General features: G+C 47.7%; 2 protein-coding genes across 3 annotated transcripts; both read left to right on the forward strand.

The window, feature by feature from the left end:
• The first annotated feature begins 25,787 nt into the window (after positions 1-25,787).
• ZRANB2 (zinc finger RANBP2-type containing 2) lies at positions 25,788-80,608 on the forward strand. 2 transcript variants are annotated; one of them, XM_075320313.1, is made up of 10 exons: positions 25,788-25,914; positions 29,460-29,512; positions 29,610-29,718; positions 32,530-32,612; positions 32,721-32,797; positions 32,885-33,040; positions 60,967-61,136; positions 76,565-76,651; positions 78,589-78,711; positions 79,665-80,608. In XM_075320313.1, the coding sequence occupies exons 1-10, from the start codon at positions 25,859-25,861 to the stop codon at positions 79,729-79,731; spliced, it is 981 nt and encodes a 326-aa protein (XP_075176428.1). In that variant the 5' UTR covers positions 25,788-25,858; the 3' UTR covers positions 79,732-80,608. The 2 variants fall into 2 exon arrangements, with proteins under 2 accessions (XP_075176428.1, XP_075176427.1); XM_075320312.1 differs by having other exon boundaries at positions 25,794-25,914; positions 78,550-78,711.
• Positions 80,609-102,501: 21,893 nt separating this feature from the next.
• On the forward strand, positions 102,502-116,993 carry PTGER3 (prostaglandin E receptor 3). The gene is made up of 2 exons (XM_075321124.1): positions 102,502-103,444; positions 116,059-116,993. Exons 1-2 carry the CDS (start codon positions 102,584-102,586, stop codon positions 116,341-116,343), a joined length of 1,146 nt encoding a protein of 381 aa, XP_075177239.1. The 5' UTR covers positions 102,502-102,583; the 3' UTR covers positions 116,344-116,993.
• Positions 116,994-144,179: the final 27,186 nt, after the last annotated feature.

Below are 144,179 nucleotides of genomic sequence, written 5' to 3' on the forward strand. Positions count from 1 at the left end.
ATCTTCACCTTCCATCTACCTTGGTATCGTCCCCCATCATCTTCACCTTCCATCTACCTTGGTATCGTCCCCCATCATCTTCACCTTCCATCTACCTTGGTATCTTCCCCCATCATCATCACCTTCCATCTACCTTGGTATCGTCCTCCATCATCTTCACCTTCCATCTACCTTGGTATCGTCCCCCATCATCTTCACCTTCCATCTACCTTGGTATCGCCCCATCATCTTCACCTTCCATCTACCTTGGTATCGTCCCCCATCATCTTCACCTTCCATCTACCTTGGTATCGTCCCATCATCTTCACTTTCCATCTACCTTGGTATCTTCCCCCATCATCTTCACCTTCCATCTATCTTGGTATCGTCCTCCATCATCTTCACTTTCCATCTACCTTGGTATCCTCCCCCATCATCTTCACTTTCCATCTACCTTGGTATCTTCCCCCATCATCTTCACCTTCCATCTACCTTGGTATCGTCCTCCATCATCTTCACCTTCCATCTACCTTGGTATCGTCCCCCATCATCTTCACCTTCCATCTATCTTGGTATCGTCCCCCATCATCTTCACCTTCCATCTACCTTGGTATCGTCCTCCATCATCTTCACCTTCCATCTACCTTGGTATCGTTCCCCATCATCTTCACCTTCCATCTACCTTGGTATCGTCCTCCATCATCTTCACCTTCCATCTACCTTGGTATCGTCCTCCATCATCTTCACCTTCCATCTACCTTGGTATCGTTCCCCATCATCTTCACCTTCCATCTACCTTGGTATCGTCCCCCATCATCTTCACCTTCCATCTATCTTGGTATCGTCCCCCATCATCTTCACCTTCCATCTACCTTGGTATCTTCCCCCATCATCTTCACCTTCCATCTACCTTGGTATCGTCCCCCATCATCTTCACCTTCCATCTATCTTGGTATTGTCCCCCATCATCTTCACCTTCCATCTACCTTGGTATCGTCCTCCATCATCTTCACCTTCCATCTACCTTGGTATCGTTCCGCATCATCTTCACCTTCCATCTACCTTGGTATCGCCCTCCATCATCTTCACCTTCCATCTACCTTGGTATCGCCCTCCATCATCTTCACCTTCCATCTACCTTGGTATCGTCCCCCATCATCTTCACCTTCCATCTACCTTGGTATCGCCCTCCATCATCTTCACCTTCCATCTACCTTGGTATCGTTCCCCATCATCTTCACCTTCCATCTACCTTGGTATCCTCCCCATCATCTTCACCTTCCATCTACCTTGGTATCCTCCCCCATCTTCTTCACCTTCCATCTACCTTGGTATCGTCCCCCATCATCTTCACCTTCCATCTACCTTGGTATCGTCCTCCATCATCTTCACCTTTTATCTACCTTGGTATCGTTCCCCATCATCTTCACCTTCCATCTACCTTGGTATCCTCCCCCATCTTCTTCACCTTCCATCTATCTTGGTATCGTCCTCCATCATCTTCACCTTCCATCTACCTTGGTATCGTTCCCCATCATCTTCACCTTCCATCTACCTTGGTATCGTCCTCCATCATCTTCACCTTCCATCTTCCTTGGTTTCGTCCTCCATCATCGTCACCTTCCATCTACCTTGGTATCTTCCCCCATCATCTTCACCTTCCATCTACCTTGGTATCGTTCCCCATCATCTTCACCTTCCATCTACCTTGGTATCGTCCCCCATCATCTTCACATTCCATCTACCTTGGTATCGTCCCCCATCATCTTCACCTTCCATCTACCTTGGTATCCTCCCCCATCTTCTTCACCTTCCATCTACTTTGGTATCCTCCCCCATCTTGTTCACCTTCCATCTACCTTGGTATCGTCCCCCATCATCTTCACCTTCCATCTACCTTGGTATCGTCCCCCATCATCTTCACCTTCCATCTACCTTGGTATCGTCCCCCATCATCTTCACCTTCCATCTACTTTGGTATCCTCCCCCATCTTGTTCACCTTCCATCTACCTTGGTATCGTCCCCCATCATCTTCACCTTCCATCTACCTTGGTATCGTCCCCCATCATCTTCACCTTCCATCTACCTTGGTATCGCCCCCCATCATCTTCACCTTCCATCTACCTTGGTATCATCTCCCATCCCTCAGCTATGTTCTTGAGTCCAGGTTGCACATGTTCTTGCTGGCCACGTTTTTTGGCTCCAGTGATGAGTCCTATCTCGACTGTCCCATTCACACAAAAAGCATGGGGACTTTGTGTATCCTCCTCGCTGCCAAAAGAGTAAAGAGAGAACTTTCAGATCACCACACATTGACCATCCTTGATCCTCGTAGTTAAGTTTCTTGATAATAAAGTTTAAGTTCTCAGCTTTCCTTCAGGTGGTCAGAATGTTCTACCGGCTCTGGACCATACTAAGGATGAATCAATAAAGAGTCTCCACTCGTTCACATTGTTCTCAATGTTACATTATTCCATCAAGCCAGGAACCTCAGTGCAATACACCAGAGCACCGCCTGGAGAAAAGTATGGAAGGCGCTGTTTCAGTAAACCGTTCGGGCTAAATGAGACAGTTGGTATCAATTTTACTTGCTGTACCGCGCCCCAGGGTGGGGATATGGGAGTAGCCAGTCCCAACCATTTCTCTGACTGCTCCTAAATCTGGCCCTGACACGCCCTATTAACTCTCTCAGCACTATACATGCTGGAGCCTGCATCTGGACTGACATCACTGGGGCTACCAAACCTCGATGATACATATCTCCCCTCAAGGACCTGTCTGGTGGCTATCTTACATATGGTCTAAAGAGCACCCTCAGTTCAATCACTGAACCAGTAAGGAATGCTGGAAGATTTTAGCTCTGAATCCTGTAGAACTGTAAATTCAGCTTTGTAGTACAATATAGGCTTTTAGTCAAGGTCAGTACACTCCATCACTCCAAACAGGTGATCAAAGACCTCTCTACTATCACGGGGTATGAAATTAATAAATAGGGAACCTATACGGGCCCTCAGAACGGGGTCCTTACGCTGTCCCTTATCTCAGAGGTACGCTTGATGGTAGCAAGGTCTGAGCCCCCAGAGTGACCCTGAGTCCTGTTTGAGCCCTGTTCTTATTCCCCTTTTCCCCCACCCTAGGGACAGGCTGGACACACCGTAATAAGCCCAACAAATGACACGAACGGGGATAAAAAAAAACAAAACTCTTACACACCGCACACAAAGGAGAGACTATATGTGTACGGGAGGGGATAAAGTATAAGGAAGTAAATGTACAATGGGGAAACTTCCACACCACTCAAACAGGAAATGACTGGTCATTAAGAACAGGTTTTCCACATGGACCGGAATCGCAGGCGCTTAAGCTGAAGCTACGGTATTATCGGCAGCAACAAACAGTCTCCCAAACCTTAAATAGGGAGGAGACAGCTGAATAGCAATCAGCAACCTGACTCTCAAGGAGCAGCACACCACTCCACAGGAATTAACTCCTGCAGGACTGGAAAGCAGTGGAAATGACTCTACGCCGACGCCCGGCTGAGCAACTAGGAGAGATCAGGCTGCCTGTTGGACTCTGCAATGTGAATAGAGTCCGACACCGGGGCACCCCGCGAGTGTGGACCAGAACACTGCATGCATCAACCATGAGGCCCCATCATTCTTCAGTAGTAAACTCAGTGAAGGAGTAGAATCTTTTGGACATTTAGGGTAATGTCATGAGTGACCCACAACTCCTCCGTCAGGTGCAGCACATCGGGGCACATGGGATAACTGACACGCGGCATTAGGGTGACTTTACAATCAGAAGGAGAGTTGCATAAACAAATGTGAGTGATAAGTGACACCAAATGTGTCTTGTAAAATTATATCAAGCGTATCATTGTAGATCTTTCTCAATCCGCTCCTGGGGGCAAAACACTATTGTCCTAAAAAAACGCACAACCCTTTCTCCACGCCCATTGACTAGATCCCAATATGTCCAGGGGTTGGGGACATGGACAGAAGAGGGTCCCTGTGCAAGAACAGTGTTTGGGCCGTGTGCAGTCCACCAGCTCCTGATAATGCCGCCCTCTGTGTCTGTGACAGAAGCTGATTGCTGCTCTGGAGGTGGTACTGGCCCCTTCCTCACCTATGGTTCCTACGTGGCTCCTGCAGAGCATCACACAGCTCCTGCAGATCATCACACAGCTCCTCCACATCATCACATAGCTCCTGCAGATCATCGCAAAGCTCCTGCAGAGCATCTCACAGCTCCTCCACATCATCACACAGCTCCTGCAGATCATCACACAGCTCCTGCAGCTCATCACACAGCTCCTGCAGATCATCACACAGCTCCTCCACATCATCACACAGCTCCTGCAGCTCATCACACAGCTCATCCACATCATCACACAGCTCCTGCAGATCATCACACAGCTCCTGCAGATCATCACACAGCTCCTGCAAATCATCACACAGCTCCTGCAGCTCATCACACAGCTCCTCCACATCATCACACAGCTCCTGCAGATCATCACACAGCTCCTGCAGCTCATCACACAGCTCCTCCACATCATCACACAGCTCCTGCAGATCATCACACAGCTCCTGCAAATCATCACACAGCTCCTCCACATCATCACACAGCTCCTGCAGCTCATCACACAGCTCCTCCACATCATCACACAGCTCCTGCAGATCATCACACAGCTCCTGCAGCTCATCACACAGCTCCTCCACATCATCACACAGCTCCTGCAGAGCATCCCACAACTCCTGCACATCATCACACAGCTCCTCCACATCATCACACAGCTCCTGCAGATCATCACACAGCTCCTGCAGCTCATCACACAGCTCCTGCACATCATCACACAGCTCCTCCACATCATCACAAAGCTCCTCCACATCATCACACAGCTCCTCCACATCATCACACAGCTCCTGCAGAGCATCACACAGCTCCTGCCGATCATCACACAGCTCCTCCACATCATCACACAGCTCCTGCCGATCATCACACAGCTCGTGCACATCATCACACAGCTCCTGCAGATCATCACACAGCTCCTGCAGAGCATCCCACAACTCCTGCAGCTCATCACACAGCTCCTGCAGAGCATCCCACAACTCCTGCAGAGTAACACACAGCTCCTCCAGATCATCACACAGCTCCTCCACATCATCACACAGCTCCTGCAGATCATCACACAGCTCCTCCACATCATCACACAGCTCCTGCAGAGCATCCCACAACTCCTGCAGCTCATCACACAGCTCCTGCAGATCATTACACAACTCCTGCACATCATCACACAGCTCCTGCCGATCATCACACAGCTCCTGCAGCTCATCACACAGCTCCTCCACATCATCACACAGCTCCTGCAGAGCATCCCACAACTCCTGCAGCTCATCACACAGTTCCTGCAGAGCATCCCACAACTCCTGCAGATCATCTCAGAGCTCCTGCAGAGCAACACACAGCTCCTCCAGATCATCACACAGCTCCTCCAGATCATCACCCAGCTCCTGCAGAGCATCACACAGCTCCTCCACATCATCACATAGCTTCTGCAGAGCATCACACAGCTCCTCCAGATCACACAGCTCCTGCAGATCATCACACAGCTCCTGCAGATCATCACACAGCTCCTGCAGATCATCACACAGCTCCTGCAGAGCATCCCACAACTCCTGCAGATCATCGCAAAGCTCCTGCAGAGCATCTCACAGCTCCTGCAGATCATCACACAGCTCCTGCAGAGCATCCCACAGCTCCTGCAGATCATCACACAGCTCCTGCAGATCATCACACAGCTCCTGCAGATCATCACACAGCTCTTGCAGATCATCACACAGCTCCTGCAGATCATCACATAGCTCCTGCAGAACATCACACAGCTCCTACAGATCATCGCACAGCTCCTGGAGAACATCGCACAGCTCCGGAAGATCATCACACAGCTCCTCCAGATCACACAGCTCCTGCCGATCATCACACAGCTCCTGCCGATCATCACACAGTTCCTGCCGATCATCACACAGCTCCTGCCGATCATCACACAGCTCCTGCCGATCATCACACAGCTCCTGCAGATCATCACACAGCTCCTGCAGATCATCACAGAGCTCCTGCCGATCATCACACAGCTCCTGCAGATCATCACACAGCTCCTAGAGAACATCACACAGCTCCTGAAGATCATCACACAGCTCCTGCAGAGCATCGCACAGCTCCTGCAGAGCATCAGAAAGCTCCTGCAGCTCATCACACAGTACTTGCAGAGCATCACACAGCTCCTGTAGATCATCACACAGCTCCTCCACATCATCACACAGCTCCTGCCGATCATCACACAGTTCCTGCCGATCATCACACAGCTCCTGCCGATCATCACACAGCTCCTGCCGATCATCACACAGCTCCTGCAGATCATCACACAGCTCCTGCAGATCATCACAGAGCTCCTGCCGATCATCACACAGCTCCTGCAGATCATCACACAGCTCCTAGAGAACATCACACAGCTCCTGAAGATCATCACACAGCTCCTGTAGAGCATCGCACAGCTCCTGCAGAGCATCAGAAAGCTCCTGCAGCTCATCACACAGCACTTGCAGAGCATCACACAGCTCCTGTAGATCATCACACAGCACCTGCAGAGCATCACACAGCCCCTGCAGAGCCTCAGACAGCTCCTGTAGAGCATCACAGAGCATCACACAGCTCCTGTAGAGCACAGAGCTCCTGCAGATCATCACAGCTGCTGCAGAGCATCACACAGCTCCTACAGAGCATCACACAGCTCCTGCAGATCATCACACAGCTCCTGCAGAGCATCACACAGCTCCTGCAGATCATCACACAGCTCCTACAGATCATCACACAGCTCCTGGAGAACATCGCACAGCTCCTGAAGATCATCACACAGCTCCTGCAGATCATCACATAGCTCCTGCAGATCATCACACAGCTCCTGCAGATCATCACACAGCTCCTGCCGATCATCACACAGCTCCTGCAGATCATCACACAGTTCCTGCAGATCATCACACAGCTCCTGTAAATCATCACACAGTTCCTCCAGCTCATCACACAGCTCCTGAAGATCATCACACAGCTCCTGCAGAGCATCACACAGCTCCTGCAGAGCATCAGAAAGCTCCTGCAGCTCATCACACAGTACTTGCAGAGCATCACACAGCTCCTGCAGATCATCACAGCTGCTGCAGATCACACAGCTCCTGTAGATCATCACACAGCTCCTGCAGATCATCGCACAGCTCCTGCAGATCATCGCACAGCTCCTGCAGATCATCACACAGCTCCTGCAGAGCATCACACAGCTCCTGTAGATCACAGAGCTCCTGCAGATCATCACAGCTCCTGCAGATCATCACAGAGCTCCTGCAGATCATCACACAGCTCCTGCAGATCATCACACAGCTCCTACAGAGCATCACACCGCTCCTGCAGATCATCACACAGCTCCTGCAGATCATCACACAGCTCCTGCAGATCATCACACCGCCCCTGCAGATCATCACACAGCTCCTGCAGATCATCACAGCTTCTGCAGATTATCACACAGCTCCTGCAGATCATCACACAGCTCCTGCAGATCATCACACAGCTCCTGCAGAGCTTTGCACTCTACTGTGATGAGACGTATGCAGTGACTAATCTGAGTATCGCATCCTCTCTTCTTTAGCATCTATCACATCTCCAGCAATGTCTGGGCCTCCTCAGTCCGGGCCTGTAGCTGTAGATGGTCTCCTGCAATGCACAATGACAGCTTGATTTATATCCTATAAAAACAAAAAATGCATCCGCCCAAACTGTACAGAGCAGCACACACTGCCTCCCTCCAGAAACCGCACCACCCTGCAGAAAGCAGAGGAAGGCTCCTCTCCGAGGACGGCCATGCAGATCTGCCAGGATGGCTTTAATGTACAATAAGCAGCTGATTTGCTATGGGGGGGGGGGGGGGACTGCTGCTCGGGACATTTTGGCGGCTTTAAAGGATGCGTTTTGCGTGGAAAACTCTAAATCCAGCTGTTTGTGCTTTATCTCTTTTTTTTATGTGCTTAAAATCATTTTGCTTTCAAAGTCTATAAATCTTGTGTTCGTGTAACTCAAAGGTATCCCAGTCTGACAGCCCCAGATCCCCCAGCATAAAGCGGCGGCTGCTGCGGCCACGGCCGAGACAACAGCGCCATCTAGTGTCCACAGCCCATGATTGCACCATGAACCCAGCACTCTACCGCCGCCGTCAGCGATCAGCGCTGTTTATTTAATGTCATTTTCAGCTTTTTCCTCAGTTTTTTTTCCCCTGAAATGATTTTCTGCATGATTATTTTGTCAGGCATTGTGACACTTGCAGTTGATTTGTGTTCTTCTAGCGCTTGAAATACATTGTTCCCACTTAGCCGCCTTAGATTTTGGTAATTAACAGCTCCGCTGGTTTGACTTGTTTCTGACTTTGCAGACAATTAGGCCATTAAATATTTCATTTGGGGCTATAATGACGGCACAGTGTTGGTTTAGGCTGTAAAGAGAGAACATCAGCGGAGGATATTTCACTTATTAGGATATTACAGTAATTGCTCTCATTATTCTGCGGCATTTTACAGTTTTTAAGATCATCTCTTTTATCTCCTCTGTTCCCTTCTATCAATGTAGGACCCTCACCGATCTGCAGGATTAAAGGGCTGCGATGTCCTCCTTATTTACACGGGCACAGCGCCATATTGTGGTTGTGGCCGTCACTGGTACTGCAGGTCAGGCGTCAGTCAGTACACAAGTACAGGATGACTATTTTAATTCTCCATTTGCAGGTTCCTGTTCACCCATAATTTCTAGAGGTTTTTTTTAACCCAAAGAGAGGCATTAGAGTAGGCAGGGACCCTAAAAAAAAGAGGTCACCTTGCCGCTGGCTGTTGGGCTCAAATAGATCTGGCCATTTTTGTGTGCTAATTATCTCAATTGTTGCATGTGTTCCATAGCAGTAATGCATGTCTATATTCCCACATTCATTATTACACATATCTTATCACTGCAGAGTGCAGCTGTCTCCTTTTTGTTACTGCGTTTCATGTTCACGTTGCACTTTTTTCCATTAGAAAGGTAGGATGTGCCATCAGTATTTTTCTTAGATTACAGGGTCATACCTTCTGATTGAACACTCCTGCTCCTTAGCCTTAGGCAATTTTAATTCTCCATTACGGGATTCTATCCGCCCCTAAATTCTAGGGGGGGGGAAGGGGTGTTAATCCACAGAGAGGCATTAGTTTGATAGGTCACCTTGGCGTTGGCTGTTGGGCTCACATAAGACTGGCCATTTTTGTGTGCTAATTATCTCAATTGTTGCATGTTTTTCATAGCAGTAATGCATGTCTATAGTCCCATATTCATTGCTACACATATCTTACCACTGCAGTGTGCAACTAAACCTTTTTGTTACTATGTTTCAGTTTGCACCTGTTCACATTAGAAAGGTAGGATGTGCCATCAGTCTTTTTCTTAGATTACAGGGTTATGCCTTCTGATTGAGCACTCTTGCTCTTCAGCCTCAGGTGATTTTAGTTCTCCATTTGCAGGTTCCTGTCCGCCCATAAATTGTAGGGTTTTTTTAACCCAAAGAGAGGCATTAGTTTGATAGGTTGCCTTGCCGTTGGCTGTTGGGCTTACATTAAACTGGCCATTTTTGTGTGCTACGTATCAGTAATGTAGCAGTAATGCATGTCTATATTCCCATACTCATTGTTACACATATCTTATCTCTACAGACATCAACTGTCTTCTTTTTGTTACTGTGTTTCATGCTCAGTTTGCACCCGTTCACATTAGAAAGGTAGGATGAGCCATCAGTCTTTTTCTTAGATTACAAGTACAGGGCGAGACGCGGCAGCCTATTCCCTCTATTGATCATTGGGGGTCCCAGAGGTTGGATCCTACTCGATGAAATATTCATGACCTCTCCCATTGACGAGCCACTAATTAAAAATTAGCAAATTTCCAAACATTTGTATCGGGCAGATTTGATCAGAATGAAATCAGTTTGAATTGAAAGTGAATCAATTGCCATGAAAATATGTTTCTTATGCTCCTGGGGGTCTCCAGACCCCAAAATATACTAAACAGAGGGGAAAGAAGGGGTTAATAAACTGATATAGCACCTTATACTCACTGGACCGTCAGCTCCCCCCACCCTGTGCAGTGGTCTGCAGTTCTTTAGGCGTTTAGATCAGCCATTAGGGAGCCTCAACATGACCACGTGAGGCCAATCACTGGGGTTATGTGTCCGGGCAGACCACCATATTTTCTGTCCAATAAAACATAAGATTGCACTCGGACCAATGTTAGGCTGTAATCATCTGTTAGAATGGATCCTATGTAGATCTGTTGGGAAACTGATTCCTGCCGGATCCATTTTTTGACATGTGGAGTCTATGGACAACGTATCTGATGACAGATTGCTATTTATCTTCCATTCGTAATGGATACATTACTAATGCAAGTAAAACAGATCACTAAATAGCAATATGTTAAGGGATCTGTTGTCCATAGACTCCCATATTAAAAATGGATCCGGCCAACAACTGTTTTTTAACAATGGACAAAAAAGTTGTGTTTGCAGAACTTTTTTTGCCAACGGATCTCTAATGGACGACTGCAGGAGATGTGAACCCAGCCTTATTCTTTAGGGCCAAGCACACGTCCATTTTTTTCCTTTGACCCAGGCAGTCCAAGGAAAAAGTCGCAGCACGTCCGAGTTTGATCAATCGGATCGTACTCGACCATACAAGTCTATGAGTGCGTTAAAGGGAACCTGTCACCAGATTTTTCCCTATTAAACCAAAAATATCCCCTTCTGCAGCTCCTGGGCTGCAGTCTATGAAGGTGCATCTTGTTGCTGCCCCCGTTTCAGACCTCCAAAACAACTTTATAAAATATTACCTTTTCGCATGCAAATTAGTTTGGTTGCACAGATGGGCGGGCTCTATTTCACTTTCTGTCCCCCCTCCTGCCGCTGTTCCCCAGTCTTGATTTGCATGGATGACGACGGCCCAGTCACCCTCCACGCTGATGCCGAAGTCTCGCGCAGGCGCAGTTAGCAGAGGCCATTATCGCGGGCCTGAGCAGAAACTATGCGCCGGTGATGTATTTGCGCAGGCTCGAGATTATGGGCAGGTATGAGGATGACGCTGGTGAGGTCATGCACAGCGCCGTATATAATCCCGAGCCTGCGCAAATACATCACCGGCGCATTGTTTCTGCTCAGGCCCGCGATAGTAGCCTCTGCTAACTGCGCCTGCGCGAGACTTTGGCATCAGCGTGGAGGGTGACTGGGCCGTCGTCATCCATGCAAATCAAGACTGGGGGACGGCGAACAGCGGCAGGAGAAGGGACAGAAGGCGAAATAGAGCCCGCCCATCTGGCCAACCAAACTAATTTGCATGCGAAAAGGTAATATTTTATAAAGTTGTTTTGGAGGTCTGAAAAGGGGGCCAGCAATAAGGTGCACCTTCATAGCCTGCAGCCCAGGAGCTGCAGAAGGGGATATTTTTTGTTTAATAGGGAAAAATCTGGTGACAGGTTCCCTTTAACAACATTGGACCGCTCTCGGATGACAGCTGAGCGGAGTGCGGTCCGATTTTTACACGCTGACGGAATGGAGAAGATGGAGACATTGCTTTCTCCATGTTCTCCTCCTCTGAGAGAGTCGGATCAGAGTGTGATTTGTATAATCGCCCCGATTCCATCAGATGAGGCAATAAACAGCCACCTGACCCCGGCCTAGCGCCTAGAAAACGAAATACTAGTGCGGAGGACGGGCGAGCTGACGGGCAGGTGAGGATAAAGTGTTCTCATATCGGAACTCACTGTTCTGCGAGATTGATGCATATTGAATTCCTATCCAAAATTTGGGGGAAATTAGTAACTAATTGAATCAGCTCCGGATGGATCCGCTCAGCACTACCATTAACATTTGAAGGGCTCTTCCCAAAACAGAACACAGGATAAGCAAAAATTTGGCAGTTGTTGGGGGCCCCCCCAAAATTAGAGAACAGGGCTCTGTAATGGCATGGCTGGAGATAGTGAAGTGCGGCGCCCGGCTGCACCCGCCAGTCCCATAGACAATGAATGTAGTTGTGGTGCAAATACAAGCTCAGTCAGACGGGGCACATATCGGAGCCATATTCTAGGGAGGACGTGAGTCCCAGGGGTTATTACCAAATCTATTAAGTGTTCCATACCCGATCGTCCCGTCCAAGGCGCAGTGAGTGCATAACCCTGGATATTCCGGGTCCCATCACATCTTACACCGGCGCTGAAACAGATGGGGCTTCAGATATCTGACAAATACTCCGAGCAGGGGTAACAAAAATCCACACAGCTTATCTGGGAATCTGCTCCAGCCCCAATGCCAGGACCCTCATCGATGTCTCTGTAAGCAGGTGGCACAGGGGGCGCTGTAGTCGTGGTCAGGGTGTCGGACAGACACAGGCAGATTGAGGGCACCGTAGATGTTTGGGCTTTGTCCACTTACTTGCCGTTTCGGGGGAACCTCGTCTCTTCTTTCTTCTGTATTTGTGGGAATAACAGGAGACGACACAGACGTATTCTCTTTTTCTCAACACAACTTTTACTGGAAGATGGCAGAGTTCACACACAAGATAGAATTCTAAACAGGAATGTTTCTCTTAAAGGGAACCTGTCACCAGTTTTTTGCCCTATAAGCTGCGGCCACCACCAGTGGGCTCTTATATATAGTATTCTGGAATGCTGTATATAAGAGCCCAGGCCGCTGTGTAGAACGTAAAAAACACTTTATAATACTCACCTAACGGGCGGTGCAATGCAGATAGGTCAGATGGGCGTCTCCGTTCTCTGGGTACGGCGCCTCATCTTTTAGACATCTTTATCCTTCCTAAGAAGTCTGGGTGCATGATGCGTCCTACGTCATCCACACTCGCCGGCATTGAGGTCCTGCGCAGGGCAGACCACAGTATTGTAGTGGGCCTGCGCAGGACCTCAATGCCGGCTATTGTGGATGACGTAGGACGCATCATGCACCCAGGCTTCAGAAGAAGGAGAACAAAGATGGCCAAAAGAAGAGACACCGCACCCGGAAAACGGAGACACCCATTTAAACCCATCTGCACCGCCCGTTAAGTGAGTATTATAAAGTGTTTTTTACGTTCTACACAGCGGCCTGGGCTCTTATATACAGCATGTTAGAATACTATATATAAGAGCCCAGTGGTGGTGGCCGCAGCTTATAGGCCCCAAATCTGGTGACAGGTTCCCTTTATACGGTTACTTCAGTTTCGCTTCTCTTAATCTATTACTTTCAGTTTCCTTTCTCTTTATCTCTATTCCAGTGCCCTCTAGCACTATGCTGTACTTCTTATGGCTGCCCTCTGTTACCAGCCGTCTCTCTCACTCTCGTCCTTGTGCCCAATGGAACTCGCAGAACCCCCTTCGTCGCCCAGCAGGCCGCCAACAACAGACCTACTCGCAGAGGGGATCAGTGTATTGAAGACGCCACACAAACTGCCCCTTAGCCATCTCTTCTCCCCCCTCAACACTTCCCTCCTCCCAGGGATCTAGTGCCCAAAACTGTTCTCAGGGGAGAAACCTATATTTAACCCCCAGTGTACCTGCCTTGACAATGCGGCCGAGTTACCCAGCCCTACAGCACTTCACCAGCCATATCTATCTAGCAACTTCTCTAGCTTCACCTGTTAAAAACTCTGCCAACGCTGCATCTAACATTATTACTGTACACCTGAAACATATGACCGTACATTACATCCAATACAATCCAATGCCATACTCTATTCCGGCCACTAGATGGCCTCGGCGCACTCACTACATACTCCTATAAGATAACAGCATAAAATCTTCTAAAGTCTTAAATTATAACTATTAACAACATATCGGTCGGGGTCTTCAGGGAGAGGAATTCTTCACATACTTGGTCCTCCAACCGCCTCCTTACATCTCCACCCAATGTTAGGCTCCACCCACAGCACTGCACTGTATTACACGGGGGGTTGTATACTTTTGCAATCATTTTTTCATTGCTCTAATGATTAGAGTCTAATCAATCCAAGATGGGAAGAAAAGTGCAATTCTGTAAATAGTGGATCCAAAATGATTTGTGCGCTCAGCTCCTTGTGTCTCGTCTGATCCAGCGATTATTGACTATTCTCATCTTTCTCATTAATTTATTATTATTTTTATTACTTTTATTTATATTACAAAGTATTTTGGCTAAAAAAATTTCCAATTAGGTGTCATTAAAAATTATGGATTTATGTATTGGCATATACATCCTCCATCTGTCTTGTTTTGTTATATGGCCAGTTTCGGGGTGCACTTTTTTATGTTACATAAATGCATGTATTTTGGGCTGGAAATTAATTTAGCAAAAAAAGTTTCATTTAGAAAAAATTAACATTTATCTTTTACAGCTTTTGTGTATAACAATATATAAGCCGACTGCAAGTGAGTTACCAGTGAAACGGTCAGCGAGCTCATTCTGACAACAGAGACTAGAATCCTGAACTCTCATCACCCGGCCACAAAAAATATCAATATTGATTTAGATACTTTGCACTGACGAGGGGCACGCACCCCGAAACACCGTGTCTGCAAATTGGGATTCTGATCTGACTTATATATCCTGAGTCATATTGCAAAGGATTGTTAAAAATCCACTTGTGACTTTTAGGATCGCTACTTCCAATAGGTGGCGCTGTGCTAGAGTTTGTCTCCTTTACTGGAGAGACAATTTCAATATTGATTTAAACACCAATGAGCTTAAAAGAGAGTTCAGGGGTAAAGACATAAGACAAGGAGCTCGCTGATAGATCCCCAGGAAACTCAGTATGTATTATTATACATAGAGGCTGTAGAAGACAAATAGTGACAAAAATAAACAAAGAATCTGCTCCCTGATCATGTCCAGAAGGAATAAGACATTTATTTCATTCTAAAATGTCTTAAACCAAAAAAAAGACCTCAAAAGAGGCAAAAAAGGAAAAAATTGCGCATGCACAGAGTTCAATGTGGACCAGGAGCCGGAGGCACAGAATATAATCCCAATGGTCGCACCGTCTGCCACAGACACGGATAGGAGCGATCTTTAAATTGGTGATTCTCCTCGCTGGTAAACTGAGACCAAGACGCTTCTTAAAGGAAGAACAGTGGATTTACTGCATCATGTTCCTGTGAATACATTAAACTTTCTTTTAAGAAATCTGACATAATTTACCAATTCCAAGGAGACTACGACTGTAAGTAAAGTTTTAGTGAAACTGCTAATTAAATGGAGAATAATTGGCGCTCAGGTTGTGAAAATTCTAATGAGATTTCACACAATGGATATGAACAGATTCTAAAAATGAGAGCAGATTGTCTCAGCTGGTCACTGGAACGTCTCAAGATGCGATATCTGCTACCCCCGAGCACCGCAGGTAAGAAACGGATCTGTTGTGTCTACAGAAAGGCACTTATGTCATTACATCAACAAATGGGGATTAAATGCTATAAAAATATAACTGCAATAATACTGCCCCCCATGTACAAGAATATAACTGCTATAATACTGCCCCTATGTACAAGAATATAACTACTATAATACTGCCCCTATGTACAAGAATATAACTGCTATAATACTGCTCCTATGTACAAGAATATAACTACTATAATACTGCCCCTATGTACAAGGATATAACTACTATAATACTGCCCCCTATGTACAAGAATATAACTACTATAATACTGCTCCCTATGTACAAGAATATAACTACTATAATACTGCCCCTATGTACAAGGATATAACTACTATAATACTGCCCCTATGTACAAGAATATAACTACTATAATACTGCCCCTATGTACAAGGATATAACTACTATAATACTGCTCCTATGTACAAGAATATAACTACTATAATACTGCCCCTATGTACAAGAATATAACTACTATAATACTGCTCCTATGTACAAGAATATAACTACTATAATACTGCCCCTATGTACAAGAATATAACTACTATAATACTACTCCTATGTACAAGAATATAACTACTATAATACTGCCCCTATGTACAAGAATATAACTACTATAATACTGCTCCTATGTACAAGAATATAGCTACTATAATACTGCCCCTATGTACAAGAATATAACTACTATAATACTGCTCCTATGTACAAGAATATAGCTACTATAATACTGCCCCCTATGTACAAGAATATAACTACTATAATACTGCCCCCTATGTACAAGAATATAACTGCTATAATACTGCTCCTATGTACAAGAATATAACTACTATAATACTGCCCCTATGTACAAGGATATAACTACTATAATACTGCCCCCTATGTACAAGAATATAACTACTATAATACTGCTCCCTATGTACAAGAATATAACTACTATAATACTGCCCCTATGTACAAGGATATAACTACTATAATACTGCCCCTATGTACAAGGATATAACTACTATAATACTGCTCCTATGTACAAGAATATAACTACTATAATACTGCCCCTATGTACAAGAATATAACTACTATAATACTGCTCCTATGTACAAGAATATAACTACTATAATACTGCCCCTATGTACAAGAATATAACTACTATAATACTACTCCTATGTACAAGAATATAACTACTATAATACTGCCCCTATGTACAAGAATATAACTACTATAATACTGCTCCTATGTACAAGAATATAGCTACTATAATACTGCCCCTATGTACAAGAATATAACTACTATAATACTGCTCCTATGTACAAGAATATAGCTACTATAATACTGCCCCCTATGTACAAGAATATAACTACTATAATACTGCCCCCTATGTACAAGAATATAACTACTATAATACTGCTCCCTATGTACAAGAATATAACTACTATAATACTGCTCCTATGTACAAGAATATAGCTACTATAATACTGTCCCTATGTACAAGCATATAACTACTATAATACTGCCCCCTATGTACAAGAATATAACTACTATAATACTGCTCCTATGTACAAGAATATAGCTACTATAATACTGCCCCTATGTACAAGAATATAACTACTATAATACTGTCACGCTCCCAGTGTCCCAGCAGCGCTCCGTACCTACTGATCCGGTTTCACCATCCAGGCACCGCTCCATACCCACTGATCCGGTCGCACCTGCATTGCACCTCTCCGTGCTCACTGATCCAGTCTCGCCATCGCACCACCGCTCCTTCCTCACTGGTCCAGTCCATGCGTCCACCGGTCACGCCTGCCGCTCCCGCTCTTGCTCCCCAGAGTCCTGTTTCAGGTCTCAGGAGTCTGATTCTGACTGATGCCTCTGTATAGGACCGTGCCGCGCCCACTCTCCTGGTCTTATAGGCCCAGCACTGCTGCAACAGGAAATGACCTGAGGCTGTGCTGAGTATATAAGACTGGCCTCTCCATGTGGGCGGGGCCTGATCATCGCTTGTGTTTCTATGCCTTGTCTTGTGAGATAGGTGCTCAGGTACTTTTGTTCCTGTTTCCTATTACTGCCTTAAAGTACGCTGTGACCCTAGTGACCTGGTCCTGTGTTTGCTTCCTGATACCTGCACCTGTTCCTGTACTGTCCTATGGACTCCATGACCCTGGTGACCTGGTTCTTCCCGTTCCTGCCACGTTAGTGCTCCAGCTACCGTGTACCCTGCCCTCCGGTAGGGTGCTCGGTCCAGTGGATCCACCTCCTGGACCTACCAGTCCTCCCTGGCCCTCACAGTATGATCAGGCCTTGGATTCCGCTGAAGCACAGAAATCAGAGCTGGCTGAGCTGCGCCAGGAGCTGGCGCAACAGCGCGAAACCCTGAACCGGATGCTGAAGTTCATGACGTCCGTGGACCACAGGTTATATGCGCTGCAGACCGCCGCCTCGTCTCAGTACACGCAGCAACCAGTCTCCAGGTCCGAACCAGTTGTCTCCACGGCCTCGCAACTTCGCCTTGCTGCTCCGCCTCGCTACGCAGGGGATCCCAAGTCCTGCCGAGGCTTCCTAAACCAGTGCTCCCTGCACTTCCAGTTGCTCCCGCACTTCTTCGCCTCAGACCAGGCCAAGGTGGCGTTCCTGATGTCACACCTGGAAGGTGAAGCCCTGGCCTGGATTAACCCCCTGTGGGAGAACAAGGACCCGATGACCACTGATATCCAGGAGTTCCTACGAGCCTTCCGGGGCACCTTCGACGAACCGGGACGAACTACCGCAGTGACCTCAACGCTCCTCCGGCTACGCCAAGGGACCCAAACAGTCGGCCAGTATGCCATACAGTTCCGCACGCTTGCTTCGGAGCTGGGCTGGAACAATGAGGCCTTAACGGCGACCCTTTGGGAGGGTCTCTCTGGTCGTATTAAAGACGAACTCGCCGACCGTGACGTTCCACGCACCTTGGACGCTTTGATTTCCCTGGCCACCCGGATTGACCTCCGTTTTCTGGAGCGTGCCCAGGAGGTAGTCCGGGAGAAGCGACCACCTCACCACGTCTTGCCCCCGCAGAAACCTACCGCACCCTCGTCCCTGCCTTTCCGCGAATCGTCACCAGAACCCATGCAAGTGGACCGTCTGACCCAAGCCAAGCAACGCCGTGCAGAACGGCTCGTCCGGGGTCTGTGCTTCTATTGTGGAGACGGGTCACATATGCTTCGAACATGCCCTGAGAAACCTGGTAGACCCCAGGTCCAAGGGATGGTGGGAACCGCTACCTTTGCCACCGGAATCCCTTCAGTCCCAGTTAAACAGACTGTTCAGGTGACGACAGAGGGGACCCGGTTTTCGGCAGAGGCCCACATCGATTCCGGGGCAGCAGGAAACTTTATCCACCAGGCCACGGTAGACAAATACCAGGTCCCTGTCACACCGCTGAAGAAGCCCCTCTGGTTCGCCTCCGTAGACGACAAACCACTCTACGAGCCTGTCCTGTATACCACCAAGCCCGTGAACCTCCAGGTTGGCACTTCACATACAGAGACCATCACCTTCTATGTGATCCCGAGGATGGCTCCCGAGCTCCTGTTGGGCCTGCCCTGGCTGAAACTCCATGACCTTGTTATTAGTTGGCGCTCTGGCGCGATTACCCGCTGGAGTCCCTTGTGCCACGAAACCTGCTTGCAGCCCGTTCCTCAGTCCCTGGCACTTGACTCAGTCAAGCTGCAGGATGCTGAAGAAGAGACGACGCTATCCAGCGACGTTCCCCCATCTCAGGCATCTGAGACTTTGATTCCACCGCCTTCTGGAGTTGAGACTTTGAGTCCACCGGCTACTGAGGATGAGACACTGTCCTGTACCCGGTCCGAGACGCTCGATCCGGTCATCCAAGATTCCAGTCCTGCTTCTGACTGTCCTTCCCTTTCCGTTGCCTCCCTTGCCGCTGACATGGGTTCCCCGATACGGGACATAGTGGCCATGAAAACGGTCCGGGGTAAGCAGTCCTTCCTGGTCGATTGGGTGGATTGCGGTCCTGAAGCCCGGTCCTGGTTGTCCTGGAAGTACGTTGCTGCCTCTCTTCGGTACGCCTTCATGTCCCGGCCGTGGAGAGGGGGGCTTCAAGGAGGGGGGGGTACTGTCACGCTCCCGGTGTCCCAGCAGCGCTCCTTACCTACTGAGCCGGTTTCACCATCCAGGCACCGCTCCATACCCACTGATCCGGTCGCACCTGCATTGCACCTCTCCGTGCTCGCTGATCCAGTCTCGCCATCGCACCACCGCTCCTTCCTCACTGGTCTAGTCCATGCGTCCACCGGTCACGCCTGCCGCTCCCGCTCTTGCTCCCCTGAGTCCTGTTTCAGGTCTCAGGAGTCTGACTCTGACTGATGCCTCTGTATAGGACCGTGCCGCGCCCGCTCACCTGGTCTTATAGGCCCAGCACTGCTGCAACAGGAAATGACCTGAGGCTGTGCTGGGTATATAGGACTGGCCTCTCCATGTGGGCGGGGCCTGATCATCGCTTGTGTTTCTTTGCTTTGTCTTGTGAGCTAAGTGCTCAGGTCCTTTTGTTCCTGTTTCCTGTATTACTGCCTTAAAGTACGCTGTGACCTTAGTGACCTGGTCCTGTCTTTGCTTCCTGATACCTGCACCTGTTCCTGTACTGTCCTATGGGACTCCATGACCCTGATGACCTGGTTCTTCCCGTTCCTGCCTCGCTAGTGCTTCAGCTACCGTGTACCCTGCCCTCCAGGTGGGGTGCTCGGTCCAGTGGATCCACCTCCTGGGCCTACCAGTCCTCCGCGGCCCTCACAAATACTGCTATGTACAAGAATATAACTACTATAATACTGCTCCTATGTATAAGAATATAACTACTATAATACTGCCCCTATGTACAAGAATATAACTACTATAATACTGCCCCCTATGTACAAGAATATAACTACTATAATACTGCCCCTATATACAAGAATATAGCTACTATAATACTGCCCCCTATGTACAAGAATATAACTACTATAATACTGCTCCTATGTACAAGAATATAACTACTATAATACTGCCCCCTATGTACAAGAATATAACTACTATAATACTGCCCCTATGTACAAGAATATAACTACTATAATACTGCCCCTATGTACAAGAATATAACTACTATAATACTGCCCCTATGTACAAGAATATAACTACTATAATACTGCCCTTATGTACAAGAATATAACTACTATAATACTGCCTCTATTTACAAGAATATAACTACTATAATACTGCCCCTATGTACAAGAATATAACTACTATAATACTGCTCCTATGTACAAGAATATAACTACTATAATACTGCTATGTACAAGAATATAACTACTATAATACTGACCCCTATGTACAAGAATATAACTACTATAATAATGCCCCTATGTACAAGAATATAACTACTATAATACTGCCCCTATATACAAGAATATAACTACTATAATGCTTCCCCTATGTACAAGAATATAACTACTATAATACTGCCCCTATGTACAGGAATATAACAACTATAATACTGCCCCTATGTACAAGAATATAACTGCTATAATACTGCCCCCTATGTACAAGAATATAACTACTATAATGCTGCCCCTATGTACAAGAATATACCTACTATAATACTGCCCCTATGTACAAAAATATAACTACTATAATACTGCCCCCTATGTACAAAAATATAACTACTATAATACTGCCCCCCTATGTGCAAGAATATAACTACTATAATACTGCCTCTATGTACACGAATATAATTACTATAAAACTGCCCCCTATGTACAAGAATATAACTACTATAATACTGCTCCTATGTACAACAATATAACTACTATAATACTGCCTCTATGTACAAGAATATAATTACTATAATACTGCCCCCTATTTACAAGAATATAATTACTATAATACTGCCCCTATGTACAAGAATATAACTACTATAATACTGCCCCCTATTTACAAGAATATAATTACTATAATACTGCCCCCTATTTACAAGAATATAACTACTATAATACTGCCCCTATGTACAAGAATATAACTACTATAATACTGCTATGTACAAGAATATAACTACTATAATACTGCTCCCTATGTACAAGAATATAACTACTATAATACTGCCCCCTATTTACAAGAATATAATTACTATAATACTGCTCTCTATGTACAAGAATATAACTACTATAATACTGCTCCCTATGTACAACAATATAACTACTATAATACTGCCTCTATGTACAAGAATATAATTACTATAATACTGCCCCCTATTTACAAGAATATAATTACTATAATACTGCCCCTATTTACAAGAATATAATTACTATAATACTGCCCTCTATGTACAAGAATATAACTACTATAATACTGCTCCCTATGTACAACAATATAACTACTATAATACTGCCTCTATGTACAAGAATATAATTACTATAATACTGCCCCCTATTTACAAGAATATAACTACTATAATACTGCCCCTATGTACAAGAATATCACTACTATAATACTGCCCCCTATTTACAAGAATATAATTACTATAATACTGCCCCCTATTTCCAAGAATATAATTACTATAATACTGCGCCCTATGTACAAGAATATAACTACTATAATACTGCTATGTACAAGAATATAACTACTATAATACTGCTCCCTATGTACAAGAATATAACTACTATAATACTGCTATGTACAAGAATATAACTACTATAATACTGCCCCTATGTACAAGAATATAACTACTATAATACTGCTATGTACAAGAATATAACTACTATAATACTGCTCCCTATGTACAAGAATATAACTACTATAATACTGCCCCTATGTACAAGAATATAACTACTATAATACTGCCCCCTATTTACAAGAATATAATTACTACAATACTGCCCTCTATGTACAAGAATATAACTACTATAATACTGCCCCTATGTACAAGATCTATTGTAATGAAACTGAGATGACTCTGCTGACCTCACCTTGTAATGGTAAAACAGTTATATAAAAAACCAAAATGAGCAGAAATGTGTCAGCTATTTGTTTGTGCTTTGAACCTTCTCTCCATCGCGGCAGATGATACGTCCCCGCGCTCCACGCTGCAGTCAGGTCCTCCGCTGACGTCACATGACCCTCTCCGCACATTCTATAATGAAATGCAGAAGATTCAGTAAAAGGGAAAACACTCGGCTTTGAGGATCAACTTGTGAACAAATTAAATTAAAAAAAAAGAGAAAACAAATTACGGCAATGACGATTATCATCTGTGTGCACAACAAAGAATTCTAAAGGAAAACTCATTAAAGAGAAAAAAGTAAAACTTCAGTTCCTATCCCGCAATAGATGATTTTTTGGTCCTGAAATGTCGCTCACTTGGGGTTCCATGGGGTGCGGATTTGCTTAAAGGGGGGCTCCAGGCATGGAGAAATATTTCTAAAATACACATGTACTTGGTCATTAATAGTCCATGCTTCCTGCTTAATGGCCGCAGCAGTGACAGTCTTGGTGGCTCAAGGAAGAAGAGGCCAGTAGGGACCCGGTACGTGTCGGAGTATCGGTGAGGGTATTGCTTATTTTCTTATTTTGTACCCATCTGAGCCCTTTTGCAAACAATTTTTTTTAGAATGGACAATCCCTTTAAGAAGGGCTCCCTCTGTTGGTAGCATGTGGTAGAGCAGAGGGAATATGCTGCCCAGTTTCTGTACACATAATTGCCGGCATCTCCCTCTCCAAATATTCCTCATATTAATGTGAACTTATCCAACCCTTACAAACCCCTAGGAATGCATTAATGACAGCAGCGGCCGCCAAATGTTTCTCCAGCTACGCCGCTTGTTCCGGTCAATTCGCCTGGGGAGGGGGCAGATATAAGGAACTGCTGAGCTAGGCGCTATTTCAGGACAGATTCTGGAATGGATGACCCAAAAAGTCATGGCACACGACACCGGTTCCAATGCAAAACACTACACAGCCCATGCACTGGTAGACATAGATAGAAAAGGGCCCCGTGCAAGAACAATATATGGCCCCTTTGCAGCCCACGGACTCATATAAATGCAAAATTGCACCTGCTTTGGAAGTAGATGTGGCCCCCTGACCTCTTAGGCCCCTGTGCGCCCACACAGGTTGCACCAATGATATGTCCGCCCACAGAAGCGTAACTAGAGTTCTATGGGCCCCGGTGCAAAGTTTGGACCTGGGGCCCCCCCACACCTGTACACCGACACTCGGGGTACGGGATAATGACTCGGACACTCGGGGTACGGGATAGTGTGGCTGATACTGGGATCTTTCCCTCAGCACCCAGGTCTCCCATGATCTGAAATCCCTTTTTCTATCAGCACCCAGCTTTCCTATGTTCTGATATCTTATCCTCAGCACCCACCATCCCCATGCTCTGCTATACATCTTTCTCTCAGCACCCAGCTTTCCCATGATATCAGAGCATGGGAAAACTGGGTGCTGAGGAAGAGACTCAAACCCATCCCATGCTTGTAGCTTAGTCCCCCTTCGTATATAGCTCTCCAAGTACTATAATGACCCCCACATACCATTCCATATAGTTTAATGGGTCCCACGTAACCCTTCATATATTAGAATGCACCCCCATAGTCCTCCATGTATTATAATTCATCCGATATTCCTCCATATATTATACTGCACCCCCATAGTCCTCCATATATTATAATGCAGTCCCCACAGTCCTACATGTTTTATAATGCACCCCCATAGTACTCCATGTATTATAATGCAGCTCCATAGACCTGAATGAATGCACCCCATAGTCCTTCATATTGTAGTATGCAGCCCCCATAACATTTAATGCACCTGCTCCCTTCTGCCTAGCACCAGGGCCTTCCATTGTACTGTTACCCTGGTGTTTCCCCTGTGTTGTGTCGCTCGCCGGGAGTCCTCTTGTACCTGGTGTGATACATGCAGTCACATTGCGACACAGAGATCCTGAAATTAAAGCGATATGTCACGTACTGGGCTGCGTGCTGTAGTTTTCATAAAATCACTGTTTTATCAGTAGATTATCACTAGAGGACGTGCTGTTATGTAGTCCTCCATATTCATGATCTTTGTATAACTCACTGCTCATTGGCAGCTTTCTGCCTATGCACAGTGCACACAGAAACCTGTTAATCAATGGCGTGAGCGGGGTTATACAAAGCTCTGTATAACTCTCACTGCTCATTGGCAGCTTTCTGCCTATGCACAGTGCACACAGAAACCTGTCAATCAGTAGCATGGGCGGGGTTATACCAAGCTCTGTAAACTCTCACTGCTCATTGGCAGCTTTCTTCCTATGCACAGTGCACATAGAAACCTGTCAATCAGTGGCGTGAGCGGGGTTATACAAAGCTCTGTATAACTCTCACTGCTCATTGGCAGCTTTCTGCCTATGCACAGTGCACACAGAAACCTGTCAATCAGTAGCATGGGCGGGGTTATACCAAGCTCTGTAAACTCTCACTGCTCATTGGCAGCTTTCTGCCTATGCACAGTGCACATAGAAACCTGTCAATCAGTGGCGTTTGCGGGGTTATACAAAGCTCTGTAAACTCTCACTGCTCATTGGCAGCTTTCTGCCTATGCACAGTGCACATAGAAACCTGTCAATCAGTGGCGTTTGCGGGGTTATACAAAGCTCAGCATTCAGAGAACTGCTAGATCTGCTGCAAATAAAACTATGATTTTATCAAAATGACAGCAAACAGTCCAGTAAGTGACACATTGCTGGAATCAGGATCTCTGCCCCTACATCATACTGATCTCAGATGGGGAGCGAAAACCTGGTGACAGATTCCCTGTGTTTTGTGTGCTCCAGAACATGATCTATAGGTGACTCTTTATGGAGCAGATCGGACTATGCTAAGCAGACTACCAGTGTATAAGAAATGGCTGATAACTGGGAACAGTAGTTGATATAGAACTCACTAACAAGACTGCAGCATTTGTATACACCGTGCTTCAGACCTAAGCAAAAAAAAAAATGACAACCAATTTGCTGCCTAATAAAGTTGTAATTAAAAAAAAAAAAAAAGCTGACGCAACATTAGAAGTCCACGCATGCGTTGTCGTCATCTTTTTTTTTTTTTGCGGTTCAAGCCTCACTCTCATTCTGCACGTCATGAGGGGCTTTGTGCTTTTATAGCTGGCTTCCTCTGTGCCTGTTTACAAGTCAGCCATTATCTTTTCCGCGCTCGCTGTTATTTAGCTCCATTGTCAGAGCCTGGCTGTGATCCTTACGCTGGTGTATTGTTGGTCATATCACCTCAGGCACGGGGAGGTCGCCTTGTGCTCGGGGTCCTTCCTCACAGAGCAGAAGGCGGCGGTGGTGACGGCGGACAAAATGTCCACCAAGAATTTTCGCGTTAGTGACGGAGACTGGATCTGTCCGGATAAGAAGTGAGTGTGTGAGGAGCAGGAGTCCGGGGCGGGGGATGGAGGAGAGATGGCGGCCGTGTGTGGGTGTGGAGGCCCGGGCCGCGGTCACCGAGGACGAGCCCTCACTGTGAGGCCGGTAACCTTTAACCCCTGCACGACCGAGGATTTTATATATATATAGAGGGTCACTTAGAGGGGTCGTCTGGACTTATCACAAACGCTGCAGCCAGTCAGGATTCTGTGGTGACCACGAGTATCCGGCCACATTCCCACTAGTCTTGTATTGAGCCGGGTCGCACACGTCTAGTTGGCCTGTGGCCGGGACCATGAATATCGCGTATTTCTGGTCACATGACCGCTCGGTCTCACAGCAGACATAGACTGTAATATCTGGGAAATTAGCCTGTGTTCACATTAGTCAGGAAACATGGCTTTATTTATTTTTTTTTTTTTACATCAATACAAATAAAAAAATTCCGATACATTAAAAAATCTTCTCGAAATTTTAAAAGTAATCTTCTCAGAAGCATCAGCCCCCCTGAGCCGTCCATATGGGCATGCAGGTCATAGGAAGCTGAATAAGGCTCACCGCACATCAGCGGTATTTTACCGCAAAACCACATCTGTCATAAATGCGGTTCAGTTCCAAACCTTTCCAATGGAATTTCGGCAAGATGCGGTCACATGTGGTTGTGTATGACGCACGCCACCGCAACTTGCTGCGATTCCATTGGAAATGAATGGAACTGAAACGTAAGCTCGTTGCCTTGGAGTAACCCTCGACTCTGCTCTATCCTTCAAGCCACACATCCAAGCCCTCTTCACCGCATGCAGACTACAACTCTAAAATATCTCCCGGATCCGTGCTTTCCTTAACCAAGAATCAGCAAAAACATTAGTGCATGCCCTCATCATCTCCCGCCTCAACTACTGCAACCTCCTGCTCTCTGGTCTTCCTTCCAATACTCTGCACCCCTCCAATCTATCCTAAACTCTGCGGCCCGCTTAATCCACCTCTCCCCTCGCTATTCCCCAGCCTCGCCACTCTGCCAATCCCTTCACTGGCTTCCCATCGCCCAACGACTCCAATTCAAAACACTAACCATGACATACAAAGCCATCCACAACCTGTCTCCTCCCTACATCTGTGACCTAGTCTCCCGGTACCTACCTGCACGCAACCTCAGATCCTCACAAGATCTCCTTCTCTACTGCTCTCATCTCCTCTTCCCACCACCGCATCCAAGATTTCTCCCGTGCATCCCCCATACTCTGGAACGCTCTACCTCAGCACATCAGACTCTCACCTACCGTGGAAAGCTTCAAGAGGAACCTCAAGACCCATCTCTTCCAACAAGCCTACAACCTACAATAGCCCTCAGTCCAGTAGACCACTGCGCAACTAGCTCTGTCCTCACCTATTGTACCATCACCCATTCCCTGTAGACTGTGAGCCCTCGCGGGCAGGGTCCTCTCTCCTCCTATAGACTGTGAGCCCTCGCGGGCAGGGTCCTCTCTCCTCCTATAGACTGTGAGCCCTCGCGGGCAGGGTCCTCTCTCCTCCTATAGACTGTGAGCCCTCGCGGGCAGGGCACTGTCTCCTCCTATAGACTGTGAGCCCTCGCGGGCAGGGTCCTCTCTCCTATAGACTGTGAGCCCTCGCGGGCAGGGTCCTCTCTCCTCCTGTAGACTGTGAGCCCTCGCGGGCAGGGTCCTCTCTCCTCCTGTAGACTGTGAGCTCTCGCGGGCAGGGTCCTCTCTCCTCCTATAGACTGTGAGCTCTCGCGGGCAGGGTCCTCTCTCCTCCTATAGACTGTGAGCCCTCGCGGGCAGGGTCCTCTCTCCTCCTATACCAGTCTGTTTTGTACTGTTAATGATTGTTGTACGTATACCCTCTTTCACTGTAAAGCGCCATGGATAAATGGCGCTATAATAATAATAATAATTTGTAACAGATTTGGTTTTGCGGCAAAATACCGCTGATGTGAGGCTAAGGTGTCCCCTTCATATCTGCGAGCCAATGTCTTATTCCAGAGAAATCAACGTTCCTAATATGAAATTGAGGTGATAAGATCTGTGGCTGGAAAGTAGAGAGAGAGGCAATAGGAGCGCAAATAGGGTCTTATCTGGGGGGATGGTAGAAGTTGGAGGGAGATGAGAGGCTCAACTGCGCCACAGCTGCTGCAGCACCCCTGGAGGAGATGGGTCGGATTATTTCCGCGGCGCTGTCCCAAGTAGTAAAATGGTGATTATTTAACACTTTGTCCTGAAGAAGGTGAAAGTGTTATATCAGGGGTCGGGAACCTATGGCTCGCGAGGCAGATGCGGCTCTTTTGATGGCTGTATCTGGCTCGCGGACAAATCTTTAACAAAAAAACAACATATTTTTCCGGCAGTGATGGCGCAGGGACGGCAATACTGTGGGGTGTCATGGCGGCGAGCCTGCATAACTGGGGGGACTTCGAGCTGCTCTGAATGTCCTGCAGTTGACGAGATCGACTTCAAGAAGATGGCCGTGCAAGTGGCGCATGCACAGGTGGGCCTCTGCAGCCATTTTCTTGAAGTCCACCGCGTTGATCTGCACACATACCGCGGCCATCTTTTTTTTTTTTTTTTTTTTTTATTTTTTAGTCAATCCCGTCAATTGTTGGAGATTCAAAGCAGCCCGCCGCCAAATCGTTGGCGCCCGCAGGTGTGACACCCCACGAGCCCGCAGCAGTATCGCCGACCCTCCGCACACTGACCCTCCTGAGCTGCGACACCCCATCCGTTCCCGCAGCATCGCCTACCCTGTATAAATCCGTAACATACGGTAAATGGACATGTTGCAGATGTCAGACGTGCAACGAGTCAGTTTATTATTCACACTGGATCAACTTTGCACAATTCATGCAAGAAATGTTTGGATTGTTGGGAGTGACATCACCAGGACCCCCAGGGATCGCATCTTTATTAAGTAATCTGTGGATGAGTGATAAATGGGAATGAATCCAGCTTTGCCGGGCGGCGCCCCTGTGCTGTAGGCCCCCCGTGGGTGGTGCCCCTGTGCTGTAGGCCCCCCGGGGGGCACCCATGCTTTCCTCCCACACTCCCTACTGATAAGGAATGTAGATTTCGAGCCCCAATAGGGACAGAGATGATCATGTCTGTACAGCACTGTAGAATATGATGGTGCTATATTACCAAGTAAAATAATATACTGACATTAACTGAACGGCTCCAGGTCGTTTCACACCAACTGATCATTATTGGGGCGGTCGTTGACATTTTAACAAAATCCCTACAGAACTCCAGATGTTAGAATCGCTGCTGTATGTAGTGGATTTGGGAAGCTTCTTGCTGCAGGTTTAGAAAATGGAACCAAAATATCCCGAAACCCAGATAAATCCCTGGTTACTGGCAGCTGTGAGGAAATGATTACCTCTCCTACTTATTATAGATTATCTGCGGAGAAAATCCCAGTGTTTGCTGCACTGGGAACAGAACAATGCTGGGTTATCTCCAGCTCCAGAGAGAACAGAAATCGCTCTATAATGTCTTACTTATTTGCTTCTTTATTTCCTCAGATGCGGGAATGTGAATTTTGCCAGAAGGACGAGCTGCAACCGGTGTGGACGAGGTGTGATTGTTTTTTTTTTTTTTGGTAACTCGATCCATTGCATGTCTCTTTGCCCATTATGTTCTAAGTTAATATATTTATTTTTGTTTTATGGAAGAAAAAACAACGGATGCAAAAATGATGAAGGCCGGAGGAACAGAGATTGGAAAAACTCTAGCAGAGAAGAGTCGGGGATTATTTAGCGCCAATGACTGGCAATGCAAAACGTAAGTGGTCTGATCCGGAGCAGTGCACAGTATGCATAGATCCTCGTATGTGGCTCACTTACACTCACATGTGATGCCACATTCCTAATCTGAGGAGTTTAAGGGGTGTTCTGTCCATTAACAAAAAAAACCTAAATTCTTTTTTTTTTTTTAAAAAAAAAAAAATATATATTTTACTCACTAGAGAAGAGCAAACAGTCTGGAGCCCATTTTCCTAAAATTGTTAAAAAGCAGTCATTCAATCAGAGATGAACCACATTATAGAAAGGACAAGACACCACTATAAAGTCGGGAAGTCAGACGCGTAACTATCATACGGCACTGTGCATGTGATGTGTAAACTTAGGAGACTGACGGCTGCGTCCATGTGACGTAAAACATGCGAATCACAAGATTGATCCTGTGACTGCGGCTACACGGATACATCCAGCACATGCACGGATATGAGGTCCTGCTGGTGACAGCACCTCAGTCCTGCCGCAGGGTGCAAATAGCCTGAGAGGGGCTATATTCATTCACGGGTTACATGGCGAGTCAGAGGTTTCCAAAAAAAAAAATTAAATAAATTAATAAACAATAAACAAATAAACAATAAATTAAAAATATTATATATATATATATATGTATATATATATAATATATTTTTTTTTTAATTTATTGTTTTTTTCCATTGGGAAGTAAGTTGTGCAGTTATTGTCCTGTTTGCACACCCATCGGGTTGCACACATGATTGGCGGGCATCATATTCATCAGCATAGGACACGTGTGTGATACCTGTCTATTATGCATACATCCGGGCCAGTATTTGTAGATGTGACATCCCCAGCAGCATATTCACCGGCAGCCATAGTGGTAACTATAGTTAAAGGGGTTATCCGGCTTCTTTGACTTTTTTTTTTATTTCCCTATTGGGCTACATTTGGGGCAGGTAAGTAGATGGTGACCACTTACCTGCCCTGCTGTCAGCCCCTCTCCCCTGGCTCAGAGTGGTCATGTGACCGCTCCTGCCGCGATTTTGCTGCTTCCGGTCATTTCATGTCAACATGGGCAGGGCCATGTTGACATGCAAATGTGGAACAGCATGTTGCCGCCCTGCTGGGCTGTACAGTGCGAGGAGTCACCGCCCCCTTCCCTGCACCCTCCCACACATTCCCCCGCACCTCTTTTACTCTCCAGTAACCTCCCCCTGCACTGCTGTGGGGTCCGTGACCTGGGGGCGGGGCCTGGCGGCGGCTGCCGTGGTGTCAGCACCAGGCCCCCTGCCCAGGATCGCACATTCAAATATACTGGCATCACAGATCACAGATGCCGGTACGTTTGAAAGTGCTGATGAGAAGCAGCGCAGCTTCTCATCACTGTCCCTCCCGCTGTCTGTGCTCTCTTCAGCACACCGGTGACGTCACTACTGTGCTGATATGTCCAGAGCACAGACAGCGCGCGAACGTGCAGGAGCAGCGGGAACCGAGGACGGGTGAGTATGTACTCCCTACATGTGTTCCCTATGGGCGTGTGCAGAGCCATGTGTGTGCGTGTGCAGAGCCATGTGTGTGCGTGTGCAGAGCCATGTGTGTGCGTGTGCAGAGCCCGATGTGGGGCTGTTATTTGCAATGCTGTAGTGATACCAGGTCAGGTGCTGGGGAAGAATACTGACAGGAAATATGTGCAGGGGGCGGGCAGAGGGCGAGGCTGGACACTGGGGTGGGGCAGTGAGGCCGGGCGGTGACAGCTCTGACTGGGAGGTTTAGCACAGGAAGTGGTCAGTTTGCTGGAGCTGAATGTAAACAAGAAGCTGCACAGAATAAAGGGATAATTCAAGAGGAACAAAAGTTAGAAAACAAAAATAACAATGTAGGTGTGATTTATATGACAATACAGCACAGATAAACTCAACAATTTTTGTTAAGCTAATGTCGGACAATTCCTTTCAATTCCGCTTCATACACATATGGCTTCAGGAAGAAAAAGGTGTATTCTCTCTGCAGCCGCTCGCGTCAAGTCAGTGGTGCTGGCGGCTGTGTGTGGTCACCGCTCACTGATCACTGAGGGACACCCTGCTCGCCACAGTTTCATGTTGCCCTAAGCACAAGCAGCATGAAATACTGATAGGCGTCCTCGCTATACAGCTATTTCAGAGAAAACAGAGCTCAAAAAACGATCTCTGTTAGTAGAGACCTGTCAATCAGATGAGACTGGTAGAAGCAGAGCATAAATAAAAAAAACCCTAATGAGAACCCGCTAAGATCCAAATAAAAGGGAGTATTGACAGAATAATAGTATTAAAAGCTACATTTTATTAATATACATATTAAAATCACCATACACAGAAATGAAATATAAAATCAAAAAAGGACAAGAAAATTCCCTAGTGTTTAGCAGCGGTATTACAGAACAATGAAGTGCTTACTGCTATGACCAAGTTCCAATAAATAAGTGTATTAAAGTGTCCATAAGGGTAGGTAGGAGATACTCTCATAAAGTGCAAAATATATTCAGTGTATCTGATTGTATGAGATATTAAGGAGATCCTGTACCTTAGGAAATGGTCACTGGTCCTTTATGCCGCAATACCCCGACGCGCGTTTCAAGCGATGTCTTCCTCAGGGGGCGCTACTAACGATCCTTGTTAGTACCTGTCAATAGATGAGACTGGTAGAAGCAGAGGTAGTAGCTGGCGGACTCTGCTCCCTGTGCATTTACAATATCCGCTTGTCTCTCATCTTGACTGTTTATGTGGCAAAACATTTGCGTCTTCCTTTTTTTTTTTTTTTCTCTCCAGCTTTTTGATCATGTGCTTCTTCTTCTTTTTTTAAGTTGTGGAAATGTAAACTGGGCGAGAAGATCCGAGTGTAACATGTGCAACACCCCGAAGTACGCAAAGCTGGAGGAGCGGACAGGTGCGTCCCGTCGCTTCATTCCCCCGGCTTTTTTGGCTTTGTAGAGTGACTGGCTTTTATTGAGTTTGTGTTCCTGCCGATATTGTGAGATCCTGTTTCTACATGCAGGTTATGGCGGAGGATTTAATGAACGAGAAAATGTAGAATACATTGAGCGAGAAGAGTCCGATGGAGAGTATGACGAGGTAAAGGAGGCTTTGGCCTGTTATAGCAAGATGGCACATAAGAGCGTCGGATCACGCGTTTCATTTATTCTTGTGATCATTTTGTAGTTTGGACGTAAAAAGAAGAAATACCGTGGAAAGCCATCCAGTACAAAATCTGGAACCAAAGGCGAAGAAAAGGTGTCCGTAGCTGAAGAAGAGGAGGAGGGTGACGAGGAGGAGGATGAAGAGGAAGGAGATCTCTCAAAGTATAAATTAGATGATGTGAGTCTTAATGCAATCACCGCTTGGTGATAAAATGAATAGAAGGCACAGACCACGCAAGACTAGGACTTAGGCTGGACTCACACGAACGTATGGCATCGGATGCAAGAGCATCGGATGCGATATGTTAATGACCCCCGGCTCAGGCTCTGCTGCGAGCGTGAGCCGAGTGTCATGCGACTGTGACCTGATCCTGCAATCAGGTCACAGCTGCGAAGCGGAGGACGAGCGCTGCGGAGGAGAGGGAGGGGTTAATCCCCCCCATCTCCTCCATTGTCAGCCTGTGCGTATATCGCACTGCACTGGCATAACATCCGATGTTTCTCTCGCACCCATACTCTTGAATGGGTGCGAATCATACGGCTCTTGCAGAAAATCGCAGCATGCTGCCGCTTTTCTCTCATCCAGAATCTGGATAAAAAGCTGACCAACTGCTCTTCCTCATTGACCAGAGTGCAATGTGAGATTTTCTCACATTGCACTCGTCCGATTTCAACGCTCGTGCCCTTAGTCTACATGTACACAGAATTTGTGCCTGAGCTGAAAGAAAACAGTACCCCGAGGTTTTCACATGATTACCCTGAATTGCCAAACGGGGGCTAAAAGTGTTCTATTATTCTAGGGTGGCACGGTGACTCAGTGGTTAGCACTGCAGTCTTGTGGTGGCTCAGTGGTTAGCACTGCAGTCTTGCAGCGCTGGGGTCCTGGGATCAAATCCCACCAAGGACAACATCTGCAAGAAGTTTGTATGTTCTCCCCGTATTTGCGTGGGTTTCCTCCGGGGTCTTTGGTTTCCCTTGTCATATCTTTTAAACGCGTCAAGAGTTGGATATTGACTAAAAGGGCCACTTAATATGGTGGTCTCCTAAAAAAAGGTCCACTCCTTGGCTAGGTCCTTCGCGGAGGGATATCTGGCTATCTTCCGTGTCGAGACTCCTAAGGCTACTTTCACACATCAGTTTTCTGTATTCAGGCACAGTCCTTTTTTTTCCTGATCCAACGGATCCTGAAAAAAAAGTGAAAACCGTATCCACCGGATCCGTTTTTTTAACGGATCCGTTATGCCGGATCCGTTAAAAAACGGATCCGGTGGATACGGTTTGCATCCGTTTTTGCATCCTTTTCGTCCGGTTTTTGGCTGGATCCGTTTTGTTAATTACATTGGTGCATGCGCAGTTAACAAAAACGGATCCGGCGGCCGCATCCGTTTTTTACCGCATTACGCCGGATCCGGCGTCCATAGGCTTCTATTGTAAAACACGCCGTATCGCGCCGGATCCGGCGCGATGCGTTTTTTTTGCCGGACAAAAAAACGTTGCAAGCTACGTTGCCTCCGGCCGCCGCATTTATTTATTTTGCCGCATCCGGAAAAAAACGGATGCACCGCAAAGCCATCCGGTACAATCCGGTAACAATGCAAGTCTATGGGGAAAAAACGGATGCGGTACTGGATCCGTTTTACCCGTTTTTTTCCGGATTGAACCTGATGGCAAAAAACTGATGTGTGAAAGTAGCCTAACAGAGGCGCCACGGACCTTTTTGATTTGCTATTAGTCTTGCAGCGCTGAGGTCCTGGGTTCAACTACCACCAAGGACAACATCTGCAAGGAGTTTGTATGTTCTCCCCGTGTTCTTGTGGGTTTCCTCCTGGTACTCAGGTTTCCTCCCACACTCCAAAAACATACAGATAGGGACTTTAGCAATAATGTAGAAAAAAGAAATGGCCGCACATCCAAAATTCCTAAGTTGATCTAGGCAAAAAATTCAATATCTGAACATGAGGTTCTTGGTGTAACATTCTGATCAGACTGTATGAAGCCACTGCCACGTCACCGAGAACCTCCTGAGTGGGTCCCTACTCTGACACCTTAATGGTGCGCAACCGTGTGCCAACCATCACTACAGCGGCAATGCACCAACAGGGCAGGTGACCTGGTGCCTCACAGCACCCATACTGCAAGGCAGAGTCCCCATGACTCCAGATCACACCGCCCCACAGACACAAAATCACTGCAACAATGGCCGCCACACAGCACAAACACCCTGTGAAGGGGACTTTAGATTGTGAGCCCCAATGGGGACAGTATTCCTGATGTCTGTAAAATGCTAAAGTGCTGCGGAAAAAGTTATTTATTTATATATATCAGTTAGGCTATGTGCGCACGTTGCGTACTAGCCTGCAGAAATTTCTGCAGCGATCTGAAGAGCACATGTGCGCTTTAGATCGCTGCAGAAATGTCCGTAGTGAGCGCCGATTCCATGCGCTCTGCCTGCAGCTCCTGCCATAGACAGAGCAGGAGCTGCCGGCAAAGCGCAGGAAAGAAGTGACATGTCACTTCTTTTTGCGCAGCGCTTCGGCAGTAGCCGAAGCGCTGCGCTCTGAGACGCCACGTGCGCACGGCCCCTGCACAATCTCCATAGACTGTGCAGGGGACGCAGGACGCATGCAGTTACGCTGCGCTGCAAAGCGCAGCGTAACTGCATGAATTTACGCAACGTGCGCACATAGCCTTATTGTCTGAACTCCAGCATTGCAGACTGCCTTGCAATATACCATATTTCTTTTTCGCTCCTAATTGGGAGACCCAGACAATTGGGTGTATAGCTATTGCCTCTGGAGGCCACACAAAGTATTACACTTAAAAGTGTAAGGCCCCTCCCCTTCTGGCTATACACCCCCAGTGGGATCACTGGCTCACCAGTTTTGTGCTTTGTGCGAAGGAGGCAACACATCCACGCATAGCTCCACTTTTTAGTCAGCAGCAGCTGCTGACTATGTCGGATGGAAGAAAAGAGGGCCCATACTAAGGGCTCCCAGCATGCTCCCTTCTCACCCCACTGTATGTCGGAGGTGTTTGTAAGGTTGAGGTACCCATTGCGGGTACGGCGGCAGGAGCCCACATGCTGATTCCTTCCCCATCCCTTTTTACAGGGCTCTGGGTGAAGTGGGATTTACCGGTCTCCAGGCACTGAGACCGTGCTCCATCTACAGCCCCTGGAGAAGATGCTGGATGGAGCGGAGTACATCAGGGACATGGCCCTGCTTCCTCAAGGTACTCTGTGTCCCCGTGCATTTGGCGCTCACACCGCAGCATGCTGGGTGTTGTAGTGCGCCGGGGGACATCAGCGCTGCGGCGCCTGTGCCATGGCCTCATTCAGCTTCGCTGAAGCAGGCTCACTTATGGGAATTGGTCGCGCCGGCCGCTGGGACTGCGGCGCGGCTGGCACTTGTAGTGCGCCGGGGACTTCAGCGCGGCCTGCGCTTTTACGGCGGCCGCGCTGATAACTAGAGTCCCCGGCTTTTGCGGCCTGCTTCCGTTCGTTCCCGCCCCCAGACCTGCCAGTCAGGAGAGGGGCGGGACGCTGGCCACTTCTAGGAATCGGTCGCGCCGGCCGCTGGGACTGCGGCGCGGCTGGCACTTGTGGTGCGCCGGGGACTTCAGCGCGGCCCGCGCTTTTACGGCGGCCGCGCTGTTAACTCGAGTCCCCGGCTTCTGGGCCTAGTCTCCCTTCGTTACCGCCCACAGCCCTGACAGTCAGGGTAGGGGCGTGACGCTGCATAGCACAGCAGCGCTGAGAGCTGGAGTATGTTTTGCATACTCCACCCCTCTCACTGTGTGCACTGTGAATCCGGATTCCCGCACTTTCTCAGGCACGCCCACGGCTTCCTTCTCTACAAGGACGCCGGCAGCCATTAGTGTCAGTTTCTGTACGATACAGAGACAAGTGTGGAAGACCCTGGCATTCTGATAGTCACACAATCGCTGCAACAGGCGTTAAGCAGCACCTGTGGTGCTAACCCCACTAGTGCAGAAGTGCACTTATAGATATGCTTGTACTATATACATTGCACTGTTTGGTCGCACGTTGTATATACCCTCCTGGATTATGCGGAGGAGTTATCAGCATATTCTCTGTGTAAAACAAAGGTGCAGAACCACATGTTTTTCTATACAGCTGGTACAGCATGTACGGCTATACGGCCGGCAGGTTACATAGACTCCCATTGTATGCACTAATGGCCAGGGGATGAGGACGGTGTCTGCAGTATTTACTGACAGTTTTTCTGAGACTATGGCTATGATACTAGAAGCCTAGCAGTCCGGACATGTCTCTCACAATATGGGCACTGTTGAATCATTGATCCATGGCCCCCCTCAGTGTGAACAACTAACAGCTCCGGGAATGTCACACGCATCCCAGAGTCACGGCTCTGCACGGACGTCAGTCCCAGACAGCCTAAGCGGGCTCACTATGAGCGGCCTCGGTTTCATCAGGGTCCTAGCAGAAGGACTCGCTGTGTAATGAGGCGGAAGTAGCGGCTCAGGATTCTGATCCTGAGACCGCTCTCAATCTGGATACACCTGATCGTGACGCCATAGTAAATAATCTTATAGCGTCCATCTATAGAATGTGGGTTATTTCTCACAGCTCCTCCAGTGGAGGAGTCAGCTTCACGTATTTTTCTGGACCACTCTGCCTTCAGAGAGGCAGTCCAGGAACACCACGCTTATCCAGATATGCGCTTCTCCAAACGGCTTAGGATACACGTTATCCCTGTCCCCTGACTTTGTCAGGGACTGGACCCAGTGTCCCAAGCGGCATCCTCCAATCTCCAGGCTTGTAGCTAGATCCATAGTTGCAGTGGGAGATGGAACTGCTGTTGGCTCCGGCATTCTCTCCCTTGGGGCACTCCAAGCTATTTCAGCTTGTCTTACACAGATTGACACGGTTACACGTACATCTGTGCCGCAGGTGGCATCCTTAACCTCTCAAATGTCTGCATTTGTTTCTTACGCGATTCAGGTTGTCCTGGACTCTGCGAACCGTGCGGCGGTAGCCTCCGCTACTCCGTGTTTTTAAGCAGAGCCTGGTCTGCTCGTTAAGTGAATGGAAGGCAGATTCTGCTTCCAAAAAGGTTGCCTAACCAGTTGCCTTTTTCTGCTGACCGACTGTTTGGTGAATGTAACCATTAAACAGTCCAGGGGTAAGGATTCATCCTTTCCTCAGCCCGGACACAACAAACCCCAACAGAGCAAGAGGCAGTCGGGGTTTTCGGCCTTTTCGAGGCTCGGGCAGGTCCCATTTTTCCTCGTCCAATGTGGACTCAAAAGGATCAGAGGAGCTCAGATTCTTAGCGGGCTCAGTCACGCCCAAAAAAGCGACAGTCTGAAAACCCGCTTCCAAGGCGGCTTCCTCATGACTTGCGGCCTCGGTCGGTAGCAGGCTCTCCCGCCTTGGCGATATTTAGCTGCCATAGGTCAATGACCATTGAGTGTGAGACATTCTGTCTCACGGGTACAGGATAGAGCTCACTTCTCGTCCTCCAACTCGATTCTTCAGAATTTCTCCACCTCCCGGCCGAGCCGCTGCTCTTCTGCGAACAGGGTGCACTCTATAGGCAGAAAGAGTGATGACCCCCGTTCCTCTTCAGGAACAAGGTCACGGTTTTTACCCCAAATTCTTTGCGGTACCTATAACAACGGGCCGTTCCGTCCCGTTCTGGATCTAAAAATGCTCAGCAAGCTCGTGGACACCAGGCGGTTCCGGATGGAATCCCTCCGCCATGTCATCGCCTCAAGGTCCCAAGGATATTTCCTAGCATCATTAGGCATCAAGGATGCTTATCCACACGTGCCGTTTGATCCAGAGCACTAGCGTTTCTACGCTTCGTTATAGGAGACGAACACCTTCTGTTCGTAGCTCTACCTTCCGGCTAGCGACAGTCCCACTGGTCTTCGCCTAGGTCAGGGCAGCAGTAGTCACAGTCCTGCACTCTCAGGGTCACTCTGTGATCCCGTATTTAGACGATCTACTTGTCAAGGCACTCTCTTAGGAAACATGCCAACACTGCCCGAACGTTGCGCTGGAGACTCTCTAAAGTTTTGGGTGGATCATCAACTTTTTAAAGTCAGATCCGACCCCGACCCTATCGATAACATATCTAGGCATAGAGTTTCTTACTATCTCAGCGATAGTGAAGCTTCCGCTAGACAAACAGCATTCACTACGGGCTGCAAGCTCTTCTTTAAGAACCAGTCGCACACATTGAGACGCCTCATGCACTTCCTACGTAAGATGGTAGCAATGGAGGCAGTTCCTTTCGCGCAGTTTTACTGCGTCCACTACAATGGGACATTCTCCGCCAATGGGACAAGGAGTCGACGTCCCTCAACAGAGTCGTCGTTCTTTCTCAGGCGGCCAAGGAATCTCTACGGTGGTGGCTTCTTCCCACCTCTTGGTCAAAAAGAAGGTCCTTCCTATCCCCATCCTGGGCGATAGTTACGACAGACGCGAGTCTATCAGGGTGGGGAGCAGTTTTTCGCCACTACAGCGCTCAGGGTACGTGGACTCAGCAAGAGTCCACCCTTCAGATCAATGTTCTTGAACACAGAGCAGTGTATCTTGCCCTACAAACCTTCCAACAGCGGCTGGAAAGCAAGCATATCCGACTTCAGTCGGACAGCTCCACAGCGGTGGCATACATCAACCACCAAGGAAGAACGCGCAACCGGCAAGCCTTCCAGGAAGTCCGGCAGGTTCTGATGTGGGTGGAAGACACGGCATCCACCATATCCACAATTCACATCCCAAGTGTGGAAACTAGGAAGCTGACTTCCTAAGTCGCTGAGGTGTGGCCGAAAGAGTATGGTCTCCTCACCCGGACGGGTTTCAGGAGATCTGGCGCCGCTGACAGAGGCCGGACGTCGATCTAATGGCGTCACGGCACAACAACAATGTGCCAGCTTCATGGCACGGTTTCACAATCATCGAGCTCTGGCGGCAAACGCCTTAGTTCAGCATTGGTCGCAGTTCCAGCTACCTTAGGTGCCACCTCTGGCATTGTTGCCCAGAGTACTGCGCTAGATCAAGACCGACTGCGGCCGCGCCATCCTCGTCGCTACAGATTGGCCGAGGATGTTGTGGTACTCGGTTCTGTGGTGCCTCACGGTAGGCTAGACCAATCAGACTGGCTGTCTCAAGGGCCATTCTTCCATTTGAATTCTACGGCCCTCAACCGGATGGTGTGGCATTGAGTCCTGGAACCTAGTGTCGTCAGGATTACCTCAGGACGTGGTTGCCACCATGAGACAGGCTAGCATACCAACGTCCGCCAAGATTGACCACAGGACGTGGAAGATATTCTTATCTCGGTGCTCGGCGCAGGGTGTTTCTCCCTGGCTGGTTGCATCGTCTATGTTTCCTTCCTTCCTGCAATCTAGGTAGGAAAATGGGTTGTCGCTCAGTTCCCTTTAGGGACAAGTCTCAGCGCTATCTGTATTTTTTCAGAAACGACGACTTCCTCAGGTACGCACGTTCCTACGGGGAGTTTGTCTTCTCAGCACTCCGTACAAGCGGCCGTTAGAGCCCTGAGTTCTGAACAAGGTTCTAATTGCTCTCCAGATGCCGCCTTTCGAGCCTTGGAAGGATGTCTCCCTTCCCGCTTTTCACGGGAAGTGGCCTTCTAGTAACGGTCTCGTCTCTTAGGAGAGTTTCCGAGCTAGCAACGCTCTCATACAAATCTCCCTTCCTGGTCCTTCACCAGGACAGGGTAGTTCTGCGTCCGATTCCGGAATTTCTCCCTAAGGTGGTATCCCACTTTCATATCAATCAGGATATCACCTCACCTTCTTTGTGTCCTCGTCCAGTCCATCAATTTCAGAAGGATTTGCATCTGTTGGTTCTGGTGAGAGCACTCAGGTTCTACTTCCCGCATGGCGCTCCTGCGCCACCCGGATGCACTCTTTGTCCTTGTCGCTGGTCGGCGTAAACAGTCGCAAGCTTCTGAATCCACCCTGGCTCGGGGGATCGAGGAACCAATTCTTGAAACCTACAGTTCTACTGGGCTTCTGGTTCTCTCAAGGCTGAAGGCCCATTCTACCAGAGCCGTGGGTGCATCCTGGGCATTACGGCACCAGGCTACGGCTCAGCAGGTGTGTCAGGCACCTACCTGATTGAGTCTGCATACTTTTACCAAGCATTTTCAGGTGCATACCTACGCTTCGGCAGACGCCAGCCTAGGTAGATAAGTCCTTCAGGCGGCGATTGCCCACCTGTAGGAAAGGGCTGTTTGACGGCCCTATCACGAGGTATTCTTTTACCCACCCAGGGACTGCTTTTGGACGTCCCAATTGTCTGGGTCTCCCAATTAGGAGCGAAAAAGAAGGGAATTTTGTTTACTTACCGTAAATTCCTTTTCTTCTAGCTCCAATTGGGAGACCCAGCACCCGCCCTGTTTTCTCTGGGTTTTTCTGTTTTTTCGGGTACACATGTTGTTCATGTGGTATGGTTCAGTTCTCCGATGTTTCCTCGGATTGAATTGGTCTTTAAACCAGTTATTGGCTTTCCTCCTTCTTGCTTTGGCACTAAAACTGGTGAGCCAGTGATCCCACTGGGGGTGTATAGCCAGAAGGGGAGGGGCCTTACACTTTTAAGTGTAATACTTTGTGTGGCCTCCAGAGGCAATAGCTATACACCCAATTGTCTGGGTCTCCCAATTGGAGCTAGAAGAAAAGGAATTTACGGTAAGTAAACAAAATTCCCTTCTTTTCGGACTATAAGACGCACTTTTTTTTCCCCCCCAAATGTTGGGGGAAAGTGGGGGGTGTGTCTAATGGTCTGAATGTAGGGCATGGCTGCGGGGAATGAGGGTGCTGCGGTGGAGCGGGTCATCGGGGGCACGAGCAGGCAGCAGCAGCGCCTGCCGTGACTACGTGGGCCCGCTCATTACATATGCACGCCCATCCTCCCGCCCATCTCTCAGCGCTGAAGCCGGGGCTGATAGGTGGGCGGGGACGCGCGCATAATTAACAGCTGGCCGTGATCACCCCTGGCAACTACAGCCTGGAGTGATCATACTCTGCTGTAGTCACTGCCCCCGTGCATCATCATCAGCGCGGGGTGCAGTGAATCAATGTACTAACCGTTCCCCTGCAGCATCGCATTGTCCTCCAGTCTGCCTGCCGCGCTGTGTGGACTGGAGACTAGCGGTGCTCACAGCGATGACGTCATCGCTGTGCGCACGTGTGTCTTCACAGCTGCGCCGGCAGACAGGAGGACAATACATCGCGGTGCTGCAGGGAACGTGGCCGGCTCAACACAGCACTGCCGGCACAGACAGGAGGAGGAGCGACGCTGCGTGGAACGAGGAAAGGTGAGTGTAAACGTTTTTTATTTATATATTTTTTTTTTTTTTTTTTTTGTGTGCGTGTGCCGCAGGATGGGGGTATATGAACAGGATGATGGCATATAGCAGGATGATGGGGCTATATGAACAGGATGGGGCCATATACCAGGATGATGGGAGTATATGAACAGGATGATGGCATATAGCAGGATGATGGGAGTATATGAGCAGATAATGGGGGTATATGAGCAGGATGATGGCGTATATAGCAGGATGGGAGCACATACCAGGATGCAGTATATAGCAAGATGGGGCTATACCAGGATGAGGGACATAAATATATACACAAGGCAGGAGGATCATTACCAGGATGGGGTACCTTAGAGAATTTGGGGATATTACCCCCATAATAGTGTCATCAGCAGATCCTCGCCCCATAACTGTGTCATGACCACATTTTTTGCTTAAAATTTTATTTCTTTGTCGCTCCTAATTGGGAGACCCAGACAATTGGGTGTATAGCTACTGCCTCCGGAGGCCACACAAAGTACTACACTTAAAAGTGTAAGGCCCCTCCCCTTCTGGCTATACACCCCCCCCGTGGGATCACGGGCTCCCCAGTTTTATGCTTTGTGCGAAGGAGGCCAGACATCCACGCATAGCTCCACTGTTTTAGTCAGCAGCAGCTGCTGACTATGTCGGATGGAAGAAAAGAGGGCCCATACTAGGGCCCCCAGCATGCTCCCTTCTCACCCCACTTTCTGTCGGCGGTGTTTGTTAAGGTTGAGGTACCCATTGCGGGTACGGAGGCTGGAGCCCACATGCTGATTCCTTCCCCATCCCCATTAGGGCTCTGGGTGAAGTGGGACTTTACCGGTCTCCGGGCACTGAGGCCGTGCTCCATCCACAGCCCCTGGAGGATCTGCTGGATACGGAGCGGAGTTTCCTCAGGGACAGGACCCTGCTCCATCAAGGTACTCCGTGTCCCCGTGCTTATCGCACGCACACTGCAGCATTGCTGGGTGTGTTAGTGCGCCGGGGTAAACAGCGCTGCTGCGCTTGTGCCGTTACTCACTACAGCTCTGCTGAGTGAGGTGACTTAGTACGATCGGCCGATCCGGCCGCGGGGGTCAGTTTTTACTGCGTCGCGGCTGGGATTTGTGGTGCGCCGGGGACTTCCGCGCTGGCCGTGCATATATGACGGCCGCGCTAGATTACTACAGTCCCCGGCTTTTGCGGCCTAGTTCGTATCGTTCCCGCCCCCAGACCTGCCAGTCAGGAGGAGGGCGGGACGCTGTACAGACCAGCAGCGCTAAGAGCTGGAGTCTGTTTTACATACTCCAGCCCTCACACTAGGCACAGGGGGACGCAGTTTCCCGCTCTTGTTTGGGACGCCCACGGTCCGCCCCTCTTCACAGGACGCCGGCAGCCATTCCTGCCTGCACGCTGAGCTGCAGAGGGGAGACGGGGAGACTCAGACAAGGGATTCTACGACCTCACACCCGCTTTTCAGCGGGCGGTAAGCAGCCCTCAAGGGCTCTCCCCCACTTGTGCCATAGTGTACTTTGTATTTTGTGCTGGCAATACTTTGCACTGTACAGTCGCTGGTGATTTTCTGCTATATACCCTCCTTAGATTTCTCAAGGAGACAACAGCATGTCGTCCGCAAAAAGCAAAAGTGCCAAGGCACGGACTTTATATGCTGCTTGTACCGCATGTGGGGCTACTCTACCGGCAGGTTCCACTGACCCCCATTGTGTGCAGTGCTCGGCCCCTGTGGCAATTGCTCAGCCGGGGCCGCTGCTAGAGGTGACCCAGGGAGAACCACCTGTGAATGCTGTCCAGGTGACAGGGACGGAGTTTGCAGCTTTTGCTGACAGATTGTCTATGACTATGTCTAAAATTCTTGAAACATTGCAGTCTAGACCAGTAACTCAGACCATGGGCACTGTTGATTCATTGCCACCTTGTCCCCCTCAGCTGGACCACTTCCTAGCTCCGGGGGTATCACATGCACCCCAGGGTGACGGCTCTGACTCGGACGACAGTCCCAGACAACCTAAGCGGGCTCGCTATGAGCGACCCTCAACTTCATCACACTGGTCAGGGTCCCAGCGGGACGACTCTGTGTGATGAGGCGGATGTAACTGATCAGGAGTCTGATGCTGGGGCCGCTCTCAATCTAGATACCCCGGATGGTGACGCCATAGTGAATGATCTTATAGCGTCCATCAATAAGATGTTAGATATTTCTCCACCAGCTCCTCTTGCGGAGGAGGCAGCTTCACAGCAGGAGAAATTCCATTTCAGGTATCCCAAGCGTAAATTAAGCACTTTTCTGGACCACTCTGACTTTAGAGACGCAATCCAGAAACACCACGCTTATCCAGATAAGCGTTTTTCCAAACGGCTTAAAGATACACGCTATCCTTTTCCCCCTGACGTGGTCAAGGGCTGGACACAGTGTCCCAAGGTGGACCCTCCAATCTCCAGGCTTGCAGCCAGATCTCTAGTTGCAGTGGAAGATGGGGCGGCACTTAAAGATGCCACTGACAGACAGATGGAGCTCTGGTTAAAATCCATCTATGAAGCGATTGGAGCGTCGTTGGCGCCAGCATTCGCAGCCGTATGGGCACTCCAAGCTATTTCAGCTGGCCTTACACAGGTCGACACGGTCACACGTACATCTGCTCCGCAGGTGGCACCCTTGACCTCTCAAATGTCTGCATTCGCGTCTTACGCGATTAATGCTGTCCTAGACTCTACGAGCCGTACGGCGGTGGCGTCAGCCAACTCTGTGGTTTTACGCAGAGCCCTGTGATTGAGAGAATGGAAGGCAGATTCTTCTTCCAAGAAGTGCTTAACCAGTTTGCCTTTTTCTCGTGACCGATTGTTTGGTGAGCGTTTGGATGAAATCATTAAACACTCCAAGGGTAAGGATTCATCCTTACCTCAGCCCAGACAAAACAAACCCCAACAGAGGAGGGGACAGTCTGGTTTTCGGTCCTTTCGAGGCTCAGGCAGGTCCCAATTCTACTCGTCCAAAAGGACTCAAAAGGATCAGAGGGGCTCAGATTCTTGGCGGACTCAATCACGCCCAAAAAAGCCAACCGGAAGAACCGTTACCAAGACGGCTTCCTCATGACTCTCAGCCTCCTCTCTCCGCATCCTTGGTCGGTGGCAGGCTCTCCCGCTTTGGCGACATTTGGCTGTCACAGGTCAAAGACCATTGGGTGAGAGACATTCTGTCTCACGGGTACAGGATAGAGTTCAGCTCTCGTCCTCCAACTCGCTTCTTCAGAACTTCCCCACCGCCCGACCGAGCCGATGCTCTGCTACAAGCGGTGTCCGCTCTAAAGGCGGAAGGAGTGGTGACTTCTGTTCCTCTTCAGGAACAAGGTCACGGTTTTTACTCCAATTTGTTTGTGGTGCCAAAGAAAGACGGGTCGTTCCGTCCCGTCCTGGATCTAAAGCTGCTCAACAAACACGTAAAAACCAGGAGGTACCGTTATCGCCTCAATGTCTCAAGGAGATTTCCTAGCATCAATAGACATCAAGGATGCTTATCTCCACGTGCCAATTGCGCCAGAGCATCAGCGTTTTCTACGCTTCGTTATAGGAAGCGAACACCTGCAGTTCGTAGCTCTACCTTTCGGGCTGGCGACAGCCCCTCGGGTCTTCACCAAGGTCATGGCAGCAGTAGTAGCAGTCCTGCACTCGCAAGGTCACTCCGTGATCCCGTATTTGGACGATCTACTTATCAAGGCACCCTCTCAAGAGGCATGCCAACACAGCCTGAACGTGGCACTGAAGACTCTCCAGAGTTTCGGGTGGATTATCAACTTTTCAAAGTCAAATCTAACCCCGACCCAATCACTAACATATCTTGGCATGGAGTTTCATACTCTCTCAGCGATAGTGAAACTTCCACTGGACAAACAGTGCTCGCTACAGATAGGGGTGCAATCTCTCCTTCAGGGCCAGTCGCACCCCTTGAGGCGCCTCATGCACTTCCTAGGGAAGATGGTAGCAGCAATGGAAGCAGTTCCTTTTGCGCAGTTTCATCTGCGTCCACTACAATGGGACATTCTCCGCCAATGGGACGGGAAGTCGACGTCCCTCGACAGGGAGGTCTCCCTCTCTCAGGCAGCCAAGGAATCTCTCCGGTGGTGGCTTCTTCCCACCTCATTGTCAAAAGGAAAGTCGTTCCTACCCCCATCCTGGGCGGTGGTCACGACAGATGCGAGTCTATCAGGGTGGGGAGCAGTGTTTCTCCACCACAGGGCTCAAGGTACGTGGACTCGGAAAGAGTCCACCCTTCAGATCAATGTTCTGGAGATCAGAGCAGTCTATCTTGCCCTACAAGCCTTCCAACAGTGGCTGGAAGGCAAGCAGATCCGAATTCAGTCGGACAACTCCACAGCGGTGGCATACATCAACCACCAAGGGGGAACACGCGGTCGGCAAGCCTTCCAGGAAGTCCGGCGGATTCTGACGTGGGTGGAAGACACGGCATCCACCATATCCGCAGTTCACATCCCAGGCGTAGAAAACTGGGAAGCAGACTTTCTCAGTCGCCAGGGCATGGACGCAGGGGAATGGTCTCTTCACCCGGACGTGTTTCAGGAGATCTGTCGCCGCTGGGGGATGCCGGACGTCGACCTGATGGCGTCACGGCACAACAACAAGGTCCCGGTTTTCATGGCACGGTCTCACGATCACCGAGCTCTGGCGGCAGACGCCTTAGTTCAAGATTGGTCGCAGTTCCGGCTACCGTATGTGTTCCCACCTCTGGCATTGTTGCCCAGAGTGCTCCGCAAAATCAGGTCCGACTGCCGCCGCGCCATTCTCGTCGCTCCAGACTGGCCAAGGAGGTCGTGGTACCCGGATCTGTGGCACCTCACGGTAGGCCATCCGTGGGCACTACCAGACCGTCCAGACTTGCTGTCTCAAGGGCCGTTTTTCCATCTGAATTCTGCGGCCCTGAACCTGACTGTGTGGCCATTGAGTCCTGGATCCTAGCGGCCTCAGGTTTATCTCATGAAGTGGTTGCCACCATGAGACAGGCTAGGAAGCCATCCTCCGCCAAGATCTACCACAGGACGTGGAGGATATTCCTATCTTGGTGCTCTGCTCAGGGAGTTTCTCCCTGGCCCTTTGCATTGCCTACTTTTCTTTCCTTCCTGCAGTCTGGGTTGGAAAAAGGTTTGTCGCTTGGCTCCCTTAAGGGTCAAGTCTCCGCGCTATCCGTATTTTTTCAGAAACGCCTGGCGCGACTTCCTCAGGTACGCACGTTCCTGCAAGGGGTTTGTCATATCGTCCCCCCTTACAAGCGGCCGTTGGAGCCCTGGGACCTGAACAAGGTTCTAATTGCTCTCCAAAAGCCGCCTTTCGAGCCTATGAAGGAGGTTTCCCTTTCTCGTCTTTCACAGAAAGTGGCCTTTCTAGTGGCGGTCACGTCTCTTCGGAGAGTGTCCGAGCTGGCGGCGTTATCATGCAGATCTCCATTCCTGGTGTTTCACCAGGACAAGGTAGTTCTGCGTCCAATTCCAGAATTTCTTCCCAAGGTGGTATCTTCCTTTCATCTCAATCAAGATATCACTTTACCGTCTTTGTGTCCGCATCCTGTTCACCAATTTGAAAAAGGTTTGCATTTATTGGATCTGGTGAGAGCACTCAGGATCTACATTTCCCGCACGGCGCCTCTGCGCTGCTCGGATGCACTCTTTGTCCTTGTCGCTGGTCAGCGTAAAGGGTCGCAAGCTTCCAAATCCACCCTTGCGCGTTGGATCAAGGAACCAATTCTTCACACCTACCGTTCTGCTGGGCTTCCGATTCCATCAGGACTGAAGGCCCATTCTACCAGAGCCGTGGGTGCGTCCTGGGCATTACGGCACCAGGCTACGGCTCAGCAGGTGTGCCAGGCGGCTACCTGGTCGAGTCTGCACACTTTTACCAAGCATTATCAGGTGCATACCTACGCTTCGGCGGATGCCGGCCTAGGTAGACAAGTCCTTCAGGCGGCGGTGGCTCACCTGTAGGAAAGGGCTGTTTGACGGCCCTATCACGAGGTATTCTTTTACCCACCCAGGGACTGCTTTTGGACGTCCCAATTGTCTGGGTCTCCCAATTAGGAGCGACAAAGAAGAAGGGAATTTTGTTTACTTACCGTAAATTCCTTTTCTTCTAGCTCCAATTGGGAGACCCAGCACCCGCCCTGTTTTCTTAGGAAGTTTGTTTTTTTCGGGTGCACATGTTGTTCATGTTGAACAGTTCAGTTCTCCGAGGTTGTTTCTCGGGTTGAATTTGTATTTAAAACAGTTATTGGCTTTCCTCCTTCTTGCTTTTGCACTAAAACTGAGGAGCCCGTGATCCCACGGGGGGGTGTATAGCCAGAAGGGGAGGGGCCTTACACTTTTAAGTGTAGTACTTTGTGTGGCCTCCGGAGGCAGTAGCTATACACCCAATTGTCTGGGTCTCCCAATTGGAGCTAGAAGAATAGGAATTTACGGTAAGTAAACAAAATTCCCTTCTTCTTCATCGTTCCTTATGGGAAACCCAGACCATGGGTGTACAGCTTCTGCCTCCGGAGGACACACAAAGTACTACACTAAAAAGTGTAGCTCCTCCCTCCTAGCATATACACCCCCTGGATAACCAAATATAGCCAGTTCAATGCTTTGTGTTCAGGAGACACACATCCACACATGCATTCTCATCTGATTTTTGATTTTAAAGAGTTGGAAGAAAAGCGGGTCCAAGCTGAACCCCCGGCATGTCCCTTCTCACCCCACTGTGTCGGCGGTGTTGTTAAGGTTGATTTCAAGGCTGGAGCCTTACATGCCGCGCTCCTTCACCATCCCTCGGGCTCTGGCTTGAAGTGGGAGCCAGCACAGTTCTCACTGCTTTGCAGGAGACCGGTCTCCATCCGCAGCCCTTTCAGGACCCTGCCGGACGGAGCACTCATCCCTCAGGGACCTGGCCCTGCGTCTCTCAAGCTAAGTATTTGAGACGTTATTGTCAGGGGGTCCCTTGCATCTTTATTGTTGGGGAGAATGTGTCAGTTTACTTTGGGACATTTCCGGCCGGTTCTCTGGTTTTCACTTGAAAACCGCGCCGAGGGTGCCTGCGCGCCGGCCGTATTGTAAAATTTAGGCCCCGGCTTCGGCTGCGGCCTACTTTCGTTTTCACTGCCCCTGCATGTCAGTCATGCAGAGGGACAGTGCGGCGCCGCCCACCGGCCGTTCAGCAGAGGGGAGGACACTCCTCTCTGAGGAGATGTTTCCCTCCCCTGTATATCTCCTTGGCCCTCCGGTTCCCGCTCTTGGACTAGGCCCCGGCGCCATTTTATCAGCGTTCTCACACTGATCGGCGCTGGCTGCAGCATCTCTGCTAATCTGTCTGGGGGTCCGAGATGTGGGATCCGGAGGGCACACAAAACGGTCTGGTAAGCCACAACCTCTGGTTGTGGGCCTTCTTATACACTCTCTGGGGGTCATTCTGAAGGAGTGTGTTCTTACTTCAGAGCCCCCACCTCAGCAGCATGTCTCACACTAGGAGCAAGGCTGCAAGGCTGTTCTCAATATGCACTGCATGTAAGCTCGTACTGCCTGAACCGAGCACATATCCTCATTGTGATGCCTGCTCTAACATGGTGGTGCCTCAGCCTGGAGTCTCCCCAGTGGTCCCTCACGCTGCTCCGGCCCCGGTGGCTGAACCCCCGGCTTGCGTAGAATTGTTTTCTAAGTCTATCTCCCAGTCCTTTGCCGACTCCATGGGAGAGTTGTCCCGGACTCTGCTGAGCATGCATCAGCCCCCTTCTCGGGGTGCCTCTGCTGCTACGGCTCGCTCTGCAGAGCTCACAGAGGATTCTTCATCTGTTCCCAGATCCCGTCCTCCCAAAAGGAGACGCAGGGTCCCCTGTCCTTCCTCGTCCCGCGGCTCCGATTCACGAGCCGACTCGCAGGACGAGGAGGATGTCTTTACTGGGGGCTCGGACGCTACCTCCATGTGCCCCATTGATCTGACCGAGGGTGATGCAGATGTTAGTGATTTGATTGCGTCCATTAATTCTGTACTGGACCTCAATCCGCCAGTATCAGAGGAGCAACCCTCTCTGGCAGAAAAGCACCAGTTTACCTTGCCTAAGAGAACAAGGAGTGTGTTCTTTAACCACTCCAGTTTTCAGGCCGCTGTGACCAAGCCTAGGGCCTGTCCTGACAAACGCTTCCCAAAGCGTGGTTCTGATGACCGTTTTCCTTTTCCACCAGAGGTGGTCAAGGAGTGGGCTCACTCACCAAAGGTAGACCCTCCGGTGTCTAGACTCTCAGCCCGGACAGTGGTATCTGTGGCTGATGGCACCTCACTTAAGGATCCCACTGACCGCCAGGTTGACCTCCTGGCAAAGTCTGTCTATGAGGCGGCAGGGGCCTCGTTCTCCCCATCTTTTGCAGCAGTGTGGGCTCTCAAAGCCATCTCTTCTTCCCTAGAGGAGATGCATGCCCTCACTAGGGACTCTATGCTTGAATTGGTTGCCTTAACTTCCCAGGCTTCAGCCTTTTCAGCCTACGCCATGTCTGCCATGCTGGAGGCCTCTCACCGCACTGCGGTGGCCTCCGCCAATTCCCTCGCTATCCGCAGGATCTTGTGGCTTCGAGAGTGGAAGGCAGATGCTTCCTCAAAGAAGTACCTTGCTGGGCTCCCATTTGCTGGGTCCAGGCTGTTCGGTGAACAACTGGATGAAATTATTAAGGAGGCTACGGGCGGGAAGAGTACTTCCTTGCCACAGACTAAAACCAGGAAACTTGTCCAGGGCAGGAACCAGTCGAGGTTTCGTTCCTTTCGTTCCTCTATCTGGTCGTCCTCTAAGCCCTCGGCCTCATCCACTAACTCAGCCAAGGACCAGAAGCCCACCTGGCGCAAGAAGCCACGTCCACAAAAGTCCGCAGGAGCTGCTGCCACCAAGGCAGCCTCCTCTTGACTATCTGGCCGAGCCAGCGACGTCCTTGGTCGGTGGCAGGCTCTCCCACTTTGGCGACGTGTGGTTTCAACACGTCTCCGACCAGTGGGTGCGGGATATCATCTCCCACGGCTACAGGATAGAGTTCTCTTCCAGCCCGCCAAACAGATTTTTTCTGTCAACTCCCCCCTGCTCCAAGGCCGCCGCCTTCTCTCAGGCCGTGGCATCCTTGCAGGCCAACGGAGTAATTGTACCGGTTCCCGCCAGGGAACGGTTCAGAGGTTTCTACTCAAATCTCTTCCTAGTCCCCAAAAAGGACGGTTCCTTCCGGCCCATCCTGAATCTCAAGCTTCTCAACAAGCATGTTCAGGTGCGGCATTTTCGCATGGAGTCTCTGCGATCAGTCATTGCCTCAATGACCCAAGGAGATTTCCTGGCATCCATCGACATCAGAGATGCCTATCTGCATGTGCCAATTGCAGTTTCACACCAGCATTGGCTCCGTTTTGCAATCGGAGAGGAACCTTTCCAATTCGTGGCTCTCCCCTTCGGGTTAGCCACGGCCCCTCGAGTATTCACCAAGGTCATGGCAGCAGTGGTTGCGGTTCTGCACCTCCAGGGGTTGGCAGTAATTCCTTACCTGGACGACCTTCTTGTGAAGGCTTCATCCAGTGCAGACTGTCAGCGGAGTGTCTCGCTCACTCTCGCCACTCTTGTTCAATTCGGGTGGCTTGTCAATCCGCCCAAGTCCACTCTGACCCCGACCCAAAAACTCACGTACCTAGGGATGCAATTCGAGACTCTGCCGGCACTTGTCAAGTTGCCCTTAGTCAATCAGCAGTCCCTCCATCTGGCGGTGCGCTCTCTGTTGAGGCCCCGCCGTCATTCCATCAGGCACCTTATGCAGGTGCTGGGTCAGATGGTGGCGTCAATGGAAGCGGTTCCCTTTGGCCAGTTCCATCTGCGTCCTCTGCAGCTGGACATTCTCCGCTGTTGGGACAAGCGGACTTCTTCCTTGCACAGGTTGGTGGCTCTGTCGCCACAGACCAGGAGCTCTCTTCAGTGGTGGCTTCGGCCCCTCTCTCTGTCTCAGGGACGCTCCTTCCTGACCCCGTCCTGGGTGATCCTCACCACGGATGCCAGTCTATCTGGCTGGGGAGCAGTATTTCTCCACCACCGAGCACAGGGCACTTGGGACTCCGTCCGAATCAGCCCTCTCGATCAATGTGCTGGAGATCAGAGCTGTGCTCCTAGCTCTCGTAGCCTTTCACCACCTGTTGGCGGGCAAGCACATTCGAGTCCAGTCAGACAACGCGACAGCAGTTGCCTACATCAATCACCAGGGCGGGACACGCAGCCGCCTGGCAATGTTGGAGGTTCAACGCATCCTTCAGTGGACGGAGGACTCCAAGTCCACCATATCCGCAGTCCATATCCCAGGCGTGGAAAACTGGGAGGCAGATTATCTCAGCTGTCAAACCGTGGACAGCGGCGAGTGGGCTCTGCATCCGGCAGTGTTCCGGTCGATCTACCGCAAGTGGGGCACTCCGGAAGTGGATCTAATGGCATCCCGGCACAACAACAAGGTCCCGGTTTACGTGGCTCGCTCCCACGATCCTCAGGCCTTTGCAGCGGACGCGCTGGTTCAGGATTGGTCCCAGTTCCGTCTCTTACGTGTTTCCCCCTCTAGCTCTCTTGCCCAGAGTCCTGCGCAAGATCAGAATGGAGGGCCGTCGGGTCATACTCATTGCTCCAGACTGGCCCAGGCGAGCTTGGTACCCAGACCTGCTCTGTCTGTCCGTAGAGGTGCTGTGGCATCTCCTGGACCGCCCAGACCTTCTCTCTCAAGGTCCGTTTTTCCGCCAGAATTCTGCAGCTCTCAGATTGACGGCGTGGCTCTTGAGTCCTGGATCCTGACGGCTTCCGGCATTCCTCCCGAAGTCATCTCCACTATGACTCTGGCTCGGAAGTCTTCCTCGGCAAAAATTTACCACAGGACTTGGAGAATTTTCCTGTCCTGGTGTCGTTCTTCTGGCCATGCCCTTTGGCCTTTTTCCTTGCCGACCATCCTGTCCTTTCTTCAGTCCGGTCTGCAGCTAGGACTCTCCCTCAATTCCCTTAAGGGACAGGTCTCGGCTCTGTCAGTGTTGTTCCAGCGGCGTATCGCCCGACTGGCTCAGGTGCGCACCTTCATGCAGGGCGCATCTCACATCATTCCACCTTACCGGCGGCCTTTGGATCCCTGGGACCTTAATCTGGTCCTCACGGCCTTACAGAAACCCCCCTTTGAGCCTCTTAGGGAGGTTTCTTTGTTTCGACTTTCACAGAAAGTCGTCTTTCTGGTGGCCATAACTTCCCTCAGGAGAGTCTCTGATTTGGCTGCACTCTCTTCGGAGTCGCCTTTTTTGGTTTTTCATCAAGACAAGGTGGTTCTCCGTCCGACTCCGGGCTTTCTCCCTAAGGTGGTGTCTCCTTTCCACCTTAACCAGGACATTTCATTGCCTTCCTTTTGTCCGGCTCCTGTTCATCGCTTTGAGAAAGCGTTGCATACTTTAGATCTGGTGCGGGCGCTCCGGATCTATATGTCACGCACCGCTGTTCTTAGGCGGTGCTCCTCTCTTTTTGTGCTGACCACAGGTCAGCGCAAGGGTCTCTCTGCTTCTAAACCGACCCTAGCTCGTTGGATTAGGTCGGCCATATCCGATGCCTACCAGTGTACTCGGGTGCCTCCCCCGCCGGGGATTAAGGCGCACTCGACCAGAGCTGTTGGTGCCTCTTGGGCTTTCAGGCACCAGGCTACGGCTCAGCAGGTCTGTCAGGCTGCCACTTGGTCTAGTCTGCATACCTTTTCGAAGCACTACCAAGTGCATGCTCATGCTTCGGCAGATGCGAGCTTGGGCAGACGCATCCTTCAGGCGGCTGTCGCCCATTTGTGAAGTTAGGTTTCACCTACTTCTCAGTTTTCTGTTTATTCCCACCCATGGACTGCTTTGAGACGTCCCATGGTCTGGGTCTCCCATAAGGAACGATGAAGAAAAAGAGAATTTTGTTTACTTACCGTAAATTCTTTTTCTTATAGTTCCGACATGGGAGACCCAGCACCCTCCCTGTTGTCTATTGGCAGTTTCTTGTTCCGCGTGTTTTCACCGGCTGTTGTTGTAGACAGAGGCTCCGGTTGTTCCGGTTCTTGCTCTATCTCTACTTGTGGGTGGCTGTCCTCCTTCAGCTTTTGCACTAAACTGGCTAGATTTGGTTATCCAGGGGGTGTATATGCTAGGAGGGAGGAGCTACACTTTTTAGTGTAGTACGTTGTGTGTCCTCCGGAGGCAGAAGCTATACACCCATGGTCTGGGTCTCCCATGTCGGAACTATAAGAAAAAGAATTTGCGGTAAGTAAACAAAATTCTTTTCTTTTTCGCTCCTAATTGGGAGACCCAGACAATTGGGTGTATAGCTATTGCCTCTGGAGGCCACACAAAGTATTACACTTAAAAGTGTAAGGCCCCTCCCCTTCTGGCTATACACCCCCAGTGGGATCACTGGCTCACCAGTTTTTGTGCTTTGTGCGAAGGAGGCAACACATCCACGCATAGCTCCACTTTTTAGTCAGCAGCAGCTGCTGACTATGTCGGATGGAAGAAAAGAGGGCCCATACTAAGGGCTCCCAGCATGCTCCCTTCTCACCCCACTGTATGTCGGAGGTGTTTGTAAGGTTGAGGTACCCATTGCGGGTACGGCGGCAGGAGCCCACATGCTGATTCCTTCCCCATCCCTTTTTACAGGGCTCTGGGTGAAGTGGGATTTACCGGTCTCCAGGCACTGAGACCGTGCTCCATCTACAGCCCCTGGAGAAGATGCTGGATGGAGCGGAGTACATCAGGGACATGGCCCTGCTTCCTCAAGGTACTCTGTGTCCCCGTGCATTTGGCGCTCACACCGCAGCATGCTGGGTGTTGTAGTGCGCCGGGGGACATCAGCGCTGCGGCGCCTGTGCCATGGCCTCATTCAGCTTCGCTGAAGCATACTCACTTATGGGAATTGGTCGCGCCGGCCGCTGGGACTGCGGCGCGGCTGGCACTTGTAGTGCGCCGGGGACTTCAGCGCGGCCTGCGCTTTTACGGCGGCCGCGCTGATAACTAGAGTCCCCGGCTTTTGCGGCCTGCTTCCGTTCGTTCCCGCCCCCAGACCTGCCAGTCAGGAGAGGGGCGGGACGCTGGCCACTTCTAGGAATCGGTCGCGCCGGCCGCTGGGACTGCGGCGCGGCTGGCACTTGTGGTGCGCCGGGGACTTCAGCGCGGCCCGCGCTTTTACGGCGGCCGCGCTGTTAACTCGAGTCCCCGGCTTCTGGGCCTAGTCTCCCTTCGTTACCGCCCACAGCCCTGACAGTCAGGGTAGGGGCGTGACGCTGCATAGCACAGCAGCGCTGAGAGCTGGAGTATGTTTTGCATACTCCACCCCTCTCACTGTGTGCACTGTGAATCCGGATTCCCGCACTTTCTCAGGCACGCCCACGGCTTCCTTCTCTACAAGGACGCCGGCAGCCATTAGTGTCAGTTTCTGTACGATACAGAGACAAGTGTGGAAGACCCTGGCATTCTGATAGTCACACAATCGCTGCAACAGGCGTTAAGCAGCACCTGTGGTGCTAACCCCACTAGTGCAGAAGTGCACTTATAGATATGCTTGTACTATATACATTGCACTGTTTGGTCGCACGTTGTATATACCCTCCTGGATTATGCGGAGGAGTTATCAGCATATTCTCTGTGTAAAACAAAGGTGCAGAACCACATGTTTTTCTATACAGCTGGTACAGCATGTACGGCTATACGGCCGGCAGGTTACATAGACTCCCATTGTATGCACTAATGGCCAGGGGATGAGGACGGTGTCTGCAGTATTTACTGACAGTTTTTCTGAGACTATGGCTATGATACTAGAAGCCTAGCAGTCCGGACATGTCTCTCACAATATGGGCACTGTTGAATCATTGATCCATGGCCCCCCTCAGTGTGAACAACTAACAGCTCCGGGAATGTCACACGCATCCCAGAGTCACGGCTCTGCACGGACGTCAGTCCCAGACAGCCTAAGCGGGCTCACTATGAGCGGCCTCGGTTTCATCAGGGTCCTAGCAGAAGGACTCGCTGTGTAATGAGGCGGAAGTAGCGGCTCAGGATTCTGATCCTGAGACCGCTCTCAATCTGGATACACCTGATCGTGACGCCATAGTAAATAATCTTATAGCGTCCATCTATAGAATGTGGGTTATTTCTCACAGCTCCTCCAGTGGAGGAGTCAGCTTCACGTATTTTTCTGGACCACTCTGCCTTCAGAGAGGCAGTCCAGGAACACCACGCTTATCCAGATATGCGCTTCTCCAAACGGCTTAGGATACACGTTATCCCTGTCCCCTGACTTTGTCAGGGACTGGACCCAGTGTCCCAAGCGGCATCCTCCAATCTCCAGGCTTGTAGCTAGATCCATAGTTGCAGTGGGAGATGGAACTGCTGTTGGCTCCGGCATTCTCTCCCTTGGGGCACTCCAAGCTATTTCAGCTTGTCTTACACAGATTGACACGGTTACACGTACATCTGTGCCGCAGGTGGCATCCTTAACCTCTCAAATGTCTGCATTTGTTTCTTACGCGATTCAGGTTGTCCTGGACTCTGCGAACCGTGCGGCGGTAGCCTCCGCTACTCCGTGTTTTTAAGCAGAGCCTGGTCTGCTCGTTAAGTGAATGGAAGGCAGATTCTGCTTCCAAAAAGGTTGCCTAACCAGTTGCCTTTTTCTGCTGACCGACTGTTTGGTGAATGTAACCATTAAACAGTCCAGGGGTAAGGATTCATCCTTTCCTCAGCCCGGACACAACAAACCCCAACAGAGCAAGAGGCAGTCGGGGTTTTCGGCCTTTTCGAGGCTCGGGCAGGTCCCATTTTTCCTCGTCCAATGTGGACTCAAAAGGATCAGAGGAGCTCAGATTCTTAGCGGGCTCAGTCACGCCCAAAAAAGCGACAGTCTGAAAACCCGCTTCCAAGGCGGCTTCCTCATGACTTGCGGCCTCGGTCGGTAGCAGGCTCTCCCGCCTTGGCGATATTTAGCTGCCATAGGTCAATGACCATTGAGTGTGAGACATTCTGTCTCACGGGTACAGGATAGAGCTCACTTCTCGTCCTCCAACTCGATTCTTCAGAATTTCTCCACCTCCCGGCCGAGCCGCTGCTCTTCTGCGAACAGGGTGCACTCTATAGGCAGAAAGAGTGATGACCCCCGTTCCTCTTCAGGAACAAGGTCACGGTTTTTACCCCAAATTCTTTGCGGTACCTATAACAACGGGCCGTTCCGTCCCGTTCTGGATCTAAAAATGCTCAGCAAGCTCGTGGACACCAGGCGGTTCCGGATGGAATCCCTCCGCCATGTCATCGCCTCAAGGTCCCAAGGATATTTCCTAGCATCATTAGGCATCAAGGATGCTTATCCACACGTGCCGTTTGATCCAGAGCACTAGCGTTTCTACGCTTCGTTATAGGAGACGAACACCTTCTGTTCGTAGCTCTACCTTCCGGCTAGCGACAGTCCCACTGGTCTTCGCCTAGGTCAGGGCAGCAGTAGTCACAGTCCTGCACTCTCAGGGTCACTCTGTGATCCCGTATTTAGACGATCTACTTGTCAAGGCACTCTCTTAGGAAACATGCCAACACTGCCCGAACGTTGCGCTGGAGACTCTCTAAAGTTTTGGGTGGATCATCAACTTTTTAAAGTCAGATCCGACCCCGACCCTATCGATAACATATCTAGGCATAGAGTTTCTTACTATCTCAGCGATAGTGAAGCTTCCGCTAGACAAACAGCATTCACTACGGGCTGCAAGCTCTTCTTTAAGAACCAGTCGCACACATTGAGACGCCTCATGCACTTCCTACGTAAGATGGTAGCAATGGAGGCAGTTCCTTTCGCGCAGTTTTACTGCGTCCACTACAATGGGACATTCTCCGCCAATGGGACAAGGAGTCGACGTCCCTCAACAGAGTCGTCGTTCTTTCTCAGGCGGCCAAGGAATCTCTACGGTGGTGGCTTCTTCCCACCTCTTGGTCAAAAAGAAGGTCCTTCCTATCCCCATCCTGGGCGATAGTTACGACAGACGCGAGTCTATCAGGGTGGGGAGCAGTTTTTCGCCACTACAGCGCTCAGGGTACGTGGACTCAGCAAGAGTCCACCCTTCAGATCAATGTTCTTGAACACAGAGCAGTGTATCTTGCCCTACAAACCTTCCAACAGCGGCTGGAAAGCAAGCATATCCGACTTCAGTCGGACAGCTCCACAGCGGTGGCATACATCAACCACCAAGGAAGAACGCGCAACCGGCAAGCCTTCCAGGAAGTCCGGCAGGTTCTGATGTGGGTGGAAGACACGGCATCCACCATATCCACAATTCACATCCCAAGTGTGGAAACTAGGAAGCTGACTTCCTAAGTCGCTGAGGTGTGGCCGAAAGAGTATGGTCTCCTCACCCGGACGGGTTTCAGGAGATCTGGCGCCGCTGACAGAGGCCGGACGTCGATCTAATGGCGTCACGGCACAACAACAATGTGCCAGCTTCATGGCACGGTTTCACAATCATCGAGCTCTGGCGGCAAACGCCTTAGTTCAGCATTGGTCGCAGTTCCAGCTACCTTAGGTGCCACCTCTGGCATTGTTGCCCAGAGTACTGCGCTAGATCAAGACCGACTGCGGCCGCGCCATCCTCGTCGCTACAGATTGGCCGAGGATGTTGTGGTACTCGGTTCTGTGGTGCCTCACGGTAGGCTAGACCAATCAGACTGGCTGTCTCAAGGGCCATTCTTCCATTTGAATTCTACGGCCCTCAACCGGATGGTGTGGCATTGAGTCCTGGAACCTAGTGTCGTCAGGATTACCTCAGGACGTGGTTGCCACCATGAGACAGGCTAGCATACCAACGTCCGCCAAGATTGACCACAGGACGTGGAAGATATTCTTATCTCGGTGCTCGGCGCAGGGTGTTTCTCCCTGGCCGGTTGCATCGTCTATGTTTACTTCCTTCCTGCAATCTAGGTAGGAAAATGGGTTGTCGCTCAGTTCCCTTTAGGGACAAGTCTCAGCGCTATCTGTATTTTTTCAGAAACGACGACTTCCTCAGGTACGCACGTTCCTACGGGGAGTTTGTCTTCTCAGCACTCCGTACAAGCGGCCGTTAGAGCCCTGAGATCTGAACAAGGTTCTAATTGCTCTCCAGATGCCGCCTTTCGAGCCTTGGAAGGATGTCTCCCTTCCCGCTTTTCACGGGAAGTGGCCTTCTAGTAACGGTCTCGTCTCTTAGGAGAGTTTCCGAGCTAGCAACGCTCTCATACAAATCTCCCTTCCTGGTCCTTCACCAGGACAGGGTAGTTCTGCGTCCGATTCCGGAATTTCTCCCTAAGGTGGTATCCCACTTTCATATCAATCAGGATATCACCTCACCTTCTTTGTGTCCTCGTCCAGTCCATCAATTTCAGAAGGTTTTGCATCTGTTGGTTCTGGTGAGAGCACTCAGGTTCTACTTCCCGCATGGCGCTCCTGCGCCACCCGGATGCACTCTTTGTCCTTGTCGCTGGTCGGCGTAAACAGTCGCAAGCTTCTGAATCCACCCTGGCTCGGGGGATCGAGGAACCAATTCTTGAAACCTACAGTTCTACTGGGCTTCTGGTTCTCTCAAGGCTGAAGGCCCATTCTACCAGAGCCGTGGGTGCATCCTGGGCATTACGGCACCAGGCTACGGCTCAGCAGGTGTGTCAGGCACCTACCTGATTGAGTCTGCATACTTTTACCAAGCATTTTCAGGTGCATACCTACGCTTCGGCAGACGCCAGCCTAGGTAGATAAGTCCTTCAGGCGGCGATTGCCCACCTGTAGGAAAGGGCTGTTTGACGGCCCTATCACGAGGTATTCTTTTACCCACCCAGGGACTGCTTTTGGACGTCCCAATTGTCTGGGTCTCCCAATTAGGAGCGAAAAAGAAGAAGGGAATTTTGTTTACTTACCGTAAATTCCTTTTCTTCTAGCTCCAATTGGGAGACCCAGCACCCGCCCTGTTTTCTCTGGGTTTTTCTGTTTTTTCGGGTACACATGTTGTTCATGTGGTATGGTTCAGTTCTCCGATGTTTCCTCGGATTGAATTGGTCTTTAAACCAGTTATTGGCTTTCCTCCTTCTTGCTTTGGCACTAAAACTGGTGAGCCAGTGATCCCACTGGGGGTGTATAGCCAGAAGGGGAGGGGCCTTACACTTTTAAGTGTAATACTTTGTGTGGCCTCCAGAGGCAATAGCTATACACCCAATTGTCTGGGTCTCCCAATTGGAGCTAGAAGAAAAGGAATTTACGGTAAGTAAACAAAATTCCCTTCTTTTCCTATTTTCCTTCTCTAAAACCAGGGTGCGTCTTATAGTCCGGTGCGTCTTATAGTCCGAAAAATACGGTAATACACCGCTAAAATTGTGTGTGTGAATATTGGAGTGCTGCTCCATAATAAATATATCATGGAGCAGCACACTAATGGAATACTTGATAATGCAAATCCTTCTAGACGACATCTAACTGTCCCATAACCAGTAATCAAAAAAGACAGCGCTCAAATAGAAGGTGCAAAAAAATTGCTCATGCAAATTCTTCCTGACACGTGCGCCCGACAGTGACCTCAAGCACAAAGTATACCTAGCTCTAGATCGCAGGCTTGCAATCTGTGCACAATTCTGCAACAATTTATTTTTTTTTTTCCTATTATTGCATTTAAAGTGATGAAATCCCTTTTACGATAATACTAATTTTCCAAATATTTTGTTTCAGGACGAAGATGAGGATGAGGATGAGGATGAGGATGACGATGGTGACCTCTCAAAATATAATCTAGCCAGTGATGAGGAGGATGCTAGTAAAAATAAGAAATCCGCACGCAGCAGATCTAAATCGCCATCTTCTCGCTCCTCCACCCATACAAGCTCAAGGTCTAGGTCCAGGTAAACGGGTACAGGTCAAGGGTAAAGCCGGGCAAAATGTCAGTATCTATTTACCTTTTATTTTATGCAATATTATCCATTACTGTTCGTTTAATAACTTGCGCATTTTTATAAATGAACATGGCGCTGCTGTAAGGAGCGCTTTCTGGCTGTGCTGCAAAGTTTTCTATTCTATTGTGATGCAAACTGATTTATACAGTGAGCTCTAGAATTTGTATAAAGTCGTCCTCTTCAAGGGGTGGGCCAACACCTAAAACGTATGTTCTACGTATCTATCTTTACCCTGTAACCATTTGAGAGGAGTCTCGAACCTGACGTCACAGGAGGCTGGAGCTGCAGTCACTCCGCTTTGCTTGATGGCGGTGCTAGAGGCTGTAGGCGGCACTGGTGTCGCACACTGAATATAGCTCCGCCCCCAAACAAACGTGTTTCACACAAGCATTGGAAGCGGCTGCAGAGAGATGAGTAACATACCAGCGCCCCACTAACCCTGGCCACAATGTCACTCATCCAGGAGATACGTGGGGCAGCGATGCAAGAAACTAGTAGGTCACTGCAGCCCTGCCCATGATGATGATCTGCTCCACGAGGGGAGTGACTGCAGCTCCAGCCTCCTGTGACATCAACATGTGAGACTCCTCTCAAATGAAACGTCACAGGAAGGTCAGTAATAAAACACCTTTAGGCTATGTGCGCACACGGCAGATTTGTTTCCCCAGCGGAAAACGCACCCTCTGGCAGAAAAATGCACCCAAAAAGCGCATGCGTTTTTGGTGTGTTTTTTTGTCCCTGCGTTTTTTAAGCTTTACCAATGGCAAAACACGGACCTGTAGAAAAGAAGTCACACGCTGCTTCTTTTTGCTGCAGCAAAACTTGGAAGGAAAAAAGAAGCCACGTGTGCACAGCATTTCTGATTTCTCATAGACTTTGCTGGGGAAGTACTGCATGAAGTTTCTGAACACAAACTGCACCAATTCTGCAGCAAAAAAAAGCAGTTTGCGCACAGGGTCTTAGGGATTAGATAAATAGTGTAGGGAATTGTATATGAAAGATCATTTCAAAAGTGGTTAGGGGATGAAGATAGCCTAAAATATATTTTCTAACTATGTGCGCACTGAGCGTTTTTCGGGTGCATTTTTGGGCTCAAAACTGCATGACTTTGCTTCCCCAGCGAAGTCTATGATTTTTCATTTTCTTTGTCGCTCCATTGGGAGACCCAGACAATTGGGTGTATAGCTTCTGCCTCCGGAGGCCACACAAAGTATTACACTTAAAAGTGTAAAGCCCCTCCCCTTCTGCCTATACACCCCCCCGTGCATCACGGGCTCCTCAGTTTTTATGCTTTGTGCGAAGGAGGCACACATGCACGCATAGCTCCACCATTTAGTCAGCAGCAGCTGCTGACTATATCGGATGGAAGAAAAGAGGGCCCATAACAGGGCCCCCGGCATGCTCCCTTCTCACCCCACTCTGGTCGGCGGTGCTGTTAAGGTTGAGGTACCCATTGCGGGTACATAGGCAGGAGCCACATACTGTTTTCCTTCCCCATCCCTTAAGGGCTCTGGGTGAAGTGGGATCCTAATCGGTCTCCAGACACTGGGACCGTGCTCCCTCCGCAGCCCCTGGGGAATCTGCTGGACAGGAGCCGGGTATCGTCAGGGACAAGGCCCTGCTACTGTGAGGTACTCTGTGTCCCCTTGGGGACGGCGCATGGAGCGCCTGTGTTATACACGCTGCAGCACTGCTGGGTGTGTTGGTGCGCCGGGACTACCGCGCTGGCCGCGCTTGTTTGCCGGCCGCGCTTATAACTTTAGTCCCCGGCTTCTGCGGCCTAGTACCACATACTCCCGCCCCCCGGCCTGCCAGTCAGGGGAAGGGAGAGACGCTGCACTGGACGTCAGCGCTGAGGGCTGGAGCATACTTTGTATCCTCCTCCCCCCTCACTGAGCACAGTGGGGCACCAGATTCCCGCACTTTCTAGGGCACGCCCACGGCCCCCTCCTCCTCACAGAACGCCGGCAGCCATTCCTGTCAGCACTTCTGAAGCTGGAGAGGAGAGACAACACGGCTCTGGGAGGCCCAGGCAGGGAATCTGGTGGTCACACAACCGCTTTGGGCGGTCGGTAAGCTGCACCTGTTACTAGGTGCTGGCCCCCCTGGGTGCCGAAGTGTGTATATATATATATATGTATGTATGTATGTATGTATGTATGTATGTATGTATGTATGTATATATATATGTATATATGTGTATGTATGTATGTATGTATATATGTATATGTATATATATATATATATATATATATATATATATGCTATACATATACTCTGTACGGTCGCACTGTTGGTTTTTGGCTATATACCCTCCCGGATTGTACTCTGAGGAGACAACAGCATGTCGTCCGCAAAAAGCAAGGGTGCCAAAGCACAGGCTTACTTTGCAACCTGTACCTCATGTGCGGCTATGCTACCGGCAGGTTCCACCTACCCTCATTGTGTACAATGCTCGGCCCCTGCGGCACTTACTCAGCCGGAGCCTCTGCCACTGGTGGCCCAGGTGGAACCACCTGCTACCACTGTCCAGGTGACAGGGACGGAGTTTGCAGTATTCGCTGACAAACTTTCTGAGTCTATGGATAAATGGTCTGCTAAGATACTGGAAGCCTTGCAGTCCAGACCGGTAACACAGGCCCCGGGCACTGTGGAATCATTGACCCCAGGCCCCCCTCGGTTGGAGCAGCAAAGTGCTCCTGGGGTGACTCATAGGTCCCAAGGTGAGGTCTCCGACACGGACCGCAGTCCCAGACCGCCTAAGCGGGCTCGCTGGGAGCTTCCCTCGACTTCATCACACTGCTCAGGGTCTCAGCAGGAGGACTCTCTAGAGGATGAAGCGGAGGTGGCAGATCAGGATTCTGATCCTGAGGTCGCTCTCAACCTAGATACACCTGAAGGAGACTCCATAGTGAATGACCTTTATAGCGTCCATCAATCAGGTGTTGGATCTTTCTCCCCCAGCTCCTCCAATTGAGGAGTCAGCTTCTCAGCAGGAGAAATTCCGTTTTAGGTTTCCCAAACGTACAATGAGTACGTTTCTGGATCACTCCGACTTCAGAGAGGCAGTACAGAAACACCGAGCTTGTCCAGATAAGCGCTTTTCTAAGCGCCTTAAGGACACACGTTATCCCTTCCCCCCTGACGTTGTCAAGGGCTGGGCTCAGTGTCCCAAGGTGGATCCTCCAGTCTCCAGACTGGCGGCTAGATCCATAGTTGCAGTGGAAGATGGGGCTTCACTCAAAGATGCCACTGACAGACAGATGGAGCTCTGGCTGAAATCCATCTATGAAGCTATCGGCGCGTCCTTTGCTCTGGCATTCGCAGCCGTATGGGCACTCCAAGCTATCTCAGCTTGTCACTCGCAGATTAATGCAGTCACACGTGTCTCTGCTCCGCAAGTGGTGTCATTAACCTCTCAGGCGTCGGCATTTGCGTCCTACGCCATTAATGCTGTCCTGGACTCTGCGAGCCGTACGGCGGTAGCATCCGCCAATTCGGTGGCAGTCCGCAGGGCCTTGTGGCTACGTGAATGGAAGGCAGACTCTGCTTCCAAAAAGTTCTTAACCGGTTTGCCACTTTCTGGCGACCGCCTGTTTGGTGAGCGATTGGATGAAATCATTAAACAATCCAAGGGAAAGGACTCATCCTTACCCCAGTCCAAACCAAACAGACCTCAACAACGGAAGGTACAATCGAGGTTTCGGTCCTTTCGGCCCGCGGGCAGGTCTCAATTCTCCTCGTCCAACAGGCCACAGAAGGGTCAGAGGGACTCCGATTCATGGCGGTCTAAGTCACGTCCTAAAAAGACCGCCGGAGGAACCGCTCCCAAAGCGGCCTCCTCATGACTTTCGGCCTCTTCACACCGCATCCTCGGTCGGTGGCAGGCTTTCCCGCTTTTGCGACGCCTGGCTGCCACAGGTACAAGACCGTTGGGTGAGAGACATTCTGTCTCACGGTTACAGGATAGAGTTCAGCTCTCGTCCTCCGACTCGTTTCTTCAGAACATCTCCGCCCCCCGAGCGAGCCGATGCTCTTCTTCAGGCGAAGAGCACTCTGAAGGCAGAAGGAGTGGTGATCCCTGTTCCTCTTCAGCAACAGGGTCACGGTTTTTACTCCAACTTGTTTGTGGTGCCAAAAAAGGACGGATCTTTCCGTCCTGTTCTGGACCTAAAACTGCTCAACAAACACGTAAAAACCAGGCGGTTCCGGATGGAATCGCTCCGCTCCGTCATCGCCTCAATGTCCCAAGGAGATTTCCTAGCATCAATCGACATCAAAGATGCTTATCTCCACGTACCGATTGCACCAGAGCATCAGCGCTTCCTGCGTTTCGCCATAGGGGACGAACACCTTCAGTTCGTGGCACTGCCTTTCGGCCTGGCGACAGCCCCACGGGTTTTCACCAAGGTCATGGCAACAGTGGTAGCAGTCCTACACTCTCAGGGACACTCGGTGATCCCTTACTTAGACGATCTGCTTGTCAAGGCACCCTCTCGAGTGGCATGCCAACACAGCCTGGACATTGCTCTGGAGACTCTCCAGAGATTCGGGTGGATCATCAATTATCCAAAGTCAAATCTGACACCGGCCCAATCACTGACATATCTTGGCATGGAGTTTCATACTCTCTCAGCGATAGTGAAGCTTCCGCTGAACAAACAGCGTTCACTACAGACAGGGGTGCAATCTCTCCTTCAAGGCCAGTCACACCCCTTGAGGCGCCTCATGCACTTCCTAGGGAAGATGGTGGCAGCAATGGAGGCAGTTCCTTTTGCGCAGTTTCATCTGCGTCCACTTCAGTGGGACATTCTCCGCAAATGGGACAGCAAGTCGACGTCCCTCGACAGGAACGTCTCCCTTTCTCAGGCAGCCAAAGCCTCCCTTCGGTGGTGGCTTCTTCCCACTTCATTGTCGAAGGGGAAATCCTTCCTACCCCCATCCTGGGCGGTGGTCACGACGGACGCGAGTCTGTCAGGGTGGGGAGCGGTCTTTCTCCACCACAGGGCTCAGGGTACCTGGACTCAGCCGGAGTCCTCCCTTCAGATCAATGTTCTGGAGATAAGGGCAGTGTATCTTGCCCTAAAGGCGTTCCAGCCGTGGCTGGAAGGCAAGCAGATCCGAATTCAGTCGGACAACTCCACAGCGGTGGCATACATCAACCATCAAGGCGGAACACGCAGTCGGCAAGCCTTCCAGGAAGTCCGGCGGATTCTGCTGTGGGTGGAAGCCACAGCCTCCACCATATCCGCAGTTCACATCCCGGGCGTAGAAAACTGGGAAGCAGACTTTCTCAGTCGCCAGGGCATGGACGCAGGGGAATGGTCCCTTCACCCGGACGTGTTTCAAGAGATCTGTTGCCGCTGGGGGATGCCGGACGTCGACCTAATGGCGTCACGGCACAACAACAAGGTCCTGGCATTCATGGCACGGTCTAAAGATCCCAGAGCTCTGGCGGCAGACGCATTAGTTCAGGATTGGTCGCAGTTTCAACTGCCTTATGTGTTTCCTCCTCTGGCACTGCTGCCCAGAGTGTTACGCAAGATCAGGTCCGACTGCCGCCGCGCCATCCTCGTCGCTCCAGACTGGCCGAGGAGGTCGTGGTACCCGGATCTGTGGCATCTCACGGTGGGCCAACCGTGGGCACTACCAGACCGACCAGACTTGCTGTCTCAAGGGCCGTTTTTCCATCTGAATTCTGCGGCCCTCAACCTGACTGTGTGGCCATTGAGTCCTGGATCCTAGCGTCTTCAGGGTTATCTCAAGAGGTCATTGCCACTATGAGACAGGCCAGGAAACCAACGTCCGCCAAGATCTACCACAGGACGTGGAGGATATTCTTATCCTGGTGCTCTGATCAGGGTTTTACTCCCTGGCCATTTGCCTTGCCCACTTTTCTTTCCTTCCTTCAATCCGGATTGGAAAAGGGTTTGTCGCTCGGCTCCCTTAAGGGACAAGTCTCAGCGCTCTCTGTGTTTTTTCAGAAGCGCCTAGCCAGACTTCCACAGGTACGCACGTTCCTGCAGGGGTTTTGTCACATAGTCCCTCCTTACAAGCGTCCGTTAGAACCCTGGGATCTGAACAGGGTGCTGATGGCTCTTCAGAAACCACCGTTCGAGCCAATGAAGGATATTTCTCTTTCACGCCTTTCGCAGAAAGTGGTCTTCCTAGTAGCAGTCACATCACTTCGGAGAGTGTCTGAGCTAGCAGCGCTGTCATGCAAAGCCCCTTTCCTGGTGTTTCACCAGGACAAGGTGGTTCTGCGGCCGGTTCCGGAATTTCTCCCGAAGGTGGTATCCCCCTTTCATCTCAATCAGGATATCTCTTTACCTTCTTTTTGTCCTCATCCAGTTCACCAATGTGAAAAGGATTTGCACTTGTTAGATTTGGTGAGAGCACTCAGACTCTACATTTCTCGTACGGCGCCCCTGCGCCGCTCGGATGCACTCTTTGTCCTTGTCGCGGGCCAGCGTAAAGGGTCACAGGCTTCCAAGTCAACCCTGGCTCGGTGAATCAAGGAACCAATTCTCGAAGCCTACCGTTCTTCTGGGCTTCCAATTCCCTCAGGGCTGAAGGCCCATTCTACCAGAGCCGTGGGTGCGTCCTGGGCTTTGAGGCACCAGGCTACGGCTCAGCAGGTGTGTCAGGCGGCTACCTGGTCGAGCCTGCACACTTTCACGAAACACTATCAGGGGCATACCTATGCTTCGGCAGATGCCAGCCTAGGTAGGCGAGTCCTGCAGGCGGCGGTTGCCCACCTGTAGGAAGGGGCCGTTTTTACGGCTCTATTACGAGGTATTATTTCTTCGGCGCTCCATTGGGAGACCCAGACGATTGGGTGTATAGCTACTGCCTCCGGAGGCCACACAAAGCACTACACTAAAAAGTGTAAGGCCCCTCCCCTTCTGGCTATACACCCCCAGTGGGATCACTGGCTCACCAGTTTTCTGCTTTGTGCGAAGGAGGTCAGACATCCACGCATAGCTCCACTGTTTAGTCAGCAGTAGCTGCTGACTATATCGGATGGAAGAAAAGAGGGCCCATATAGGGCCCCCAGCATGCTCCCTTCTCACCCCGCTGGTGGTTTGTAAGGTTGAGGTACCTATTGCTGGTACGGCGGCTGGAGCCCACATGCTGTTTTCCTTCCACATCCCCCTGAGGGGCTCTGAGGAAGTGGGATCTTACCGGCCCCAAAGCCCTGAGGCCGGGCTCCATCCACAGACCCATTGAACCTGCTGGATACGGAGCTGGGTACCGTTCAGGGACATGGCCCTGCACCATTCAGGTACTCTGTGTCCCCGTACACACAGGCACAGCACACTCCAGACTTGCTGGGTGTGCTAGTGCGCCGGGGACAGTAAAGGGTTACAGTCACTGCAGCCTAGCTGAGTGACTTTATGTATGGGGAACTACCGCGCCGGACGCTCCGGGAGCGGCGGCGCGGCTGGGACTTGTAGTGCGCCGGGGACTTAGCGCCGACCGCGCTTTTACGGCGGCGGCGCTTATAAATCCAGTCCCCGGCTTTTGCGGCCTAGCTCCGCTTCGTTCCCGCCCCCACCCTGTCAATCAGGGTAGGGGAGAGACGCTGAGCAATCAGCAGCGCCGAGGGCTGGAGCCTTATTTACATGCTCCAGCCCTCTCACTGGACACTGTGGGACGCCGGTTTCCCGCTCTGACTTGGGGGCACGCCCACGGCCCGCCCCTACTCACACGAGCTGGAGAAGGACGCCGGCAGCCATTCCTGCAGTCCGAGCTGAGAGATCGGACTCTGGGCAACCAGGCACAGGACTAGGGCGACCACACACCCGCTTATAGGCGGGCGGTAAGCGGCACCTGAAGTGCTGACCCCACTAAATACCGCAGTTGTCCATTTGTATTTTTATGCTTACACTGCATAGGTCGCTATTTTTGGCTATATGCCCTCTTAGATGGCGACACATCAGCAGCAGGAAAGCAGGGGTGCTAAGGCACAGGCTTTCTATGCTGCTTGTATTGCATGTACTGAAGTGTTCATGTGTATTTATGCTTGTATGCTATACACTGCACTGTACGGTCGCTAGTCTGGGCTATTTTCGCCTAGAATGACTAGACTACAGCAGCAGAAAAGCAAGGGTGCTGAGGCACAGGTTTTTTCTATGCTGCTTGTATTGCAGGGGTTGCAGTGTTCATTTGTACTTATGCTTGTATGCTATACATTGCACTGTATGGTCGATATTCTGGGCTATATTCCCCTAGATGGCTAGTCTACAGCAGCAGAAAAGCAGGGGTGCCAAGGCACAGGCTTTCTATGCTGCTTGTATTGCATGTGCTGCAGTGTTCATTGTACCTTATGCTTGTATGCTATACATTACATGGTACGGTCGCCATTCTTGGCTCTATATCCTAGATGGCTAGTCGGCAGCAGCATATAAGCAACACAGGCTTTCGATGCTGTTTTTACTGCATGTGATACTGTTCCACGGCACTGAACCCCATTGTGTGCAATGCTCCCCTGGAGCACTTGGTCAGCCGGGGTCTCTACTAGACGTGGCCAAAGGACAACCCTGTCCAAGGACAGGGATGGAGTTGCAATGGGATAGAGACTTGCAGTCCGGACAGGCCATGGGCAATCTGGATTATTGCTCCCTGGCCACCCTCATTGGGAATAAAATCGGTGCTCCGGGGGGGGTCCCAGGAGGCTCTCTGTATGATGAGGCAGACGTAGCTCATCAGGACTTTGATCCTGACAACGCTCTCAATCCGGATACACCGGATGGTGACGCCATAAGGAATGATCCTATAGCGTCCATCAATCGTATGTTGGATCTTTCTCCCTCAGCTCCCCCAGCGGAGGAGTCAGCTTCACAGCAGGAGAAGTCCCATTTCAGTAGCTCAAACGTATATTGAGTATTTTTCTGGCCACGCTGACTTCAGAGAAGCAGTCCAGGAACACCACGCTTACCAGATAAGCGTTTTCTCCAAACGTATCAAGGATACACGTTATCCTTTTCCCCCTGACGTGGTCAAGCGCGGGACCCAGGGTCCAAAGGTGGATTCTCCAATCTCCAGGCTTGCGGCTAGAGCCATAGTTGCAGTGGAGATGGGACTTCACTTAAAGATGCCAGACAGATGGACTCTGGTTGAAATCTGTCTATGAGGCTATCGGCGTGTCGGTTGCTCCGGCATTTACAGCCGTATGGGCACCCTAAGCTTTTCAGCTGTTCTTGCACAGCTGGTCTTGAGCATATGTACATTTGTGCCGCAGGGGCGTCCGTAACCTCGCAATGTCTGCATTGCGACTTACCCTATTAATGCTGTCCTGGAAGGACAGTCGAGGTTTCGGTCCTTCCCAAGCTCGGGCAGGTCCCAATTGTCCTCGTCCAAAAGAGCTGAAAAGCCTCAGAGGGGCTCAGCTTCCGGGGGCTCAATCACGCCCAAGGAAGGCAGCCGGAGGAACCGCTACCAAGGCGGTCTCCTCATGACTCTCAGCTCTCTCATCTCTCCGCATCCGCGGTTGATGGCAGACTCGCTCGCCTTTGGCGACATTTAGCTGCCACAGGTCACAGACCGGTGGGTGAGGGACATTGTGCCCACGTGCACAGGACAGAGTTCTGTTCTCGTCCTCCGACTCGATTCTTCAGAACGTCCCCACCTCCCCACCGAGCCGATGCTCTTCTGCAGGCAGAAGGAGTGGTAATCCCTGTTCCTCTTCAGGAACAAGACACGGTTTTCCTCCAATCTGGTTGTGGTGCCAAAAAAGGATGGCTCTTTCCGTTCCGTTCTGGACCTAAAACTGCTCAACAAGCACGTGGAGGCCAGGCGGTTCCGGATGAAACCCTCCGCTCCGTCATTGCCTCAATGTCTCAAGGATATTTCCTAGCATCAATAGACATCAAAGATGCTTATCTCCACGTGCCGATTGCTACAGAGCACCAATGTTTTCTACGTTTCGTGATGGGAGACGACCATCTTCAGTTCGTAGCTCTGCCATTCGGTCTGGCGACAGCCCCACGGGTGTTCACCAAGGTCATGGCGGCAGTGGTAGCAGTCTTGCACTCACAGGGACACTCTGTGATCCCTTACTTGGACGATCTACTTGTCAAGGCACCCTCTCAAGAGGCATGCCAACTCAGCCTGAATGTTGCGCTGGAGACTCTCCAGACGTTCGGGTGGATCATCGACTTCTCAAAGTCAAACCTGTCACCGACCCAATCACTAACGTATCTTGGCATGGAGTTTCATACCCTCTCAGCGCTAGTGAAGCTTCCGCTGGACAAGCAGCGGTCACTACAGACTGGGGTGCAGACTCTCCGTCAAGGTCAGTCGCACTCCTTAAGACGCCTCATGCACTTCCTCGGGAAGATGGTGGCGGCAATGGAGGCGGTTCCGTTTGCGCAGTTTCATCTGCGTCCTCTTTATTGGGACATTCTCCGCCAATGGGACGGGAAGTCAACATCCCTGAACAGGAAAGTATCCCTTTCACAGAAGGACTCTCTGCAATGGTGGCTTCTTCCCACCTCATTATCACAGGGAAGATCCTTCCTACCACCGTCTTGGGCGGTAGTCACGACAGACGCGAGTCTGTCAGGGTGGGGAGCAGTTTTTCTCCACCACAGGGCTCAGGGTACGTGGACTCAGCAGGAGTCCACCCTTCAGATCCATGTTCTGGAAATCAGAGCAGTGTATCTTGCCCTACTAGCCTTCCAGCAGTGGCTGGAAGGAAAGCAGATCCGAATTCAGTCGGACAACTCCACAGCGGTGGCATACATCAATCACCAAGGAGGGACACGCAGTCGGCAAGCCTTCCAGGAAGTCCGGCGGATTCTGATGTGGGTGGAAGCCACGGCCTCCACCGTATCCGCAGTTCACATCCCCGGCGTAGAAAACTGGGAAGCAGACTTCCTCAGCCGCCAGGGCATGGACGCGGGGGAATGGTCCCTTCACCCGGACGTGTTTCAGGTAATCTGTAGCCACTGGGGAAGGCCGGACGTCGACCTAATGGCGTCCAGGCACAACAACAAGGTCCCAACCTTCATAGCACGGTCTCGCGATCACAGAGCTCTGGCGGCAGACGCCTTAGTGCAAGATTGGTCGCAGTTCCGGCTCCCTTATGTGTTTCCACCTCTGGCACTCTTGCCCAGAGTGCTACGCAAGATCAGATCCGACTGCAGCCGCGTCATACTCGTCGCCCCAGACTGGCCAAGGAGGGCGTGGTATCCGGATCTGTGGCATCTCACGGTCGGCCAACCGTCGGCACTACCAGACCGACCAGACTTACTGTCCCAAGGGCCGTTTTTCCATCGGAATTCTGCGGCCCTGAACCTGACTGTGTGGCCATTGAGTCCTGGATCCTAGGGTCTTCAGGATTATCCCAAGGGGTCGTTGCCACCATGAGACAGGCTAGGAAGCCCACGTCCGCTAAGATCTACCACAGAACGTGGAGGATATTCTTATCCTGGTGCTCTGCTCAGGGAGTGTCTCCCTGGCCTTTTTGCATTGCCTACCTTTCTTTCTTTCCTGCAATCTGGGTTAGAAAAAGGTTTGTCGCTCGGCTCCCTTAAAGGGCAAGTCTCGGCGCTATCCGTCTTTTTTCAAAAGCGTCTAGCACGACTTCCTAAGGTGCGCAAGTTCCTGCAGGGGGTTTGTCATATTGTACCCCCGTACAAGCGGCCGTTAGATCCATGGGATCTGAACAGGGTACTAGTTGCCCTCCAGAAGCCGCCCTTCGAGCCTCTGAGGGAGGTTTCACTTTCTAGACTATCACAGAAAGTGGCTTTTCTGGTAGCGATCACATCTCTTCGGAGAGTGTCTGAGCTAGCAGCGCTGTCATCCAAGGCTCCTTTCCTGGTCTTCCACCAGGACAAGGTAGTGCTGCGCCCCATTCAGGAGTTTCTCCCGAAGGTGGTATCCTCTTTTCATCTTAATCAGGATATCTCTTTGCCTTCTTTTTGTCCTCATGCAGTTCATCGGTATGAGAAGGATTTACATTTGTTAGATCTGGTGAGAGCACTCAGAATCTACATTTCCCGCACGGCGCCCCTGCGCCGCTCCGATGCACTCTTTGTCCTTGTCGCTGGTAAGCGCAAAGGGTCGCAGGCTTCCAAAGCCACCCTGGCTCGATGGATCAAAGAACCAATTCTTGAAGCCTACCGTTCTGCTGGGCTTCCGGTTCCATCAGGGCTGAAGGCCCATTCTGCCAGAGCCGTGGGTGCGTCCTGGGCATTACGACACCAGGCTACGGCTCAACAGGTGTGCCAGGCGGCTACCTGGTCGAGTCTGCACACTTTCACCAAACATTATCAGGTGCATACCTATGCTTCGGCGGACGCCAGCCTAGGTAGAAGAGTCCTGCAGGCGGCAGTTGCCTCCCCGTAGGGGAGGGCTGTCTTCGCAGCTCTAACATAAGGTATTTCTTTACCCACCCAGGGACAGCTTTTGGACGTCCCAATCGTCTGGGTCTCCCAATGGAGCGCCGAAGAAGGGAATTTTGTTACTTACCGTAAATTCCTTTTCTTCTAGCTCCTATTGGGAGACCCAGCACCCGCCCTGTTGTCCTTCGGGATTTTTGAGTTTTTTCGGGTACACATGTTGTTCATGTTGAACGGTTTTTCAGTTCTCCGATGTTACTCGGAGTGAATTTGTTTAACCAAGTTATTGGCTTTCCTCCTTCTTGCTTTTGCACTAAAACTGGTGAGCCAGTGATCCCACTGGGGGTGTATAGCCAGAAGGGGAGGGGCCTTACACTTTTTAGTGTAGTGCTTTGTGTGGCCTCCGGAGGCAGTAGCTATACACCAATCGTCTGGGTCTCCCAATAGGAGCTAGAAGAAAAGGAATTTACGGTAAGTAACAAAATTCCCTTCTTTACCCACCCAGGGACTGCTCTTGGACGTCCCAATTGTCTGGGTCTCCCAATGGAGCGACAAAGAAGAAGGGAATTTTGTTTACTTACCGTAAATTCCTTTTCTTCTAGCTCCAATTGGGAGACCCAGCACCCGCCCCTGTGCCCTTCGGGCTGTTGTTCTTTGTGTACACATGTTGTTCATGTTGAATGGTTTTCAGTTCTCCGAACTTCCTTCGGATTGAATTTACTTTAGACCAATTTATAAGTTTCCTCCTTCCTGCTTTTGCACCAAAACTGAGGAGCCCGTGATGCACGGGGGGGTGTATAGGCAGAGGGGAGGGGTTACACTTTTTAAAGTGTAATACTTTGTGTGGCCTCCGGAGGCAGTAGCTATACACCCAATTGTCTGGGTCTCCCAATTGGAGCTAGAAGAAAAGGAATTTACGGTAAGTAAACAAAATTCCCTTCTTTGCTGTCCGCACACAACTTTTTTTAGCTGCGTTTTTGAGCTAAAAAATAAAAATGGACATGTGAATTCTTTCCTGTGTTTTTCACCCATGCAATGCATTGGAAAAATGCATGCATTTTTACCGCTGCATTTTTGCTGCGAGTGCGGGTTTTTTTTTCTTTTGTTTGTTTTTTTGCTGTAAAAAAAAACGCTGTGTGCGCACATAGCCTTAGGTGTCGGACCACCTCTTTAACGGCATCTTGAAGAAACATTCCCATCGTTTAAAGTTATGGCATATGACTAGGATACTTATTGTGTCATCTCTGTAGGATTGGATTGAATCCGATATTGGGGACACCCGACGAACCCTGTTAATAAAGGTGCTGATTTAGTGTCCTATCCCCTTGGAGTTTTTCTTTCTCGGCACCTTCTCCCTTCTGTGCACAGAGCGACAGCCGGACACATTCACTTCAATGGGCAACGCTGCAGTAGGTTTACACAAGCAGAGAGAAATGGTGACTGGTGCAACACACCGGCAGAATTCTCCGGATTGCTGAGATCTCCTCTAGTGATGTGCCATCAGTTTATAAGATGGGAATTATCTCTCTAAGGCTATGTGGCCACGGGAGGAAGTAACTGCGGATTTTGCCACGGAAAACCCGCGGATTTTCCAGATAAATCCGCGGGTTTATGCAAGTACAGACACTCCCCATGTTATCCTGTGGGATTTGGGAAGTGCTGTTTCAATGCTGCAGAATTTGCGGCTGCAGAAAATACGGTGGATTTTCGCGACTGCATGTCAATTATTCATGTGGAAATATCTGCGGAATTCCCGCTCCTCCCCTTATGGAGATACAGGGCGGGAAATCTGCAGGAATTCCGCATGAAATCCGCACGGTTTCCGCAGGTTTACCGCAACAACTCCGCAGCAATGGATAGCTGCGGATTCTGAGGAGCTGCTGCGTGAACCTGCAGAAATGTGCGCAGGTACGTTATCCTGTGGGCACATAGCCTAACAGTGATTCAGGGAGTGGAAGAGTCAGATGAGCTGCTCCTGGCTATAGGAACACTACCGGAGCTGGTGTCCGATAATACAAGAGCACGATGTGATGGTACCCCACACTATTTACTTCCGTACCTGATCAGATACTAAAATAGTTACACCTTATCTTGCATACTGATATTTAGCAGTCTTCTAGGCGCGCAGGTATGCAGCGGCACGCTGCAGTCATCTCATCACCTCCGTATATGCAGTCTGTACAATGTGTAACGCTCGCACATCAGTGTGTTGTTTGTAAAGTTCCCTTTATTATGTGATCAAAATCGACAAGTTGTACAAGTGATGGGTGCGGTCAGACCTCCAGGGGCGCTGACAATAATGGGCCCAACAGTGTAAATGGAATCTGTCAGATGGTTGGTCTTCTGGGCGCTGTCAGACAGCACCGGCTGCGGCACTCGGCACATGAGCCGCCATCTGCATACCACTAAAATAAAAACGTGGGTTTCCCAGGATTTGGGCAACAGATTGACAATATAAATGTACTCCGGACGGCCGAGTATGGCTATTGGCTTTTTCCAGTAGCTCCGTAGAGAATGAATTTAGCAGCGGTTAATCGTATGCACTCGCTCCTCCCTAGCCTGAGTAAGTGCCCATTCTGCCAATGGGTGCAGGTCCCAGTGGTGTTTGACTCCTCTGTGAGCTGCTTCTCCCCCCCCCCCCCCCCCCCCCCCCCGAAAACAAAAAGGCTCCACCATGATACTTCATACGGCCTGATCCATCGTTGTGCGGCCCCGTACACCGCAGATGATCAGCCGGTCCCGCCAACTTTCATCTGTGTATGCGGGAACTGAAGAGTCTTATACCCAAAGGTCGGACCCCACCTATCACTTTGACATATGAAAGGGACAGCTTTTTCTAGCTTTATAGAAGCCTATAACCATTAATAGTAATTATTTTATATTTTTTTTTAATAACTTTGTGTCTGATCCATTGTTATTGTGCAACCAACCCCCTTTTGTTTTTCTTCTAGTGGCAGCCATTGCTTATTGCAGTCTTTTTATGCTTTGATTTATAAGAGCTGGAAAAATGTTTTTACTGTGTTGTTTCAGATCTCGTTCAAGAAGCTCTTCCAGCTCCAGATCAAGGTCTCGTTCCAGCTCCAGAGAACGTTCTCAATCTCGCGGTTCAAAATCAAGGTGAATAGCGGGTACCACGCCGTGTGGCGCAGCGAGAGGCGCGTGGTGCAGGATGGCTTTATACGCTGATTTGTCTGCCGTAACAGCTTAGTTTATCCTTTTATTTTCCTATAGTAATTTCTTCCACAGCAGAAATGTACTGATGGTTGTAAATGTACCTTGTGTCTGTTAAGCAACACGTAGTGACAGGAATGTACGGCGTCTGTCCTCTACACGTTATCCTCCTACTGATGGAAAGGAGATTGTGGTTTTTCAGTTAGCCAGCTGTAAAACTTCCATAACTTTAGCCAAAAACTGGGGGGGAAAATGAGGGTGCGTCATATAATCTGGATATGGCTTACCGTAGCGGTGGTGGTGGTGGAGCGGGGGTCACAGGAGGCAGGATCAGTCATACTGAGGGCTTAGAGGAGGGGGTGTCACCGCAGTGGAGCGGCTCAGGAGGTTCACAGGACAGAGGGTTGGCGATACGGCGGGCACCATTGATCTGACAGGCTGCAAACTCCATTGAATTATCTGCAGTTGACGCGATGGACTTCAAGAAAATGGCCGTGGAGGTGATGCATGCGCTGGTTGACATGATGGACTTCAAGAAAATGGCCACAGAGTTCTATCTGCGCACACTCCACCTCCGCAGCCATTTTCTTGAAGTCAACTGCGGCTGATTCAATTGAGTCCGTCGGCAGGTCAATGGAGCACGCTCCTGCGACACCCATGAGCCCGCAGTATCACCAACCCTCTGTCTGACCGTCCTGAGCCACAACACCCCTTCCTCCGAGCCCGCAGCATCGCCAACCCTGCCTCCTCTGACCCGCCGGAGCCATTAGACCGCCGCCGCTCTCCCCTGGTGAGATGTTATAAGACGCACTAGGATTGTAAGATCAACCCTCCTTTAGCATTAAAAACTTTTTTTTTTTTTTTTTCCTTTTTTCCTCTCTAAATTTGGGGTGCGTCTTATAAAACGAAAAATACGGTAACTTGATAATGTAGCTAAATTATGCCAAGTGTCCAGATCATCAGGTATCACATCCAAACATTGAACCTAGCGAAACAATACAGTCTCCTATTACATATGCCGGAGGTGGTAGCAGGTCGGTGGGTTCACTGGGTGCCGGACCTCCACCAGTCTGATATTCATGACCCATCCATGGCATAGGTAATCCATATATGCCTTAGTTCTCCCTTTTCATATATCTAATAATGTAGGTCTAAACGTAGGTATAGGTAAACGTAGGTATAGAACAGTGGGGATATACAGTATATCAGTAGGAACGGCCATCATGCAGTGATTGTGGCATTTGACTGCTCGGGTGCCACCGTTGGATATGGCATGTATGTAAGTCCCAGGGGTGAGGCCTGCATCCATCCCCCATAACTGAGGTCTCATGATTCACAAAACCGTTCCCGTCGGCTTCTGACCACGTGTGAATGGAGAGGTGGTGGCACGTGGATCAGCTTTCCTCCTTCATTGTTTTGGGGGTTCTAAATAAGTAGCATATTTGTCACTCTGACAATGAATGGAGAGGGCCATCGTATTCACTGCTACATCTCCACTTGTGGTCAGAAGTCATCTGAGACCTTTGAAGAGTAGCGCCCCCCCCCCCCCCCACCTTACCCAATGGCCCTTCTAGCCTAATATTAAACGCAGCACAAATCTGCACAGCGGCCCCTTCATTCTGAGGATCATTGGGGTCCTAGACATCAAATCCCAACAATCATAAAGTAACGACACATCCTGGAAATATTGGTAATGGGTAAGTCATGTTGTTTCTGAGGTAGTCAGCAGAGGATGTTTCTGATCATTTTAGGAAACCTGCCTTCTATAAATGTTTTTTGTTTTTGTTTTTTTTTTTTTACTTCCCAAATTGTTGTTAAATTCTGTCCATTTTTAATCAATAAAGATCCAGCTCAAGGTCCCACCGAGGTTCTTCTTCCCCCAGAAAAAGATCTGTTGCAAGTTCCCACTCCTCCTCCTCCTCCGAGAGAGGAAAGAAGAGAAGCCGCTCCAGATCATCGTCTGGTGACCGCAAAAAAAGACGATCAAGATCACGGTCAACAGAAAGGTTTGGGTTACCGCAGAACTGGAGGGGCGGGGATTCTAGTGATAAGGGAAATAAGTCTTAAGAGCCTTGTATACTATTATATAAAAATATGTCTACTGCATATGTCACTCTTGTGTTTTGTATAACCTCAACTATTCCAGATCTAGTGTATGGCTGACACTGACATTGTTAAAGAGCAACTTCAGTCACAGCTGATAAAAGTATAAAGGCCGTAGTCAATATAACTATTTTAATACCTATGTACAATAATATATCTAAACTACTGCTCCGATGTAAAAGAATAGAACTACTATAATACTGCCCCCTATGTACAAGAATAGAACTACTATTATACTGCCCCTAGATACAAGAATATAACTACTATAATACTGCCCCTATGTACAAGAATATAACTACTATAATACTGCCCCTATATACAAGAATATAACTACTATAATACTGCCCCTATACACAAGAATATAACTACTATAATACTGCCCCTATGTACAAGAATAGAACTACTATAATACTGCCCCTATATACAAGAATATAACTAATATAATACTGCCCCTATATACAAGAATAGAACTACTATAATACTGCCCCCTATGTACAAGAATAGAACTACTATAATACTGCCCCCTATGTACAAGAATAGAACTACTATAATACTGCCCCCTATATACAAGAATAGAACTACTATAATACTGCCCCCTATGTATAAGAATAGAACTACTATAATACCAATTTTCTTTAATATGGATATATAGGTGGGTCGCTGATGAGTGGGTTGTTCTTTAGCGTCTCCACCTTCCTCCTGGTTATATCAGTATATCGGTATAATATGCCCGGTCTCTGGTGGCCGGTTTCCCTTTATATATGGAGCTATAGTGTGATGAATCTACATCTTTACTTTCCAGGTGATAGTTTGATATAGAAATGACAAGGATGCACTTTTACTTTGTGTGTTGCAGGCGCAGACATTCCCCCGTTGGATCGTCTCATTCGGGCTCTCGATCTGCGAGTTACAAAAAGAAATAGATATTTAGGAATTCCCACATGATCAGAATTTAAAAAAAAACAAAACACAAAAATGGAGCAGATACGAGGCCTCATGACCCACCGGATCGGCAGTAGTGGAGGCGCACGCTCCTGCGTATCTGCTACAACCTAACCCAACCGTAGCATTTTAAGCCATAAGCCCCAAACCGCGCTCCCTCTACCTCTCATCATAGGAAGTGGGACTCTCTAGATGGCAATAATATGGCTTAGACTTTGTGACGCATCCTTTTGGTCGTGTACCTGTATTTTTGTACTACTACAAACCCCCCAACTTTCCCACACAGCAGAATAATGTGAATTTCTCTCTTCTCTATTGCAATCCTTATGGCTTAAAATGCAAAAAAAAAAAAAAAATGTGCAAAGCTAAAAATGTAATATTTCCATGGTGTTACAAGGTAAGTATCTGTATTACTCAGTCTTGGCATTACGCCGGGCATCAAAGCTTGGGCAGTACTAAAATTCAGGTCACCCCCTTTGCAGGAGCAACATTGATTTGTTAGAGACCATTACTCTGTCCTATCTGCCCCCGACCCCCGCTATAGGAGTCAGGACCTTGTTACTTTACCCCCTCTGTGCACCATCCACTCTCGAATGTAAGCCGAGTATTACTGTATCTTGTGCCTATCGCTTATTATAAAGCTACTATTTATGTACAGAAAGCCCTCGATCCGAGGCTCCGGCGCTCTTAGTAGTGATTCTCCAGGGGTGGGGCGATTAATACCGAACATAGGAGACACCTCAACAGAAAAGAAATCCCAAGATTATGTATTTTGTCAGATTTGGTCTTTTATTTTTAGGATGGTGATTTTTATTTTTTTTCCTGTAGACATGTGACAATAAAATCCTGACTCCTGCACTTCATTCTGGTATGTGTTTTTATAAAGAAGGGTACTACAACACAAACCCCCCCCCCATGGTCAGACGTGGATATGACTGCTGGGGTAAGACGTGTTGAACGTGTCGGAGCCACTAAGCACCTTCTGCTGTACAGGGGAACTGATATGTCCAGACCCCATAGTCTTCTATGGGCACATTCACCGTCATCTTCCAGCATTTCAGTGGGATTGATCGTGCAGCTGATCACCCCTGGTCTCCATAGGTCATTGAAAACTATCTCTATATGGCTTTTGGGTGAAATTTCAAGATGATCCTAAAATGCCCTCTGACCTTTCAGGTGACCTTCTCTAATCTTTTGGATGCACATGTTCAACGTTTCAGGACTTTTTGCACAACTTGCTGTTCTTTAATAAGGAGCCCAATGGCAAAATTCACAACAGATGTTTGATGCATGAATCGCCCAATAAATTTTGGGGGTTCAGTTAAAATTTATATTAAACAGTCGTCCTCATCAGGCTGTTCACATTTTGACATGAGACCAAGACGACTCCCTAGCAATTGATCAGCAGGAGCGTGCAATTGCGAGACTTCAAGCAGGAGGTTCTCAGACGGAAGTGGCCACTGAGCTCAGAGTGTCACCAGCAGGTTGTACAGAGACACAGAGAGACTGGAAGAGTCACAGAAAGGCAGAGAAGAGGACGTCGTTTGTACACATCCCAATCTGGCTTCTTCATTGCGAACATTGCCCTTCAGAACAGGATGATGACTGCCGCACAACTCCAGGGACATTTAAGGAAGGTGAGAGGCCGCCAAGTGTCACGTCAGACCATTCAAAAGTATTTTCTTTGTCGCTCCATTGGGAGACCCAGACAATTGGGTGTATAGCTTCTGCCTCCGGAGGCCACACAAAGTATTACACTTAAAAGTGTAAAGCCCCTCCCCTTCTGCCTATACACCCCCCGTGCATCACGGGCTCCTCAGTTTTTATGCTTTGTGCGAAGGAGGCACACATGCACGCATAGCTCCACAATTTAGTCAGCAGCAGCTGCTGACTATATCGGATGGAAGAAAAGTGGGCCCATACAGGGCCCCCAGCATGCTCCCTTCTCACCCCACTCTGGTCGGCGGTGCTGTTAAGGTTGAGGTACCCATTGCGGGTACATAGGCAGGAGCCAACATGCTGTTTTCCTTCCCCATCCCTGCAGGGCTCTGGGTGAAGTGGGATCCTAATCGGTCTCCAGACACTGGGACCGTGCTCCCTCCGCAGCCCCTGGGGAATCTGCTGGACAGGAGCCGGGTATCGTCAGGGACAAGGCCCTGCTACTGTGAGGTACTCTGTGTCCCCTTGGGGACGGCGCATGGAGCGCTTGTGTCATACACGCTGCAGCACTGCTGGGCGTATTAGTGCGCCGGGACTACCGCGCTGACCGCGCTTGTTCGCCGGCCGCGCTTATAACTCTAGTCCCCGGCTTCTGCGGCCTAGTGCCGCATATTCCCGCCCCCGGGCCTGCCAGTCAGGGGAAGGGAGGGACGCTGCACTGGATGTCAGCGCTGAGGGCTGGAGCATACTTTGGATCCTCCTCCCCCCTCACTGAGCACCGTGGGGCACTAGATTCCCGCACTTTCTAGGGCACGCCCACGGCCCCCTCCTCCTCACAGAACGCCGGCAGCCATTCCTGTCAGCACTTCTGAAGCTGGAGAGGAGAGACAACACGGCTCTGGGAGATCCAGGCAGGGAATCTGGTGGTCACACAACCGCTTTTGGCGGTCGGTAAGCCGCACCTGTTTCTAGGTGCTGGCCCCCCTGGGTGCCTAAGTGTATATATATATATATATATATATATATATATATATATATATATATATATATATATATATATATATATATATAGGTTTATATGCTATATATTTACTCTGTACGGTCGCACTGTTGGTTTTTGGCTATATACACTCCCGGACTGTACTCAGAGGAGACAACAGCATGTCGTCCGCAAAAAGCAAGGGTGCCAAAGCACAGGCTTACTTTGCAACCTGTACCTCATGTGCGGCTATACTACCGGCAGGTTCCACCTACCCTCATTGTGTGCAATGCTCGGCCCCTGTGGCACTTACTCAGCCGGAGCCTCTGCCACTGGTGGCCCAGGTGGAACCACCTGCTCCCACTGTCCAGGTGACAGGGACGGAGTTTGCAGTATTCGCTGACAAACTTTCTGAGACTATGGATAAATGGTCTGCTAAGATACTAGAAGCCTTGCAGTCCAGGCCGGTAACACAGGTCCCGGGCACTGTTGAATCATTGACCCCAGGCCCCCCTCGGTTGGAGCAGCAAAGTGCTCCTGGGGTGACTCATAGGTCCCAAGGTGAGGTCTCTGACACGGACCGCAGTCCCAGACCGCCTAAGCGGGCTCGCTGGGAGCTTCCCTCGACTTCATCACACTGCTCAGGGTCTCAGCAGGAGGACTCTAGAGGATGAAGCGGAGGTGGCAGATCAGGATTCTGATCCTGAAGCCGCTCTCAACCTAGATACGCCAGAGGGAGACGCCATAGTGAACGACCTTATAGCGTCCATCAATCAGGTGTTGGAGCTTTCTCCCCCAGCTCCTCCAATTGAGGAGTCAGCTTCTCAGCAGGAGAAATTCCGTTTTAGGTTTCCCAAGCGTACAATGAGTACGTTTCTGGATCACTCCGACTTCAGAGAGGCAGTCCAGAAACACCGAGCTTGTCCAGATAAGCGCTTTTCTAAGCGCCTTAAGGACACACGTTATCCCTTCCCCCCCTGACGTTGTCAAGGGTTGGGCTCAGTGTCCCAAGGTGGATCCTCCAGTCTCCAGACTGGCGGCTAGATCCATAGTTGCAGTGGAAGATGGGGCTTCACTCAAAGATGCCACTGACAGACAGATGGAGCTCTGGTTGAAATCCATCTATGAGGCTATCGGCGCGTCCTTTGCTCCGGCATTCGCAGCCGTATGGGCGCTCCAAGCTATCTCAGCTTGTCACTCGCAGATTAATGCAGTCACACGTGCCTCTGCTCCGCAGGTGGTGTCATTAACCTCTCAGGCGTCGGCGTTTGCGTCCTACGCCATTAATGCTGTCCTGGATTCTGCGAGCCGTACGGCGGTAGCATCCGCCAATTCGGTGGCAGTCCGCAGGGCCATGTGGCTACGTGAATGGAAGGCAGACTCTGCTTCCAAAAAGTTCTTAACCGGGTTGCCATTTTCTGGCGACCGCCTGTTTGGTGAGCGATTGGATGAAATCATTAAACAATCCAAGGGAAAGGACTCATCCTTACCCCAGCCCAAACCAAAGAGACCTCAACAACGGAAGGTACAATCGAGGTTTCGGTCCTTTCGGCCCGCGGGCAGGTCTCAATTCTCCTCGTCCAACAGGTCACAGAAGAGTCAGATGAACTCCGATTCATGGCGGTCTAAGTCACGTCCTAAAAAGACCGCCGGAGGAACCGCTTCCAAAGCGGCCTCCTCATGACTTTCGGCCTCTTCACACCGCATCCTCGGTCGGTGGCAGGCTCTCCCGCTTTTGCGACGCCTGGCTGCCACAGGTACAAGACCGTTGGGTGAGAGACATTCTGTCTCACGGTTACAGGATAGAGTTCAGCTCTCGTCCTCCGACTCGTTTCTTCAGAACATCTCCGCACCCCCGAGCGAGCCGATGCTCTTCTTCAGGCGGTGTGCACTCTGAAGGCGGAAGGAGTGGTGATCCCTGTTCCTCTTCAGCAACAGTGTCACGGTTTTTACTCAAACTTGTTTGTGGTGCCAAAAAAGGACGGATCTTTCCGTCCTGTTCTGGACCTAAAACTGCTCAACAAACACGTAAAAACCAGGCGGTTCCGGATGGAATCGCTCCGCTCCGTCATCGCCTCAATGTCCCAAGGAGACTTCCTAGCATCAATCGACATCAAAGATGCTTATCTCCACGTACCGATTGCACCAGAGCATCAGCGCTTCCTGCGTTTCGCCATAGGGGACGAACACCTTCAGTTCGTGGCACTGCCTTTCGGCCTGGCGACAGCACCACGGGTCTTCACCAAGGTCATGGCAACAGTGGTAGCAGTCCTACACTCTCAGGGACACTCGGTGATCCCTTACTTAGACGATCTGCTTGTCAAGGCACCCTCTCGAGTGGCATGCCAACGCAGCCTGAACATTGCTCTGGAGACTCTCCAGAGATTCGGGTGGATCATCAATTTCCCAAAGTCAAATCTGACACCGGCCCAATCACTGACATATCTCGGCATGGAGTTTCATACTCTCTCAGCGATAGTGAAGCTTCCGCTGGACAAACAGCGTTCACTACAGACAGGGGTGCAATCTCTCCTTCAAGGCCAGTCACACCCCTTGAGGCGCCTCATGCACTTCCTAGGGAAGATGGTGGCAGCAATGGAGGCAGTTCCTTTTGCGCAGTTTCATCTGCGTCCGCTTCAATGAGACATTCTCCGCAAGTGGGACAGGAAGTCGACGTCCCTCGACAGGAACGTCTCCCTTTCTCAGGCAGCCAAAGCCTCCCTTCGGTGGTGGCTTCTTCCCACTTCATTGTCGAAGGGGAAATCCTTCCTACCCCCATCCTGGGCGGTGGTCACGACGGACGCGAGTCTGTCAGGGTGGGGAGCGGTCTTTTTCCACCACAGGGCACAGGGTACCTGGACTCGGCCAGAGTCCTCCCTGCAGATCAATGTTCTGGAGATAAGGGCAGTGTATCTTGCCCTAAAGGCGTTCCAGCCGTGGCTGAAAGGCAAACAGATCCGAATTCAGTCGGACAACTCCACAGCGGTGGCATACATCAACCACCAAGGCGGAACACGCAGTCGGCAAGCCTTCCAGGAAGTCCGGCGGATTCTGCTGTGGGTGGAAGCCACAGCATCCACCATATCCGCAGTTCACATCCCGGGCGTAGAAAACTGGGAAGCAGACTTTCTCAGTCGCCAGGGCATGGACGCAGGGGAATGGTCCCTTCACCCGGACGTGTTTCAAGAGATCTGTTGCCGCTGGGGGATGCCGGACGTCGACCTAATGGCGTCCCGGCACAACAACAAGGTCCCGGCATTCATGGCACGGTCTCAAGATCACAGAGCTCTGGCGCCAGACGCATTAGTTCAGGATTGGTCGCAGTTTCAACTGCCTTATGTGTTTCCTCCTCTGGCACTGTTGCCCAGAGTGTTACGCAAGATCAGGTCCGACTGCCGCCGCGCCATCCTCGTCGCTCCAGACTGGCCGAGGAGGTCGTGGTACCCGGATCTATGGCATCTCACGGTGGGTCAACCGTGGGCACTACCAGACCGACCAGACTTGCTGTCTCAAGGGCCGTTTTTCCATCTGAATTCTGCGGCCCTCAACCTGACTGTGTGGCCATTGAGTCCTGGATCCTAGCGTCTTCAGGGTTATCTCAAGAGGTCATTGCCACTATGAGACAGGCTAGGAAACCAACGTCCGCCAAGATCTACCACAGGACGTGGAGAATATTCTTATCCTGGTGCTCTGATCAGGGTTTTACTCCCTGGCCATTTGCCTTGCCCACTTTTCTTTCCTTCCTTCAATCCGGATTGGAAAAGGGTTTGTCGCTCGGCTCCCTTAAGGGACAAGTCTCAGCGCTCTGTGTTTTTCCAGAAGCGCCTAGCCAGACTTCCAAAGGTGCGCACGTTCCTGCAGGGGGTTTGTCACATAGTCCCTCCTTACAAGCGTCCGTTAGAACCCTGGGATCTGAACAGGGTGCTGATGGCTCTTCAGAAACCACCCTTCGAGCCAATGAAGGATATTTCTCTTTCACGCCTTTCGCAGAAAGTGGTCTTCCTAGTAGCAGTCACATCACTTCGGAGAGTGTCTGAGCTAGCAGCGCTGTCATGCAAAGCTCCTTTCCTGGTGTTTCATCAGGACCAGGTGGTTCTGCGTCCGGTTCCGGAATTTCTCCCTAAGGTGGTATCACCCTTTCATCTCAATCAGGATATCTCCTTACCTTCTCTTTGTCCACATCCAGTTCACCAATGTGAAAAGGATTTGCACTTGTTGGATCTGGTGAGAGCACTCAGACTCTACATTTCTCGTACGGCTCCCCTGCGCCGCTCGGATGCACTCTTTGTCCTTGTCGCTGGCCAGCGTAAAGGGTCACAGGCTTCCAAATCAACCCTGGCTCGGTGGATCAAGGAACCAATTCTCGAAGCCTACCGTTCTTCTGGGCTTCCGGTTCCATCAGGGCTGAAGGCCCATTCTACCAGAGCCGTGGGTGCGTCCTGGGCTTTGCGGCACCAGGCTACGGCTCAGCAGGTGTGTCAGGCGGCTACCTGGTCGAGCCTGCACACTTTCACGAAACACTATCAGGTGCATACCTACGCTTCGGCAGATGCCAGCCTAGGTAGGCGAGTCCTTCAGGCGGCGGTTGCCCACCTGTAGGAAGGGGCCGTTTTACGGCTCTATTACGAGGTATTATTTTACCCACCCAGGGACTGCTTTTGGACGTCCCAATTGTCTGGGTCTCCCAATGGAGCGACAAAGAAGGGAATTTTGTTTACTTACCGTAAATTCCTTTTCTTCTAGCTCCAATTGGGAGACCCAGCACCCGCCCCTGTTCCCTTCGGGCTGTTGTTCTTTGTGTACACATGTTGTTCATGTTGAATGGTTTTCAGTTTTCCGAACTTCCTTCGGAATTTACTTTAGACCAATTTATAAGTTACCTCCTTCCTGCTTTTGCACCAAAACTGAGGAGCCCGTGATGCACGGGGGGTGTATAGGCAGAAGGGGAGGGGCTTTACACTTTTAAGTGTAATACTTTGTGTGGCCTCCGGAGGCAGAAGCTATACACCCAATTGTCTGGGTCTCCCAATTGGAGCTAGAAGAAAAGGAATTTACGGTAAGTAAACAAAATTCCCTTCTTCAGCATGCTAAATGAGCTGCCGGGGTACCTGATCACACCACCACACATGGACGCCATCTACACTGGACAAGGGACCAGTGCCCTCATTGCTGTTCACTGATGAAAGTAGATTCACGCTGAGCAGAAATGACGACCGCCAACAATGTTGGAGACGTCCAGGAGAGCGCTATGCATCAGCCACTGCTGTCACCATACGAGCCTTTGGTGGTGGTGTTAGTGTGGGCCGGTGTCTAGTCAGTACAGTACAGCCCTACACTGTGTGACTGGTACAGAGACAGCCCCGACTACTGGAATAACATCATTAATCCAGTCATTGTGCTTCTGCATGAACAACACTGGCCGAATGTCATCTACATGGAGGACAATGCTCCAAATTATCAAGGTTGCATCATTAAGGAGCGGCTGCTGGAGACTGGAGGACCTCAAATGAAGCGGCTGCACTTTCCCCAGACCTGAATACCATAGAAAACCTTTGGGATCAGCTGAGTCACCGTGTAGATGTCATAACTACCCCAGAACCTCAGTGACCTGAGGGCCGCCCTTCTAGAAGAGTGGGATGCCGGCCTCTGCAGACAATAACTCCACTTGTGACCAGCAGGAGGCGTCGTCTGCTGCAATTGCTGCTGAAGACCATATGACAAGTTATTGAGACCCTGACATTTTTGGTGGTATACCGGCCACTTTTGTTGGCTTTTGTTCCAATGCATACTTTGAGATGAGGAAATCTCTATTGCTGCTTCTACTTAAATGCCCGACTGTCATGGTATAATATCGCTATAGCATGAATGTTTTATGTTTTCCATACATTTCACCCAAAAACCAAATATCCTGAATTTTTTGTGAGTAGTGTATGTGCATATATTCAGTTTGTATCATTCTCCTCCCCCATAAGAATAAAATTGTGTACAAGCCCTTAGGGGCACTTTGCACACTACGACATCGCAAGCCGATGCTTGCGATGCTGAGCGCGATAGTCCCTGCCCCCGTCGCAGCAGCGATATCTTGTGATAGCTGCTGTAGCGAATATTATCGCTATGGCAGCTTCACATGCACTCACATGCCCTGCGACGTTGCTCTGGCTGGTACCCCGCCTCCTTATTAAGGGGGCGGGTCGTGCGACGTCACACGGCAGGCGGGCAATAGGAGCGGAGGGGCGGAGATGAGCGGGACGTAAACATCCCGCCCACCTCCTTCCTTCCGCATAGCCGGTGGATGCAGGTAGATGTTCCTCGCTCCTGCAGCTTCACACACAGCGATGTGTGCTGCCGCAGGAACGAGGAACAACATCGGTCCTTCCCAATTCATAGAAATGACCGACACTACACTGATGATATGATTACGGCGCTTTTGCGCTCGTTAATCGTATCAAAAATGATTTACACACTACCGATATCGACTGCGACGTCGGATGTGCGTCACTCTCGATTTTGACCCCACCGACATCGCAGCTGCGATGTCGTAGTGTGCAAAGTGCCCCTTAGTGTTACTCAATAGCAGTCTCTCCAGGTTGAATAGTTGTCCTTATTTCTGCTCACCACCAGGAGGCACCAGACGAGGCAGTAATGCTGGCTACACTATTAGGCCATGTTCACATCTTCAGTCCTTCACCGCGGTATTTGTAGCCAAAACCAGGAGTGGTTGAAAAACGCAGAAGTGGTGCCCGTGTTTCTATTAGACTTTTCCTCTGATTGTTCCACTTCTGATTTTGGCTACAACTACTGATGTAAAATACTGAAAGTGTGAACATGGCCTTAGGTTATGGTCACATGTCCAGCAATCGTCTATTAAATCGGATCCAGCGACTATTCTGTTATGTAGCCATCCGTTTTTTCTTTCATTTGTAAAGGATCTGTTTGTTTGGTTTTTTTTTTTTTCTTACGGAATCTGTTTTTAAATGGTGATCAGGTAACGGATCCAGTTTTCTTGGACTCTAAGGCTATGTGTCCACGCTGCGGAAAATGCGCGGATTTTGCCGCGGATTTCTCGCGGAAAAGCCGCTGATTTTCAGAAAATCTGCAGCAGCGGCACTTCCAAGCCATTTCAATGGCATTTTGGAAATGCTGTGTCCATGCTGCGGATTTTTCCGTGGTGGATTTGCCGCGGATTTTGATCCAGAAAAATCTGCAACATGTCAATTATTGTTGCGGATTTTGATCCGGATTTTGGCTATAGAATGGGGGAAAAAAAAAAAAAATCCGCATCAAAATCCGCGGCAACAAAAAAGGTGCGGATTTGCAGCGAAAGTCGCGGATTTTCATGCAGAAAAATCCGCAGCAACATTCTACCGTGAACACAGCCTAAAGGTTTAAAAATGGATCCAGCTGAAATCTGTTACTTAAAAATGGGCAAAGTCTGCACAACTGATCACTGCTGGATCCAGCCAGACGGATGAGTAATGTAATGACTTGTGAAGTTACCTGTGACATGGATGCGGGCAACAAAAGTCACTTGTGCATTCATTAAGACCATGGATCAGGGTTGGGTTTTGCTGACATCTTTGGCTTTTCCTACTTTAAAAATTGTTGCTCGCTGCACCTAGAGTTGAGCGAGTACCTACCGAGTATTGTCTAATACTCGCGTATTTATTCCAAATAACGTGTGCAATGCAAGTCAATGGGGAAAACTTGCAGAGTAATGAGTAACTGGAATGCCGTACTATTCCTGCAGAATTCGGGTTACTTGTTACATTGCAAGTATTCCCTATTGACTTGTGTTGATTCCGAAAAGCGTGTGCAATACAAGAGTATAAAGTACGAATAGTTAGGTACTCGCTCAACTCTGAGAAAAATTCTCAATACATGAGCCGTTGAGTAAACATGCGACCGGCGCATATATATATATATATATATATATATATTTATATTTATTATGCCGGTCGCATGTATGCACTACTCACAATCAATGTACAAGGAGGAGAACAAACGAGTATTTTTGCAAATAATCGAAATTTTTATTAGTGAAAAAAACACATTACAGCAAGAAAAGTCAAATTAAAAACAACTACCACTAGATCAAGGGGGGCATGGAGTGTTTGGCAAAATTCACATCAGTAACCAATAGCCGTGGGAGAGATGGAGATTATGCAGTAATATGTCTAGGAATAAATATATTAAACACAGTGGGACAGTGGCACTCGATATTTATAATCCCAAATAGCCGTGAGAGAGGTGAAAAATGCACACTAAAAACAATGAGGTACTACCTAGAGATAAAACTGCAGAATCGGTAATAAATAGCCGTGAGAGAGATCAAAGGTGTTTAATATGTTAAAATATAATGCAGTAAATACGTCCCTAAAATACCATCATCTCAATCCAAAATAGCCGTGGGAGAGGTGGAATAGATATACAATGGTATATTACACACTACAAAAGGCACCCTGGGGTGGTCACGCACCCCGCTCCCAAAAATAATAACCAAGTATAGCAAAGGGAGACCACAACCAAACTGAATGTATATAGAGATCTCTCTCACTCATTCAAAGGCGGTGTCCCTAATAAATTACATTGAGAAGCAATGCGAGGGGGCGAAGTTGCCGAGGGGGTCCAACAACAACCAGAGTGAGTGGAGTAAAAAAAATTGTAACACTGATAGCATCGGTAATGGGGTGCAGAACAGTGCGGTTACAAAACTTAGCCTAGAGTGTATATGCTGATGGCAAAGGGTAACTGAGTAACAAGTATTTCATAGAAATAAAATGCAAGTGCATAGGACCTAAATCATAGTATCCCAATGGGATCAAGACATAGAAAAAGAGTAATATCCACAGTAAAAGCGGCTAGGTGGTACAGGCTACTGGGGCTAAAGAATAGTTAACACATAATGCACATACCCAAACAAGGAAGGATCACCACCAACGCGCGTTTCGCGGAGGTACTGTTGCTTTCTCAAGGAGGAAATCCTCGCTCAACTCTAATTGCACCATAATAATAAATGTGCCCCATTGTGCGCAGCTCATGCAGCAAAGCAGAGTTTTTAGGACATTTTATATCTCAATGTCAGATCTGCCACGTATGATGATGACCACCGTGCCATAGGATCCATGGGTGCTCGGCTGATTTCCCTGCCTAATACAGGGGTCTGTGAGACCCAGTGCAGTGTTTGTCATTAATGGGAAGCATTGTGCTGGATGCAAATGCTTTTTTCTATTCAGTCTTGAAAATTGAATCCTGTATAAAACAACTTGTGCACAATGGAGCCATCCATGTCCATCAGTCGCAGTTATACCTACTAGATGGCTTCCCAAAGTGCGCAACAATGAGCGTTATTCCTGGATGTGTGCTGTCCTGTGGGGTATGATCTGACCACACCAAAAAAAAAAATCCTACTGACCCAGGAACACTGCAAAAATAAAGCTACTGGAGCGTCATACCTATTGTGGCTGCAAGAAGCAAACTTGCTCTGTACTGGCTGATATTGTATCAGTGACCTGCTCTGTATTTCCCAGGCCATCTGCACTATCCCACTTGGGAGGGCTTCTCTACAGTCACTGGTGGATCCTCCCAGGTCCTGAGAGTTATAACCTTTCTGCAGACATTCCCCAGCAAAACCTATGAAAAAAAAAAAAATAGCTGTGCGCACACTGCGTTTTTTTTCTCAAGAACATTCTTTCTGCAGAATTTCTTGAGAAATAGAATGTGCATGTCACTTCTTTTCTGCAGGTACCTGCGTTTACTGCCATAGATAATGGTAAAAAAAAACGCAGGGACCAACCTGCAAAAAAACCGCATCAAAAACACGGTAAAACGCATGCGTTGTTTGTGCGTTTTTTTAACGCAAGTGCGCTAATCTTTTAGACTCAAGACATTTCTTGAGAAAAATCCTTTTTCTAGTGCGCACAGGGCCTAAACCTTGAGCCTTCATGTGTAGAGGAAGTGCAGCCTCTGTATTACGAATGGGGGCATGATGTTTCGAGATTTCAGAGGGGTCCTTTTATTTCCTGTGGGATTCTACATTGCATTTATTGATGTTTTATTTAAAAACATATCTCAGATATATATAGATAGATGTGTGTGTGGTTATAAAATGATTTGAAGATCCTTAATGTCCAGTCCTGCCGCTCGCATGTCATTGTCTTTCCATCCCTTCTAGTCACCAGTGTTGTTGATGATTGATATTTGTGCTGAACCCTCCCGTATCCTCGCCCTCTACGTTATTGTATTACTCCTTGTGTATACAACTTGTCCCAGAGATGGGCACAAATCGTGTAAGTTCTGCTCAGGACGCAGCATTATGTCACCTTGTCATCACCATTATACACGGCGTGACATATTCACACCGCTGCGCATGTCATACTGATCAGTCACGGCGCACGTCTGGGGCGGTTTAATTAAGCAGAACATGGTTTAATGCATGTAACTAATCAGAAACGCGTGAGGAGCAGAGCACAGGTGCGACAGAGATCAACATGATATCCAAAACACTGAAAATGCTATTATGTTCCCTTCCAAGAATCCAGAAAATCTGACAATCCAGCACCCGGCAGTTACCATTGATGCCAGATCAAAGGGATTTGGTCACAATGGTGGAACAGGATCTGTGTGAACGGTGAATGTGCTTGCACTCCATAGGCACAACCTCTCACCCGCTGGTGCTTCAATGGCTGCAATACCACGTGCTTACCCAAACTGGTCACAGAAGTCACATCTTCCAAGGGCATTTATATTGTTGCCACTATCTGCATTATCTCCAGCCTGGATAAAAACAATGAAGCAACTTTGCAAATAATCTTTATTAAAAATCTGCCACAATTTTTTTTTTTTTTTTTTTTTTTGTACACTGCAGCTACGATGCACACCCATGTGTCTCCATGGTTACAGACTACAAATCCTGCGTAGTCTGATCCTAGAATTGTGTTCATTACAGATGTTACAGACATAAGGCAAAACTCCAGACCGGCCTTTAGCACTGCTGGATGTCAGACAGATCCTCCTAGTGCTGCCACTGTTGGTAGCAAAACTGAGTTTTGCTAAGGATTACCTTTCATTATCATTCATTTTCAGACTCCATCATATGCAGTTTGCTGCCTTCTTGTGGCTGTGTAACGCTAAAAACGGACGCGTGATCTAATGTCTGTCTACGGTACTGCTGCCTTCACTAGCTCTCCTGGATCAGCACAACCTCATTCCTGGACTGATCTCCCCTTCTACATCTCCTGAAGGATTTTGCTTATTCCTCCCTTTCTATAGCCGGACTGAGCCTGCCCTTCCAACTTCAATACTTTCCCCCTCGCCCTTCTGAACTGTGCAGCACCCACCACCTCCCTTCTGCTATCTATAACAATGAGCGAAGAAAGAGAGAGAGCTCTGATAAATCTGTCCGATTTCACTATTGTGGTAGTGTCTCTCCCAGTAATATAGGCTGGATGTGAGATCTGTGCGTCTCTCCCAGTAATATAGGCTGGATGTGAGCTCTGTGCGTCTCTCCCAGTAATATAGGCTGGATGTGAGCTCTGTGCATCTCTCCCGGTAATATAGACTGGATGTGAGGTCTGTGTGTCTCTCCCAATAATATAGGCTGGATGTGAGGTCTGTGCATCTCTCCCAGTAATATAGGCTGGATGTGAGGTCTGTATGTCTCTCCCAATAATATAGGCTGGATGTGAGGTCTGTGTGTCTCTCCCAGTAATATAGGCTGGATGTGAGGGCTGTGCATCTCTCCCAGTAATATAGGCTGGATGTGAGCTCTGTGCGTCTCTCCCAGTAATATAGGCTGGATGTGAGCTCTGTGCGTCTCTCCCGGTAATATAGACTGGATATGAGGTCTGCGCGTCTCTCCCGGTAATATAGGCTGGAGGTGAGCTCTGTGCGTCTCTCCCGGTAATATAGGCTGGAGGTGAGCTCTGTGCGTCTCTCCCGGTAATATAGGCTGGAGGTGAGCTCTGTGCGTCTCTCTCGGTAATATAGGCTGGATGTGAGCTCTGTGCGTCTCTCCCGGTAATATAGGCTGGATGTGAGCTCTGTGCGTCTCTCCCGGTAATATAGGCTGGATGTGAGCTCTGTGCGTCTCTCCCGGTAATATAAGCTGGATGTGAGATCTGTGTGTCTCTCCCATATTATATGGAGAGAAGGTATGCACACCAGTGACTATGCAAGGGGAATATATGAAAAGCAGAAACTGCTGTGTGAATACTGACATGAAAAAATCCAATAGCTATATGTAAGAATGAAAATGGAATCTGCATTACTGCCATGAACATATCAATAAAGAGAAATTTAGCTATTGAATTGATCAATGCAATAGAGCCCCAACACTACGCCAAAGTATTTCTCTACGTTGGGGTCCCTAGCTTGTGTGTGTCCTCTCATGCAGTTAAACTTACTGTGTTGGGAAGCTGAGACCCAGGCTATATATGCGTATAATGTGGCCTGGCAATAGGTGTGGGTGGGTCCGGGTTCACAAACGAAAGACTACAAATTAATCTCCCAATAATATAGGCTGGATGTGAGGTCTGTGTGTCTCTCCCAGTAATATAGGCTGGATGTGAGCTCTGTGTGTCTCTCCCGGTAATATAGGCTGGATGTGAGGTCTGTGTGTCTCTCCCGGTAATATAGGCTGGATGTGAGGTCTGTGTGTCTCTCCCGGTAATATAGGCTGGATGTGAGCTCTGTGTGTCTCTCCCGGTAATATAGGCTGGATGTGAGCTCTGTGTGTCTCTCCCAGTAATATAGGCTGGATGTGAGGGCTGTGCATCTCTCCCAGTAATCTAGGCTGGATGTGAGGTCTCTGTGTCTCTCCCGGTAATATAGGCTGGATGTGAGGTCTCTGTGTCTCTCCCGGTAATATAGGCATATATATATATATATAATCACTAACTGCCTGCAACATGTTACTTAAAGGGGTTGTTCTATCTTCAGGAGCGCACAGCTCCTCTGCCTCTCCACCTTCTGCTTGGTACTGGCCATCGCTTTTATGAAAATTGACAACGCCTACCGGCCGGATGGTTGTGCGCTGGACTTAGCTGCTTGTTTTGCTGCTATAAGGAGAGGTAACCTTGTCTCCGCTGCTTCAGTGGACCATAAGATCTAAAAATCCGACTAACGACAGAGCAGCGCTTACAAACGCGTAGCGAACAGCTTACAAGCTTAGTAAGCCACTGCTGCTGGACTGCAGAGGAGGCTGGTAACATAGGCAATGACCAATAAACTATAAAATTGGAAACAATCTCTGTTCTTGAGAACAAAGAAGCGATACATTGCAGACTTGATTGTTTTTGTAAGCAGTTTTACCTGTTCAAGAGCTTAAGACACCGCTTTCAATTTTCAGTAGACATTTATCCTCACCCACAAAGGGTTTACATAGCGCAGCATATTAAGTGGACATTTGCTTTTAATCTAGAACACCCCTGTTTCTGCAGTGGCTTTCCTTTTTATTGGAATGTGCACATTGCACTTTTGCTGCCTTCATTCTGAATTTACAAAGGACCACGTATGAAATAAACCAGAATATGCTACCTTAGGTTGCTCCTGCTGCCAACAGTTACTGTGATGATGTCTGGATATAGAATCTTCATGGGTCGTCACCTGGAATGTCTTTCAAAGAAGTAGTTGCCTCATCAAGAGTTCATGTCTGGAATCAATGCCCTCCAGAAAGAATTTCAGGCCTTTGGGTGTCTTGTACAGAGTCAGTCTTGAGCTTAGCCCTAATCTACAACTGTTTTAAGCCAGAATATGGCAAGAAACACTCAACTCTAAGTAAAGAGAACTCTGTCCATCGTTAATTTAAGACATGAAGGTCAGTCATTCTGCAAAATGACTAGAATCTTGAAGGTATCCTCGAGTGCATGTTGTCAAAACCATCAATCATTGATGAAAATAGCTTTCATGAGTACCACCCCAGGAAAGGTAAGACCAAAAATGACTTCTGCTGCAGAGGATAAGTTCATCACAGTTACCGGCCTCAGAAACTGCAACCTAGATAACAGCTCCTATAAATGATGTACAGATGTCATCAAAGTGACTGGGTACTGTGAGGAATCTAAGGTGTAATATTTTTCCTTTTGTAGTTTTGACATCTTCAGCCTGAATCTACAATTTGCACATTTCAATAAAAGCAAGGAAAACCATGACTTAATCAGAGGTATCTGGACGTTTGACAGGTTTCGTGCTTATGCACTAATCTCCTAGTAACATGTTGCAGATTTACCTGTTCAGCCAGCTCTTTTCTATTTCAGAAACATTCCTGATCTGTTCGGATGTAGATAATTACGCTTTTACCTGACTTGCGCCCCTACCCTACGCAGAATTATGAAGTCAACAATATACTGGCGGTGTTGTCTACCCCTTAAATGACACCAGCCTGGTTCATGGGGCTTGTGTTACCGCTCGAGCTTCACTCCCTTCAACATGAGGCTCAAGGACATCTGCAGTGCTTACACTGGCAGTCAAAGTTGTGCCTGGCGCAGAGTCGGACTGGTTAAACCAATTCCCAGCTGAACCAGCAGAGAAGTATTTGCATTAATCAGCTCGGTGATTGGCTTCAGCTTTCGCCTCTTATTTAATATTGACAGAGAGTGCAAAATCAACAATCCGTAAATGAAATACAAGAGCCATGTGCTATGCGAGTGATGCGCACCAGGTGGCGCCATCTGTCAGATCCAGATGCAGCAGAATCTTTATTACTGGTGATCTGAACCTCAGAAGTTATTGTATCACATTTGATGTCTGCTGCCACTATAGACACATTTCTTCAACTTTACACTTCCTCACTTTGTCCCACTTTTTTTCGCCTACATTTTGGAAAATGAGGAAAAAAAAAATTCTAACAATATATCGGAACGCTTTTACACTTTGGCAAAAAAATAAAGCAAATCTATTACTAAGACTTTTTTTTTATTTTTTTTTTTATTTTTGAGTAGATGCACAGAAAAATAGACTATAAAGTGCTTGAAAGACCCTTTCCATTCATTTAGTTTTTCATCGAAGGATTTTTTTGGAGCATTTTTTCCTCTTAAATTTTGAAAAATGTATGTTTCTTCTTTGAAGCGGATCCTGGAGAAAACCTCTAACCTGGGCGCTGTCCAAAGAAAAAGCTGCATAGAAGGATTCAGGAAAAAAACTCTGACAAAACTCTTTAAATCCACTTCAGGGGAAAAGAAATGACTCCAAAAATGTAGCACTTGGATTGTTTACTGAAGCAGTTTCAAATTGAGAAGCCGGTCCTGAGGGCCCCAAATAAACAGTCGTAATCTGTCATTAGATTTTAATGTTGCTCTTTTGTAAATTTATTTCATTATTTATTTATTTTTTATTTTACATTCATTTGGAGCAATAAAAAAACCCAATTACAAATGTTTACACAGATCGTTAAAGTATAAACATGGAATTGAGAGATACATACATTATAGGGAAAAAAGTATTGGGACACTTGTCTTAATCATTGATTTCCATTTTTTTTTTCATTTAGCCCCATTGCCCCCAGTCTATCACCCCTGCTCCTTCACCATATTATCAGCCATTTCCACCATGTGACAGCGGCCGGTGGTGCAGAGCTCACTGATACCAGCGCATCCTGTAATAGGAGCCACCGGGGTAACAAGTCCGTTCCTGACATTTCTTGCTCTTGAATCTTCCCCATAAATGTGAGGGATATTACTGAGAAATGGAAAAAACTGCAACAACTCAGCTACTAAGGGGAGACCCCGTAATATTACAAACCGGGGGGCTGAGTGCTGAGGAGCAGAGGGCAGAAAAGTCACCACTGCTCTGCTGTTGACCCCAGAACTGCAGAGACCAGACCTCCTCTGGTAACATCAGCATAAACACTGCGCCCACTGGGAGCTTCATGGCCGAGGAGCTGTCGTACATCACCAAGCACAATGCTGAGCCGTACATCACCAAGCACAATGCCGAGCCATATATCACTAAGCACAATGCCAAGCCGTACATCACCAAGCACAATGCCGAGCCGTACATCACCAAGCACAATGCCGAGCCGTACATCACCAAGCACAATGCCGAGCCGTACATCACCAAGCACAATGCCGAGCCGTACATCACCAAGCACAATGCCGAGCATCAGTGTAAAGCCGCCACCACTAAACTCTGGAGGACAAGTGTCCTGTATGCAGCAGCCATACATCACCAAGCACAATGTCGAGCCGTACATCACCAAACACAATGCTGAGCCGTACATCACCAAGCACAATGCCGAGCCGTACATCACCAAGCACAATGCAGAGCCATACATCACTAAGCACAATGCCAAGCCGTACATCACCAAGCACAATGCCGAGCCGTACATCACCAAGCACAATGCCGAGCCGTACATCACCAAGCACAATGCCGAGCATCAGTGTAAAGCCGCCACCACTAAACTCTGGAGGACAAGTGTCCTGTATGCAGCAGCCATACATCACCAAGCACAATGTCGAGCCGTACATCACCAAACACAATGCTGAGCCACACATCACCAAGCACAATGCCGAGCCGTACATCACCAAGCACAATGCCGAGCCGTACATCACCAAGCACAATGCCGAGCATCAGTGTAAAGCCGCCACCACTAAACTCTGGAGGACAAGTGTCCTGTATGCAGCAGCCATACATCACCAAGCACAATGCCGAGCCGTACATCACCAAACATAATGCCGAGCCACACATCACCAAGCACAATGCCGAGCCGTACATCACCAAGCACAATGCCGAGCCGTACATCACCAAGCACAATGCCGAGCCGTACATCACCAAGCACAATGCCGAGCATCAGTGTAAAGCCGCCACCACTAAACTCTGGAGGACAAGTGTCCTGTATGCAGCAGCCATACATCACCAAGCACAATGTCGAGCCGTACATCACCAAACACAATGCTGAGCCGTACATCACCAAGCACAATGCCGAGCCGTACATCACCAAGCACAATGCAGAGCCATACATCACTAAGCACAATGCCAAGCCGTACATCACCAAGCACAATGCCGAGCCGTACATCACCAAGCACAATGCCGAGCCGTACATCACCAAGCACAATGCCGAGCCGTACATCACCAAGCACAATGCCGAGCATCAGTGTAAAGCCGCCACCACTAAACTCTGGAGGACAAGTGTCCTGTATGCAGCAGCCATACATCACCAAGCACAATGTCGAGCCGTACATCACCAAACACAATGCTGAGCCACACATCACCAAGCACAATGCCGAGCCGTACATCACCAAGCACAATGCCGAGCCGTACATCACCAAGCACAATGCCGAGCATCAGTGTAAAGCCGCCACCACTAAACTCTGGAGGACAAGTGTCCTGTATGCAGCAGCCATACATCACCAAGCACAATGCCGAGCCGTACATCACCAAACATAATGCCGAGCCACACATCACCAAGCACAATGCCGAGCCGTACATCACCAAGCACAATGCCGAGCCGTACATCACCAAGCACAATGCCGAGCCATACATCACCAAGCACAATGCCGAGCCGTACATCACCAAACAATGCCCAGCCGTACATCACCAAACACAATGCCGAGCCGTACATCACCAAACACAATGCCCAGCTGTACATCACCAAGCACAATGCCGACCCGTACATCACCAAGTACAATGCCGAGCCGTACATCACCAAACATAATGCCGAGCCACACATCACCAAGCACAATGCCGAGCCGTACATCACCAAGCACAATGCCGAGCCGTACATCACCAAGCACAATGCCGAGCCGTACATCACCAAGCACAATGCCGAGCATCAGTGTAAAGCCGCCACCACTAAACTCTGGAGGACAAGTGTCCTGTATGCAGCAGCCATACATCACCAAGCACAATGTCGAGCCGTACATCACCAAACACAATGCTGAGCCGTACATCACCAAGCACAATGCCGAGACGTACATCACCAAGCACAATGCAGAGCCATACATCACTAAGCACAATGCCAAGCCGTACATCACCAAGCACAATGCCGAGCCGTACATCACCAAGCACAATGCCGAGCCGTACATCACCAAGCACAATGCCGAGCCGTACATCACCAAGCACAATGCCGAGCATCAGTGTAAAGCCGCCACCACTAAACTCTGGAGGACAAGTGTCCTGTATGCAGCAGCCATACATCACCAAGCACAATGTCGAGCCGTACATCACCAAACACAATGCTGAGCCACACATCACCAAGCACAATGCCGAGCCGTACATCACCAAGCACAATGCCGAGCCGTACATCACCAAGCACAATGCCGAGCATCAGTGTAAAGCCGCCACCACTAAACTCTGGAGGACAAGTGTCCTGTATGCAGCAGCCATACATCACCAAGCACAATGCCGAGCCGTACATCACCAAACATAATGCCGAGCCACACATCACCAAGCACAATGCCGAGCCGTACATCACCAAGCACAATGCCGAGCCGTACATCACCAAGCACAATGCGGAGCCATACATCACCAAGCACAATGCTGACCCGTACATCACCAAACAATGCCCAGCCGTACATCACCAAACACAATGCCGAGCCGTACATCACCAAACACAATGCCCAGCTGTACATCACCAAGCACAATGCCGACCCGTACATCACCAAGTACAATGACGAGTGTTAGATGAAGCGGTATAAAGCTGCCACCACTCTGGAGGAGACGTGTTCTGTGCAGTGACGGATCGCACTTCTCTATCTGCGTCTGATGAAGGACTCTGGGTTTGGTGAATGGAGGCTGTTACCCCCTGACTGCATTGTGCCTGCTATATAGATGGCGGAGGAGGATAAGGCTCTGGGCCGTTATCTGGGTCCAGCCTCCGACCCTTAGCTCCAGTGAAAGTGATTGTTAATCTTCAGCACAAGACATTTTGGACAATTGTAGCTTCGAGCTTTGTGGGAACAGTTTGACGAAGGGTCTTTTCTGTTCCCCATGACTGTGCCCAGTGCACAAACTCCATACAGATATGAAGGGGCGAGAACATGATGGTCGCACAGAGCTCACACCCCAGCCCCATCCTATAACAGAGATTGTGAGCCCGGCCTCCCCCAATATCAGTGACACCTCACAAATGACCTGGTCAAAAGGGCAAAAATTCCCACAGATGTCTCCAAAATCTTGATCTCAGACTTGTGGTAGCTGTTATAACAGCAAAGGAGGGAGCAGCTCCATATTCTCTATAGATATAGGATGGGAGGTCAGAGAAGCCCCTGGTGATGTAATGTGGAGGGGGCACATACTTTTGTCAATGTAATAAACTATTTTAATCTCTTGACCCTTCTGCACTGTAATTATATACTGATTTATTTATTTTGGGCACAAGGACGAGGGAGCATAATCCTTAGACAATACCCCCCTCTGTCTTCAGGGGAGGTTTCGCAGCTCTTTGGCTTTCCAGGGTAATGAAACAAGGCAGCTTTCAGCTCCATTACTTTCCTCTTTTGGTGGTTTTGGAGTTAAACCCTATTTACTCTAATTAAACAGAGATACAATACCAGAGCTAATACCTGGACAGGACTGCTGCTCATTCTGCAAGGAAATGTCCATGGATTTCTAATCCTCTGAATGTAATGTCAGCTTTTGTAAAATCACAAATTCTCACAGGTTTTCTCCCTCTTCAAAAAGAAAAGTTATAGGGATGTGTGAAATAGATGAAACATGTGAGAAACCCATCAAATAGATCATTGTCAGCTCCATGCCCTTTGTATGATGCAGGTTGGGTGCTGGGTTTTTCGGATTTCTCCTGTCATGTCGTGTTCGGCCGCCAGGTGGCGCGCAAGATACACTAATAAACAGAACTGATAAAGTGCAACATTGTATCAAATAGTGTAAATATTCCCGAGTTCTGGGAACTGTCAATATTGTGATAATGTATCACTCCGGATTTGTGTGCTATGCAGAGCTGTGCAGGGTGAGGGATATAGTCTCTGTGTCCAGGGGAGTCTTGCATGTGTAGCAATATAATGTGCACATGGATCAGTGCCTGCTGAAGACTCCCATGGCTCTGTGACACAGCTTGTGCCAGTGCCTGTGCCCTGAGTGGCTCTCACCCCTGCACATGATGAATGTGTGTGACGTTGGCAGGAGACGCCCCCTGGTGGTTATATAGCAGAGTGCTCCCAGGGCTTGTGCACAGCACAGGGCTCCTCTTGCTGTAGACATGAGCTTGAGAAGTGCTGTGCACCTGGACGATCTCTGGAGGAAGCATGGAGTTCAGCCTGGACCCTTGTGACATCTTCAACCACTCCTCTGGAAGCATGTGGGACCCCAACATCTCCAATGTCCTGAGAGAGAGGAGCTGGAGTAACTTGAGCAGCAGGGTGGAGGACTGTGGGGGCTCAGTGTCTGTGGCTTTCCCCCTGTCCATGATGATCACTGGGCTGGTGGGGAATTCACTGGCCATGCTGATGATCTACAAGTCCTACAAGAAGAAGGAGAGTAAGAGGAAGCACTCCTTCCTGCTGTGCATAGGCTTCCTGGCTCTCACTGACTTCACAGGGCAGCTCCTCACCAGCCCCATTGTCATCTCAGTCTACCTGGCTAAAAGGCAATGGAGCAAGGTGGACCCCTCTGGACACCTGTGCCCCTTCTTTGGACTCAGTATGACCATGTTTGGCCTGTGCCCCCTGTTTATAGCCAGTGCTATGGCGATTGAAAGGACTCTGGCCATCAGGTCTCCTCACTGGTACTCCAGCAACATGAGGACCAAAGTCACCATCACAGTGTTACTCTGCATCTGGGGGGCAGTGCTTGGCTTTGCCCTCATGCCTCTCATTGGATTGGGGCAGTACACTTTGCAGTGGCCAGGGACCTGGTGCTTCATCAGCACTGACCACAAGACTCCAGGGAATATAGTGTTTGCTGCCACCTTTGCCTCTCTTGGTTTGCTGTCACTTGGCACCACCTTCACTTGCAACCTGGCGACTATAAAAGCCCTGGTGACCCGATGCAAAAGTAGGACCTCAGCCTCCCAGGCCAGCAGGCAGTGGGAGAGGATTACAATGGAGACCATGATCCAGCTGATGGGAATAATGTGTGTACTGTTTGCCTGCTGGTCACCGCTTCTGGTAGGCATTTATCACTACTACATGAGCCTATGGCAACCTGTGTCCTCCCAAGTTCCTGGCATGCTGTGACCTCTAGTACTACATCCCCTGAGGGGCACAGGCTGTTTATTGCACTTATTGTGCAAAGTTTGCATAAGTTTGTGAAGTAAAGCAGTTGCCATGTCAGCTTCCAAAGAGGTTCTGCAGCAGCTGGCTTTGATTTTTAATCCTATGATCCTCCACTACACTTGGCTGACAACTCTACTGTACAATGTTCCCCATAATATATTTCTCCAACCTATAGTTTATTATAACAATCAAGTGTTTACTGGTTTGATTACAAAGAGGTTCTGCAGCAGCTGGCTTTGATTATTAATCATATGATCCTTTACAACACGTGGCTGACAATTCTGCTGTATAATATTCCCCATGTTATATTTCTCCAACCTATAGTTTATTATAGCAATCAATTGTTTACTTTTCTGATTACAAAGATGTTCTGCAGCAGCTGGCTTTTTTAATCCTATAATCCTCCACAACACTTGGCTGACAATTCTACTGTATAATGTTCCCCATGTTATATTTCTCCAGCTTATAGTTTATTATAGCAATCAAGTGTTTTACAAAGAGGTTCTGCAGCAGCTGGCTTTGATTTTTAATCCTATGATCCTCCACTACACTTGGCTGACAATTCTACTGTATAATGTTCCCCATGATATATTTCTCCAACCTATAGTTTATTATAGCAATCAAGTGTTTTACTGGCCTGATTCCAAAGATGTTCTGCAGCAGCTGATATAACATAAAGCATCTATCTTTAAATATTGGATCCACAGACATAGGATATTTCTCTGTATACTGGCCACTTATGTTATATTTCTTCCGTAATATAATCCCATCATACCTATTCAGTGCCACTTCCCCTTCCAAAGATATTCTGCATCAGCTGCTATTAATGCTGAGCTCTTATCTTTAATCACATTAATTATTACCCTCCACCTCACAATAATGTTTCTCCATTATATAATTCTCCAGCACTGCAGTCTTTCTATCAATCAAATGATATACAGGTCTGAATCCAAGATGTTCTGCAGCAGCTGTTATTAATGCTGAGTGCTGATCTTTTACCTGTAAGATCCCTCTACCCATGTGCAAGGTTCTTTATATAAATATTTCTTCTTACACTTCTGTAGCATTTCTCTAATTTCAACAATTAAGTGACTGAAAGGTCTCTTTTTAAAGATGTTCTGCAGCAGCTGCTATTAACGCTGAGCTCTTATCTTTAATCATTAGTTATTACCCTCTACCTCACAATAATGATCCTCTATTATATGTCTCTCCAGCATTGTAGTCCATTTCTAGCAATCAAATGATAAGTCTGCAGTCAAGATGTTCTGCAGCAGCTGATAATAATACAAAGTGCTGATCTTTACCTGTAAGATCCACTACCACATGTGCAAGTCTCTTTCCCTATAAATTGCTTTTAACATTTCTGTAGCATTTATCTCATTTCAACAATTAGGTGACTGAAAGGTCATTTTCTAAAGATGTTCTGCAGCGGCTGCTTTTATTTCTGCTCTCTGATTTTTAATTGTAGTAGCCCCCAACACATATGGCAGGTCCTTTCTCTATATACTGCCCCATTACACTTCTGCAGTATTTATCTCACTTCAATCAGGTGATTGACAGGTCTACATCTAAAGACGTTGTGCAGCAGCTGTAAGTAAATCTGGGCTCTGATTCTCAATGCTATTGGTCATCATTACATGTGGAATATGCTGTACTCGAGTATGCTCTATCTTTGTTACCCTCCCGTAGCAGTATTATCACATTTTAACAGCTAAGTGATTGACAGGTCTGTTCCCAAAGATGTTCTGCAGCAGCTGATATTAGTGCAGGGCTCTGAGTTATAAATCCAAGGGTCTCCTCTTCTACATAAGAAGTTGCATTTCCATTGCAGCATTAGAACCCTATTCCTTTGCTTGGACCGATCGTCCGTGAAAGCTGTTCTGCAGCAGCTGTCATCCATATAGAATTCTGATTTGCTGCTGATACTTTCTGGAAACATTTTAAGCAATTGAGCCATTAGTCCAGATCAGCCTGTTTCCACCTAAGATGACAGGCGGATCGGCTTTGAGACTGAAGATTTCTGCACTCCCCCCTGGAAGAGGGATCTAATGACTGACAGTAAATTGCCATCACTTACACCGGGGTCTGGACAGTCAGGAGCGGAGAAAATCTGCAGACTGCAAAGCGAGCATCCGATTTATATCAGAGTGGTGAAACTACAATTCCCAGCATGCACCTGAGAGTTGTAGTTTCACAAGAGTCACAGCTTGGGACACACAGGGTTAATACATGGGGACGTGGAGCCTGGAGGGCAGCACATGGGGTTCTGTGTGACTCTGCATTGACAGTCTATGTGCCGCCATATAGCTGCTGAAAATCTTAAAATGATCCCAAATTGATCGTTGTTTGATCCCAGGGTTAGGCTGTGTTCACACGTGCAGATACATTGCATTCATGAATGGGGTTGTTTGTGCCTAAAGATTTACAAACAAAATCCAGGTTATCATATACTTATATGTGATCTGTCACAAAGTGGAGAATTATTTAACACATTAAATGCTGTGCACATGTGATATATCACAAGTGGACAAGTCACATTATGTTATTGATGGGAGGTTGTGAGTGGACACCCCTAATGGTTGCTGAAGCCAAGGAGGGCATTGGGCTACTAAGGATATTTGCATATTTGGCTTCTCTGTGCAATTTCCTTATCTCTAAGTGATATTGATGGAGCTTCCATTAAAATCAATCCCATAATTATTCGCTCTCAGCTTCCCCCATGGAGAGAACTGGAAGAGGGAGATGCGTGGAACCGCTCTACATGCTGGCAGTGCCCACATCTCTGCTGCCTGCACCGGAGGAGGGAGATGGTCTGAGCCACTCTACACACTGGCAGTGCCCACAGCTCTGCTGCTGAGCCGCTCTACACGCTGGCAGTGCCCGCAGCTCTCCTGCCTGCACCGGAGGAGGCAGATGGTCTGAGCCGCTCTACACGCTGGCAGTGCCCACAGCTCTGCTGCCAGCACCAGAGAAGGGAGATGGTCTGAGCTGTTCTACACGTTGGCAGTGCCCGCAGCTCTGCTGCCTGCACCCGAGGAGGGTGATGCTCTGAGCCGCTCTACACGCTGGCAGTGCCCGCAGCTCTGCTGCCTGCACCGGAGGAGGGAGATGCTCTGAGCCGCTTTACATGCTGGCAGTGCCCGCAGCTCTGCTGCCTGCACCAGAGAAGGGAGATGCTATGAGCCACTCTACACGCTGGCAGTGCCCTCAGCTCTGCTACCTACTCCTGAGGAGGGAGATGGTTTGAGCCGCTCTACATGCTGGCAGTGCCCGCAGCTCTGCCTCCTGCCACCCATAGTGTGACAACAGATAGTGGGGCTTAAAAGGGGCGAGAGATCATTCATTGCCTTTAAGAGGGTGACACCTTCAGATATCCTCCAGTTTTACACTACTTGACATTTTATCTAGTTGGTGGGGGGATTAATTAGTGGCTGACTCATTGCTCTCATTTTTCATAATTATATTATGCATTATAATGAACTTGCTGTTGATTTATTGCCGATTTTCCCAATTGAATTTAAATTGGAAGCATAAATCTGCATACCCCTCCAATAAATCAAAAAATAAATATCATCATATATATATATATATATATATATATATATATATATATATATATATATATATATATATATATATATATTAAAATAAATCCTCCCTCTGTGCTGCTGAAGATTAAGAGATCTATCTGCACTCACTAAATCCCCACTATCTGCAGATTTCCCTGTGGATTACTTTTTTGAATTTGTTGTTTGGCAGATGATCAGTAAGAGTTTTGTCTAATCCCTTTCCGGAGATCAGCGGTGCCACATGTGTCGGCGGCTGCTTATCTGCTGTATTCACTTATCCACTGAGAGGAGCGTGAATGTTAATAAGGAAATATATCTTCAGATAATTGTTGTGGCTCAGCACCATAGTGGTTTTTGCTGCCAGATCTCCAATTCCCACGTATCTGGGATCAAAAACCCACTGATTAGTTGTGACCACCAGGGGGCGCTCTACCTGCCAGTCATCCGGACCTCATACACTGATTGTCCTCTTCTAATAGTGCAGGGGTCCCGGTCACATATACGCTGATGTTCTTTTTGTGAGACTCCGTCCACTCTGAGAAGTATCTGCGGCCCCCCCGTCCTCGCTGAGCTGGAGGGGAGGGGGGAGTCACCAATTTGTATTCAGAATTGAAATTCTTCAGCCTCAGATTTCATTTTGGGATTTGGACATTTTCAAATTGATCACATGAAAATTTCCATTTTGCAGCATACAATCCTTCCATCCATTACACTGCATTTCAGGCTCCGCGCGGCTCCTCATTGTAGAATCGCAATTTTATAGAAGAGCTACTTGTAACATGAAAAGTGGAAATGTCAGGATTAATCCTATTATTATGTATCAGCCTAAAATGCCCAGCAAATGTCTCAATTCTCATGCTCTGTAACTCGGCGTCCGTTCTTTTCTCGTAGGCAGTTTTATTTTCATCAGCTTTCTGCCAGCTCGATAGGTGCTGGAACTTCCCTTCCCAAAATCCCGGCAGCATGGATCGTGCTGGCCTCTGTGACATGTCTTACCTGCAATCCTGATTCTTTGTTATCTCTTTGTGAAGTGTGACAGACAGGAGAGCAGGAGCGGAGAGACAAGGACCCCTTCACACTTCATGTAAGAAAATCAATGACCCCCCCAACTGTAAAAATAAGAGATTGACCAGAGGTGTAACGAGAAACGTGGCCCCCGCTGCAAAATCAGCAACAGGGCCCCAACTCTAGGAGTCTTTTTATATGGGTTAATGGGCCATTCCCTAATCTCCATGTCCCCGGTGTTATTGCCCCATTATAATTACTTTCCTGGAGCGACCCCACTTTCTGCCATCATTATTAATAGTGACAGATTACACTCAGCAGCAGGCAGAAATGGCAAATTACACAGAGGAGAATCCGCAGTCAGGATCTTGAACATGTTAATACCTTTTCGCAGGGGGTAAAACAACATAATGTAAAGGGATTTGCAGTTTACTTATTTATTGCATTATCTATCGGCAAAGACAGATATGAGACTGGACTTTGTACTAGAGTCTGTCCTGAGCAGCAGCATCCAGCGCAGGCAGCAGATACCATCATTATTCACTATCACGCCGAAATCTGACTGATATGACTAGTGATGAGCGGGCACTACCATGCTCAGGTGCTCAGTACTCGTAACTAGTGATGAGCGGGCACTACCATGCTCAGGTGCTCAGTACTAGTAACTAGTGATGAGCGGGCACTACCATGCTCAGGTGCTCAGTACTCGTAACTAGTGATGAGCGGGCACTACCATGCTCAGGTGCTCAGTACTAGTAACTAGTGATGAGCGGGCACTACCATGCTCAGGTGCTCAGTACTAGTAACTAGTGATGAGCGGGCACTACCATGCTCAGGTGCTCAGTACTAGTAACTAGTGATGAGCGAGCACTACCATGCTCAGGTGCTCAGTACTAGTAACTAGTGATGAGCGGGCACTACCATGCTCAGGTGCTCAGTACTCGTAACTAGTGATGAGCGGGCACTACCATGCTCAGGTGCTCAGTACTCGTAACTAGTGATGAGCGGGCACTACCATGCTCGGGTGCTCAGTACTGGTAACTAGTGATGAGCGGGCACTACCATGCTCGGGTGCTCGGTACTCGTAACTAGTGATGAGCGGGCACTACCATGCTCGGGTGCTCGGTACTCGTAACTAGTGATGAGCGGGCACTACCATGCTCGGGTGCTCAGTACTAGTAACTAGTGATGAGCGGGCACTACCATGCTCGGGTGCTCAGTACTGGTAACTAGTGATGAGCGGGCACTACCATGCTCAGGTGCTCAGTACTCGTAACTAGTGATGAGCGGGCACTACCATGCTCGGGTGCTCAGTACTCGTAACTAGTGATGAGCGGGCACTACCATGCTCGGGTGCTCAGTACTGGTAACTAGTGATGAGCGAGCACTACCATGCTCAGGTGCTCGTAACTAGTGATGAGCGGGCACTACCATGCTCGGGTGCTCAGTAATCGTAACTAGTGATGAGCGGGCACTACCATGCTCGGGTGCTCAGTAATCGTAACTAGTGATGAGCGGGCACTACCATGCTCGGGTGCTCAGTACTCGTAACTAGTGATGAGCGGGCACTACCATGCTCGGGTGCTCAGTACTGGTAACTAGTGATGAGCGAGCACTACCATGCTCAGGTGCTCAGTACTCGTAACTAGTGATGAGCGGGCACTACCATGCTCGGGTGCTCAGTAATCGTAACTAGTGATGAGCGGGCACTACCATGCTCGGGTGCTCAGTAATCGTAACTAGTGATGAGCGGGCACTACCATGCTCGGGTGCTCAGTACTCGTAACTAGTGATGAGCGGGCACTACCATGCTCGGGTGCTCAGTAATCGTAACTAGTGATGAGCGGGCACTACCATGCTCGGGTGCTCAGTACTGGTAACTAGTAATGAGCGAGCACTACCATGCTCCGGGGCTTGCTGCAGTGGGCAGTGTAACTGGTCCCCTGGTTATTTTTCATGTGTGACCCCTGTGGTGCAGTAATCCTCCTGTAGTTCCTCTTCTTCGCCCCTTCGCTGGGTCTCTCTGGCTGCCGTCAGTGCCCGGACTCCTGTGGGTGATGTGTGTCGGAGATCGGTGTAGATTATGATAAATCGGTGACCGTTCTGCGCACTTCTTGGTTCCCGTCCAGTAAATGACGTCCAGATCTCTGCCTTTGATCCCGGTGCTGTTGAGAGCAGTGATGGATTCCAGCGCAGCGTCCGCAGCTCTGATGTCACTGGAATGTCGGGACATATTTGACTCTGAGCCCAGACACGCGATTGTAATCCATAAAGGGTGATCTGATAAAGCGCATTGCTGGGATATACAGCCAGTGTGTATACGGGGTCTTGTGGGGTCTTCCCAGCAATGGGCGGCTTTACTGACACTTCACTCTGACAAAACTTAGGCATCCAGGAGATGTGTGATCGCTGCAACCCATCATCATGGAGGTGTGATCGCTGCAGCCCATCATCATGTAGGTGTGAGGCTGCAGCGCTCAACCCTACATGATGATGGGCTGCAGCACTATCATCATGGAGGTGTCAGCGCTGCAGCCCATTATCATGAAGGTGTGACTGCTGCAGCCCATCATCATGGAGGTGTGAGCGCTGCAGCTCATTATTACAGGGTTGAGCGCTGCAGTCCATCATCATGGACGAATGAGCGCGGCAGCCTATCATCATGGAGGTGTGAACGCTGCAGCCCATTATAGGGGTTGAGCGCTGCAGCCGCTGATTGGCAGCAGCACTCACATGACACAATCTCATGTGCGACCCGTCACACCCGGTGCTGATATCAACAGGAATGGCGCCGGTCCGGGAGCAGAGTATAAGTGGTTTTTATTTTCCGTTATTTCATGTTTCTTTTATTAAGGAGTTGACCACAAAGTGGATAAACCCTTTAAGCCGTTCCATTAATGACTTTTCCCAGAGGATAAAATCTCAGTACCTTTGTATCCCCCACGTTCCTCTCCATTGTATCGGATGTGCAGGGTCTTCTCCGTATACACAGAGCCCCCCGTGTAGGGCCATCTATCACTATTATGGCCGCTGCCTGCGATACTCAGTGCATCACTACGTGTAATTGTGGAGTATACTCCGCCCGCGTGTCACTATGAGTAATGGTGTCAGTTTTATACATTGTAGTGCTTTATCACTGATTTATGGCCGTATTTCACGCCGCAGTCATCAGATTTCACGCTGTATGCTAATTACAGGCAGGTCTGCAGATAATTAATCATCGGGTTTATAGTGGAATAGTGTGAGCTGATGTAGTGGAGCCGGGCGGTATAGGACAAGTGCCCGATTACACTGTTCTGCTGAAGAATTTCCCCCCTACTCCGCCATGTGTGATCTGCTATAAGCTATGGCATTGTGTAGCACTAGATAGTAGAGGGTGTTATTAGGGACCCCCATAACACAGGTGTACGGCCGCACTACCAGTCTATGTCATGTTATAATCACTTAGGATTTTTGGAATTACCAAGTATTCATTCATGGAGGATCTCTGCCACCAGTATGTGCTCACATTATGGCGCTAGTATGTAAACATTATTTGGCACTTATTCAAAAGTACTGTATGGCTCTAGTATGTGAGTATTATATGGTACTATTACATGGGCACTGTATGGCATTAGTATGTGTGTAGGTACTATAAGCCATTGGTATGTAGGCACTGTATTACACCAGTGTGTAGGTATTGTATGACGCTATAATGTATGTAATACATTACATTTGTGTGTATGTACTGTATGATACTAGTGTGTAGGTACTGTATGAAATTTGTGTTTAGGTACTGTATGGCATTAGTGTGTAGATACTGTATGGTACTAGTGTGTTGGTACTGTATGCAATTTGTGCGTAGGTACTGTATGACACAAGTATGTAGATACTGTATGGTATTAGTATGTAGTTAATGTTTGGTTCTAGTGTGTAGTTACTGTATGGAATTTGTGTGTTGGTAGTGTATGGCACTAATGTATAGGTACGGTATGGCACTTGTGTGTAGATACTGTATGGCACTAGTGTGTAGTTAATACATGGCATTAGTGTATAGGTACTGTATGGTTCTAGTGTGTAGATACTGTATGGCACTAATGTATAGGTACTGTATGGTTCTAGTGTGTAGATACTGTATGGCACTAATGTATAGGTACTGTATGGTACTAGTGTGTTGGTACTCTATGAAATTAGTGTATAGTTACTGTATGGCACTAGTGTGTAGGTACTGTATGGCACTAGTGTGTAGGTACTGTATGGCACTAGTGTGTAGGTACTGTATGGCACTAGTGTGTAGGTACTGTATGGCACTAGTGTGTAGGTACTGTATAGCACTAGTGTGTAGGTACTGTATGGGACTGGTGTGTGAGCACTGTATGGCTTTACAGTAGTAGGTGGGTTCTGTATGGCACTAGTGTGTAGGTACTGTATGGCACTAGTGTGTAGGTACTGTATAGCACTAGTGTGTAGGTACTGTATGGTACTAGTGTGTAGGTACTGTATGGCACTAGTGTGTAGGTACTGTATGGCACTAGTGTGTAGGTACTGTATGGCACTAGTGTGTAGGTACTGTATGGCACTAGTGTGTAGGTACTGTATAGCACTAGTGTGTAGGTACTGTATGGGACTGATGAGTGAGCACTGTATGGCTTTACAGTAGTAGGTGGGTTCTGTATGGCACTAGTGTGTAGGTACTGTATGGCACTAGTGTGTAGGTACTGTATAGCACTAGTGTGTAGGTACTGTATGGTACTAGTGTGTAGGTACTGTATGGCACTAGTGTGTAGGTACTGTATGGCACTAGTGTGTAGGTACTGTATGGCAGTAGTGTGTAGGTACTGTATGGCACTAGTGTGTAGGTACTGTATGGCACTAGTGTGTAGGTACTGTATAGCACTAGTGTGTAGGTACTATATAGGACTGATGAGTGAGCACTGTATGGCTTTACAGTAGTAGGTGTGTTCTGTATGGCACTAGTGTTAAGGCTCTGTAAGGCATTAATTGTAGACACTGTGCAGCACTATTGTGTAGGTACTGTATTGCCCCAATAATGTAAGCACTGAATAGCACTCATATATAAGTATTGTATGGCATTAGTTTGTAGGCATTGTGGGGCAGTATTGTGTTGTAATTACATAGAACTAGTGTGTTTGCACTGATTGCACCAGTACTATGGCTCTGGTATTGTGTGGCCCATGGCACCGGGACATGTACATTACACAATCACATGACCTCACACCATCGCTGTTGCAGAGCTGCATGAGACCAAGGGGGTGGGGGGGGGGGGTTTAGAGAATAAGACTGCAACAAGGTTGTGGTTCAATGAATTTGTAAGAATCAGACCCAGGCTCAGCTGATGCCCGGTGTCACATTGACATGTAACATGTACAGTGTCTTGCAAAAGTACTCACCCCATTGGCTTTTTCCTATTATGTTACATTACAAATTGTGATTAAATATTTTTATAATCTGATTAGTGTGTGATGCATCAGCACTAAATAGTCTCAGATCAGAAAGTGAAGAGAGAAAAATGCAGGCAAAAATTACATTTATGGGATAAAATAAATAAAGTTGCCATGTGCATATGTATTCACTCCTTTTGCTACGAAACCACTAAAAAATTCTGGTGCAAGCAATTCCCTTTATAAGTCACAAACTTAGTGAGACAAAGTCCACATGTGTTAAATCTAAGTGTCCCGTGGTCTGTCAGTATATACCCACATCTTCTGAAAGGACACAGAGGCTGCAACACCGTTAAGCAAAAGGCTCCACTAACCAAACAACACCATGAAGACCAAGGAGATCTCCAAACAATACCACGAAGACCAAGGAGATCTCCAAACAACGCCATGAAGACCAAGGCGATCTACAAACAACGCCATGAAGACCAAGGAGATTTCCAAACAATGCCATGAAGACCAAGGCGATCTCCAAACAACGCCATGAAGACCAAGGAGATTTCCAAACAACGCCATGAAGACCAAGGCGATCTCCAAACAACGCCATGAAGACCAAGGAGATCTCCAAACAACGCCATGAAGACCAAGGCGATCTACAAGCAACGTCATGAAGACCAAGGAGATCTCCAAACAACGCCATGAAGACCAAGGAGATCTCCAAACAATACCACGAAGACCAAGGAGATCTCCAAACAATGCCATGAAGACCAAGACGATCTCCAAACAACGCCATGAAGACCAAGGAGATCTCCAAACAATGCCATGAAGACCAAGGCGATCTCCAAACAACGCCATGAAGACCAAGGAGATTTCCAAACAATGCCATGAAGACGACCAAGGCGATCTCCATACAACGCCACGAAGACCAAGGAGATCTTCAAACAACGCTACGAAGACCAAGGAGATCAACAAACAATGCCATGAAAACCAAGGAGATCTCCAAACAACGCCATGAAGACCAAGGCGATCTCCAAACAACGCCATGAAGACCACGGCGATCTCCAAACAACGCCATGAAGACCAAGGAGATCTCCAAACAATGCCATGAAGACCAAGGCGATCTCCAAACAATGCCATGAAGACCCAGGCGATCTCCAAACAATTCCATGAAGACCAAGGTATATCTCCAAACAATGCCATGAAAACCAAGGCGATCTCCAAACAATGCCATGAAGACCAAGGAGATCTCCAAACAACACCATGAAGATCAATGAGGTCTCCAAACAAGTCAGAGACAATGTGGTGAGAAGTAGAGGTCAGGATTGGGTTGTAAACAATTATCCCAATATCTCATGTTTCCCCGGAGCACCATCAAATCTATTATCATCAAATGGAAAGTACAACAACCAACTTGCCACCAAAGCTCTTAGCCCGGGCAAGGAGGGCATTAATCAGAGAGAAACACAGAGAACAAAAAGGTGACTCTGAAGGAGCTGCAGAGACTGGAGTATCTGTCTATTTGACCATAATAAGCCGCACACTCCATAGAGCTGGTCTTTATGGAAGAGCAGGCAGAAAAAAAGCTTTTACTTGCAACCAAAAATTGTAAGGCTCGTTATGATTTTGCCAAAAGACATGTGGGAGACTCCCCAAATGTATTGAGAAAGATGCTGTGGTCAGATGGGACCAAAATTGAACTTTTTGGCCACGAAGATAAATTCTATGTCTGACACCAAACCAACATATCGCATCACCCTAAGAACACCATCCCTATAGTGAAGCATGGTGGAGGCAGCATCATGCTATGGGAATGTTTTTCAGCAGCAGGGACCAGGAAAACGGTCTTAGATGAGGGGAAGATGGACGGTGCAAAATAGAGGGATATTCTTGAGCAAAACTTGTTTCAAGCTGGTAGTTATGTGAGACTGGGACTGAGGTTCAGCTTCCCATAAGAGACATACTTGAGTGGTTTAAGGTAAAACGTGTAAATGTATTGGTGTGGCCGAGTCACAGCCCAGACCTTAATCCAATGGGGAATCTGTGGTCAGGCGTGAAGATTGCTGTCACCAGAACAAACCATCTAACTGGAAGGAGCTGGAGCAGTTTTGCCTTAAGGAATGGGCAAAAATCCCAGTGGCAAGATGTAGAAAGCTCATAGAGACTTATCCAAAGTGACTTATAGTTGTAATTGCTGCACAAAGAGGCTTCACAAATAACTGACTTTTGGGGGGGGGGGAGGTGAATAGTTATGCACACTGACGTTTTCAGTTACATAGGTTGAAAAAAGTCCTAGGTCCATCCAGTTCAACCTTATTTTGTCTCATTTGTTGTTTTCTTCACATAAAATGAAAACCAAATATTCACAGTTGTAGGAATGTTCTGTGCATGAAGTGATGCAAAGACTCAAAAAAAACAGAAATGAAAAAATGCTAAGGGGGTGAATACTTTTGCAAAGTACTTTATCACTTGCCTCTATGGTATATTGACTTTCTTTGTGTTTTCCATGCTTGTTCTTCTACCAGTCTGATGTTTCTTCTTCTCTTCTGCCCAACAGATCATTATGCTAAAGATGATCTTCAATCATACCTCAGTGGAACGCTGCGACCCCACCTCGCCCACCCAGAGCGCCGATCTCCAGAAAGACTGCAACTTCTTCTTAACGGCCATCCGCCTGGCCTCTCTGAACCAAATACTGGATCCTTGGGTTTACCTCTTACTCCGACAGATCCTGCTCAGAAAGTTCTGTCAAGTCGCCAACGCCGTGTCCCATTGCTCCAACGACGGACACAAGGAACAGCCGATCATCCTGAGCACGGACATAAGGAAACCTCTGAGCTGATAACAGAGAACAGTAGAGAAAACCAGTGCTAAAAAAAAAAAAAAAAAAAAAAAAAATGTGAAATGGTCCATCCGGGCCTCTGTTCCAGGAATGGAATACAAAGCTGCTAAATGGACGACTGTCTAATTTATCCTCTGTGCCAAATGTATTGATCAGAGGTCTGCGATCCGCGGCTCCGACGGTTGTGACACTGCAGAGCATGCTGGGAGTTGTAGTGTGACAGCAGTCGGAAATAGCGCCACTTGCAGATCTCCGGTCTGAATTGTATATATGTATACGTAAAGCTGCAAATGCAACAGAGACATCATCTACGTAATGTCAGAAGCATCCGGGATGACGACGACCGTGATGTCCTCTGAGCATCTATCCTCCATTATGACAACCAAAGCGCATTGTTCCCAGCAGCATCTGCTAAGTGCATGACAAAGTCTATATCATGAGCGAATGCCGGGAAATAAAACAGATCGTCAGAGCCGACTCCGCTGTATTTATTGTAGAGGAAGAGGATGTGGGGGGAGACGTGAGGCAGAGGACGACAGGGTGAGAAAAAGCAGAGAAAAAATGCAAAAACACCATAACAATAGTCAAAGAGGCCGAGTCTAGTCCTCATCACCGTCTGAGAATTGTATTTGGTGGTGACCGATGCCGGGGACCGCTGGGCTCAGAGGCTCGGACAATCTGGGTAAACATGCTTTCTACTTGTTAACATATAAGGAGCCCACAGCAGTTTGGTTACAAAAAGTTGTCACTTTCCATAAATAAGTAACTTTTTTTTAACCTTGTGTAAAAGCTGCTGTTCTTCCGAATCCAGCGATGTTTTTCTTTTGTTCCTACACCTCTCTGTTCCTGAGATATGGCTCTTTCTTACCTGTATGTAAGTTTAGTCTTGATAGCCAAGAGGGTGTGGTCAGCCAGGTACAAGTGGGACTGGACTGGAACCAGGTGCCAGCAGGGCAGAATGGGTTGGAACCAGGTACAGGATGGACAGGACAGAAAAGGGGACCTGACAACTAGCTGGCTAGGACCCAGAACACTAACTAAACTAGGGCATTGTTCAGGCACCTTCCCTAGTGGGAGAGTGCCTTAAGAACCCAGTACCTCTCAGCGATAGGCTGAGAGGAATTTCCTGGGACTGACACGCTGGTCCTTTAAGAGAAGGGAGGTGTGCACGCACACATACTAGGAGCGCACCCGCAGGCCCTGTACCACGTGCACAGGCCCCAAGAGGCAAAATCAGTAGGCACCCATGTTGAGGAGCGCAGGGACGCTGGGTAGCATAGAGGCAGCCGGCCGCGGCGGTGAGTAAGTGTGTGTCCGAGAAGGAAGGAGAGCGGGGGATTCAGGGACGCCAGCGCTACAACTGCGCCCACTTCGCTACATAAGACTAAATTTACATAAAGGGATGAAGGGGCCATATCTCAAGAATGGAACGGTGCAGGAACAAAAGAAAAACATCACCGGATTGAGGAAAACAGTGGTCACATACACCCGAAGCCGGTCCTGGCTATAGGGGAAGAATGATATCAGCCACTACATATCTGTGCGGGAGGTTGGCATACATTTAGGAAGCAGCTCCTGAGTCCACACCCAGCGGACACCCTGCAGTAATGGCCAGATCAGCCATAAATCCTGACCACGGCATCAAGGAGGGACCTCACTGCTGTTTCCTTCACAGCCAGTGTCTTGGCCCCTCGAGTGTATGTTTGCATGTAAATGCTGCTGTTCTCAATCTGGGGATGTTTCACATCTGTTCTTGCACCTCTCTGTTCCTGAAATATTGCCTCCTCATCCATGGACAAAAAAAGTAGTCTTTTTAGCCAACTGGGCGTATTCCTCAAACACACATTCAAAGATAATATTAAATGACCATGCCTACTTGGCTAACAAGGCTACACTTATATACAGTCATATGAAAAAGTTTGGGCACCCCTATTAATGTTAAACTTTTTTCTTTATAACAATTTGGGTTTTTGCAGCAGCTATTTCAGTTTCATATATCTAATAACTGATGGACTGAGTAATATTTCTGGATTGAAATGAGGTTTATTGTACTAACAGAAAATGTGCAATCCGCATTTAAACAAAATTAGACCGGTGCAAAAGTATGGGCACCCTTAGCAATTTCTCGATTTGAACACTCCTAACTACTTTTTACTGACTTACTAAAGCACTAAATTGGTTTTGTAACCTCATTGAGCTTTGAACTTCATAGGCAGGTGTATCCAATCATGAGAAAAGGTATTTAAGGTGGCCACTTGCAAGTTGTTCTCCTATTTGAATCTCATATGAAGAGTCGCATCATGGGCTCCTCAAAACAACTCTCAAATGATCTGAAAACAAAGATTATTCAACATAGTTGTTCAGGGGAAGGATACAAAAAGTTGTCTCAGAGATTTAAGCTGTCAGTTTCCACTGTGAGGAACATAGTAAGGAAATGGAAGAACACAGGTACAGTTCTTGTTAAGCCCAGAAGTGGCAGACCAAGAAAAATATCAGAAAGGCAGAGAAGAAGAATGGTGAGAACAGTCAAGGACAATCCACAGACCACCTCCAAAGACCTGCAGCATCATCTTGCTGCAGATGGTGTCAATGTGCATCGGTCAACAATACAGCGCACGTTGCACAAGGAGAAGCTGTATGGGAGAGTGATGCGAAAGAAGCCGTTTCTGCAAGCACGCCACAAACAGAGTCGCCTGAGGTATACAAAAGCACATTTGGACAAGCCAGTTACATTTTGGAAGAAGGTCCTGTGGACTGATGAAACAAAGATTGAGTTGTTTGGTCGTACAAAAAGGCGTAATGCATGGAGGCAAAAAAACATGGTCCATACTTTTGCACCGGTCAAATTTTGTTTAAATGCGGATTGCAAATTTTCTGTTAGTACAATAAACCTCATTTCAATCCATAAATATTACTCAGTCCATCAGTTATTAGATATGAAACTGAAATAGTTGTTGCAAAAACCCAAATTGTTATAAAGAAAAAAGGTTAACATTAATAGGGGTGCCCAAACTTTTTCATATGTCTGTATTGGGAGGAGGCCGTATCTGAGGAACAAAGAAGAGCAGGAAAAAAGAAAAACATCTCTGGACTCAGGAGAACAGCAGCACCTGGTAAAAATATATATTTATGGCTCGCGACCGTCCACTTTAAATGCCATTTCAGTTACAACATCAGTCACACACCATAAAATCCGAGTTAAAACAAAACAACATGGAATTTGCACTTGTTACGATTTGTAGCCAACGATTTGGAAACATCTTACAGTGGATAGAAATAGTCTACACTCCCCTGTTAAAATACCACATTTTTATCAAGTAGTAAAAATTCTATCAAGAAGAATCATTCCGGAATATTTTTCCACCTTTAATGTCTTCCACAATCTGTGCAAATCCATTGAAAAAAAAATAAATATGAAATGTTTTTGTTTGTAAAAAGAAAATGAAAACAGTAAAACAATGTTGTTGCAGTAGCGTCACATCTGTCAGATTGCGGGGGCATCTGTCACACAGTGACTACTGGGGTTCCACCAGGTACACGGGAATCCCCGACGAACGCCGCAACACACAGGCTGCACGTTACAATAATGGGCCCTTGTGCTAGGGAAGGGGAGCAAGGTCACCTCCTAACTCCCCTGAAACTGATCCCTGCACTCCCTAACACCCCTATACCGGTTCTTTAACCCCGTCGCCGTTCCCGTTCCTATCCCTGTCTTTCCCTGGACTCAGCCCTGTATAGTGAGCAGGGCAGCGGTAACGCTAATCTCACACTAAATTAAAGACACAGAGAAGATAAGTTAGACAGGGGTAAAATAAACAGCAATCATACAAGGCTCACCAAACAACAAGAGGACCAGATGGGAAAAACCAAAGAGGACTAAGGAAGAGAAAAACTCAATACAGCTTTCATACAGCAAATGTTCTATGAAAGTCTTACTGGTCCTCAGCTCACAGGTTTCCTCTGGAGGCAAGCAAAGCAGAAACTAGCACCAGTTATTACCTGAGGTAGGAGGGAACTCTTTATAGCAGAGCTAATTAGCAATAGAGAACAGCTGGCTAAAGCTTTCATTCAAAGTTCAGGAGACCAGAGGACTTACTTAACCCTAGCAGCGCTGGATAAAGGAGAATCTGCTCAGCCAGCAGTATTAACCTGAGCAAGTGTGTATGAAGCCTTGTGCTGTGATCTGCTGACATCATAGATAGGAGGGACTACTCTCCATCATGGTACCTTTGTGATAGCAGCTCCCTGTAGAGCACCCTCTTCAGATCACCCATAGGTTGTCAGTCACTTGGATTCAGATCTGGGGTCTGTCTAAGCCAATCCAAAACTCTGAACTCCTTTTTGGCCGAAGCCATTCTTTTGTTGATTTGGAGGTCGCTTAGAGTCACGCTGAAAGGTGAAATTCCTCTTCATCTTAAGCTTTTTAACAGAAGCCTAAAGCTTTTGTTGCAAAATTGACTGATATTTGGAACTGATCAAAATTCACTTCACTTGACTAAAGCCCAAGTTCCAGCAGCCACAAAAACAACTGCAACACACAATGCTGCCTCCACCTTGCTTCACCGTGGGCATGGTGATCTTCTAGTGATGCATGGTGTTGGGTTTGCATCTTTTAGTAGTTTGGCCAAAATGTTCTCTTTTAGTCTCATCAGGCATAAAACATTCCCCACATGCTTTAGGAGACTTGATGAAGGTTTTGGCAGAACACCACCAGGCTTGGATGATTTTCTTTGTAAGAAAATGCTTCCGTCTTACCACCCTACCCCACAGGCCAGACATGTGAACATTATGGAACATCGCTATCCCATGCAGGACACAACCAGTACTTACCAGAAATTCCTGCAGCTCCTTTAATGTTGTTATCAGCCTCCTGGATCAATTTTCCTCTAGAGTTTTCATCATTTTTTGAGGGACCTCTAGTTGTGGGTGTGATGACATGGACTCTGTCAGTGCCTAGCATGGGTTAAGTTTCTTAAAATTCAGCCAGACATGATGATAATTTGTTTATAAACGGGGGATAAGCCCCTCATTGTTTCTACAAGACTCTTATGAGTCTAGTGTTAAAGTTCTTGTTGACTCATGTAATTGCCTTGGCCAGTGAAAGTCAGATACCAAGACAAATCAATTATGTGAACCTCCCATTGTATTACTATGTGTATTGCTAGATGCGATGTAACTTAGCTGTCTCTCCCTCGTCTCTGCCAGAGACCATTACTACTAGGGATATTTTGTATACGGCTTGAAATTTAGCCAATAAGAGCCCAGTCTTATCCACCAATCGTGAAGACCCCAATGGTCTGAATGGAGAGCTCAGGGGTATAAGAAGGAGGACTGTCCATTGCCTGGAGAGACTCTTGCTACATGATACCAATCTAGGATCTGTGGATCCGATTGGCAAGCCATAACCGAACCTGGATTATAATACTATATGGACTTCAGCATCGAATGCAAGGATTTGGCTGAGATATCAAGGACTACCTAAGGAAGGATCCAGCTTTGGACAATGCAGTCACCTGACTACAGGCTTTGCGGACCTCAGCCAGCTTCCTAAATCTGGGGTTATTCCATTCTCGGTGGGTGCCTGCTGAAAGCGGGGTGCTGCTGGTTTGGAGTAAGTAGCCCTGGAAGCTCTGAGGCACGGACATTCTAATCCCTGGTGAGCCAGCGGAAGGGGGAGAAACTGTGGCCAGTTACATTCTGTGGTTTTGCTGGTTATGTGCCATATGCCATTAATTGTTTGGGGATCCAATAAAGTCTTAATATTGTGATTCCCTCACCCTGTGTTATCTGAGTAGTGTTCCGCCCACGGTTAAGGAGGTTGGGCGTTCAGTTGGGATGAGCCGTGGGCCATGCTGTCTTTCTAAAGGCGGCCGGGCCAGCGGATGAGAGCACCCACTGACCCCCGGGTCTCCACAGTGGGTAATGTCCCTGTTCTGCCACATTAAAGCCCCTTATTGATGACATCTTCACAATGCCCATGACAGATGTACTGGATTTGTACAGATTATTTATGGTGGAAAAGCTAAAAGGTAAAGGTAAAATTAAAGGTGGAAAAAGTTCTGAAATGATTCTTCTTAGTATCATTTTTTTAGATGACAAAAACCTTGTATTTTAACAGGGGCGTGTATACTTTTTATATCCACTGTATGTACAGGCTAAGTGCTCATAGAACAAGCCATAAAAAATTACATTCCCAGGTGATTGTTTTAATGAAGTCTGTGCAGATCTCATAAAACTGAGCTAATGGTGACCAAAATCAATGTGATGACGAGCATCGAGCGTGACCCGGAGACATCGAGAACTGCAGGAAAACATAACGCGCCATTCACACCGCGGTCCCACATCAGACTTTTACTCACTCAGCCGTCACTTCCACTAGAGAATATTAGGTATAAAGGCTTATGAATGCATAAATGGCACATTAATCAGGGTCGCTGGGCTCCATTAGTCCTGGATTAGCAAATATTCTGAATTATCAGACAGTCAATGAAGAAAACTTACTGCAGCAGAAAACCATAAACCTCAGCACAAAATACAAGACTGTAACGATTTCTGCACAGATCAGCGATACAAGTGCGGAGGTGACACTGTGTAATGCATCTTTTTTTTGGAAGCTGCACCTTCCTTGGCTTCTGGCCGCTTGTTTCCTGTTCTTCCCAAGCCTGAGGGAGCTCTGACATATGCAAAAAAATACTCCTTAGTATTCCAAAAAATCCACCTAATATAAACCAGTAAATGGCAAAGAGGAGAGGAAAAGGGTGGAGGAGGGGGATGCAGCTGCATCGTATCTCATTTAGAGATTCCTTGAGGTGGCATGCTTTGAGATGGGAGTGGGCAGGATCATAGGTGATAAAAGTGTTGCACTTGGACTCTAGTACAATCCTACACATGGAGACACCAGTATAAAGTGTCATAAACAGTGGATATATGGAATTGATGTGATAAAATGGGGTAGCTCATTCCAGAGAACTGGTGCAGCACAAGAAAAATCTTTGGATGAGAGTGGGATGTTAAGACTATGGTGGACGTTATTCTTAGATCATTAGCACAACAGAGAGGGAAACATCAGGGAGTCACTGTTACAGGGTGGAGGTAATGCAGTGACCGGTACAGGGTGGAGGTAATGCAGTGACCGGTACAGGGTGGAGGTAATGCAGTGACCGGTACAGGGTGGAGGTAATGCAGTGACTGATACAGGGTGGAGGTAATGCAGTGACTGGTACAGGGTGGAGGTAATGCAGTGACTGGTACAGGGTGGAGGTAATGCAGTGACTGGTACATAGAGGAGATAATGCAGTGACTGGTACATTGTGGAGGTAATGCAGTGACTGATACAGGGTGGAGGTAATGCAGTGACTGGTACAGGGTGGAGGTAATGCAGTGACTGGTACAGGGTGGAGGTAATGCAGTGACTGATACAGGGTGGAGGTAATGCAGTGACTGATACAGGGTGGAGGTAATACAGTGACTGGTACAAGGTGGAGGTAATGCAGTGACCGGTACAGGGTGGAGGTAATGCAGTGACCGATACAGGGTGGAGGTAATACAGTGACTGATACAGGGTGGAGGTAATGCAGTGACTGATACAGGGTGGAGGTAATGCAGTGACTGATACAGGGTGGAGGTAATGCAGTGACTGGTACAGGGTGGAGGTAATACAGTGACCGGTACAGGGTGGAGGTAATGCAGTGACTGATACAGGGTGGAGGTAATACAGTGACTGATACAGGGTGGAGGTAATGCAGTGACTGATACAGGGTGGAGGTAATGCAGTGACTGATACAGGGTGGAGGTAATGCAGTGACTGATACAGGGTGGAGGTAATGCAGTGACTGATACAGGGTGGAGGTAATGCAGTGACTGGTACAGGGTGGAGGTAATGCAGTGACTGGTACAGGGTGGAGGTAATGCAGTGACTGATACAGGGTGGAGGTAATGCAGTGACTGGTACAGGGTGGAGGTAATGCAGTGACTAATACAGGGTGGAGGTAATGCAGTGACTGGTACATTGTGGAGGTAATGCAGTGACTGGTACAGGGTGGAGGTAATGCAGTGACTGGTACAGGGTGGAGGTAATGCAGTGACTAATACAGGGTGGAGGTAATGCAGTGACTGGTACAGGGTGGAGGTAATGCAGTGACTAATACAGGGTGGAGGTAATGCAGTGACTGGTACATTGTGGAGGTAATGCAGTGACTGATACAGGGTGGAGGTAATGCAGTGACTGGTACATAGAGGAGATAATGCAGTGACCGGTACAGGGTGGAGGTAATGCAGTGACTGGTACATTGTGGAGGTAATGCAGTGACTGATACAGGGTGGAGGTAATGCAGTGACTGGTACATAGAGGAGATAATGCAGTGACCGGTACAGGGTGGAGGTAATTCGGAGCCTGACATGCAGGACTGATTGCTGATTGCACTGAAGATTTAATTCCCTTTTCTGTTTTTGTTTATTACACACAATAAAGAAACCAAATCACTTTCCCTTCACATTTTCAATTACTGTGATGTGTCCGAGCACCAGAGCCCTGCCACAGCAAATGTCAGAAACAGACACACCTGGTATAACCTGGGCATCTCCTGTATATAATTATATATGTACAGCTGGTATAACCTGGGCATCTCCTGTATATAATTATATATGTACAGCTGGTATAACCTGGGTATCTCCTGTGTATAATTATATATGTACAGCTGGTATAACCTGGGCATCTCCTGTATATAATTATATATGTACAGCTGGTATAACCTGGGCATCTCCTGTATATAATTATATATGTACAGCTGGTATAACCTGGGCATCTCCTGTAGATAATTATATATGTACAGCTGGTATAACCTGGGCATCACCTATAGATAATTATACAGTTGAAATCAGAAGTTTCCCTCCGCTCTCTATAAAGACACATCTGCAGGTTTTTTCCTCAGCTCTCAATAGAGACACATCTGCAGGTTTTTCCCTCCGCTCTCTACAAAGACACATCTGCAGGTTTTCCCTCCGCTCTATTTACAGACACATCTGCAGGTTTTTCCCTCTGCTCTCTATAGAGACACATCTGCAGGTTTTTCCCTCTGCTCTCTACAAAGACACATCTGCAGGTTTTCCCTCCGCTCTCTACAAAGACACATCTGCAGGTTTTTCCCTCTGCTCGCTATAGAGACACATCTGAAGGTTTTTCTCACTATCTGATATGAAATCAAAATAAACCTTTCCCATTTTAGTTCAATTAGGAACCAAAATTATTGATAACGTGGAGAAGCCAACAAAGCAAGATCCAGCGGAAACAGTTTAATGTCTCGTACTCAAAAAGTATTAATAACTATTATTTATTTAACAAATCCTTAAAATTCCATTCCAATATGTTTTAGGCAGAGCAAGGAGATAGATTAAACTTTGCGAAGGAGGTCTGAATCAAGCCATATATAAGATTATCCTGGAAAAACAGTTGCTTCCTTCTGCTCAGGCAATGTTCCCCAACTCTGAGGACAGGTTTTTCCAGCAGGACAATGCGCCATGCCACACAGCTAGGTCAATCAACGTGTGAATGAAGGACCACCACATCAAAACCCTGTCATGGCCAGCCCAATCTCCAGACCTGGAGCCCATGGAAAACCTCTGGAATGTAATCAAGAGGAAGATGTATAGTCACAAGCCATCAAACAAAGAAGAACTGCTTACATTTTTGCACCAGGAGTGGCATAAGGTCACCCAAAAGCAGTGTGAAAGTCTGGTGGAAAGCAGCCAAGACGCATGAAAGCTGTGATTATACATCATAGTTATTCCAGAAAATATTGATTTCTGAATCTTCCTGAGATAAAACATTATTAATATTGCTGTGTCTAAATGATTATGAATTTGTTTTCTTTGCGTTATTTGAGGTGTGAAAGCAATGTGCATTGTTCTGTTATTTTGACCATTTCTCATTTTCAGAAAATAAATACAAAATGTATTGCTTGGAAATTCGGAGACGTTGTCAGGAGTTTATAGAATAAAAGAACAATTTACATTTTACTCAAAAATATAAAGAGAAAAATCAGAAATACTGAGAATTTTGCACTGGTCTCTTAATTTTTGCCCAAGCTGTATATACAGCCGGTATAACCTGGGCATCTCCTGTATATAATTATATATATATATATATATATATATATATATATATATATATACAGCTGGTATAACCTGGGCATCTCCTGTATATAATTATATATATATACAGCTGGTATAACCTGGGTATATTCTGTGTAGAGTTACATGGTACAAGTTATACAGGTTTTTGTACATGTTGATAACAACTATGTTGGTATAATCTGGGAATTATTTTGTATATAATGATATGGAGCACCTGTATAACACCGACATCTCACCGTAATTCTATGACTATATGAGGTCGGTGACTTCTGTACCGTCCTGTGGTGCATTACTGTCCATACTACAACCCCCATCATTGATGTGACACTTGAATGTTAATGACATTTTATATATTTTTCTTGGAAAATAATCTGTATTTATCCTGGAGAAAAAACATCACAACATCCGGATATAACATGAGCGTGAGCCAAATTATGTGAATGGCGAAGAATGTGAATAGCCGACAAGTAATAACAGAGTGTGTTACCACTGGAGCGACTCTCATCAGATGCTGTGCCCTTGTTTGTTATTATAGGAATTGTATATATATATTTATATCCCTGTGTGAACAGATGGATTATTATAACAGCCCCCCCTTTCCCCCCAGCGATAAACAGGCAGATTATAAGCCTCCCATAGACACAAAGCAGAGTGTAAAACGCTGTGTAACGCCGGTGTCTGACCGTTTAAGGGGTCTGTCCTGGGGTCCGTCATTGTGTTAAGGGGTACAGGGAGGATCGGTATCTCTTTAGGATCCAGTCTGGAGTCTGTATTTACTTAGTGGGTCTGTAATCATTTTAAGGGGTCTGGTCTGAGTATATATTTGTTTAGGGGTCTCCGCCAGCATTTGTTTAGGTGGTCTGGTCGGAGTATATATTTGCTTAGGGGTCTCTGCTAGCATTAGTCTGAGTATGTATTTGTTTAGGGGTCTCCACCTGAATTTGTGTAGGGGGTCTGGTCTGAGTATATATTTGTTTAGGGGTCTCTGCCTGCATTTGTGTAGGGGATCTGGCCTGAGTATATATTTTTTAGGGGTCCTCACCTGCATTAGTTTAGGGGGTCTGGTCTAGAACTGTCTCATTGATGGGGTCTGCAGTATGTAATTATTTCAGGGGTCTGGTCTGGGAATGATATTTATTTTGGGGATTAGTAATTGTTTTAGGGGTTTTGTCAAAAGCCTGTAAATTACTAAGTGGGTCTGGTATGGGGCCTAGGAGGTCCGGGGAGGCATTAATTTAGTAACAAGGAAGATTAAATCCAGCTAGACGGACATTAAATGGGTATTTCCATCTCTAAGATCCTATGACAATATGTAGTAGGTGTGATGATAATAATATTAGCAAATACCTCCAAATAGAAATGTAGTATAGTTCTTCTTACTCACTATGTCGCTCACCTCATGTGCAGGGCATTGCAGGACCTTTGGTATCCATGGTTACATATGCATATAGTCAGTGTTAGTTGCGGGTGATTGTATTGTTGCAGGACCTTAGGTATCCATGGTTACGACCACGCATATAGTCACAGTTAGTTAGTTGCTCGTGATCGTATCGTTGCAGGATCTTAGGTATCTATGGTTATGACCACACATGTAGTCACAGTTAGCTGCTCGTGGTCGTAACCATGGATACCTAAGGTCCTGCAACGATAAGCACCTAACTAACTGTGAGTATATGCGTGGTCGTAACCATGGATACCTAAGGTCCTGCAACAATACGACCACAAACAACTAACTGTGACTATATGCGTGGGCGTAACCATGGATACCTAAGGTCCTGCAATGCCCTGCACATGAGGTAAGAGACATAGCGAGTTGGAAGAACTATACTACATTTCTAATTGGAGGTATTTGCTAATATTATTATTATTAGTAGTATTATCATCTCACCTAGTACATATTGGGATAGGATCCTGGAGATTGTAATACACCTTTAAGTCTCCTTCAAAGAATCCTGCATGTCCGTCGGGCTGGATTTATCCTATCTTTCTATTTCATTGTGCTGTAATTATTTTCTGGGGTCTGTATTTGTTTTAGGTGGTCGGATCTCGGTATATATTTGTCTAGGGGGTCTTGTGCTGGGTCTTTGTTTAGAGGGCTGCTCTGGGGTCAGATATGGTTTGGCGGCTTGTATGCACCTAATGTGATAAGGGTAATGCACTTTGTTTTGAGGTTCTGGTGGGTATTCTGCCATTGGGCTAATGTCTGTATTTTTTGTCCTGTTGTCCTGGGGTGGACATGTCATAGGTGCAACCTGGGCAGCTGCACGGGGGCCCTAGAGGTCAGGGGGTCACGGACACCCCCAGAGCTGGAGAATTGTGAGATATTGGACTGTAAAGAACCCATATATTGTTCTTGCATAGAGGCTTCTTCTGTGAAATCTCCCCGATGTGGCGTCTCTGTAGTCACCGGTGTGCACGGAGCGGAGGAAGATTCATCAGTCACCGCTCATCACTTCTGCTGTTTACTAGGCCGGGAGGATAAGAAGAACCTTCCTCACCTCCTTAAAGGAAAGTTCTGCAGGGTAATTAGTCATCTGTCCCATTCACATTGCACAACGTCTAATCACATTTATAATTGCTGCCCATCATCCCCTTAGTATTTAGGGAACGTCTTCAAGTCTTCGCCTGTCTCTCCTCACCTGAATCACAGGATTTATTGCATCATGAAGGAATGGAGGCATCGGGCGGATCGCGGTAATTACTCCTCTGGTCTGCAACAGCATTATAACAAAAGTTGCCAAGTAAATATAAAAGTGATCGAGTCCCTGCGCTGTTTTATGCTGTATGTCATCTACCTGTACATATTACATGGTGCTGATTGTTATAAATGTGTGTTAACATGTAAATGCTGCTAGCAGAGTGCAGGTTCTTGATGTAGCAGAGCCGGGCCCATTTACCAGTGGGTGCCACCTAGCGGCCGGGCTGGAGCAACATTAGATTAGATATCAAATTGGGCAGAGTTAAGTCGAGGTACAGGCGGAGTGACAGGTGGCAAGAGGGTTGGCTCATAGTGCGGGATAGACTTCAAGTAAGGGAAGACATGGCCACAGTGTTAGAGCCAGTCAGGGAACCCTGAGGTAACCTCAAGAAGCCCAGAGCCTACGGCTCACCCCGGCGGGCTTAGGGAGTCGTGCAACCAGAGAAGCCATTAGGGCCCAGAAGCAGATGAAGCTGCAAGGAAGAGGGGGAACAGAGACACGGCTTCAGGATGGGGGACAGATTAAGATAGAGTTACCTAGCATCAGAACCATGAGGAGGGAGGCCATGTCTGCCATAACGGTGAAAAGAATAAACTGATCAAATTTGGTTGTCAAGTGAACTCTGTTGTTGTGTGGCTTACTACTATGTCTATGACGAGGACCAGCAGAGGAGTGGTGGACACCAGTCTCAAGAAAACATTAAGTGTCATGCACCCCACCAGAAATCACACCTCTACATGGAGTCTCCTTGGCGAAGGAGAGTTCGGTGCCCAAACAGCCCGATGTCAGTGCCTTCCTAAATAAACATATATTTGCTCAATGATCAACTGCAGATGATTGGAAGCCTCTTGGAGAGAAGCCCCTCTGTCTACAAAGGGAGAGAAGCCCCTCCATCTACATCAGGAGAGAAGCCCCTCTGTCTACAAAGGGAGAGAAGCCCCTCCGTCTACAACAGGAGAGAAGCCCCTCTGTCTACAATGGGAGAGAAGCCCCTCCATCTACATCAGGAGAGAAGCCCCTCTGTCTACAAAGGGAGAGAAGCCCCTCCGTCTACAACAGGAGAGAAGCCCCTCTGTCTACAATGGGAGAGAAGCGCCTCCGTCTACAAAGGGAGAGAAGCCCCTCCGTCTACAGCAGGAGAGAAGCCCCTCTGTCTACAAAGGGAGAGAAGCCCCTCCATCCACATCAGGAGAGAAGCCCCTCTGTCTACAAAGGGAGAGAAGCCCCTCTGTCTACAACAGGAGAGAAGCCCCTCTGTCTACAATGGGAGAGAAGCCCCTCCGTCTACAAAGGGAGAGAAGCCCCTCCGTCTACAGCAGGAGAGAAGCCCCTGCATCTACAACAGGAGAGAAGCCCCTCCGTCTACAAAGGGAGAGAAGCCCCTCCGTCTACAGCAGGAGAGAAGCCCCTGCATCTACAACAGGAGAGAAGCCCCTCCATCTACAACAGGAGAGAAGCCCCTCCGTCTACAATGGGAGAGAAGCCCCTCCATCTACAACAGGAGAGAAGCCCCTCCGTCTACAATGGGAGAGAAGCCCCTCCGTCTACAACAGGAGAGAAGCCCCTCCGTCTACAACAGGAGAGAAGCCCCTCCATCTACAACAGGAGAGAAGCCCCCCCATCTACAACAGGAGAGAAGCCCCCCCATCTACAATGGGAGAGAAGCCCTTCCATCTACAACAGGAGAGAAGCCCCTCCGTCTACAACAGGAGAGAAGCCCCTCCATCTACAGCAGGAGAGAAGCCCCTCCATCTACAACTGGAGAGAAGCCCCTCCATCTACAACAGGAGAGAAAGACCTCCATCTACAACAGGAGAGAAGCCCCTCTGTCTACAACAGGAGAGAAGCCCCTCCATCTACAACAGGAGAGAAGCCCCTCCATCAACAACAGGAGAGAAGCCCCTCCATCTACAACTGGAGAGAAGCCCCTCCATCTACAACAGGAGAGAAAGCCCTCCATCTACAACAGGAGAGAAGCCCCTCCGTCTACAACAGGAGAGAAGCCCCTCCATCTACAACAGGAGAGAAGCCCCTCCATCTACAACAGGAGAGAAGCCCCTCAATCTACAACTGGAGAGAAGCCCCTCCGTCTACAACAGGAGAGAAGCCCCTCCATCTACAACAGGAGAGAAGCCCCTCCATCTACAGCAGGAGAGAAGCCCCTCCGTCTACAACAGGAGAGAAGCCCCTCCATCTACAACAGGAGAGAAGCCCCTCCATCTACAACAGGAGAGAAGCCCCTCCATCTACAACAGGAGAGAAGCCCCTCCATCTACAACAGGAGAGAAGCCCCTCCATCTACAACAGGAGAGAAGCCCCTCTGTCTATAACTACAGGGTGACATATTTACCTTAGTGCATGCTGAAAGAAAGAATTGTATCCATCCATCTATATCTATCCCTCTATCTATCTATCTATCCCTCTATCTATCTATCTATCTATCTATCTATCTATCTATCCCTCTATCTATCCCTCTATCTATCTATCCCTCTATCTATCTATCTATCTATCCCTCTATCTATCCCTCAATCTATCTATCTATCTATCTATCCCTCTATCTATCTATCTATCTATCTATCTATCTATCCCTCTATCTATCCCTCTATCTATCCCTCTATATATCTATCCCTCTATCTATCTATCTATCTATCTATCTATCCCTCTATCTATCTATCTATCTATCTATCCCTCTATCTATCCCTCTATCTATCTATCCCTCTATCTATCCCTCTATCTATCCCTCTATCTATCTATCTATCTATCTATCTATCCCTCTATCTATCTATCTATCTATCTATCTATCCCTCTATCTATCTATCTATCTATCTATCTATCCCTCTATCTATCTATCTATCTATCTATCCCTCTATCTATCTATCCCTCTATCTATCTATCTATCTATCTATCCCTCTATCTATCTATCTATCCCTCTATCTATCTATCTATCTATCTATCCCTCTATCTATCTATCCCTCTATCTATCTATCTATCTATCTATCCCTCTATCTATCTATCTATCCCTCTATCTATCTATCTATCTATCTATCCCTCTATCTATCTATCTATATATCCCTCTATCTATCTATCTATCTATTCATCCATCTATCTATCTATCCCTCTATCTATCTATCTATCCCTCTATCTATCTATCCCTCTATCTATCCCTCTATCTATCCCTCTATCTATCCCTCTATCTATCTCTCTATCTATCTATCCCTCTATCTATCCCTCTATCTATCTATCTATCTATCCCTCTATCTATCTATCCCTCTATCTATCTATCTATCTATCTATCTATCTATCTATCTATCCCTCTATCTATCTATCTATCTATCTATCTATCTCTCTATCTATCTCTCTATCTATCTATCTATCTATCCCTCTATCTATCCCTCTATCTATCCCTCTATCTATCTATCTATCTATCCCTCTATCTATGCCTCTATCTATCTATCTATCTATCCCTCTATCTATCTATCCCTCTATCTATCTATCTATCTATCTATCCCTCTATCTATCTATCTATCTATCCCTCTATCTATCTATCTATCTATCTATCCCTCTATCTATCTATCCCTCTATCTATCTATCTATCTATCTATCTATCTATCTATCTATCCCTCTATCTATCTATCTATCCCTCTATCTATCTATCTATCTATCTATCCCTCTATCTATATATCCCTCTATCTATCCATCTATCTATTCATCCATCTATCTATCCCTCTATCTATCTATCTATCCCTCTATCTATCTATCCCTCTATCTATCCCTTTATCTATCCCTCTATCTATCTCTCTATCTATCTATCCCTCTATCTATCTATCTATCTATCCCTCTATCTATCCCTCTATCTATCTATCTATCCCTCTATCTATCTATCTATCTATCTATCCCTCTATCTATCTATCCCTCTATCTATCTATCTATCCCTCTATCTATCTATCTATCTATCTATCTATCCCTCTATCTATCTATCTATCTATCTAGCCCTCTATCTATCTATCCCTCTATCTATCTATCTATCTATCCCTCTATCTATCTATCTATCTATCTATCCCTCTATCTATCTATCTATCTATCTATCTATCTATCCCTCTATCTATCTATTCATTCCTCTATCTATCTATCTATCCCTCTATCTATCTATTCATTCCTCTATCTATCCATCTATCTATCTATCTATCCCTCTATCTCTCTATCTATCTATCTATCTATCTATCTATCTATCTATCTATCTATCTATCTATCCCTCTGTCTATCTATTCATTCCTCTATCTATCCATCTATCTATCTATCCCTCTATCTCTCTATCTATCTATCTATCTATCTATCCCTCTATCTATCTATCCCTCTATCTATCCCTCTATCTATCTATCCCTCTATCTATCCCTCTATCTATCCCTCTATCTATCCCTCTATCCCTCTATCTATCTATCCCTCTATCTATCCCTCTATCTATCCCTCTATCTATCCCTCTATCTATCCCTCTATCCCTCTATCTATCTATCCCTCTATCTATCCCTCTATCTATCTATCCCTCTATCTATCTATCTATCTATCTATCTATCCCTCTATCTATCTATCTATCTATCTATCTATCCCTCTATCTATCTATCCCTCTATCCCTCTATCTATCTATCCATCTATCTATCTATCTATCTATCTATCTATCTATCCCTCTATCTTTCTATCTATATCTATCTATCTATCTATCCCTCTATCTATCTATCTATCTATCTATCTATCTATCTATCTATCCCTCTATCTGTCTATCTATTCATCCCTCTATCTATCTCTGTCTATCTATCTCATATATAGGAGCGTTCATTACAGATCCCCCCTGACCCACAGCTCTTTATCGCAGGACGCTGACACTCCACATCTAATGATATAAGTCTTTATAGGTTTCGTGGCAATTTGCAGCTGTGACCCGTTCCGTCTGTTCCAGGGGCTGCAGTGGTGTGAGGTGCGATAATGGCCCCAGTATCATCAGGTTCCTTTATTTGAAAAGCCGCACTTCAGGGGAGACGTTCGATGAGGTGAAAGAGGTTTATGGTGACGATTGCCCATCATGTGATGTAGAAAAGAACTGGCATTGTCAATCAAATGTGGTACAACTTCGGTGGAAACGGCTCCAATTCCAGGGCGACCCCACTCCGCTATCAATGGACACATCATCCAGCGAGTGAATGCTGCCATTTGGAAAATTGCTGAGTAGCCATTCCCCGCGATTAGTGTTGGGTCCGTGTAAAAAAATCATCCAAGCCCATCCTCATATATACTGTATCCGCTCGCTGGTTCACACCTTTCCTCTTGATGACTGCTCTGTATTCCGCTGGCTCCATTATCGCACCTCACTCCACTTCAGCACCTGTAAAATAAAGACCGTTATCAGTTCAGAGTTACAAATTGGCACAAAATCTACAGTCCCTGACAGAAGTTCTGTCGCTTATCCATGTTATGTAAATAATAGCTAATAACCTGACTTTAAATTCATCCATTGGTTTTATAAATTACTCTTTTGAAAGCTGAAACCCTCCCAATTTTGGTTTAGGTTATGAAAATAAAGTTGTGGCAAAGCTGAAATATTGATCATTTAATGAACACAGGAAGGTCAGATTTTGGCAAAACAAAAGTTTTGTCGCCTACAAAAAGTAATGTGAAATTCAAACAAATAATTAACTTCTAATACAAAGACATGTTGCATAACATTGGAGAATGAAGTTGTGGTGCTATTAGAGGCATATTTAATATTTTGTGTGACTTCCATGAGCTTGAAGGACTGCATCCATGCGGTTCAACAACGATTCATACAATTTACACTGTGTGCAGAATTATTAGGCAAATGAGTATTTTGATCACATGATACTTGTTATACATTTCGTCCTACTCCAAGCTGTATAGGCTCAGAGCCAACTACCAATTAAGTAACTCAGGTGATGTGCATCTCTGTAATGAGGAGGGGTGCGGTGTAATAACATGAACACCCTATATAAGGGGTGCGTAATTATTAGGCAACTTCCTTTCCTTTGGCTGAAATGGATCGGAAGAGAGATGTGACGGGCTCTGAAAAGTCCAAAATTGTGAGATATCTTGCAGAGGGATGCATCAGTCTTGAAATTGCCAACCTTTGAAGCGTGATCACCGAACAATGAAGCGTTTCCTGGCAAATAGCCAACAGGGTCGCAAGAAGCGTGTTGGGAAAAAACAGCGCAAAATAACTGCCCATGAATTGAGGAAAATCAAGCGTGAAGCTGCCAAGATGCCATTTGCAACAAGTTTGGCCATATTTCAGAGCTGCAACGTTACTGGAGTATCAAAAAGCACAAGGTGTGCCATACTCAGGGACATGGCCAAGGTAAGGAAGGCTGAAAAACCACCACCTCTGACCAAGAAACAGAAGATAAAACGTCAAGACTGGGCCAAGAAATATCTAAGACTGATTTTTCAAAGGTTTTATGGACTGATGAAATGAGAGTGACTCTTGATGGGCCAGAGGCTGGATCAGTAAAGGGCAGAGAGCTCCACTCCGACTCAGACGCCTGCAAGGTGGAGGTGGGCACTGGTATGGGCTGGTATCATCAAAGGTGAACTTGTGGGACCTTTTCGGGTTGACGATGGAGTGAAGCTCAACTCCCAGACCCACTGCCAGTTTCTGGAAGACAACTTCTTCAAGCAGTGGTACAGGAAGAAGTCGGTATCGTTCAAGAAAAACATGATTTTCATGCAGGACAATGCTCCATCACATGCATCCAACTACTCCACAGCGTGGCTGGCCAGTAAAGGTCTAAAAGATGAAAAAATAATGACATGGCCCCCTTGTTCACCTGATCTGAACCCCATAGAGAACCTGTGGTCCCTTATAAAATGTAAGATCTACAGGGAGGGAAAACAGTCCACCTCTGGGAACAGTGTCTGGAGGCTGTGGTGGCTGTTGTACGCAATGGTGATCGTAAACAGATCAAGCAATGACAGAATCTATGGATGGTCGGCTGCTGAGTGTCATCAGAAAGAAAGGTGGCTATATTGGTCACTAATTTTTTGGGGGCTTGTTTTTGCATATCAGAAATGTTTATTTCTAAATTTTGTGCAGTTATATTGGTTTACCTGGTAAAAATAAACAAGTGAGATGGGAATATATTTGGTTTTTATTAAGTTGCCTAATAATTCTGCACAGTAATAGTTACCTGCACAAACAGATATCCTCCTAAGATAGCCAAATCTAAAAAAACCCCACTCCAACTTCCAAAAATATTAAGCTTTGATATTTATGAGTCTTTTGGGTTGATTGAGAACATAGTTGTTGATCAATAATAAAAAAAATCCTCTAAAATACAACTTGCCTAATAATTCTGCACACGGTGTATTGATGAATTCATCAGTAATAGCAAAGAATGCAGTCTTTCATGCCTCCCAGAGTTCATCTAGATTCTTTGGTTTTGTCTTCCAAGCTTCCTCTTTCACCCTACACCAAACATGCTCAATGATGTCCATGTCTGGTGACTGGGCTGGCCAGTCCTTGAGCACCTTGATCTTCTTTGCCAGGAGGAACTTTGTTGTAGAGATGGATGTATGAGATGAAGCACCATCCTGCTGCAGAATTTGACCCCTTTTATTATTGGGAATGTATGAGGTAGCTAATACTTTTAGGCTATTGATATTGCCTTCCACCTTGCAAATGTTTTGCACACCCCAATAATTATTTATTATTTATTATTATTTATTTATAGAGCACCATTAATTCCATGGTGCTGTACATGAGAAGGGGGTTACATACAAAATACGTATACAAGTTACAGTAGACAGACTAGTACAGAGGGAAGAGGGCCCTACCCTTGCGGGCTTACATTCTATAGGATTATGGGGAGGAGACAATAGGTGGGGTGTAGGTCAGGCGGCGGCTCCGCACGGTGGTCGGGCGGCAGCTCCGCACGGTGGTCAGGCGGCAGCTCCGCACGGTGGTCAGGCGGCAGCTCCGCACGGTGGTCGGGCGGCAGCGAGTTCATTGTAGATTGTAGGCATTTCTGAACAGATGAGTTCATGACTGTAACCCCAGACCATGATCTTTCCACCACCAAACTTAACTGTTTTCTGGACCCATACGGGCTCCAGTAGGTCTCCTGCAGTATTTGCGGCGGCTGCGGTGTAATTCAATTGAAGATTCATCAGAGAAATCCACCTTCTGCCACTTTTCCAGCATCCATCTGTTTAGCAGGCTGTGGGACTTGGCAAATGCCACATGGTTTTTTAATTGCCTTTTGTTTAGTGCTGGCTTCTGGGCATTGATTCGACCATGGAGGACATTTCGAGACAGAATCCTACAAACTGTTCTAGTTGACACAGGGGCTTGAGGTGACCAGGCCTTTTGGAGCTCTGCTGCAGTGGAATAGGGGCTGGCTTTGGATTTTCTAACCAACAAATGTCCCTCCTGAGCAGTTGTCTTGCGGGGTCTGCCGGACCTGGGCTTGTCAAAAACATCTCCAGTCTCTTCAAATCTTTTTTTAATTTTTTGCACTTGACGCTGAGACACATTAAAGGTGCCAGCCACCTCTGCAGTGGATCTGGCCTTCAGCCTCTTGATAATCCAGGCTTTTGTTGCAGGGTGAATTTTTGGCATGTTGTCAGAGGTCAAGTTGCAGTTCAAGTGAAGATCTGGGGTGCTGGGTTTCTTTTTATACACACCCACTAATTAACCGATCATTTAGTGAGCACAGGTGACGATGTAAACTAGGATTGGGTGCATTATATGACAAGTCGATTAAACATTTGTCTTGCCAAAATCTGACCTTTCTGTGTTCATTAAATGATCAATAGTTCAGCTTTGCAGCAACTTTATTTTCATAACCTAAACCAAATTTGGCAGGTTTTCAGCTTTCAAAAGAGTAATTTATAAAACCAATGGATGAATTTAAAGTCAGGTTATAAGCTTTTATTTACATAACATGGATAAGCGACAGAACTTCTGTAAGGGTCTGTATAAAGACTTATATCATTACACGTGGAACCGGGCTGCTCTCAGACCCCACTATTATCTATCTGTACTGGACCCCCAACTGCTCGTAGATCCCCGCTAGACATTTCCTCCACTGAGATCCCCATAATCACTAGAGTAGGGATCCCAGGTATCACATGGGGCTGATTGAAAGCTCCGAGAGCAGCTCCGGTGACCCCCCCACCTCAGTTATGGAGGATCTGTGGGATTGGGACCCATCATTCTGCTGATCACACATTTATCATTCAGTTTCTGCTGCTGCTGCTAAAGGTGAAAGTGTGTGGGCGGTCACCTTGTAAGCCCTAATATAAGAATTTATTCCGCCATGTAGTTTGCTGTGTCCCACAGAGCAGTAATAATGGTCTCCGTCGTCCTTCACTGGTGATTCATGAATAATTCAGAACAGTAAAATATTCCAAAGTTTAATATCAGAATTGTACAATATTCCGGAATATGCTCCTGGAAGAATCAGAACCTGCGGGTGCCTGTCACTAATATCTATCATTATTGTCTATATCATAGGAGGAAGCACAAAATGGAGAGGAGCGATCACCAGGATTAATAGTGCAGAACCGGGCGAGCCGGAGACTCAATACAGAAACCCCCATTACTGCAGCACAGGAATATATATCACTATCAGAGCAAATCTACCTACTGCGGAGACTTCATCCACTGTCTACAGGAGGAAACAGATCTGATGTTGTATGAAAGAGGTATTCATCAGCACAGGGGCAGTATTATAGTATTTTATTATTGTACATAGGGGCAATGTAATAGTAGTTATATTCTTGTACATAGGAGCAGTATTATAGTAGTTATATTCTTGTACATAGGAGCAGTATTATAGTAGTTATATTCTTGTACATAGGGGCAGTATTATAGTAGTTATATATTCTTATACATAGGGGTAGTATTATAGTAGTTATATTCTTGTACATATGAGCAGTATTATAGTAGTTATATTCTTGTACATAGGGGGCAGTATTATAGTAGTTATATTCTTGTACATAGGAGCAGTATTATAGTAGTTATTATATTCTTGTACATAGGAGCAGTATTATAGTAGTTATATTCTTGTACATAGGAGCAGTATTATAGTAGTTATATTCTTGTACATAGGAGCAGTATTATAGTAGTTATATTCTTGAACATAGGGGCAGTATTATAGTAGTTATATATTCTTATACATAGGGGTAGTATTATAGTAGTTATATTCTTGTACATATGAGCAGTATTATAGTAGTTATATTCTTGTACATAGGGGGCAGTATTATAGTAGTTATATTCTTGTACATAGGAGCAGTATTATAGTAGTTATTATATTCTTGTACATAGGAGCAGTATTATAGTAGCTATATATTCTTATACATAGGGGTAGTATTATAGTAGTTATATTCCTTTACATAGGAGCAGTATTATAGTAGTTATATTCTTGTACATAGGGGGCAGTATTATAGTAGTTATATTCTTGTACATAGGAGCAGTATTATAGTAGTTATATTCTTGTACATAGGAGCAGTATTATAGTAGTTATATTCTTGTACATAGGGGCAGTATTATAGTAGTTATATATTCTTATACATAGGGGTAGTATTATAGTAGTTATATTCTTGTACATATGAGCAGTATTATAGTAGTTATATTCTTGTACATAGGGGGCAGTATTATAGTAGTTATATTCTTGTACATAGGAGCAGTATTATAGTAGTTATTATATTCTTGTACATAGGAGCAGTATTATAGTAGCTATATATTCTTATACATAGGGGTAGTATTATAGTAGTTATATTCCTTTACATAGGAGCAGTATTATAGTAGTTATATTCTTGTACATAGGGGGCAGTATTATAGTAGTTATATTCTTGTACATAGGAGCAGTATTATAGTAGTTATTATATTCTTGTACATAGGAGCAGTATTATAGTAGCTATATATTCTTATACATAGGGGTAGTATTATAGTAGTTATATTCCTTTACATAGGAGCAGTATTATAGTAGTTATATTCTCGTACATAGGGGCAGTATTATAGTAGTTATATTCCTGTACATAGAAGCAGTATTATAGTAGTTATATTCTTGGACATAGGGAGCAGTATTATAGTAGTAATATTCTTGCACATAGGGGCAGTATTATAGTAGTAATATTCTTGTACATAGGAGCAGTATTATAGTAGTTATATTCTTGTACATAGGAGCAGAATTATAGTAGTTATATTCTTGTACATAGGGGCAGTATTATAGTAGTTATATTCTTGTACATAGGGGCAGTATTATAGTAGTTATATTCTTGTACATAGGAGCAGAATTATAGTAGTTATATTCTTGTACATAGGGGGCAGTATTATAGTAGTTATATTCTTGTACATAGGGGCAGTATTATAGTAGTTATATTCTTGTACATAGGGGCAGTATTATAGTAGTTATATTCTTGTACATAGGAGCAGTATTATAGTAGTTATATTCTTGTACATAGGGGCAGTATTATAGTAGTTATATTCTTGTACATAGGGGGCAGTATTATAGTAGTTATATTCTTGTACATAGGAGCAGTATTATAGTAGTTATATTCTTGTACATAGGGGCAGTATTATAGTAGTTATATTCTTGTACATAGGGGCAGTATTATAGTAGTTATATTCTTGTACATAGGGGCAGTATTATAGTAGTTATATTCTTGTACATAGGAGCAGTATTATAGTAGTTATATTCTTGTACATAGGGGCAGTATTATAGTAGTTATATTCTTGTACATAGGGGGCAGTATTATAGTAGTTATATTCTTGTACATAGGAGCAGTATTATAGTAGTTATATTCTTGTACATAGGGGCAGTATTATAGTAGTTATATTCCTGTACATATGAGCAGTATTATAGTAGTTATATTCTTGTACATAGGGGACAGTATTATAGTAGTTATATTCTTGTACATAGGAACAGTATTATAGTAGTTATATTCTTGTACATAGGGACAGTATTATAGTAGTTATATTCTTGTACATAGGGGACAGTATTATAGTAGTTATATTCTTGTACATAGGGGACAGTATTATAGTAGATAAATTATTATACATAGGGGCAGTATTATAGTAGTTATATTCTTGGACATAGGGGGCAGTATTATAGTAGTTACATTATTGTATACATGAGCAGTATTATAGAAGTTTTATTCTTGCATGTTTTTACATTAATGTCACGCTGCTACATGTGATTAGCGCTGTAATATTCGCCTTCGCATTCTCTTGTAATTAGTGGTGGCATGGATCTACACCACATTGTGACTCACAGCCATTAGATATGATACATTCTTAACCTATGTGCTCCCGGGAACATGTTTATGACCTTGCCGAAGTTAATCTGTTGTATATTAACAGATTCATTGCTGCAGACTTTTTCGGTGCCTCGTGGTGATAGATATAATGAGTTCCTGTGAGATGAGGTTTTCTTGGCAGCTGCAATAGATGCTGTAAATGAAGCCAGAAAGCGCGAGCCCCAACCTGGAGCCTCCGACTTATATATGTACAAAGGAGGGAAATGAAGGTGCGGAGATGGTTTCATGACCAGAAATGGTGATTACGGATTTGTGATGTTTCCTTCTTTGGATCCTCTTGTTTTTCAGTCTTTCTGGAGGATGATTCTCTCATCTTCTGCGCCAGGTTAGGCCGTGTCCCAAGTTACAGAGGAAATTGCGCTGGCACGACGGGCACGCCTCCGGGGAGAGAGCCCAAAACAAGGGAATGAGGCGATTCATCCGCTACTGGGAAACTGTGGCTTTGCGTTATGGACCAGAACCAAAACTGGGCAGATATATGATGAGGACCATACAATTGTATCCAGGGCTCAGTGATGGAAACACATCAGCAGCAGCTGCACACATCTCTCTGGAGGTTTGCCACAATGTATCAGTCCGGAGTCACAGAGCATTGTGTTCTTGGACAGAATTGTATCTAATTCTCGGCTTGGAACCGGTTATAACTTTCATGTACGAGCGATATAAAGAGTAATCAGTCCAAACCGAGAGTCAGCAAATTGCCCCGTAGGGGATATAGACCCTCAAATATCGCACTTTTAGCATCGTAATATGGTAGTAGGAACAGATATTGCCTTTTACAGTTGTCCCTCACTATATCACGGTTCACTTTTTGCGGTTTCACTGTATTGCGGGTTTCTAAATAGTATTTTTCATTTTTAAAACACGCACTGGATTATAAGATGCACCCCAAATTTTGAAAAATATGGGGTCCGTTTTATAATCCGGTGGTGTCTTCCCGGGGGTCAGCAGCGGTGGTAGAGCTGGGTCACAGCAGACAGGGGTGGCGGTGGAGTAGGGCGATACTGGGGGTGGTGCGGTGGGTGTCCCGGATGCTCACTGTGGGCATTGTGAGGCAGGAACATCCAGAAACTGTCGACGGTGCAGGCTTCAAAGAAATGGCGCCCGGAGGTGGCGCGTGCGCAGATTGAGTAATCAGCTCAATGATGAGCCAAGATGTTTGCGCACGCGCTACCTCCAGGCTCCATTTTCCTTAAATCCGCTGCTGGGAGATCAATGGGTTAGAGGCGGCGCATGCGCAGATGAGATCTGAAGCCGAGAGCTCAGTTGGCGCACGCGACCTTATTTGAAGTCCGCACCTCCGACATTTTGGAAAGATGTCACACAATTTCATTGTGGGAACACGTCTTAAGGGTTCTAATGTCAGTCGCCGTTCTGCAAAAACTGAAGTTTATCCAAATATGCTAATTTGGCGCTGCCTGATGTGGCCAAGAGGCTCAGTGCACTGCTTTGCTCAATGGTTTAGCATCCGTCTCCATCACTGATGATTGATAGAGCTGCACTTTCTCTGCAGACAGGATTGAATGCAGGCACGGGCTGTCAATCACCAGCGAGGGAGGCGGGGACATGCAAAACCAGTGGTCGAGACAAAGCACTGAGCCTCTTGGCCACGCCCAGGCTGCAGAAGACTCAGGCCATTCATGTCTTTTGCATAATTTCCCAATGTTGCTGTGGAAAGGCAATGAATTATTAGCTTTATCCCCATGTGCCTGGTTTATACGGACTGTTTCGGCTGATACCTGTTAACCTTCTATATTTAAGTCTCTTTAATAGAAGAAAACCTTTTGATATATGGATGTGCCATGTGTTGTGCATTACAGGGTGGTCACAGTTCAGCTGATACATAGACACGTTTTATAAGGAACTAGTCCAGGACGTCTGCCACGTATATGTGCATATACATAGTCCCAGTATTCTGAGCATTGCTGTCTGGTATCTGCTCGCCACACGCTGCAGACGCCATATATTTCCTATATTTGCACCATTCCCTGCTGTTTTCTGGAATTCCTAATAACGGAGCATAGTACGGAACAAATCAAACATGAATCAGAATCCACCAGAACCTCAGATCTGAAGGTTTTGTACAGATGACCTTAGTACATGTGTCCTCCTGATGTCCCATAAAATTCTCTAAATCTGGACACAATGATTGATTCTGAATGATCTGGACACAAGATGATTCTCCGCGTTCATTTAACTAAGGTTTAATCATTAAAGGGGTTGTCCACTACTTTTACATTGATGGTCTATCCTTAGGAGAGGTCATCTATGTTTGATCGGCCGGGGTCCAACACCTGACACCCAAGCGGATCAGCTGTTCTCAGGGCAGCAGGAGGCCAAAAATGCTCAGTTCTGGAGCTGCCCCATCTTCTTATACTGCACATCCACCTCCTATTGATTAGAATGGGATGCGGATGTGCAGTACTCAGCCACGGCCACGACAAGAAGACGGTGCAGCTCCAGAACTGAGCATTTCTGGACAAATGCTGCCACCGCCTGATCGAGAACAGCTGACCGGCGGGGGCGCTGGGTGTCGGACCCCGGCCGATCAGATTGTTGCGGGCAAAGGAGGGGACGCTGCGCTCTCCCACTGCTCGGGTCCGGCTGGTGCTGCTGCTGCTCGGTGGTGGCTCGAGCGGTGGGCCGGATCCCGGGGACTCGAGCGGCGTTCCTCGCCCGTGA

This window comes from Anomaloglossus baeobatrachus, chromosome 8, assembly GCF_048569485.1.
Source record: "Anomaloglossus baeobatrachus isolate aAnoBae1 chromosome 8, aAnoBae1.hap1, whole genome shotgun sequence".
Taxonomy (NCBI): Eukaryota; Metazoa; Chordata; class Amphibia; order Anura; family Aromobatidae; genus Anomaloglossus; species Anomaloglossus baeobatrachus.

What these genes read in the sequence shown, in the direction of transcription:
- ZRANB2 (XM_075320312.1), top strand. Translation starts at nt 25,859, where the DNA reads ATGTCCACCAAGAATTTTCGCGTTAGTGACGGAGACTGGATCTGTCCG. An exon ending in CAAAGTATAAATTAGATGAT is followed by an intron (nt 33,041 to 60,966) that starts GTGAGTCTTAAT and finishes ATTTTGTTTCAG; the next exon opens with GACGAAGATGAGGATGAGGA. An exon ending in AGATCACGGTCAACAGAAAG is followed by an intron (nt 78,712 to 79,664) that starts GTTTGGGTTACC and finishes TGTGTGTTGCAG; the next exon opens with GCGCAGACATTCCCCCGTTG.
- PTGER3 (XM_075321124.1), top strand. Translation starts at nt 102,584, where the DNA reads ATGGAGTTCAGCCTGGACCCTTGTGACATCTTCAACCACTCCTCTGGA. An exon ending in CCTGCTGGTCACCGCTTCTG is followed by an intron (nt 103,445 to 116,058) that starts GTAGGCATTTAT and finishes TCTGCCCAACAG; the next exon opens with ATCATTATGCTAAAGATGAT.